The sequence below is a fragment of the Bufo gargarizans genome, unplaced genomic scaffold (genome assembly GCF_014858855.1).
Source record: "Bufo gargarizans isolate SCDJY-AF-19 unplaced genomic scaffold, ASM1485885v1 original_scaffold_927_pilon, whole genome shotgun sequence".
Classification (NCBI taxonomy): domain Eukaryota; kingdom Metazoa; phylum Chordata; class Amphibia; order Anura; family Bufonidae; genus Bufo; species Bufo gargarizans.
In genome coordinates this window covers 5-144,183 of record NW_025334760.1, presented here as the reverse complement: position 1 = coordinate 144,183, position 144,179 = coordinate 5, and the positions used below count along the sequence as shown (strand labels likewise).

General features: G+C 47.3%; 1 protein-coding gene across 1 annotated transcript; it reads right to left on the bottom strand.

The window, feature by feature from the left end:
• Positions 1-80,027: 80,027 nt before the first annotated feature.
• Positions 80,028-140,519, bottom strand: BSN (bassoon presynaptic cytomatrix protein). The gene is made up of 9 exons (XM_044275177.1): positions 140,505-140,519; positions 133,600-140,313; positions 124,401-126,603; positions 123,098-124,029; positions 122,669-122,765; positions 121,898-122,026; positions 121,096-121,148; positions 104,842-104,906; positions 80,028-82,325 (listed from the first exon to the last, which is right to left on the bottom strand). The coding sequence occupies exons 1-7, from the start codon at positions 140,517-140,519 to the stop codon at positions 121,108-121,110; spliced, it is 10,131 nt and encodes a 3,376-aa protein (XP_044131112.1). The 3' UTR covers positions 80,028-82,325; positions 104,842-104,906; positions 121,096-121,107.
• Positions 140,520-144,179: the final 3,660 nt, after the last annotated feature.

The following is a 144,179-nucleotide window of genomic DNA, read 5'->3' as shown; positions in this document are numbered from 1 at the left end:
TGCGCGGAAGAGAAGAACCGAGTGCCGGAATCGCGCACGCGCGGCGCACTCCCATTGACGTCACGGGCGATGGAAGATCATGAAGGCGGATCACGGCCCAACAGGAGGACGTCGTAGCTGATGTAAGGATGATGCATGTCCGGGCAGCCTAACCTATTGGTGGGCAATCATGGAGGTCCACCCCAGGGCGACTGTGATTGGCTGATGGCAAATCCCAAATGAAACCGAGGGTTTAAAAGCCCTGACCCCACCCCCAACTTAGAACCTGTGTAGTATCCCCTGAAGACGCCGAATCGCTCGGCGAAACATGTAGGGATACAGGCTCTTCAGTTTTTAGGTCAGGAAGGGTAGATAGGGAATCCTAATCTAAGAAGCTGGAGAATCTTAGAGAGCAGCTAACCCTTTAGGGTTGACATGGATTAACATGTGAACTACATACAAGCACAAGCTATCATATCCCGGACCTCACCCTTTCCTGAGAGTTTTAACACAATTGGTCCCAAGAAGTGTATATGTGTTTTACTGCATTTATAATACAGATTTAGTTTTAGTAATACTTGTCAGAGAGGCTGCAGAGACACGCTAAGGTCCAAGTGACAGAGACACAGTAATGCCTACCTCAGTGACACACTGACTCCTTCATGAGTGACACACGGACACAATGACTCCTACTTCAGTGACACAATGACTCCTACCTCAGTGACACAATGACTCCTACCTCAGTGACACAATGACTCCTACCTCAGTGACACAATGACTCCTACCTCAGTGACACACTGACTCCTTCATGAGTGACACACGGAAACAATGACTCCTACTTCAGTGACACAATGACTCCTACCTCAGTGACACAATGACACACTGACGCCTTCATGAGTGACACACTGACACACTGACTCCTGCCTGAGTGATAGTTACACACTGCTGCCTGCCTGAGTGACACAATGACTTCTACCTGAGTGACACACGGACACAATGACTCCTGCTTGAGTGACACAATGACACAATGACATCTGCCTGCGTGACACAATGACTTCTGTCTGAGTGACACAATGACACACTGACTCCTGCCTGAGTGACACAATGACACAATGACTCCTGCCTGAGTGACACAATGACACAATGACTCCTGCCTGAGTGATAGTTACACACTGCTGCCTGCCTGCGTGACACAATGACTCCTGCCTGAGTGATAGTTACACACTGCTGCCTGCCTGAGTGACACAATGACACAATGACTCCTGCCTGAGTGATAGTTACACACTGCTGCCTGCCTGAGTGACACAATGACTCCTACCTGAGTGACACACGGACACAATGACTCCTGCTTGAGTGACACAATGACACAATGACTCTTGCCTGAGTGATAGTTACACACTGACGCCTGCCTGAGTGACACAATGACTCCTGCCTGAGTGAAAGAATGACTTCTGCCTGAGTGACACACTGACACACTGACGTCTGCCTGCGTGACACAATGACACAGTGATGACTGCCTGAGTGACACAATGACACAGTGATGCCTGCCTGAGTGACACAATGACACACTGACGTCTGCCTGCGTGACACAATGACTTCTGCCTGAGTGATACACTGACACAATGACTTCTGCCTGAGTGACACAATGACACAATGACATCTGCCTGCGTGACACAATGACTTCTGCCTGAGTGACACAATGACACACTGACTCCTGCCTGAGTGACACAATGACACACTGACGTCTGCCTGCTTGACACACGGACACAATGACTCCTGCCTGAGTGACACAATGACACAATGACGCCTGCCTGAGTGACACAATGACGCCTGCCTGAGTAACACAATGACACAATGACTTCTGCCTGAGTGACACAATGACACACTGACTCCTTCATGAGTGACACACTGACACAATGACTCCTACCTCAGTGACACAATGATACACTGACACCTTCATGAGTGACACAATGACACAATGACTCCTGCTTGAGTGACACAATGACACAATGACTTCTGCCTGAGTGACACAATGACACACTGACTCCTTCATGAGTGACACACTGACTCCTACCTCAGTGACACAATGATACACAGACGCCTTCATGAGTGACACAATGACACAATGACTCCTGCTTGAGTGACACACGGACACAATGACTCCTGCCTGAGTGACACACTGACACACTGACTCCTGCCTGAGTGATACAATGAATCACTGACGTCTGCCTGCGTGACACAATGACACACTGACGCCTGCCTGAGTGACACAATGACACACTGACGTCTGCCTGCGTGACACAATGACTTCTGCCTGAGCGATACACTGACACAGTGATGACTACCTGAGTGACACAATGATGCCTGCCCGAGTGACACAATGACACAGTGATGACTGCCCGAGTGACACAATGACACAGTGATGACTGCCCGAGTGACACAATGACACAGTGATGACTGCCCGAGTGACACAATGACACACTGACGTCTGCCTGAGTGACACAATGACTTCTGCCTGAGTGATACACTGACACAATGACTTCTGCCTGAGTGACACAATGACACGGTGACATCTGCCTGCGTGACAGAATGACTTCTGCCTGAGTGACACAATGACACAATGACATCTGCCTGCGTGACACAATGACTTCTGCCTGAGTGACACAATGACACACTGACTCCTGCCTGAGTGACACAATGACACACTGACGTCTGCCTGCGTGACACACGGACACAATGACTCCTGCTTGAGTGACACAATGACACAATGACTCTTGCCTGAGTGATAGTTACACACTGACGCCTGCCTGAATGACACAATGACTTCTGCCTGAGTGACACAATGACACAATGACGCCTGCCTGAGTGACACAATGACGCCTGCCTGAGTAACACAATGACACAATGACTTCTGCCTGAGTGACACAATGACACACTGACTCCTTCATGAGTGACACACTGACACAATGACTCCTACCTCAGTGACACAATGATACACTGACGCCTTCATGAGTGACACAATGACACAATGACTCCTGCTTGAGTGACACACGGACACAATGACTCCTGCCTGAGTGACACACTGACACACTGACTCCTGCCTGAGTGATACAATGAATCACTGACGTCTGCCTGCGTGACACAATGACACACTGACGCCTGCCTGAGTGACACAATGACACACTGACGTCTGCCTGCGTGACACAATGACTTCTGCCTGAGTGATACACTGACACAGTGATGACTACCTGAGTGATACAATGACACAGTGATGACTGCCCGAGTGACACAATGACACAGTGATGACTGCCCGAGTGACACAATGACACAGTGATAACTGCCCGAGTGACACAATGACACAGTGATGACTGCCAGAGTGACACAATGACACAGTGATGACTGCCAGAGTGACACAATGACACGGTGATGACTGCCCAAGTGACACAATGACACAGTGATGCCTGCCAGAGTGACACAATGACACAGTGATGCCTGCCCGAGTGACACAATGACACGGTGATGACTGCCAGAGTTACACAATGACACAGTGATGACTGCCTGAGTGACACAATGATGACTACCCGAGTTACACAATTTTCTGTAGTTATTGTCTGTTCTTCACTGTGAAATTACCTCTCGGAGGCTGAATGGCTATATTCTGTGGCTAGCCTGTGCATAATACGGTTTGGCGGTGTATGTCATTGGCGTAGTGACTGTGGGGGTGAGGCTGCAGTACAAGCACAGATCGAGGTTACTGACACTTTAAACACACTGCCCCTCATATGTTTTACGGCACATGCAGCGTCATCAGGGGGAACGGGCAATTAATGAGACCACTGGAACAGATGCATTTCCTTCTGTAGGGCGCAGGCTGTTTTCGCCCCTTTCACACGGTCGCTGATGTGAATGTGTCTCACACGGCAATCAGTCTTACAGCAGTGGTGAGCAGGCGAAAAACGTAAGTATCAATTCTTCAGATGCTGCCAGAAAATGATAGGAAGAAGACCGGAGGTGGCACCACAAGCCTTTTCCAAGCCTACACCTTCTCCTTGACCTTAGAGTCTATAGGACCTCATGGCTTAATGTAGCTCTGCCCTGTGTGCACTACAAGGTCGGAGGTGGCACCACAAGCCTTTTCCAAGCCTACATCTTCTCCTTGACCTTAGAGTCTATAGGACCTCATGGCTTAATGCAGCTCTGCCCTGTGTGCACTACAAGGTCGGAGGTGGCACCACAAGCCTTTTCCAAGCCTACACCTTCTCCTTGACCTTAGAGTCTATAGGACCTCATCGCTTAATGTAGATCTGACCTGTGTGCACTACAAGGTTGGAGGTGGCACCACAAGCCTTTTCCAAGCCTATACCTTCTCCTTGACCTTAGGGTCTATAGGACCTCATGGCTTAATGTAGCTCTGCCCTGTGTGCACTACAAGGTCGGAGGTGGCACCACAAGCCTTTTCCAAGCCTACACCTTCTCCTTGACCTTAGAGTCTATAGGACCTCATGGCTTAATGCAGCTCTGCCCTGTGTGCACTACAAGGTCGGAGGTGGCACCACAAGCCTTTTCCAAGCCTACACCTTCTCCTTGACCTTAGGGTCTATAGGACCTCATGTCTTAATGCAGCTCTGACCTGTGTGCACTACAAGGTCGGAGGTGGCACCACAAGCCTTTTCCAAGCCTACACCTTCTCCTTGACCTTAGAGTCTATAGGACCTCATGTCTTAATGCAGCTCTGCCCTGTGTGCACTACAAGGTCGGAGGTGGCACCACAAGCCTTTTCCAAGCCTACACCTTCTCCTTGACCTTAGAGTCTATAGGACCTCATCGCTTAATGTAGATCTGACCTGTGTGCACTACAAGGTTGGAGGTGGCACCACAAGCCTTTTCCAAGCCTATACCTTCTCCTTGACCTTAGGGTCTATAGGACCTCATGGCTTAATGTAGCTCTGCCCTGTGTGCACTACAAGGTCGGAGGTGGCACCACAAGCCTTTTCCAAGCCTACACCTTCTCCTTGACCTTAGAGTCTATAGGACCTCATGGCTTAATGCAGCTCTACCCTGTGTGCACTACAAGGTCGGAGGTGGCACCACAAGCCTTTTCCAAGCCTACACCTTCTCCTTGACCTTAGAGTCTATAGGACCTCATCGCTTAATGTAGATCTGACCTGTGTGCACTACAAGGTTGGAGGTGGCACTACAAGCCTTTTCCAAGCCTATACCTTCTCCTTGACCTTAGGGTCTATAGGACCTCATGGCTTAATGCAGCTCTGCCCTGTGTGCACTACAAGGTCGGAGGTGGCACCACAAGCCTTTTCCAAGCTTACACCTTCTCCTTGACCTTAGGGTCTATAGGACCTCATGGCTTAATGCAGCTCTGCCCTGTGTGCACTAAAAGGTTGGAGGTGGCACCACAAGCCATTTCCAAGGCTACACCTTCTCCTTGACCTTAGGGTCTATAGGACCTCATGGCTTAATGCAGCTCTACCCTGTGTGCACTACAAGGTCGGAGGTGGCACCACAAGCCTTTTCCAAGCCTACACCTTCTCCTTGACCTTAGAGTCTATAGGACCTCATCGCTTAATGTAGATCTGACCTGTGTGCACTACAAGGTTGGAGGTGGCACCACAAGCCTTTTCCAAGCCTATACCTTCTCCTTGACCTTAGGGTCTATAGGACCTCATGGCTTAATGTAGCTCTGCCCTGTGTGCACTACAAGGTCGGAGGTGGCACCACAAGCCTTTTCCAAGCCTACACCTTCTCCTTGACCTTAGAGTCTATAGGACCTCATGGCTTAATGCAGCTCTACCCTGTGTGCACTACAAGGTCGGAGGTGGCACCACAAGCCTTTTCCAAGCCTACACCTTCTCCTTGACCTTAGAGTCTATAGGACCTCATCGCTTAATGTAGATCTGACCTGTGTGCACTACAAGGTTGGAGGTGGCACTACAAGCCTTTTCCAAGCCTATACCTTCTCCTTGACCTTAGGGTCTATAGGACCTCATGGCTTAATGCAGCTCTGCCCTGTGTGCACTACAAGGTCGGAGGTGGCACCACAAGCCTTTTCCAAGCTTACACCTTCTCCTTGACCTTAGGGTCTATAGGACCTCATGGCTTAATGCAGCTCTGCCCTGTGTGCACTAAAAGGTTGGAGGTGGCACCACAAGCCATTTCCAAGGCTACACCTTCTCCTTGACCTTAGGGTCTATAGGACCTCATGGCTTAATGCAGCTCTGCCCTGTGTGCACTATAAGGTCGGAGGTGGCACTACAAGCCTTTTCCAAGCCTACACCTTCTCCTTGACCTTAGGGTCTATAGGACCTCATGGCTTAATTCAGCTCTGCCCTGTGTGCACTACAAGGTTGGAGGTGGCACCACAAGCCTTTTCCAAGCCTACAGCTTCTCCTTGACCTTAGGGTCTATAGGACCTCATGGCTTAATGCAGCTCTGCCCTGTGTGCACTACAAGGTTGGAGGTGGCACCACAAGCCTTTTCCAAGCCTACACCTTCTCCTTGACCTTAGGGTCTATAGGACCTCATGGCTTAATGCAGCTCTGCCCTGTGTGCACTACAAGGTACAGAGGCACAAATCGGCTGAAGGGGGGGCATTACTGGATAGAGCCTATGATGTACATATACACGGTGCAGACATGAGATCTGTTCAGGCGACGTGTGCACCGCTGCCTAGGATGTCGAACATTCTTTAGATTGTAAGGGTTAGCGTGACTTTAAAATGAGATCATTAAAACCAGATTCTGTCCATGAATAGAAAGAGGAAGTAATGGCCGAGCCTTGGGAGCCTAGAGGGAACTGCCGTCCAGCGACTCGCACACCTGGTACCGGAATTGCTCTCTATATGAGACGGAGAATCATCAGGGAAAGCAGAAATGAACTTCCATGTGGTCATCTCACATTACCATTAATAGAGCGTAACAGTCACGTATGGTGCATGTGGCGTATCTCTAAGGAGAGGAAAGATACCCCCATTACTCACAGGGCCTTCTGCCATGATGGTTCCCTCATATCCAGGAATAGTCTGGGGTTCAGCCCGCACAGTTGGGTACTACTGCCCTAGTGTGGATGCTGGCAAAAAGAACACGTTCCTTCATAGGTAAAGTTTTTCAGTATTATGGGGGACATCTGATGAGACAGAACATTCTGGAGCGGCCGTCAAACCACTGTTCCACTGCACCGATCCCAAGGGCCAGGGAGGGGGGACGTGTTCCTGTCATCAGGGGCCAGGGCTACATGAAGATTACTCTATTGTAAGGGGGCACTATGGGGCAGCACTATTGTAAGTGGGGCACTAGGTGAGCAAAATTACCTCATCTCACCTCATCCATTTGATCGCACCGTGGTCAGGACCTGCTAAACGTCATCACGCTGGAGCTCAGGTCCTGAGCAGCGAGAGTTTACCACAGTGCCATCAAATGGATGAGGCAAGTTCTTATTTAATTTTTTTCCACAAGCAGAGAAGGGGGCATTATTATTGGGGGGCACTAATGAGACATTATTGATATTGGGGGACATTAATTCTGGGGGTCACTAATGGAGGTATTACTATTACTGAGGGTATTAAAGTGGTTGTCCGGGTTCAGAGCTGAACACGGACATACCTCTATTTTCACCCAGGCAGCCCCCCTGACCTGAGCATCGGAGCGGTTCATGCTAAATCTCGCAGGGCAAAGGCACTTTCAAGAGTTCCAGTGACGTACCCGGCTCTCCATGGGGCTGCCAGGAAGCCTGGCGACGTCACCGGCACTGATGGACGGGCTCTAGCGCTGCCCCAGCCAGTAAAACGGCTAGGGCAGCGCTAAAGCACGCCCATCTGAGCCGGTGACATCACCGAACACACTGCCGGGCTGAAGCTTCCACCCGGCAGTGAAAAGAGCCCCTGATCTAGCGCAGGGCAAGGGAGCGCATTGGAGCATGAGATGCTCCGATGCCAACATCAGGGGTTCTGCCTGGGTGAAAATAAGGCTATGTCCGGGTTTAGCTCTGCACCTGGACAACCCTTTTAATATCACTGGGGGCAATATTAATACTTGAGGGGAACTAATGGGAGCATTATTAATTCTGGGGGGCACTAATGGGGAAATTAATATTACTGAGGGGCACTAATGGGGGAATTATTAATACTGGGGGGCACTACTAGAGCATTAATATTACAGGGGGCACTAATGGGGGCATTATTAATACTGGGGCACTAATGGAGGCATTAATGTTATTGGGAGCACTAATATGGGCATTATTAATACTGGGGGGCACTAATGGGGGAATTAATATTACTTGTGGGCACTAATAGGGGAATTATTAATACTGGGGGGGCACTAATGGAGGCATTAATGTTATTGGGGGCACTAATAGGGGCATTATTAATACTGGGGGGCACTAATGGAGGCATTATATATTCTGGTGGCACTAATGGAGGCATTAATGTTATTGGGGGCAGTAATGGGGCATTATTAATACTGGGGGACACTAATAGAGGCATTACTATTACTGGGGGGGCTCTTTTTTTCAAACATTAGTTTTTTTTGACATCCCATAAGGCCACGTGTGATTTCCAGGTATCATGGGATTCTCTTCAATTATACAGATTACATCAAAATGCAACGGAAATGAAAAGACAGAAAACGGTGCAATAACCTGAGGGAACGGAGAGGTCGGTTCTTACATAAATTGTAGTCTTTGGTAACAGATCTAATGAGACATTTCTCAGACAATACTGCTCATCTGATCAATCAATCAAAATAGAAGTGACCGAACCTCCCATCTAGACTGACATTGACGTGACGCGTTGAAAGCCGAGGCGGACATCCTTTCGTACCAGCATTGTTCATTATGGACTGTAGGATGCTTGAGACGTGTTTGGGCGCTCTTGCTTTTCAATTGGCCACAATTTCTGGTCGCATAGCCATACATGCATGAGAAACTATAGTGTAAGAAGGAGAACTGTTCTATACCAAGGGACAGACGAGCTAAAGCCGGGTCTGGGACAATGTGAAGTCGGCTATATCGGAAAACATAGAAGAAATCTGGTGCCTTTCTTTATTAATCCACATTCCCACCACAAATGTTTATATGAACCAATTCCACTGCCACATCTCCAACACACGGTGGATTCCCAGTGCTCAATCCTCTAATTTTCCTTTATTAAGGCTCTGGATCTCCAATCCTACCTCCAATTCCCACAGCATATCCTTCTGCTACAGAAATTTGCTAATGGAGGAAGGGGACAAATTGGGGAAAATTAAAGACCACTGGCACCATGATTTAAATCGAAGCTTTACTGATGATCAATGGCAACCGGCTCTTATCTCTGTTTGCACATTTTCTAAGTGTACCGTATATCCCACTCGGAAACTCATCGAAAAGTATTCTGTAGATGGTACCTCACACCGTGCCGCCTGTCACGTATTTTCCCCAATACTGGGGGCTCTAATAGGGGCATTATTAATACTGTGAGGCACTAATGGGGGTATTAATATTATTGGAGGGCACTAATAGGAGCATTATTAATATGGGGGGAGTAATGGGGGCATTATTGATACTGGGGCACTAATGGAGGCATTAATATTACTTGTGGGCACTAATGGGGGCATTATTAATTCTGAGGGTAGCACTAATGGAGGCATTACTATTACTGGGGGCACTAATGGGGGCATTATTCATACTTGGGGGCACTAATGGGGGCATTAATTTTACTGAGTGCACTAATGGGGGCATTAATATTACTGGAGGCACTAATGGGGGCATTAATATTACTGGGGAGCATTTATGAGGGCATTATTAATACTGACGGGCACTATTGCGGGCATTATTAATACTGGAGTGTCTAATGGAGGCATTAATATTACCCGGGGCACTAATGGGGGCATTATTAATACTTGGGGGGCACTAATGGGGGCATTCATTTTACTGGGGGCACTAATAGAGGCATTAATATTACTTAGAGAGAGTTCCTCTGTCAGAAAGTGTTCCCAGTGCCAAAGCCAGGAGGCAGATGGAGACTCATTATAGATCTGACCTTTCTGAACAGATTTCTACTCAAAAGAAAGTTCAAGATGGAGACAATCCGATCGGTGATGCCCCTATTTCAGAATGGAGATTATCTTGTGACAATAGACCTGACGGATGCGTTTATCTGCATATACCAATTCTTCCCCAGCATCGCAAGTATCTTCGAGTAGCTCTACGCTCAAGCACAGGTCTGCAACATCTCCAATTCACATGTCTGCCTTTCGGGATTGCGGAAGCCCCAAGAATATTTACCAAGATAGTGGTGGCTCTGTAACATCCCAGGAGTTATGTTACGAAACTCTTTTACCCCGCTATAACCTGTTAAGTGTATTTGTACGGTCATCTAATGAGATTATATCGAATATTCTCACAAATGTGCATTCTAAGCCTTGTAAATGTATTTTGCTGTAATTTTCATGTTCACCAGCAGGTGGCAGTAATGTGTCAGCAGGGCCTTAACAACAGTTTAGTAGTAGACTGGAATAGTACATTCCAGTTCAGCTCCCCCCTCTTTGAGGAGGTGTGGAATGTTCCCACATCCTGCCTCATGAGTGGGGAAGGAAGTTAGTGTTAGTGTGTTCCAGCTCTCCCTGCATGGGGAAGGCTGTGTGTGTAGGAGCTCCCAGTTCTAGGGATCCAAGACAGTCTCTTGTCTCGGCTGAGACAAAAGATCATCATTCCCAGTCTGAGTCCTTCAGCCTCAGCTGGTAGAAGCAAGCAGCCACCTCCAGTATTCCAGGAAGAAGCATACCCTGTGAGCACAACTGTGAGCACCGTCCAGAGACCAGGAGAAGCCAAATTCCTTCTCAGCTAGTCAGTCCCCAATACAGCAGAAGATAGTAAGCACAGAAGATATTAATTCCTGCCACATTACAGAGCCACAAGCAGAGGACTTATCCTGCAGAGAGCTCCAGGCACATGATAGAAGCAGAAGACAGATCCCTGCCACACATTGCTAATACCTGCTGGGACCCAAGACTATTGCTGTATCTCACTTGGATGAAAGCTGCATATAGTAAAGACAAGTTTGAACTTTATTCCAAGTCTGGATCTCAATTATTGCTGCAAAACCCTCAATTACTCCTACTAGCAACACACATTTTATTGCAAGTGAGCCAGGATCCAGGAGTCCAGCCGTACCAAGGTCGGAGACACCGTTGACACTATTACTATTACCACACAGAGACATTACCCCACTCTGCCATTCCTAATCTGGTACGTGAGTTGCAACACCTTAAAGGGCCCTGTGACTGTACCCTGCGCACGCTGCAATTGGCGTCACGAACAAAAACTACAGACTTCTATACCCATATCTGGACCCACTGCATAATTTGGCGTCCGCATAACCGTACCACGGTCCGGCTCATTGCAGCTCTATCAGCAGTCCTGAGATCGAAAGGTGTTACTGTGGTGCCTAGACGATTGGCTCCTGAGAGCATCTTCTGCAGCTCTACTATTGAAGGATTACAAGATTTAAAAAAATCTCATCCCAGAACATAAAGTTTTTGGGATTCATGCTGAACTCTCACAATATGACTGTGAAGCTTTCAGTAGAGGAGGCGGAAGATTGTACGAGACATTTCTCACCTCACCACATGCCACTCGATCACCATCAGAAATGCGATGAGAGAACAAGGGCTCCTTACACCATCAATCGATGCAGTCCCATTGGCCAAAGCCCACATGAGAAAGCTCCAGAACAATATCTTGGCATCATGGAACGGTGTTCGCAAAGACCTGGACAAGATAATGTTCATTTACCCTTCAACTTGTCAAGATCTTCAGTGGTGGCTGATTCCATCTCATCTTCAGAGAGGTCATTGTCTGATTCCTCAGTCCCGGGCTCTCCTCATCACGGATGCCTCATCATGGGGTTGGGGTGCCCATGTTGGCAATCATTGGGTAAAGAAGAAGTGGAACTTCGCAGAAAAGCCTTTATCCTCAAATATGAAGGAGTTAAGAGCAGTAACTGTAGCTGCAGAGCATTTTCAGCAATTGTTGCAGGGAACTCATGTTCATGGTCAATCAGACAATGTTACGACAAACAAGGGGGTACAGGGAGTCCCCTTCTGTCATTGGAATGCAGGAAATTGATGGCCTGGGCAGAAGCTCATACAGCTGGAATCTCTGCCTCTCACATCAGGGGGTCTCTCAATTGTCTGGCCGATCACCTCAGCCGCGACAAGATAGCTCCCGGGGAGTGGAGCCTAAACTCGGAGATCTTCAATCAGATTGTCCAAAGGATGGGAATGCCAGACTTAGATGGCATAGCAACAGCGAAGAATGCAAAGCTAGGACAGTCCTGCTGTCTTCATCGGGAGAATAAAGCATTGGCGACAGATGGTCCGTCTGTCAGCTGGATGGGAAAACTAATATATGTTTACCCTCCTCTTCCTCTACAGTAATTCCCATGGTCCTGAGGAAAATATTGGAAGAAAAGACAGAAGCAATAGCAATACTTCCATTCTGGCCGCGCAGAGCGTGGTTTTCTCTGGCTTTGATTATGTTGAGAGAGATCTTCTGGAAGCTCCCACTGCGGCCCAATCTTCTATCCCAGAGAGGAATCCTTCATCCCAATCTGAAGATGCTCCACCTAATGGCCCTATTAGAGTTAGGCCTCTCCTCTGAGGTTATCTGTACAATTCTAGCCTCTAGAAGACCAGCAACTATTAGAACTGATATAGAACTGATATAGAACTGATATAGAACTGATATAGAACTGATATAGAACTGATATAGAACTGATATAGAACTGATATAGAACTCATTTTTGCTTTTCAATCCCATATGTATTTGTGCTGCTGTAGGACGTCCAGGAAATATGAAAATTTACCCACCTGAAATAGTTGTTTCCTGTAGTCCTTAAGCAGCACAACTTGCCCTCCCTAATACATTTATTTTTCCTGCATTTTAATACAAGGAGTCTTCATTGTTGTCAGGGTTTTGTGGATGGTCCTGGCGCGTGATTGGTTGTTTAATTTAGTTTCTTGTTAACCAGTCTCTTCTGGTTGTACCTAGGGGAATAACCCACATGTGTCTGTAAAAGATAAAGGAGCGAGCACTCAATTCTATGGCAACACTCAGATTTATTATTACAAATTAATGTATTAAAATGACATCAATGATAAAATAACACACATTAAAATGAAATACAATGATTAAAATGATAAAAAATTGACGGTGTGTGAACACTGATTGGGGGGCTCATTCAGCAAAATGTGTTCCAATAGTGACCTTGTAGGGTGGTGAAACCAATAGGTGAATAAACAATGGTGATAATATAGTGAAATAAAACAACCTAAATAACAAAGAAAATTATAAACATATTAGTGTTAATAGGTAATAAGTAGTGCACTTAGATATAAGGACACTGTATGGAGACCTGCGCATGCGAGCGCAATGTGCTTCCCTTGATACCTGTTGAGAATAAAACCAGTCCGAGTCTATGGTGTAATAACGGCAACAAACGGTGCTCCGCTGTTAATGGTGTTCGTGTAAGCAGACTCTAATAACAGCTGAGAGCTTACCGCTATCTGGAAAGAGCAGTCAGCAGTCTTGCCTCCTATAGTGCTGTATCCAGGAATTCCTTGAAGCACTGTAAAATCTTCTGGAGACACCGCTCTGTCTTCACGGCTTGCGGGCTCTGACAATCCAGCCCAATCTTGCGATGGTACAAGCGCGACTTCCGTCCGGTCTCTTACGCTCGTTCAGATGGTCAGGGCAGTTCAATTGTCGCAGGTTAGCGGTTCTTCAATATTTCAACTTTAAAGCATGGCCATGCAATAGATACTTCTTATGGAGGTATATGCGGAGTGTCTATTTACCCAGACGCGTTTCGTGACATTCCAATCCCTTCCTCAGTGGTAACTCCTGCACTCCTCACCTCCTCTTTTATAGGCGTCCCTAGGGTGCTGTATAAGTCCCGGTTATCTTAATCCAGGATTGGAGTATCCTCAGCACTTTTCCGCCTAGATGCGGTTTCAGTGCGTTTTTGTTGCGTTTTTTTATTCATGGATGCGGTTTTTTGTCCTTTTTCTTCTAATTCATATAATCATTCTATAGACCCTTTTGAAAATAACATTCGATTCTTAAAACTATAAAAAATCATATAAAAACGCTAAAATGGTTTAAAATGCAGCAAAATCATAAATCAAGGGAACTTGATGAATATAGATGGGTCAACGACAGTATTTTTGAGTTGGCATGGAGATGGTTGGACATGGCTGGGGTCCCAAACCAGAGGGGGGGTCCCAGCGCCGATATACGGCCAAGCTTGGGACCCGCCGTCAGGGATGGGGCCCAAGCCTTATATGAAGCCGAACAGTTCCATGTCAGAATTCAGTCCAAACGGTAGTAAGGAACCAAATTCATATATTTGCCTGGATTCCGCTCTGGACATCTTATGGGTGTAGTCCCCTCCTCTCCAGTGTTGATTGATCCTCTCCAGTCCAACAAACATTAGGTTCCCTGGATTGCTATCATGTGTGTCTTTGTAATGTTTTGACAATGAGTGCTTCTCATACCCTTTTTTTATGTTCGAGATGTGTTCCCTAATTCTTGTTTTTAAGGGACGTTTCATGCGTCCTATGTATTGACGATTACAGGGGCATTGAATCAAATAAATGACCCCTGTCGTATTACAAGAGATACAATCTTCAATCTTCCATTTATATTTATTCTGGGTAGAACAGATCTCTAGGGTTTTCCGTGGCAAATTATTAGATTTACAGCCTATGCACTTTCCACATTTGTAGAAACCCTTCATCTCCATAAAGGAGCCTAACGTATTGTCTTTTTGTACTATTATACACTGCTATATTCTGCTGAATACAGCTATACACTGTTATAAACTGCTGTATACTACTATAAGCAGATGGTTACAAACGACCTCGAACAGTTGACTGGTCTGAGCCCAAGATCTTTTAACCTTTCTAGAACGGAGATGCAGGCTCTTCAGTCTCTTGAAAAAGACCGCAGTATCGTAATTAAACCTTCTGATAAAGGCGGCAACCTAGTTATTCTTGAAAGTAACCAGTATATGAAGATGTGTCTGGATCTTCTTAAAGATAGAGAAGGTTATAGAATTTTAACATCTAATCCTACTGAGATATTCTTGGTTGATCTCAAACAGATATTGTTGGCCGGCCTGGAGATGAAAGTGATAGGGACCCCTGAGTTTGAGTTTATGTTACCAATCAAACCCTTAATAGCGACCTTTTATGGGCTTCCTAAGGTCCATAAAGGGGTCAACCCACTTAGGGGCCGCCCTATAGTATTGGGGGTGGACTCACTCACCCAGAACTGTGGTATTTACCTGGATAAGGTGTTGAGGGAGTTCGTTGTGTCCCTCCCAGCATACACGAGGGACACAATGGACTTCCTCAATAAAATTGATGCTCTTATACTCGATCCGGATTGTATCCTGTGTAGCATCGATGTCGAGGCGTTATATAGCTCTATTCCACATACACATGGCCTCAAAGCCATTGAGTACTTTCTAGGCGCTAGGGGTGTACAGTACAAATCACATAATAACTTCATTATTAAGCTACTTGAATACACCCTTACGCATAATTACTTTCTGTTCAACTCTAGATTCTACCACCAGCTCAGGGGGACGGCGATGGGGAGCCCATGTGCCCCCACCTATGCCAATCTCTTCCTGGGCTGGTGGGAGGATACACACGTCTTCCCTGACCATGAAGTGTGGTGGTCCAGAAATATACATTTCTGGACCCGCTACATCGACGACGTGTTTGTTGTTTGGAAAGGTAATCTGATGGAGTTTAAACGCTTTGTCTCTGACCTTAACAGTAATGAAGTTGGGCTTCATTTCACCTATGAACATGATTCATCCAGTATTACTTTTCTGGACGTAAAGGTGACAATTGCAGGGGACCACCTATCTACTAACCTTTTCAGGAAAACAACGGCCACCAATTCTCTTCTTCATTGGAGCAGTTATCACCCCCCTTCCCTTAAACAGGGTATTCCAAGAGGACAATACCTCCGGGTACGGAGAAACTGCTCCAGTGATGAAGCCTTCTTCAGGGAAGCAAAGACTCTTCAGGCCAGATTTGCGGCTAGAGGCTACCCTCAGGCAGTGCTTAATGACGCCTTTAAATACGCGCGGACTAAGGTACGTAGTAACTTACTTACCCCAAAAAAGAGATTAGATAGTTCTCAACCGTTAAGAATTATCTCCAATTTCGACACTGCCAATCAAGATGTAAAGAAAATTCTGAACAAATACTGGGCCATCCTTAAGATGGACCCTGATCTCTCTGAGGTAGTACCCGAACGTCCGTCCGTATCGTATAGAAGGGGTAAAAGTCTTAGAGATCGGCTTGTTACTAGTCACTTCACGACACCTGTCAAAGAAGGTACATGGTTGGACCGTCGGCCCTTAGGCGTCTACAGATGCGGTGGGTGTAAGGCATGTGAATATGTGAACACAGCCAAGACTATCACTGGGTCGACAACGGGTCAGACCTTTTTGATACGTGACTTTATTAACTGCAAATCGAAAGGCCTAGTATATCTCTGCCAATGTAGCTGCCCTTTGGACTATGTCGGGAAGACAATCAGAGAGCTCAGAAGACGGATTCTAGAGCATGTTAATGATGTAAAGAATAAGGAAGTGACACCGATTGCGACTCATGTTAATGAGATCCATGATGGTAACCCGAAGTCCCTCCGTTTTACTGTTCTTGATGTGGTCCATCCGTCTCCCCGTGGGGGCGACTGGGATAGGAGAATTCTACAGAAAGAATGTGAATGGATCCATAGACTCCGATCCCAGTCCCCCCACGGACTCAATGAGAGACTCACATTCTCATGCTTTTTGTGATTGAGGTTCCCGTCTGATCCTGGGGTCCATTCCCGGTATATTTCCCTGTCTCCCCTTTCCTTTCCCCTTACCCTTTCCTCTATTCCCTTGCTGCCCACGGGTTTGGTTGACTTTCTTGTCCCAACAATACATTGCCTGGTGCGTGAAGCACCTTTATGGGATTATCATCATCAGTGATCAAATACATTTTCACTGACTTTTGTATCTTCTTCATATCTTTTAATTAACTATTTCTGCGCATCTACTTAGGTTCTATACCCCACTTGGCGGTACCACTCCCCATCGGCTAGTCCGTTTTTCCTCCCACCCCATTTGTTATTTTAATTTGACATTCTCCGGCCTGTGCCTAATAGTTTTAATCCCTCTTGGATATAAGGGATATTCTATTTACTAATTCCGTATGGTGACATTTGTCCACTGGGTACTTCAGCGTCTGACCTGGTCTGCGTTCCACTCTGGAGCGCAGGTCCACTGGCTTTGACGTGTTTAATACACGCCACTCACAGCTGGAGATACCTCTGCGTTAGGTGCATGACGCCACGTCTGGGCGCCGAGACCGGAAGCCCTTCGGTGAGTCGTGCGTTCCAAGGTGGAGCGCACTGACGTCACATCCGGGTGCCGAGACCGGAAGCGTTATGTGCGGCGTGCGGTCCACGCTGGAGCGCACATTCCTATATCTACTCATTAATTATCGCAATCACATGGGATCAATTCTATAATGGGAGTGCTCTATTATAAAAGGGGGTGGCCGTCAGTGACTTATTGTTGGACCCTGGGAGAAGTCAGCCACCATGGGAGGATAAGCAATTGGCCGGTACTAAAAGTGAGTAACTCCAGCTATTGCATGACCATGTAGCAGGTCAGTACTTATACTGGGCACAAACGCCTGATGATATGATTTTGTCATATAGGTTATACAGGAAGAATGGCCCTATTATTTTCAGGGACAGGCTGAATTATCTTAAGGTATGCCCTTCCGCCTCACCTAGGCTCTGCTGTGTAATTTCATTATTCACATCTTACCTATTGGCTATTCTTACGTGTTTCAGTATATCGGTTTCTATGCTACATCATTTGGCTTTACTGTATCGATAAGACGGACGCTGGCCCTGTCTAAGAGTGGGGGCACATCCATGTGCATTGGTACTTCATCTGGACACAGTGAGTGACCCCTCTCTAGGGAGGTCCTTAATCTTGGTGAAGGTCCCCTCACATAACTTACATTGGTGCCTGATAGATTTATACGTATATGGATGTACACATGTATGTTTCTCTCCTCTCTATCTACAGATTCCAGTGACATTCCGTTATATCTACATTTGAGCGTCCAATCTATCATTACGGTCGATTCTTATTACCTTCCTTCCTTTGCTCCTCCTAGTAAGGTCATCTGGTCCAACCATTTTAATTTTAATCTTGTTTTTTGACGTTCATCTGATATCATCTTTTGACCGTCATTTGACACCGTAGTCTGTCCAGCAGGTGTATTGGGGTGGTCCCCGTGCGGGCCTCTCTCTGCTGGACATTCATACTCTATCCACTTTATAATATCCAATTGCCCCCTGATGATCCCACACAGTGGGGGAAACGCGTTGGGGTTGAGCACAGATAAGTCTGTGTCACTATTAGGTATCTTGTTAGGTGTCATCTTTGTTTTTTGTTTTGTGGTCATTTGCGTAGTGTACCTGTCGGTAACATTACCGGTAGGGTAGTATACACTGTGCAATTTGGGGATATCCTGTATGTCCATGCCCAACTTTGTCCAGCAATACGGTCATTACCAGCCCGCACACTGTAGGGTTTACTAGGAGTTACCAGGTAGGTTCGAGGACGGGGGGTCTCCACCATTAGGAGTCGCCCCTGGGCAAAGGGCCTAGCTCTAGGTTTCATTATTAGGGTTATATATCCCCCTAATTTTGGTATTGGTGGACATCTTGTGCATGGACTTCATAGGACTTTTTTGGTGATGTTATAATATTAATAAAAACCATTTACGATTAAGGGTTAAAATTTAGCTGGATAAGTAATTTATACTGCTATACACTGTTATATACTGCTGTATACTATTATACACTGCTATATTCTGCTGAATACAGCTATACACTGTTATATAATGCTGTATACTAATATACACTATTATATACTGCTGTATACTATTATACACTGTTATATACTGCTGTATACTACTATAAGCTGCTATATACTGCTTTATACTGCTATACACTGTTACATACTGCTGTATACTACTATACACTGTTATATACTGCTGTATACTACTATAAGCTGCTATATACTGCTGAATACAGCTATACACTGTTATATACTGATTTATATTGCTATACACTGTTATATACTGCTGTATACTATTATACACTGTTATATACTGCTGTATACTACTATAAGCTGCTATATACTGCTGAATACAGCTATACACTGTTATATACTGATTTATACTGCTATACACTGTTATATACTGCTGTATACTATTATACACTGTTATATACTGCTGTATACTACTATAAGCTGCTATATACTGCTGAATACAGCTATACACTGTTATATACTGCTTTATACTGCTATACACTGTTATATACTGCTGTATACTACTATAAGCTGCTATATACTGCTTTATACTGCTATACACTGTTATATACTGCTGTATACTATTATACACTGTTATATACTGCTGTATACTATTATACACTGTTATATACTGCTGTATACTATTATACACTGCTATATTCTGCTGAATACTATTATACACTGTTATATACTGCTGAATACTGCTATACACTGTTATATACTGCTGTATACTACTATAAGCTGCTATATACTGCTGAATACTGCTATACACTGTTATATACTGCTGTATACTACTATAAGCTGCTATATACTGCTTTATACTGCTATACACTGTTATATACTGCTGTATACTATTATACACTGTTATATTCTGCTGTATACTATTATACACTGCTATATTCTGCTGAATACTATTATACACTGCTATATTCTGCTGTATACTACTATAAGCTGCTATATACTGCTTTATACTGCTATACACTGTTATATACTGCTGTATACTACTATAAGCTGCTATATACTGCTTTATACTGCTATACACTGTTATATACTGCTGTATACTACTATAAGCTGCTATATACTGCTTTATACTGCTATACACTGTTATATACTGCTGTATACTATTATACACTGTTATATACTGCTATATACTACTATAAGCTGCTATATACTGCTGTATACTATTATACACTGTTATATACTGCTATATACTATTATACACTGCTATATTCTGCTTTATACTGCTATACACTGTTATATACTGCTGTATACTATTATACACTGTTATATACTGCTGTATACTATTATACACTGTTATATACTGCTGTATACTATTATACACTGTTATATTCTGCTGTATACTATTATACACTGCTATATTCTGCTGTATACTATTATACACTGTTATATACTGCTGTATACTATTATACACTGCTATATTCTGCTGTATACAGCTATATGCTGTTATATACTGCTGTATAATACTATAAGCTGCTATATACTGCTTTATACTGCTATACACTGTTATATACTGCTGTATACTATTATACACTGTTATATACTGCTGTATACTATTATACACTGTTATATACTGCTGTATACTATTATACACTGCTATATTCTGCTGAATACTGCTATACACTGTTATATACTGCTGTATACTACTATAAGCTGCTATATACTGCTTTATACTGCTATACACTGTTATATACTGCTGTATACTATTATACACTGTTATATACTGCTGTATACTACTATAAGCTGCTATATACTGCTGAATACAGCTATACACTGTTATATACTGCTTTATACTGCTATACACTGTTATATACTGCTGTACACTATTATACACTGCTATATTCTGCTGAATACTGCTATACACTGTTATAAAGTGCTGTATACTACTATAAGCTGCTATATACTGCTTTATACTGCTATACACTGTTATATACTGCTGTATACTATTATACACTGTTATATTCTGCTGTATACTATTATACACTGCTATATTCTGCTTTATACTGCTATACACTGTTATATACTGCTGTATACTATTATACACTGCTATATTCTGCTGTATACAGCTATATGCTGTTATATACTGCTGTATAATACTATAAGCTGCTATATACTGCTATATTCTGCTGTATACTATTATACACTGTTATATACTGCTGTATACTATTATACACTGTTATATACTGCTGTATACTATTATACACTGCTATATTCTGCTGAATACTGCTATACACTGTTATATACTGCTGTATACTACTATAAGCTGCTATATACTGCTTTATACTGCTATACACTGCTATATTCTGCTGTATACTATTATACACTGCTATATTCTGCTGAATACAGCTATACACTGTTATATACTGCTGTATACTACTATAAGCTGCTATATACTGCTTTATACTGCTATACACTGCTATATACTGCTGTATACTATTATACACTGCTATATTCTGCTGAATACAGCTATACACTGTTATATACTGCTGTATACTATTATACACTGCTATATTCTGCTGAATACTGCTATACACTGTTATATACTGCTGTATACTATTATACACTGTTATATACTGCTGAATACTGCTATACACTGTTATATACTGCTGTATACTACTATAAGCTGCTATATACTGCTTTATACTGCTATACACTGCTATATACTGCTGTATACTATTATACACTGCTATATTCTGCTGAATACAGCTATACACTGTTATATACTGCTGTATACTACTATAATCTGCTATATACTGCTTTATACTGCTATACACTGTTATATACTGCTGTATACTACTATAAGCTGCTATATTCTGCTTTATACTGCTGTATACTACTATAAGCTGCTATATACTGCTTTATACTGCTATACACTGTTATATACTGCTGTATACTACTATAAGCTGCTATATACTGCTTTATACTGCTATACACTGTTATATACTGCTGTATACTATTATACACTGCTATATTCTGCTGAATACAGCTATATGCTGTTATATACTGCTGTATACTACTATAAGCTGCTATATACTGCTTTATACTGCTATACACTGCTATATACTGCTGTATACTATTATACACTGTTATATACTGCTGTATACTATTATACACTGTTATATACTGCTATATACTACTATACACTGCTATATTCTGCTTTATACTGCTATACACTGTTATATACTGCTGTATACTATTATACACTGCTATATACTGCTGAATACAGCTATACACTGTTATATACTGCTGTATACTACTATAAGCTGCTATATACTGCTTTATACTGCTATACACTGCTATATACTGCTGAATACAGCTATACACTGCTATATACTGCTGTATACTATTATACACTGCTATATTCTGCTGAATACTGCTATACACTGTTATATACTGCTGTATACTATTATACACTGCTATATTCTGCTGAATACTGCTATACACTGTTATATACTGCTGTATACTACTATAAGCTGCTATATACTGCTTTATACTGCTATACACTGCTATATACTGCTGAATACAGCTATACACTGCTATATACTGCTGTATACTATTATACACTGCTATATTCTGCTGAATACTGCTATACACTGTTATATACTGCTGTATACTACTATAAGCTGCTATATACTGCTTTATACTGCTATACACTGTTATATACTGCTGTATACTAATATACACTATTATATACTGCTGTATACTATTATACACTGTTATATACTGCTGTATACTATTATACACTGCTATATTCTGCTGAATACAGCTATATGCTGTTATATACCGCTGTATACTACTATAAGCTGCTATATACTGCTTTATACTGCTATACGCTGTTATATACTGCTGTATACTATTATACACTGCTATATTCTGCTGAATACTGCTATACACTGTTATATACTGCTGTATACTATTATACACTGCTATATTCTGCTGAATACAGCTATATGCTGTTATATACTGCTGTATACTATTATACACTGCTATATTCTGCTGAATACAGCTATATGCTGTTATATACCGCTGTATACTACTATAAGCTGCTATATACTGCTTTATACTGCTATACACTGTTATATACTGCTGTATACTATTATACACTGCTATATTCTGCTTTATACTGCTATACACTGTTATATACTGCTGTATACTACTATAAGCTGCTATATACTGCTTTATACTGCTATACACTGTTATATACTGCTGTATACTATTATACACTGCTATATACTGCTTTATACTGCTATACACTGTTATATACTGCTGTATACTATTATACACTGCTATATTCTGCTTTATACTGCTATACACTGTTATATACTGCTGTATACTATTATACACTGCTATATTCTGCTTTATACTGCTATACACTGTTATATACTGCTGTATACTATTATACACTGCTATATTCTGCTTTATACTGCTATACACTGTTATATACTGCTGTATACTACTATACACTGTTATATACTGCTGTATACTATTATACACTGTGTAGCAATGTGAACATTGAAGTGTTTTCCCCAGGTTCCGGTCCGGGATTTAGGGCTCATGTCCAGGGATCCTATTTAATCCTGCTACTGGATCTTGGGTGTGTCTCACTCTGGAGAGTGTGCAGCAGAGGCCTGGTGAGGCTCTGTCAGTGTGGTCTCAGATAAGCCAGGCTGAGGGGCCACGAGGCTATGCAATAGCCTGGACTTTGGGGGACTTGCACACAGAAGGCTGGAGTGGCTCTGTGTGGTCTGAGCCTGGAGGGCTGAGAGACCACTATCCCCCAAGAGACCCTGGTGTGGGAGCAGCCTGGAGGGCTGAGAGACCACTATCCCCCAAGAGACCCTGGTGTGGGAGCAGCCTGGAGGGCTGATAGACCACTATCCCCCAAGAGACCCTGGTGTGGGAGCAGCCTGGAGGGCTGAGAGACCACTATCCCCCAAGAGACCCTGGTGTGGGAGCAGCCTGGAGGGCTGAGAGACCACTATCCCCCAAGAGACCCTGGTGTGGGAGCAGCCTGGAGGGTTGAGAGACCACTATCCCCCAAGAGACCCTGGTGTGGGAGCAGCCTGGAGGGCTGAGAGACCACTATCCCCCAAGAGACACTGGTGTGGGAGCAGCCTGGAGGGCTGAGAGACCACGATTCCCCAAGAGACACTGGTGTGGGAGCAGCCTGGAGGGCTGAGAGACCACTATCCCCCAAGAGACACCGGTGTGGGAGCAGCCTGGAGGGCTGAGAGACCACTATCCCCCAAGAGACCCCGGTGTGGGAGCAGCCTGGAGGGCTGAGAGACCACGATTCCCCAAGAGACCCTGGTGTCGGAGCAGCCTGGAGGGCTGAGAGACCACTATCCCCCAAGAGACCCCGGTGTGGGAGCAGCCTGGAGGGCTGAGAGACCACGATTCCCCAAGAGACCCTGGTGTGGGAGCAGCCTGGAGGGCTGAGAGACCACTATCCCCCAAGAGACACTGGTGTGAGAGCAGCCTGGAGGGCTGAGAGACCACGATTCCCCAAGAGACCCTGGTGTGGGAGCAGCCTGGAGGGCTGAGAGACCACGATTCCCCAAGAGACACTGGTGTGGGAGCAGCCTGGAGGGCTGAGAGACCACTATCCCCCAAGAGACACTGGTGTGGGAGCAGCCTGGAGGGCTGAGAGACCACTATCCCCCAAGAGACCCCGGTGTGGGAGCAGCCTGGAGGGCTGAGAGACCACGATTCCCCAAGAGACCCTGGTGTGGGAGCAGCCTGGAGGGCTGAGAGACCACTATCCCCCAAGAGACCCCGGTGTGGGAGCAGCCTGGAGGGCTGAGAGACCACTATCCCCCAAGAGACCCTGGTGTGGGAGCAGCCTGGAGGGCTGAGAGACCACTATCCCCCAAGAGACCCTGGTGTGGGAGCAGCCTGGAGGGCTGAGAGACCACGATTCCCCAAGAGACCCTGGTGTGGGAGCAGCCTGGAGGGCTGAGAGACCACTATCCCCCAAGAGACCCTGGTGTGAGAGCAGCCTGGAGGGCTGAGAGACCACGATTCCCCAAGAGACCCTGGTGTGGGAGCAGCCTGGAGGCTGCTGGAGGTTGGGCTGGGAAAGCCGCATCTCATCACGGGTGTGAACTGTGTTACGCTTTAGGTGAGTCAGGGAAACCTATGTGTTTAGTTAGGGCCCAGACGGGCAAGGGGTTTTATTTTGGCTTTGTGTGTTTATCTTTATGCCGTGTGCCACAATAAAGCACAGTTTGGCCCCTAAATCCTGGTGTCTGTGAAGAAGTGTGTGTTTGCAACCCCTGGAAAAGAGCTAATCCCCCACAATTGGTGTCGGATGCGGGCACATGTCCGTGCTGAAAAGTTAAAAAACCGTGGTTGCTAAGGGCAACGACATCACTAAAAGGAGCAGGTGCTGCTCATGCTGTTCTGGACACTTTTTTTGCTGGGTTGCAAAGGAGTTTCTGTGCAGTGAATTAAAGGGCCAGTAGCCCAGCAAAAGTGGACTCGCTGCTGAAAGTTTTTCCTGCTACGAGACTGTTGTTGCCATGGGTCTCGGGGAAGAATACGTCCGACGGACGTGGGAGATTAAACGGCAGGAAAAACTTGTGAAACAGATGGGTTGTACCCCAAGTGAGTTGGTGAAATTTGATGCTGAGCGAGAGGCTCTGGAGGCGCAGCTGCAGCTAGCCCTGAATAGAGGGTCCTTAACGCTGTATGGACCCTGCACAAAGTTCCAAGAGGTCGGCAGTGTGCTGGGAACGACAGAGAAAAAGCAAAGATATGCCGTTGCCAAGGGCAACCGTCGGGAAGAAAAGGAGGTGGAGAGTGGTGCAGCTCTCAGGAGATCCTGTGTTTCCTGCACGTGTGCGCAAAGTCCTAAAGGGTGCGGATGGAGTGACTGTCTGGAGAATGGCTGGAGTCAAGGCCAAGGCGTTTCCCGTGGCAACTACTGTATTAAGGAGAAGGGTGATGACCGTGCTGGAGATATTCCTGGACTCCCCTCATCTCCCGTGAGTGCCGAATCCGTGACGACAATCGGTAAGATCGTTCCGATTTTCCCGTGTGTAACAGACCCAGTGACATTGAGCAGGCGGCAGTTGCCACCCGCTGGGTCAGTGGGTGATATGTCACCGAGGCTAGAAACTGTCTCAAAAGCGTGTGACCATATGAAAAGTAATATAATGCTTAGTGTACGGGACAGTCATGCGGTTAATAAGAACTGTCCGATGGTTCTCACTGAGGGTGAGACTGCGGTGAGAACTGGGACTTATGGACTTGCTGGGAGAACTACCCTCACGCATGAAGGACTGTTGGGCCATGGTTTCCCGTTGTTCCGTGACTTGTGGGGAAGTGGAAACACTTCTGCAGTCAGTGATGAAACTCCTGCAGAACTGGCACCTAATCCTTTAAGTGAAGTGACCATTAGAGACAATGGTGCCGATAAGGTGCAAGGTGATTGTGCCAGGTTGGCGGAAATGCGTAATGAAAGGGGGATGTCATGTGAAATATCTGATGTTGATAACATGCCTTTTCCGTTGCAGGCTGTGGTCAGGGGAGAAGCGCCCCCTGGTGGTAAAAATGTAAATGATGATGAAGCTTTATTTTCTTCATCTGCTATTATTAATGAAGAACTTTATGACTTGATCAGGAGGTTTGAAGAATTGCATATAAGTAATGTAAACCAGGCACCTGAAAGAGAGCCGGAGCAAGTGCAGGTGGTTCTCACTGAGGGGGAGTCTCCAGTGAGAACTGGGTCTTGTGGACCTGATGTTACAAATATGTTCTTATATGATGTGATGTTGGGTTGTGATAACGTTTCGTTGTTATGGGGCAAGGTAGACACTTCTGCAGATAGTGACGAAACTCCTGCAGAACCTGTACTTGCCCGTGTAAATGAAGGCCTAAGGGAGCTGCACATTGACTGCCATGGGGAAAGAATACTGCCTATTGAAAACCATGGTGCTGATAAGAAACATGTGAATGATGCAGAAGTGCAGATAAATGTTGTGAGCACTGAGTGGAGCAATCCTACTCTGGTGAACATGCAAGAAAGGGTAGCAGTCCTAGAGGGAGTATCACAAGTACCAGAGGTGGACATGCAGTCTCCACAGTGTTTTATGGTCCATAAAGTAATGTCCCAGGTAGGGATTAACTCGGCAGTGCCCCTAGAAGTCAGCGTTTATAATGACACCAGTGACATAGGCGATATATGCGCTGTGGCCATTAGCAACTCTGAGAAGGAAGCTACCAAGTCAAGGTATTGCAAAATTCAGGTAGTCACTAGTAGAGACCAGACGACAGTTATACCTGACGTGACGAGAGCTGAGTGGGGAGATGGCAGCCTAGTGTCTGAGACCCATACCCAGGCAGGGGTAGATGACCTGACACGTCAGTACAGCTGCAATCCTGAAGATTTTTCTCTCTCCACACAGTCCCTAGATATGATAGAGAAGGGACTAGATGTCTTCTCAGAGTCACCGAAGAAGACTGCAGTAGATACAAACAAAGTGCTTAAAGAGACCCTGCGTGGAACCCCCACAGGGTGGCCAAAAGAGAATGGTGATATTCCTACATCGGCTGCAGCAGAGCCAAGTGAAGAGCATCTGGAACAGGAGACACTCTCCTTGGCTCGATCCCTTGAAGAAGTGCTTGAGGAGCGAGATAAATGTGAGAGGCTGAACAGACAACTCACAGCAGGGATGGAAGATCTCATGAGCTCAAAGGATGATGTCAGGAAGAACGTCTATGAGTTGAAGAAGTCTAAGAGCCTGTTAAGAATGGGTCTGGAGATGGTGGCGCCGTGGTGCCGACCGAGGTGGAGAAGATGGAAAATCTTTCTGCTCACCCAACTGATGGTGCTGATGTGCATGCAGAGGCCAAGAGACTCGTGGCAATAAGTAGCCAGGACCTGGTCATGAAAGATGTTCTCTCTGCCGTCAGTGCCTTACAGAAAGCCAGCGGTCTGCTGGAGAAGAAATACCAGGAAACAGACGATCAGCATACAGATGGTGTCTACTACTGTGATATGGCTCCACTGGAGCTTAAGCGATTGGGGAACAATATCCTGAGTGAACCTCTAGAGGGTTTGCCAGAGGGCAACGAGTCTGGTGAAGATCCTGATGTCCCCAGTGCCTCCAACCTTGATGAGAAGGAGGAGGCGTTAAGAAGGCAAGGATATGAGGCCAAGTCCGTGAAGGATGAAAAGGATAATAAAGTAAATGGAAACTACAAAGAAGCTAAGGCAGAGGTCTTAAAATGGGAGAAAACCTTGGATGTCTCAGAGACCAAGGTTAGGGCGGAAAGAGCGACTGTTGAAGTGGGAAAAGCCACTGAAGACGCAGAAGACTCTGAAGTTGGCTCCAAACCTGAAGAAACCCCTACTGAGAATAATGGTAAAGGGGTCCAGATATGTGGAAAAGGAGCGAGACATAAGAAACCTGCTCTGCAGAAGGAGCCCCGCAAGGAAAAAGAGAAGGGGTCTGGACACGACCATGACTGGGACCAGTTCAGTCAAGAGTTGCCGCAGTCCAAGAAAGGACGTGAGGGGCCTGTGCAGAAGCCAGGAAATATAAAAAGACAGTACCTGCTCATGAGAGGGGCAAGAAAATCCCAGAGGCCTTGTCAGCTCTGTAATAAACTCATGAGTGTGACAAACCAAGCACTGATGGCATGGGTCTGGCAAAATAAAGGGAAGCCTCTGACGCGGAGCACATCTTCCAGGGGGAAGGTTGAGCCAGGCGATGGCAAGAAAATGCGGGTGCCCTGTCACGAGCATCCAGTTGGTACATGTGTTCACCCCCACAGGTTTGAACAGAGGGGGGGGGATATGTAGCAATGTGAACATTGAAGTGTTTTCCCCAGGCTCCGGTCCGGGACTTAGGGCATGCTCATGTCCAGGGATCCTATTTAATCCTGCTACTTGTTCTTGGGTGTGTCTCACTCTGGAGAGTGTGCAGCAGAGGCCTGGTGAGGCTCTGTCAGTGTGGTCTCAGATAAGCCAGGCTGAGGGGCCACGAGGCTATGCAATAGCCTGGACTTTGGGGGACTTGCACACAGAAGGCTGGAGTGGCTCTGTGTGGTCTGAGCCGGGAGGGCTGAGAGACCACGATTCCCCAAGAGACACTGGTGTGGGAGCAGCCTGGAGGGCTGAGAGACCACTATCCCCCAAGAGACCCCGGTGTGGGAGCAGCCTGGAGGGCTGAGAGACCACTATCCCCCAAGAGACCCTGGTGTGAGAGCAGCCTGGAGGGCTGAGAGACCACTATTCCCCAAGAGACCCTGGTGTGGGAGCAGCCTGGAGGGCTGAGAGACCACTATCCCCCAAGAGACCCTGGTGTGAGAGCAGCCTGGAGGGCTGAGAGACCACTATTCCCCAAGGGACCCTGGTGTGGGAGCAGCCTGGAGGGCTGAGAGACCACTATCCCCCAAGAGACCCTGGTGTGGGAGCAGTCTGGAGGGCTGAGAGACCACTATACCCCAAGAGACCCTGGTGTGAGAGCAGCCTGGAGGGCTGAAAGACCACTATTCCCCAAGAGACCCTGGTGTGGGAGCAGCCTGGAGGGCTGAGAGACCACTATCCCCCAAGAGACCCTGGTTTGAGAGCAGCCTGGAGGGCTGAGAGACCACTATTCCCCAAGAGACCCTGGTGTGGGAGCAGCCTGGAGGGCTGAGAGACCACTATCCCCCAAGAGACCCTGGTGTGGGAGCAGCCTGGAGGGCTGAGAGACCACTATCCCCCAAGAGACCCTGGTGTGGGAGCAGCCTGGAGGGCTGAGAGACCACTATCCCCCAAGAGACCCCGGTGTGGGAGCAGCCTGGAGGGCTGAGAGACCACTATCCCCCAAGAGACCCTGGTGTGGGAGCAGCCTGGAGGGCTGAGAGACCACGATTCCCCAAGAGACACTGGTGTGGGAGCAGCCTGGAGGGCTGAGAGACCACTATCCCCCAAGAGACCCTGGTGTGGGAGCAGCCTGGAGGGCTGAGAGACCACTATCCCCCAAGAGACCCCGGTGTGGGAGCAGCCTGGAGGGCTGAGAGACCACTATCCCCCAAGAGACCCTGGTGTGGGAGCAGCCTGGAGGCTGCTGAAGGTTGGGCTGGGAAAGCCGCATCTCATCACGGGTGTGAACTGTGCTATGCTTTAGGTGAGTCAGGGAAACCTATGTGTTTAGTTAGGGCCCAGACGGGCAAGGTATTTTTTTTTGGCTTTGTGTGTTTTTGCTTTATGCCGTGTGCCACAATAAAGCACAGTTTGGCCCCTAAATCCTGGTGTCTGTGAAGAAGAGTGTGTTTGCAACCCCTGGAAAAGAGCTAATCCCCTACAACTGCTATATTCTGCTGTATACTATTATACACTGTTATATACTGCTGTATACTATTATACACTGCTATATTCTGCTGTATACTATTATACACTGTTATATACTGCTGTATACTATTATACACTGCTATATTCTGCTGAATACAGCTATACACTGCTATAAACTGCTGTATACTACTATAAGCTGCTATATACTGCTTTATACTGCTATACACTGCTATATACTGCTGAATACAGCTATACACTGTTAAATACTGCTGTATACTATTATACACTGCTATATTCTGCTGAATACTGCTATACACTGTTATATACTGCTATACACTGTTATATACTGCTGTATACTATTATACACTGCTATATTCTGCTGTATACTATTATACACTGTTATATACTGCTGTATACTATTATACACTGCTATATTCTGCTGAATACTGCTATACACTGTTATAAACTGCTGTATACTACTATAAGCTGCTATATACTGCTTTATACTGCTATACACTGCTATATACTGCTGTATACTATTATACACTGTTATATACTGCTTTATACTTCTTTATACTGCTATACACTGTTATATTCTGCTGTATACTATTATACACTGTTATATACTGCTGTATACTATTATACACTGCTATATACTGCTTTATACAGCTATATGCTGTTATATACTGCTGTATACTACTATAAGCTGCTATATACTGCTTTATACTGCTATACACTGTTATATACTGCTGTATACTACTATAAGCTGCTATATACTGCTGAATACAGCTATACACTGTTATATACTGCTGTATACTATTATACACTGCTATATACTGCTTTATACAGCTATATGCTGTTATATACTGCTGTATACTACTATAAGCTGCTATATACTGCTTTATACTGCTATACACTGTTATATACTGCTGTATACTATTATACACTGCTATATACTGCTGTATACTATTATACACTGCTATATTCTGCTTTATACTGCTATACACTGTTATATACTGCTGTATACTATTATACACTGCTATATACTGCTTTATACAGCTATATGCTGTTATATACTGCTGTATACTATTATACACTGCTATATACTGCTGAATACTGCTATACACTGTTATATACTGCTATATACTACTATAAGCTGCTATATACTGCTTTATACTGCTATACACTGTTATATACTGCTGTATACTATTATACACTGCTATATTCTGCTTTATACTGAAATACACTGTTATATACTGCTGTATACTATTATACACTGCTATATACTGCTGTATACTATTATACACTGCTATATACTGCTGAATACTGCTATACACTGTTATATACTGCTATATACTACTATAAGCTGCTATATACTGCTTTATACTGCTATACACTGTTATATACTGCTGTATACTATTATACACTGTTATATACTGCTGTATACTATTATACACTGTTATATACTGCTGTATACTATTATACACTGCTATATACTGCTGTATACTATTATACACTGCTATATACTGCTGAATACTGCTATACACTGTTATATACTGCTATATACTACTATAAGCTGCTATATACTGCTTTATACTGCTATACACTGTTATATACTGCTGTATACTATTATACACTGTTATATTCTGCTGTATACTATTATACACTGTTATATACTGCTGTATACTACTATACACTGCTATATTCTGCTGAATACAGCTATACACTGTTATATACTGCTGTATACTATTATACACTGCTATATACTGCTTTATACAGCTATATGCTGTTATATACTGCTGTATACTACTATAAGCTGCTATATACTGCTTTATACTGCTATACACTGTTATATACTGCTGTATACTACTATAAGCTGCTATATACTGCTGAATACAGCTATACACTGTTATATACTGCTGTATACTATAATACACTGCTATATACTGCTTTATACAGCTATATGCTGTTATATACTGCTGTATACTACTATAAGCTGCTATATACTGCTTTATACTGCTATACACTGTTATATACTGCTGTATACTATTATACACTGCTATATTCTGCTGAATACAGCTATACACTGTTATATACTGCTGTATACTATTATACACTGCTATATCCTGCTTTATACTGCTATACACTGTTATATACTGCTGTATACTATTATACACTGCTATATACTGCTTTATACTGCTATACACTGTTATATACTGCTGTATACTATTATACACTGCTATATACTGCTTTATACAGCTATATGCTGTTATATACTGCTGTATACTATTATACACTGCTATATACTGCTGAATACTGCTATACACTGTTATATACTGCTATATACTACTATAAGCTGCTATATACTGCTTTATACTGCTATACACTGTTATATACTGCTGTATACTATTATACACTGCTATATTCTGCTTTATACTGCTATACACTGTTATATACTGCTGTATACTATTATACACTGCTATATACTGCTGTATACTATTATACACTGCTATATTCTGCTTTATACTGCTATACACTGTTATATACTGCTGTATACTATTATACACTGTTATATACTGCTGTATACTATTATACACTGCTATATTCTGCTGAATACAGCTATACACTGTTATATACTGCTGTATACTATTATACACTGTTATATACTGCTGTATACTATTATACACTGCTATATACTGCTGTATACTATTATACACTGCTATATACTGCTGAATACAGCTATACACTGTTATATACTGCTGTATACTATTATACACTGCTATATTCTGCTGAATACTGCTATACACTGTTATATACTGCTGTATAGTAGAAAATTGGTACCTGGAATTTTACTTTCCTTGAGTCCGAAGGCAGCACAGAACGGGTTAACGTCGACCTCTTTAGTTTCCTAGGACCGCCCACCTAGATTTAAACAATCAAACAATTAGTCAATCACATAATCAGTGCACCTATAAGGTCTGGTGAATGCAACTGCCCCTTGTATTAAAAAATAGATCCACACAGTTGCAGAACAAAATACAGTTTATTAGGGAGGGTACGCCTGTGCTGCCTGTGCTGCCTGTGCTGCCTGTGCTGCCTGTGCTGCCTGTGCTGCCTGTGCTGCCTGTGCTGCCTTCGGACTCAAGGAAAGTAAAATTCCAGGTACCAATTTTCTACTTTCCCTTATCGTCCTCGGCAGCACAGAATGGGATTTTTATAGATTCCAAAGGGGGGGATTATACTGAAGCTGAACTTAGAATGCCTGTGCCAAAGGCTGAGCTCCTGGACTCGATGTCGAGGCGATAATGCTTTGCGAAGGTGGAAGGAGTGGTCCAGGAGGCTGCGCTGCAGATTTCTTGTATAGACACCTGCCCATATTCCGCCCAAGAGGCTGCTGTCGATCTTGTGGAATGAGCCTTGATGGAAAGTGGTGGAGTTTCCCCCTCTAACAAGTAGGTTTCTGTGATGGTGTTCTTTATCCACCGGGCGAGAGAATCTTTGGATGGCGTTCGCCCTCTTCTCGGTCCAGAATAAAGCAAAAAAAGACTTTCGTCTAACCGGAACTCTTCCGTTCTTCGCAAATATGTTTCCACTGCTCTCTTTACATCCAGCATATGTAACTGCTCCTGTTCTTCATCCGCCGGATTTGGAAAAAATGTAGGCAAGAAGGTTTCCCTATTAATATTCATAGTGGAAGGAACCTTTGGTTGAAAAGAAGGCATAGTTCTAATCAATATCCCATCGGGAAGGATTCGTACATACGGATGTCTGGAAGATAACGCTCGTAGTTCCCCCAATCTTTTCGCCGAAGTAATGGCTACAAGAAACAGGACTTTGCAGGAGAGATATCTGATGTCCACCTGTTCCAACGGTTCAAAGGGTGGCTTTGTGAGTCCCCTTAGTACTAGGGATAGGTCCCACACAGGAAATGGTTCGTGCACCACTGGTCTCAGCCTCTTCAAGGCCTTGAAGAATCTGACTATCAGAGGATGGAATAGATATTTATTCTCTGTCAAGATATTAATGGCAGTCATCTGGGATTTTAAGGTATTCGGCTTCAAGCCCATATCAAATCCTTCTTGAAGGAACTGAAGAATACTGGAGATGGTTATTTCCGCATATCCTTTCCCAGACAACCAAGACCGGAATTTTCCCAATACTTTGGCATATTTCACGTTGGTAGAACGCTTGCGGGAATTCATTAGTGTGTCAATGACCGAAGCTGGTAGGCCCTCTTCTTCTAATCTGCTTCTCTCAACATCCAGGCCGTGAGGTGTAACCGGTCTAGGTTCTGATGGAATAGACCCTGCTGGAGGAGAAGGTCGGGAGCACCTGGAAGCTTCCAATAGTTCCCTTCGGACAGCTGGAGAAGAAGAGGAAACCATGACCTCCGGGGCCAAAATGGTGCTATCAATATTACTTTGGGTCTTTCTACCGCAATCTTCTGTAGGACCCTCGGTATGAGGGGTACTGGCGGAAATAGGTAGACGAATAGGTGACTCCAAGACATCGAGAAGGCGTCTACCACCGTCGGCCCGTCGTGCTTGCTCAGGGAACAGAACTTCTGGAGTTTCTGATTTTGTCTGGAGGCCATCAGATCCCAGGTTGGACAACCCCATCTGGCTATGATTTGCTTGAAGTAAATCGGATTCAAACCCCACTCGCTCGGACTGACTGTCATCCGACTCAGACGATCCGCTTGTATATTGTAACAGCCTCTTATATGAATCGCTCTTAATTGCAAAAGATGTGATTCTGCCCAGGTGAAAATCCGTTTGCATAATTTCATCAAGGACGGGCTCCTCGTTCCTCCCTGTTTGTTCAGGTAGAACACAGTGGAGAGGTTGTCTGAGCGAACCAGCACCGATTTTCCTTTCAGGAGAGTCTGAAAATGGACCAGCGATTCCAGAACAGCCTTCATCTCCTTGAAGTTCGAGGACTGTTGCAGATCCTGGGGAGACCACTTCCCTTGGATCCATCTGTTCTGTACATGAGCTCCCCAGCCTCTGGCTGATGCATCCGTGGTGATTACCATCGGTGACAGATACTGAAATGATTTCCCCACTGTGAGCTTCTCCGTCTGCAACCACCAGTCCAGACTCTGAATAACGGATGGTCTCAGGCTGACTCTTCTCTCTAAGTCGCAATGACTGGTGCGTCTTGCCTGTATCATATTCCATTGAAGGTCTCGCATATGGATCTTCGCCCAGGGGACCGCATCTATGGTAGAAGTCAGATGACCCAAGGTCTTCATCACTCTGCGTACAGATGGCTTGTGAATGGCTCTTAAGGTTCTCACTTCCTCTCTGATCTTCTGACTCTTGTCTGAAGGAAGGAAAACTTTCATGCAGCGGGTGTCTATCACCATCCCCAAGAATCTTTTTGACGTCGTAGGGGAGAGCTGAGATTTCTTCCAACTCATTATGAAACCGAGGGACTGGAGAAGAGAGATGACTGTACGGAGATGAAGTTGTAGCTGTTCCTCCGTTGCTGCTGCCACTAGCCAGTCGTCCAAGTAAGGGTAGACTTGAATGGCCTGTAAGCGTAGATGTACTGCAGCCACCACTGATATCTTGGTAAAGATTCTGGGCGCGGATGTCAGCCCGAAGGGCAATGCTCTGAATTGAAAGTGCAGGATTTTCCCTGCTCTCCTGACGGCTACTCTTAGGAATTTACTTGAGGAAGCTCTTATGGGTACGTGCAGGTAGGCGTCCTCCAGGTCCAGGGAGGCCATGAACTGATCTCGCTGAAGAGTGGACACCACCGATCTTAATGTTTCCATCTTGAAATGGATTTTTCTCAGAAAATGATTCAGGTATCTGAGGTCTATAACGAGACGCCAATCCCCGCTTGCTTTCGGGACTAGAAACAACCTGGAGTAGACTCCCTTTTTTTCTTGACCTCTTGGAACCCGTTCTAAAGCTCCCTTCTTTAGAAATTGGTCCACCAGGTGATCTATACGAGGGTCTTCTCTTTGATACAGAAATCTGCTTCTTGGCTGATGAAGAAACTCTAGCGAGTATCCGTCTCTTACTAGATCCAGAACCCATTTGTCTGTAGTGATTCTCTCCCAGTTGTTGTAGAAGTAGGATAAGCGCCCTCCTACAGACTGGCTTTCGACATCAGAAATCAGTCTTGGAGCTCTTACTGATGTCTTCCTTTCCTCTCGCTTTTTCAGACGAACTGGGAAGGATTCTTCTGTCTGACCGGCCTCTGCTAGATCGCCCGCGATAGCCTGTTCTGCGGTAAGGCTGCCTGTTAAAGGGACGAAAATTCCTCGGACGATTCTTGGTCTTAGGCTGAGGGAACTTCAGGGATTTCTCATCCGAATTGGATTCCAACAGCTTGTCTAGCTGAGAGCCGAACAATCTCCCAGGCTCAAAGGGTAAAGCGCAGAGGTTGGTCTTAGAGGCAACATCTCCTGCCCATAGCTTGAGCCACAAGGTTCTTCTTATTGAATTTGAGAGAGCCATATCTTTAGCCAGGAATCTCAGCGAATCCACTGGGAAGTCGCACAAAAATTCAGCGGCCATTTTAAGGGACGGCAGTTGAAGGAGCAGGTCTTCTCTGGGGACTCCGTCCTCAATGTCCCTTCCAAGGTGACTTAGCCAGATTCTGAGGGCCCGAGCCACTGGTACTGCGGACATGGCTGCCTTACTTAACGTGGCCAAGTAAGAATGCAGTCTCTTTAACAAGTTATCCGCTTTTCTGTCCATCGGATCCCTCAGCAACGCGGAGTCATCTGCAGGAAAAAAGGACCTTTTAGCCAGCCTCGTTACCGCAGGATCAACTCTGGAGGGAGCCTCCCAGCTTGAGGACTCAGAGGAGTCGATTTTATAGACAGAGCGGAACCTTGAGCCAGGATCCATCTTTTTCAGGGGACATTTACATTCCTTCTGGAATATGGAGTCCAGAACCGGATGGCTTGGGAGGACTGAAGCTTTTTTCTTTGGAAAATAGAAGAGACTCTCCTTGTCCTGTGCAGCGACAGGGTCTTCCTTAGTCTCCATTATTCCTTTTACTTCTTTAATTAAGCGATTCGCATTCTTCCTATCAAAAAGGAAATTTTCCTCCATTTTAGAGACTTCCCAATCGGAGTCTGAATATTCGCTCTCAGCCGTCAGAGACTCATCAGAGGATGAGGAGACAGGATCGCGCTTTCTCTTTTTGGCCTTCTGTTTCTGCTTTGTCAGAAAGGACTTAAAGAGGCTCATTAGCCTTCTGGACTCTGCGTCAGACTCGACCTCCGGCTGAGTGCAGGAAGCGCAGATATTGGACCGCGAATCCTCAGGTAAGGGCTGAATACAAGAGATGCAGCGGGACTGCTTCCTCTTTGACCTTCTGGATCCAGACGATCTATGAGAATGGACGGAATCCGCCGCCGTACAGTTGTCACAGTAGTCCTCTCGCTGCTCATCAGGTAGGGGCTGCTCACATGACAGGCAATATCTGTGTCTGTGCTTCTTAGCCTTCTTTCTCCCTGAACCAGGAAGCCCAGACATCTGGAACAGACAAACAGACATACAATGAGCAGAACAGCAAGGTGATCTCTGTCAGAAGGACCCCAGCTGACACAATACCTTAATCCCACAGGAGCTCGGCTGCCAGGCACTTATGGCAGCTTGCTCCAGCCTGCATCCACCTTAAATATTCTAATCTGGCGCCCTGGACGCCGCCTGGTGACGTCAGCCGCTCCTGCGGCTTCCTATTGGCCCCCAGAGGGCGCGCTGACTGATGACGTCAGACGCTGCCCGAACCCGGAAGTGCGGCGGCCTCCGATCCTAGAGGCATGCTGGGGATGTTAAGCGCCAGGCGCCGGGCGCACACGCTGGGGAGTTAGGTGCCGGGCGTCGGGCGCACATGCGCAAATCTTCGGCAGGGTAGCGGCTATTAGACCGCAACGGATCCCTCCTGCCGGTGCGCACATCGTGGATGCGGCATAGTGCCAGCGCCAAGGACACACCCGTGGCACTGCTGGACACTTGGCCTGGAGCCTGGGACACACCCCACGGCATAGATGGCCGATCTTCACCACACCAGACAGGTGGGCAGATTCCTCAGACATGAGGACATAAAAAAAATACAAGGGGCAGTTGCATTCACCAGACCTTATAGTGGTATTGATTATATGATTGACTAATTGTTTGATTGTTTAAATCTAGGTGGGCGACGTTAACCCGTTCTGTGCTGCCGAGGACGATAAGGGAAACTATTATACACTGCTATATACTGCTTTATACTGCTATACACTGTTATATACTGCTGTATACTATTATACACTGCTATATACTGCTTTATACAGCTATATGCTGTTATATACTGCTGTATACTATTATACACTGCTATATACTGCTGAATACTGCTATACACTGTTATATACTGCTATATACTACTATAAGCTGCTATATACTGCTTTATACTGCTATACACTGTTATATACTGCTGTATACTATTATACACTGCTATATTCTGCTTTATACTGCTATACACTGTTATATACTGCTGTATACTATTATACACTGCTATATACTGCTGTATACTATTATACACTGCTATATTCTGCTTTATACTGCTATACACTGTTATATACTGCTGTATACTATTATACACTGTTATATACTGCTGTATACTATTATACACTGCTATATTCTGCTGAATACAGCTATACACTGTTATATACTGCTGTATACTATTATACACTGTTATATACTGCTGTATACTATTATACACTGCTATATACTGCTGTATACTATTATACACTGCTATATACTGCTGAATACAGCTATATGCTGTTATATACTGCTGTATACTACTATAAGCTGCTATATACTGCTTTATACTGCTATACACTGTTATATACTGCTGTATACTACTATAAGCTGCTATATACTGCTTTATACTGCTATACACTGTTATATGCTGCTGTATACTATTATACACTGCTATATACTGCTTTATACTGCTATACACTGTTATATACTGCTGTATACTACTATAAGCTGCTATATACTGCTTTATACTGCTATACACTGCTATATACTGCTTTATACTGCTATACACTGTTATATACTGCTGTATACTATTATAAGCTGCTATATACTGCTGTATACTATTATACACTGCTATATACTGCTTTATACTGCTATACACTGTTATATACTGCTGTATACTATTATACACTGTTATATTCTGCTGAATACAGCTATACACTGTTATATACTGCTGTATACTATTATACACTGTTATATACTGCTGTATACTATTATACACTGCTATATACTGCTGTATACTATTATACACTGCTATATACTGCTGAATACAGCTATATGCTGTTATATACTGCTGTATACTACTATAAGCTGCTATATACTGCTTTATACTGCTATACACTGTTATATACTGCTGTATACTACTATAAGCTGCTATATACTGCTTTATACTGCTATACACTGTTATATGCTGCTGTATACTATTATACACTGCTATATACTGCTTTATACTGCTATACACTGTTATATACTGCTGTATACTACTATAAGCTGCTATATACTGCTTTATACTGCTATACACTGCTATATACTGCTTTATACTGCTATACACTGTTATATACTGCTGTATACTATTATAAGCTGCTATATACTGCTGTATACTATTATACACTGCTATATACTGCTTTATACTGCTATACACTGTTATATACTGCTGTATACTATTATACACTGTTATATTCTGCTGTATACTATTATACACTGTTATATACTGCTGTATACTATTATACACTGTTATATACTGCTGTATACTGCTATACACTGTTATATACTGCTGTATACTACTATAAGCTGTTATATACTGCTTTATACTGCTATACACTGTTATATACTGCTGTATACTATTATACACTGTTATATACTGCTGTATACTGCTATACACTGTTATATACTGCTGTATACTACTATAAGCTGTTATATACTGCTTTATACTGCTATACACTGTTATATACTGCTGTATACTATTATACACTGTTATATTCTGCTGTATACTATTATACACTGTTATATACTGCTGTATACTATTATACACTGTTATATACTGCTGTATACTGCTATACACTGTTATATACTGCTGTATACTACTATAAGCTGTTATATACTGCTTTATACTGCTATACACTGTTATATACTGCTGTATACTATTATACACTGTTATATTCTGCTGTATACTATTATACACTGCTATATACTGCTGTATACTACTATACACTATTATATACAAATGTCTACTACAATACGTGGTATATACTGCAATATGCTATTATGCAGTGTTATTTACTGCTGTATACTACTGTATATACTGTGATAAACTGCAGTATACAGCTATATAACACTATACACAGTTATATACGATTGTATACTGCTATACACTGTTATATATTGCTGTTTACTACTGTACATGGTATATACGGCATAATACTACTATACTGTTATATACTGCTGTATACTAATATACACTGATATATGCTGCTGTATACTATTATACACTGCTATATACTGCTGTATACTATTATACACTGCTATATTCTGCTTTATACTGCAATACTCTGTTATATACTGCTGTATACTATTATACACTGTTATATACTGCTGTATACTATTATACACTGATATATGCTGCTGTATACTGCAATACTCTGTTATATACTGCTGTATACTATTATACACTGCTATATTCTGCTGAATACAGCTATACACTGTTATATACTGCTGTATACTACTATAAGCTGCTATATACTGCTATACACTGTTATATACTGCTGTATACTATTATACACTGCTATATTCTGCTGAATACAGCTATACACTGTTATATACTGCTGTATACTACTATAAGCTGCTATATACTGCTATACACTGTTATATACTGCTGTATACTACTATAAGCTGCTATATACTGCTGTATACTATTATACACTGTTATATTCTGCTGTATACTAATATACACTGCTATATTCTGCTGAATACAGCTATACACTGCTATATACTGCTGTATACTATTATACACTGTTATATACTGCTGTATACTATTATACACTGCTATATTCTGCTGTATACAGCTATACACTGTTATATACTGCTGTATACTACTATAAGCTGCTATATACTGCTATACACTGTTATATACTGCTGTATACTATTATACACTGCTATATTCTGCTGAATACTGCTATACACTGTTATATACTGCTGTATACTATTATACACTGTTATATACTGCTGTATACTATTATACACTGCTATATTCTGCTGAATACAGCTATACACTGTTATATACTGCTGTATACTACTATAAGCTGCTATATACTGCTATACACTGTTATATACTGCTGTATACTATTATACACTGCTATATTCTGCTGTATACTATTATACACTGTTATATACTGCTGTATACTATTATACACTGTTATATACTGCTGTATACTGCTATACACTGTTATATACTGCTGTATACTACTATAAGCTGTTATATACTGCTTTATACTGCTATACACTGTTATATACTGCTGTATACTATTATACACTGTTATATACTGCTGTATACTGCTATACACTGTTATATACTGCTGTATACTACTATAAGCTGTTATATACTGCTTTATACTGCTATACACTGTTATATACTGCTGTATACTATTATACACTGTTATATTCTGCTGTATACTATTATACACTGTTATATACTGCTGTATACTATTATACACTGTTATATACTGCTGTATACTGCTATACACTGTTATATACTGCTGTATACTACTATAAGCTGTTATATACTGCTTTATACTGCTATACACTGTTATATACTGCTGTATACTATTATACACTGTTATATTCTGCTGTATACTATTATACACTGCTATATACTGCTGTATACTACTATACACTATTATATACAAATGTCTACTACAATACGTGGTATATACTGCAATATGCTATTATGCAGTGTTATTTACTGCTGTATACTACTGTATATACTGTGATAAACTGCAGTATACAGCTATATAACACTATACACAGTTATATACGATTGTATACTGCTATACACTGTTATATATTGCTGTTTACTACTGTACATGGTATATACGGCATAATACTACTATACTGTTATATACTGCTGTATACTAATATACACTGATATATGCTGCTGTATACTATTATACACTGCTATATACTGCTGTATACTATTATACACTGCTATATTCTGCTTTATACTGCAATACTCTGTTATATACTGCTGTATACTATTATACACTGTTATATACTGCTGTATACTATTATACACTGATATATGCTGCTGTATACTGCAATACTCTGTTATATACTGCTGTATACTATTATACACTGCTATATTCTGCTGAATACAGCTATACACTGTTATATACTGCTGTATACTACTATAAGCTGCTATATACTGCTATACACTGTTATATACTGCTGTATACTATTATACACTGCTATATTCTGCTGAATACAGCTATACACTGTTATATACTGCTGTATACTACTATAAGCTGCTATATACTGCTATACACTGTTATATACTGCTGTATACTACTATAAGCTGCTATATACTGCTGTATACTATTATACACTGTTATATTCTGCTGTATACTAATATACACTGCTATATTCTGCTGAATACAGCTATACACTGCTATATACTGCTGTATACTATTATACACTGTTATATACTGCTGTATACTATTATACACTGCTATATACTGCTGTATACTATTATACACTGCTATATACTGCTGTATACTATTATACACTGCTATATTCTGCTGTATACAGCTATACACTGTTATATACTGCTGTATACTACTATAAGCTGCTATATACTGCTATACACTGTTATATACTGCTGTATACTATTATACACTGCTATATTCTGCTGAATACTGCTATACACTGTTATATACTGCTGTATACTATTATACACTGTTATATACTGCTGTATACTATTATACACTGCTATATTCTGCTGAATACAGCTATACACTGTTATATACTGCTGTATACTACTATAAGCTGCTATATACTGCTATACACTGTTATATACTGCTGTATACTATTATACACTGCTATATTCTGCTGAATACTGCTATACACTGTTATATACTGCTGTATACTATTATACACTGCTATATACTGCTGTATACTATTATACACTGCTATATTCTGCTGAATACAGCTATACACTGCTATATACTGCTGTATACTATTATACACTGTTATATACTGCTGTATACTATTATACACTGCTATATTCTGCTGAATACAGCTATACACTGTTATATACTGCTGTATACTACTATAAGCTGCTATATACTGCTATACACTGTTATATACTGCTGTATACTATTATACACTGCTATATTCTGCTGAATACAGCTATACACTGTTATATACTGCTGTATACTACTATAAGCTGCTATATACTGCTATACACTGTTATATACTGCTGTATACTACTATAAGCTGCTATATACTGCTGTATACTATTATACACTGTTATATTCTGCTGTATACTAATATACACTGCTATATTCTGCTGTATACTATTATACACTGTTATATACTGCTGTATACTACTATAAGCTGCTATATACTGCTTTATACTGCTATACACTGTTATATACTGCTGTATACTACTATAAGCTGCTATATACTGCTTTATACTGCTATACACTGTTATATACTGCTATATACTATTATACACTGCTATATTCTGCTTTATACTGCTATACACTGTTATATACTGCTGTATACTATTATACACTGTTATATACTGCTGTATACTATTATACACTGATATATGCTGCTGTATACTGCAATACTCTGTTATATACTGCTGTATACTATTATACACTGCTATATTCTGCTGAATAGAATATATGCTGCTGTATACTGCAATACTCTGTTATATACTGCTTTATACTTCTGTATACTGTTATATACTTGTCACGCTGCGGTGTGGGAGGGAAACACCACTCGAGCACAGGAGGGAAGGGGAGAACAGGGAATCAGGCCTGAGAACTAGGGAAGGAAGATGGACGCCTCCTAGTAAAACCCTAGCCAAAATCCTGACTGACTACCAGTATGAACAGACCCCAGAGGTAGGCGAGTTCACAGGCAGGAATACGTAGAGTCCTTCCAAGCCCTATAGGACCAGGGGCGTAACGATCGCGGTCACAGAGGGTGCGACCAGGCCCGGTGGGGGCCCGCTGCACTCACATGTAATTGGAGCGCTCTGACGGGGCCCAGCATGAAGTACAGTGACAATGCCGGGCCCCGTCAGAGCGCTCTTCAAACATGCACTCTGGGCGCAGTGGCAAGCGGGGCGCACACACTCACCCGGCAGTTCATGCCACTGCCGGGCTGTTCTCCAGAGTGAGAGCCCTCTCCACTCCCTGTTTCTCTTTTCTTCTGAGCTCCGGGCTCCCCCTGCTGGCCGCACATTGCACTGCTGGCTGTGGGAGGAGCGCTGAAACCCGGGAATCGGCCACCAGCACAGCCAGCAGCGCGATGTGAGTGTGGAAGCGCGTCATCGGGGAAAAAGGTAAGTATGTTTGTGTTTTTTTTCCATAAAGCTGCAGACTGGAGGCACAACTAGAGTGAGGGGGCACAAAAGTGGGCATCTTTACTGAGGGGGCACCTAATCTGGAATAAATACCGTGAGAGGCACCTAATCTGGCATAACTACTGTGAGGGGGCACATATCTGGGTATAACTACTGTGATGGGGCACATATGTGTACATAAATACTGTGAGGGGGCACATATCTGGGTATAACTGCTGTGAGGGGGCACATATGTGTACATAAATACTGTGAGGGGGCACATATCTGGGTATAACTACTGTGAGGGGGCACATATGTGTACATAACTACTGTGAGGGGGCACATATCTGGGTATAACTACTGTGAGGGGGCACATATGTGGGTATAACTACTGTGAGGAGGGCACATATCTGGGTATAACTACTGTGAGGGGGCACATATGTGGGCATAAATACTGTGAGGGGGCACATATCTGGGTATAACTACTATGAGGGGGCACATATCTGGCCATAACTACTGTGAGGGGGGCACATATGAAGGCATAACTACTATGAGGGGGCACATACTGTAAATGAGCATAACTACTGTGAGGGGGCACATATGTGTACATAAATACTGTGAGGGGGCACATATCTGGGTATAACTACTGTGAGGGGGCACATATGTGTACATAAATACTGTGAGGGGGCACATTTCTGGGTATAACTACTGTGAGGGGGCACATATCTGGCCATAACTCCAGAGTGAGAGCCCTCTCCACTCCCTGTTTCTCTTTTCTTCTGAGCTCCGGGCTCCCCCTGCTGGCCGCACATTGCACTGCTGGCTGTGGGAGGAGCGCTGAAACCCGGGAATCGGCCACCAGCACAGCCAGCAGCGCGATGTGAGTGTGGAAGCGCGTCATCGGGGAAAAAGGTAAGTATGTTTGTGTTTTTTTTCCATAAAGCTGCAGACTGGAGGCACAACTAGAGTGAGGGGGCACAAAAGTGGGCATCTTTACTGAGGGGGCACCTAATCTGGAATAAATACCGTGAGAGGCACCTAATCTGGCATAACTACTGTGAGGGGGCACATATCTGGGTATAACTACTGTGATGGGGCACATATGTGTACATAAATACTGTGAGGGGGCACATATCTGGGTATAACTGCTGTGAGGGGGCACATATGTGTACATAAATACTGTGAGGGGGCACATATCTGGGTATAACTACTGTGAGGGGGCACATATGTGTACATAACTACTGTGAGGGGGCACATATCTGGGTATAACTACTGTGAGGGGGCACATATGTGGGTATAACTACTGTGAGGAGGGCACATATCTGGGTATAACTACTGTGAGGGGGCACATATGTGGGCATAAATACTGTGAGGGGGCACATATCTGGGTATAACTACTATGAGGGGGCACATATCTGGCCATAACTACTGTGAGGGGGGCACATATGAAGGCATAACTACTATGAGGGGGCACATACTGTAAATGAGCATAACTACTGTGAGGGGGCACATATGTGTACATAAATACTGTGAGGGGGCACATATCTGGGTATAACTACTGTGAGGGGGCACATATGTGTACATAAATACTGTGAGGGGGCACATATCTGGGTATAACTACTGTGAGGGGGCACATATGTGTACATAAATACTGTGAGGGGGCACATATCTGGGTATAACTACTGTGAGGGGGCACATATGTGGGCATAAATACTGTGAGGGGGCACATATCTGGGTATAACTACTGTGAGGGGGCACATATCTGGCTATAACTACTGTGAGGGGGCACATATCTGGCTATAACTACTGTGAGGGGGCACATATCTGGGTATAACTACTGTGAGGAGGGCACATATCTGGGTATAACTACTGTGAGGGGGCACATATGTGGGCATAAATACTGTGAGGGGGCACATATCTGGGTATAACTACTATGAGGGGGCACATATTTGGCCATAACTACTGTGAGGGGGGCACATATGAAGGCATAACTACTGTGAGGGGGCACACAAATGAGCATAACTACTGTGAGGGGGCACACAAATGAGCATAACTACTGTGAGGGGGCAAATAATCTGACATAACTACTGTGAGGGGGCACATATCTGGCCCTAACTAATGTGAGGGGGCACATATCTGGCATAACTTTTGGGGTTACCCCGGAGCATAGAGGGGATTCCACCGCTGGAGGGTGTCCTTTTCCCGATCATTGAGGAGTCTTCTCAGCATCCATTAGTGATCCAAATGAAGAAGCTCTTCCAAGCGCTAATGTGATAGCTGTATAGTTGTTCCCCCCAATAAGAGACAAGACTCTAGATTGAGGGTGAAGAAGAACTCTCCTTATTCATGGCCACAGCTCGGCCTTTTATGCAGGAACACAAACTACAGCAACCAATCAATATACAGTAACAGATAACGCACTCACAAGCAGGGGCTTGGTCACATCGCTTACAAGTAGACCCTGTGGCTTTACCAAGACAATGGCCAAAAGTGTTATCTTGTGTATTGTAATTAAGTAGGTCAGTCTTGTGGTTAGAGCTGAATGTCTGGAAGTGCGTCTACACATACAGTACAGACCAAAAGTTTGGACGCACCTTCTCATTCAAAGAGTTTTCTTTATTTTCATGACTATGACAATTGTAGATTCACACTGAAGGCATCAAAACTATGAATTATCACATGTGGAATTATATACATAACAAAAAAGTGTGAAACAACTGAAAATATGTCATATTCTAGGTTCTTCACAGTAGCCACCTTTTGCTTTGATTACTGCTTTGCACACTCTTGGCATTCTCTTGATGAGCTCCAAGAGGTAGTCACCTGAAATGGTCTCCAACAGTCTTGAAGGAGTTCCCAGAGATGCTTAGCACTTGTTGGCCCTTTTGCCTTCACTCTGCGGACCAGATCACCCCAAACCATCTCGATTGGGTTCAGGTCCGGTGACTGTGGAGGCCAGGTCATCTGGAGCAGCACCCAATCACTCTCCTTCATGGTCAAATAGCCCTTACTTTCAAAGTTTTCCCAATTTTTCGGACTGACTGACCTTCATTTCTTAAAGTAGTGATGGCCACTCGTTTTTCTTTACTTAGCTGCTTTTTTCTTGCCATAATACAAATTCTAACAGTCTATTCAGTAGGACTATCAGCTGTGTATCCACCTGACTTCTCCACAACGCAACTGATGGTCCCAACCCCATTTATAGGGCAAGAAATCCCACTTATTAAACCTGACAGGGCACACCTGTGAAGTGAAGACCATTTCAGGTGACTACCTCTGGAAGCTCATCAAGAGAATGCCAAGAGTGTGCAAAGCAGTAATCAAAGCAAAAGGCGGCTACTGTGAAGAACCTAGAATATGACATATTTTCAGTTGTTTCACACTCTTTGTTAGGTATATAATTCCACATGTGATAATTCATAGTTTTGATGCCTTCACTGTGAATCTACAATTGTCATAGTCATGAAAATAAAGAAAACTCTGTGAATGAGAAGGTGTGTCCAAACTTTTGGTCTGTACTGTGTGTATATATATATATATATATATACACCCCCTCCACACCTCTACCAGACACATCACCACAACACATACAAATAAATGTCAGTTCTTGTTCCTCTGTCCATGGCATCTAGGATTGCTCCAAGCAACATGTCATTGTATTGTACATTGTATTACATTGTATTGTACAGTGACAATAAAGGCATCTTATCTTATCTACATATATATATGTGGTGGAAATAACCTCGCCACTGGGTTTTGGAGGGGCCTGTTTGCCAGCCTCTTGCCTCAGGATTATGGCCCATATACTAAAACCTTGAAGAAGAAGGCAGACTGGTCACACAGCCTAAATCTGTGGAACTATTTTGGGCAGGATAGCCATGCTTGTGGCCGGACAAATGTGACTTCCATGGAATTCTGGAACCCCTGATCAGATTTGGGTGATTTCGAGGTATGTTGTTCGCCCAGATCAGAGCTATCCATGGATGTGTAATTTACGGGGATATGTGGGGCTTTGGGGTGTTTTCTGTGTTTTGGGGAAAATGTGTGTTTTCTGCCTGTGAGTGATTGATTAAGTTAGGCCATTGTGTTTGGTAATTGTATTACAGGCAGAGCCCATTGTGTTTGGTAATTGTATCACAGGCGGGGGGGGGGGGGGGGGGAGGGGTTGTGTACAATTGCTGGGAGTGTTTCCATACTGTAAATACATGTGATTGGCTAATGTAATAACTGTCTCAGTCTTCCACAAGGTCCCCAGGGGGAGTGTCTCTTGCTTGAAGACCTGCATAAAAGGCTGACATGTAGCCCCATTATAGAGTTCCTGTTTTACCCTCAACATAGAGCCTCGTCTCCTGTGTGTGGGGAGAAGGCGGCATATACGCTGGGGAATGCTATACGCTGTATACTCCCCGGCTATAATCCCTGAGCTCTTTTAAGAGCTTGTTCCCGCATCTCTCTCTGAAGGAAGAGAGGTTCACCCACTGAAACCTGGAAGACTGGTCGTAGGTCCAGGGTGGGTAGAAGATGGCGAGATCCCAACCAAGCTGTGGTGGTTTGTGGGGTCGGCAGTGCTTACGGTGTCAAGTGAAGTGCTTGGAGCCCTCGTGAAGCAGTAGAAGCATCCATCAACTGAGGTACCAAGTCAGGGTGCCAGGAGATCTGTTACAATATACACCCCCTCCTCACCTCCACCGGACATATCACCGCAACACATATATATATATATATATATATATATATATATACACACCTCCTTACCTCTACCGGACACATCACAACACATACACACATATACAGTACAGACACACCTTCTCATTCAAAGAGTTTTCTTTATTTTGATGACTATGACAATTGTAGATTCACACCGAAGGCATCAAAACTATGAATTATCACATGTGGAATTATATACATAACAAAAAAGTGTGAAACAACTGAAAATATGTCATATTCTAGGTTCTTCAAAGTAGCCACCTTTTGCTTTGATTACTGCTTTGCACACTCTTGGCATTCTCTTGATGAGCTTCCAGAGGTAGTCACCTGAAATGGTCTTCACTTCACAGGTGTGCCCTGTCAGGTTTAATAAGTGGGATTTCTTGCCTTATAGATGGGGTTGGGACCATCAGTTGCGTTGTGGAGAAGTCAGGTGGATACACAGCTGATAGTCCTACTGAATAGACTGTTAGAATTTGTATTATGGCAAGAAAAAAGCAGCTAAGTAAAGAAAAACGAGTGGCCACCATTACTTTAAGAAATGAAGGCCAGTCAGTCCGAAAAATTGGGAAAACTTTGAAAGTAAGGGCTATTTGACCATGAAGGAGAGTGATGGGGTGCTGCGCCAGATGACCTGGCCTCCACAGTCACCGGACCTGAACCCAATCGAGATGGTTTGGGGTGAGCTGGACCGCAGAGTGAAGGCAAAAGGGCCAACAAGTGCTAAGCATCTCTGGGAACTCCTTCAAGACTGTTGGAAGACCATTTCAGGTGACTACCTCTGGAAGCTCATCAAGAGAATGCCAAGAGTGTGCAAAGCAGTAATCAAAGCAAAAGGTGGCTACTTTGAAGAACCTAGAATATGACATATTTTCAGTTGTTTCACACTTTTTTGTTATGTATATAATTCCACATGTGATAATTCATAGTTTTGATGCCTTTAGTGCGAATCTACAATTTTCATAGTCATAAAAATAAAGAAAACTCTTTGAATGAGAAGGTGTCCAAACTTTTGGTCTGTACTGTATATACACCCCCTCCACACCTCTAAGGCTCGCAAATCCAACAGATTGTGCTTTTCCCTCTGTGGTCGTTATGTTCTTCTGCTATTTATGTATCTACTGTATACTTATATCATTTTTTTTCACTGGGAACAGCACAATGGTCTTCACTCTCACTTATGGACGTTCTTCACATTTGTTTGGATATTGCCTCAATTCTTCTCTTCGTCTACAGTTTCCACCTTTTGCTCCTTTTACAAGTGCACTTGGTCTCCCATCTTTTCGACATTCTGCTTTACTTCCTTTAGGGGAACATATCACTTCCACTTTGATACTAATCTTATATTGATTTTCACTTCTCTATATTTTCACATGACGTTTGCTCCTCTTATGTGGATATAAACCTTTCCTTCAGGGTCACATTCTTTTTTTCTCCCTCGTACCAGCTGCTTAGCTCTGATCTTCTGCCAGCTGTGGTCTTCACAACCCTTTCCTTTAGTACATACAGTCAGGTCCATAAATATATTGGGACATCAACACAATTGTAACATTTTTGGCTCTATTCACCTGCTTTACCTGCAGACTGTCAGCTTTACCTGCAGACTGTCAGCTGTACCTGCAGACTGTCAGCTTTACCTGCAGACTGTCAGCTTTACCTGCAGACTGTCAGCTTTACCCGCAGACTGTCAGCTTTACCCGCAGACTGTCAGCTTTACCCGCAGACTGTCAGCTTTACCCGCAGACTGTCAGCTTTACCCGCAGACTGTCAGCTCTACCCGCAGACTGTCAGCTTTACCCGCAGACTGTCAGCTTTACCCGCAGACTGTCAGCTTTACCCGCAGACTGTCAGCTCTACCTGCAGACTGTCGGCTCTACCTGCAGACTGTCGGCTTTACCCGCAGACTGTCGGCTCTACCTGCAGACTGTCAGCTTTACCTGCAGACTGTCAGCTGTACCTGCAGACTGTCAGCTTTACCTGCAGACTGTCAGCTTTACCTGCAGACTGTCAGCTTTACCCGCAGACTGTCAGCTTTACCCGCAGACTGTCGGCTTTCCCTGCAGACTGTCAGCTTTCCCTGCAGACTGTCGGCTTTCCCTGCAGACTGTCAGCTTTACCCGCAGACTGTCAGCTGTAATCTGAGGTATTTACATCCAAATCAGGTGAACGGTGCAGGAATTACAGCAGTTTGCATATGTGCCTCCCACTTGTTAAGGGACCAGAAGTAATGGGACAATTGTCTTCTCGGCTGGTCCATGGCCGGTGTGTGTTTTTCCCTCATTATCCCAATTACAATGAGCAGATAAAAGGTCCAGAGTTCAATTTGGAATCTGTTGCTGTCAACTCTCAAGATGAGATCCAAAGAGCGGTCACTATTTTACCCGGAATATACCCTGAATTTTATAACGGTCCTTCCCTTTGGCGCCCTGCCTGGATATCCAAGACTCTTTACATCCAAAGAAGTCTGTGACTTATCCCCTCTTCTTTTTTTCCTCGTATCACTATCAGTGAAGCCATCATTAGGCTGAAGAAACACAACAAACCCATCAGAGAGATAGCAAAAACATTAGGCGCGGCCAAAACAACTGTCTGGAACATTCTTATAAAGAAGGAACGCACTGGTGAGCTCAGCAACACCAAAAGACCCAGAAGACCACGGAAAACAACTGTGGTGGATGAGCGAAGAATTCTTTCCCTGGTGAAGAAAACGCCCTTCACCACAGTTAGCCGGACCAAGAACACTCTCCAGGAGGTAGGTGTAAATGTGTCAAAGTCAACAATCAGGAGAAGACTTCACCAGAGGGAATACAGAGGGTTCACCACAAGATGGAAACCATTGGTGGCCTCAAACAGGAAGGCCAGATTAGAGTTTGCCAAACGACATCTAAAAAAGCCTTCACAGTTCTGGAACAACATCCTATGGACAGATGAGACCAAGATCAACTTGTACCAGCGTGATGAGAAGAGAAGAGTATGGAGAAGGAAAGGAACTGCTCATGATGCTAAGCATACCCCCTCATCAGTGAAGCCTGGTGGTGGTAGTGCCATGGCGTGGGCATGTATGGCGGCCAATGGAACTGCTTCTCTTGTATTTATTGATGATGTGACTGCTGACAGAAGCTGCAGGATGAATTCTAAAGTGTTTTGGGCAGTATTATCTGTTCATATTCAGCCCAATGCTCCAGGACTCATTGGACGGCGCTTCACAGTGCAGATGGACAATGACCCAAAGCATCCTGCAAAAGCCACCAAAGAGTTTAAGGGAATGAAGTGGAATGTTCTGCAATGGCCGAGTCAATCCCCGGACCTGAATCCGATTGAGCATTTCACTTGCTGAAGACAAAACTGAAGTGAAAATGCCCCAAGAACAAGCAGGAGCTGAAGACAGTGGCAGTAGAGGCCGGGCAGAGCATCACCAGGGATGAGACCAGCGTCTGGGGATGTCTATGCGTTCCAGACTTCAGGCTGTAACTGACTGCAAAGGATTAAAAAGTGAAAGTTTGATTTATGATTATTATTCTGTCCCATTACTTCTGGTCCCTTAACAAGTGGGAGGCACAGATGTAACTGCGGTAATTCCTACACCGTTCACCTGATCTGGATGTAAATTACAGCTGACAGTCTGCAGGTAGAGCTGACAGTCTGCAGGTAAAGCCGACAGTCTGCAGGTAAAGCCGACAGTCTGCGGGTAAAGCCGACAGTCTGCGGGTAAAGCCGACAGTCTGCGGGTAAAGCCGACAGTCTGCGGGTAAAGCCGACAGTCTGCGGGTAAAGCCGACAGTCTGCGGGTACAGCCGACAGTCTGCGGGTACAGCCGACAGTCTGCGGGTACAGCCGACATTCTGCGGGTACAGCCGACAGTCTGCGGGTACAGCTGACAGTCTGCGGGTAAAGCTGACAGTCTGCGGGTAAAGCTGACAGTCTGCAGGTAAAGCTGACAGTCTGCGGGTAAAGCTGACAGTCCGCGGGTAAAGCTGACAGTCTGCGGGTAAAGCTGACAGTCTGCAGGTAAAGCTGACAGTCTGCGGGTAAAGCTGACAGTCTGCAGGTACAGCTGACAGTCTGCAGGTAAAGCTGACAGTCTGCGGGTAGAGCCGACAGTCTGCAGGTAAAGCTGACAGTCTGCAGGTAAAGCACATCTTGTCCGTCTCATTTCACATCCATTGTGGTGGTGTATAGAGCCAGAAATGTTAGAACTGTGTCCATGTCCCAATATTTATGGACCTGACTGTAGTCACATAATTAATATGTTTTTAGTCCAGTGTTCACATGACCTGAAAGTCCTCGTTAAGGGTATTTATACCCTCCAATGAGGACACCGGAGTTAAGCTTATCTGAGGAAGGTGGCGGCCCGTTGCTGAAACGCGTCATGAGCTGATTAACATTTCCCCCTTTTCCCATCTTTTAGTTTTTATGTCCAGTTTTTAATATTTTATATGTAGTTTTTAGCTTTACTATTGAATAAATAGTCCCTTTGTGCAGCGCTCGCCAATACTCTTCTACTAACATAAGCAGCATCCCCGCTGACGTCTTTTGGACCCTCTGGTGGATCTGAGCAGCAGCCTGGGACCAAATTGATCCTTTCCATTTGCAACACGGTGTCCCAGTGTTGTGCACATTCCTACACAACCACCTATGGTAAGCCCTGCAGTTTGGGGGTCCTTTCTTACACTGGGGATTATGCACTAGGGAAGCTCCCCCTCATGCAGTGATGAACTAAGGGTGGAGCGCTGTGGACATGCTGTCACCAGGCGGAAGTTGCTCTGTTACTGCAACCGTTTGTCTGTAGTGTCATAGGTGACACTGAGAAGGAATTATGGTTCGCTGAAGATATGAAGTCCAACCACTGTTTCATATACATGTATAGACTATGCCAAGCCAATCAGACTGCCAATTAGTGGCTGGCCTCCACTCCTGAACCATGCAAGGCTTCAATTAGAGGACCAGCCTCTGGTCTTTCAGGTGGGGCTAAATTTTATAGGCTCCCTTCTTTATGGACTGTCCAGAGCATCCTTGACCCAAAGCTCTGATCACGTGGAGAAAGGTTTGAACAAGCATGTGATAAGTTCAGGGGCCTGGAACACTGGGGGCCTCAACATCATCCATGTCCATCAGAACGGATCCCACAAGAAGGAGTGAAGATCCATGAAGATCCAAAATCCCCAGATCCCTTACATCTGTGCAGCATAATAAGCTCTCTTTAATTTTCAGTACCATCTCTATGCCGATGACACCCAACTATATACCTCTTTCGTGACATCACCCCTGATGTAATATAGAACACCAGTGACTGTCTGTCCGCCATCTCTAACATCTTGTCCTCTCTCTATCTGAAACTGTAACCACTTACATCTCTTTATCTCTGTCTACCACCTGTGACACAGTGAGAGGTTTGGTCTGGGAAAACAGGTATTTTCCTCCCAGTATGTGCTGCTGGGCTGATTTACCGTCAGGTAAATAACAGACCGGATTTTAAATGCCGGTCCGGGTTTTGGCAGCATCTGGCTGTCCTTAAATAAGCAGCTGGGCTCAGAAGCCAGGTCTCTGTGTTGGGATCTGGGAGCCTTGTGTCTGGATGAAGGCTTGCTACCTGTTTGGTGTGAAAACAGGTTGGTGCTGCTGTCAGTAAGGACTCTTTGAGCCAGAATTGTCACAGGGTGCGACTTACCACCAACACCGCAAGGTGACTTTTTGTTTGATTATGACGGCTTGTTTTGTCACTTGCCTAAAGTGTGAATAAAACACTGAACTGTTTGATCCAAAGAACTTGTTATTGCCTCTATACTGTGTCCGTTAATCCTGTCTACCAGAGTGAGTCCCCAAAATTGGTGGAGGATGTGGGCAAGAGCAGTGAGGCTGGCATCAAGGCCAATATTTTTGGTTTCATTTTTCAGGCACAGTTGTATGTCATACATTAAACCAGCTGTATTACAACCAGTGCCCCAAGACAAAATGGAGGCTGTTGTGAAGGCCCTCATGGAGGCTAATCTGCAGCAGCAAGAGACAAACCTACAGCAATGCGAGGCTAATAAGTAGCAGCAGGAGACTAACCAGTTGCTGCTACAACACGTGATGGCTTTGCAGACAGCAGGAGCAACCTTGAGCGTCCACGATGCTTGGAAAGCAGTCCGTGCCGCAATTCCTAAGATGACCAGCGCAGATGACATCGAAACCTACCTGGCGATGTACGAGAAAGGTTGGCCACCAGGGAAAAGCTACACCGTGCCCAGTGGGCTGAGGTCGTCGCTCCATTCCTGGCATCTGATTCCCAGCGGGTGTATTTCGACTTGCCAGACGATCAAGCGGCCGACTACCAAACAGTAAAGGGTGAGATTTTGTCAAGACTGGGGGTGAATGTGTTGGTCCTTGCCCAGCGGGTACATCAGTGGGGGTTTAAGCCGGCTGAGCCTGTGAGGACCCAGTATTATGACTTACTCCACCTTTTGCAAAAGTGGCAACAGCCTGATGTGCTGAGTCCCATGGCTATGCTGGATAGACTATTAGCCGATATGTTCTGGAGTGCTTTGCTATACCCTCTCCAGCACTGGATCGTTCAGGTGTCTCCTGGCAATGCCCTTGAGATGGTGGACCTGGTGGAATGCTATGAAGCTACTAGGAATCTAAAGGAGGGTTCTGTCAGGAGGGATGTCGGCAAACCCCAGAAATCTCCACCCCAGGCCCGGAGATTTGAGCCGATAAAACCCGCCCGGGATGTACCCACGGTACCCCAGAGTACCCCAGAGTCTCTAGATCACTTGTGCCAGGTGGTGAGACACTCTGGCGGAGGCTCTGCTGGACTCAGGAAGTCTGGTGACCCTAGTAAGGGCTACCCTGGTGCAGTCCACTGAGTATACTGGCCGGAAAGTAGGGGTGATGTGCACCCCACCGTGCTGGTGTCTAACCACTGTGGCTGGTAGATGGACTTATGAGGTGGCTATTGCCACAAATTTGCATTATGTACCCATAATAGAGAAAGACTTCCCGGCACTGTGGCCTGCTATGAGAGTGACTGATACCCATGAGACAGGGGTTACCCTAGCAGAGTGGCCCGGCTTAGGGGGGAGACCAGAACCCTGGGAACCTGAGACTAAAGGCCAGCGGTAGGGGTGACTGCCACTTTGGTGGAAGAGGAGGAGACAACCCCACTAAGTGTGATGGTGGGAGACATGGAGGACTTGCTGCCGGGTCCTGAATTGGCAGACCTCAATGTCTCCTGGGATAATTTTGGTACCCCCCAACATCAGGACCCAACCCTATGCCGTTAATAGTAGATGGTGAACCACAACAACCTGGAGCAGAGTCAGTGTTTCCCAGTTTTGTGGTTCATCAGGATATGTTGTATCGGGTAAACCAACTACGGGGTAAACCTATTGAACAGTTGGTGGTCCCCAAGGCTTATAGCAAGCTTGTGTTAGATCTAGCCCACCAACACGTTCTCGGGGGTCACCTGGGGCTGCAGAAAACTCAGGATCATATTCTACAGCGGTTTTACTGGCCCAGCATATTCAAAGAAGTGGAAGAGTTTTGTAAGTCTTGCCCAACCTGCCAGATAACGAGCCCCCAGACACATTTCCGTAGTCCCCTAGTATCTCTTCCGAATATCCGAGTACCGTTTGACCGAATAGCTACCAAAGTCTGCCAGAGGGCATCAACACATCTTAGTCATTCTAGACTACGCCACTCGGTACCCTTAGTCGGTGCCACTGTGACATACCTTGGCCAAACTCATAGCTAAGAAGTTAATAGAGAAACTTTCCCGAGTAGGACTACCTAAAGAGGTTCTGACCAACCAAGGGACCCATTTTATGTTCAAGGTGATGAGGGAACTCTGTAAGTTGCTGCACATAAAACAAACAACGGACGTCCATTTACCATCTGCAAACGGACGGTCTGGTAGAACGGTTTAACCAAACATTAAAAAATATGTTGAAAAAGGTAGTGTCTAAAGATAGGGAAACCTGTACAGAAGACAGCCATTGGCCGGTTTTCTAGGAGAAGAGATACTGGCCCCTCTGTCTGATGCAAGAGAGGCGGCTGCCACAGTAAAAATTGCTGACAGACTCTCCTCTAAACAGACTCAGGAGGCCAGGGAGTTCGTTAGTCGGAAAACACGGATGACATTGTCACTGAGCCTCAGGCAAAAGTCAGATTAAAACCATATTGGGTGCCCGAGGCTCGGCGACAAGCCATATCAGAGGAGGTGCAGCTAATGTTGCAGATAGACAACCTTAAGAAGTTAAAAAGTGAGTGGGTCAGTCCTAGTATTGATACCCAAGTGGGACGTTGCGGTTTTGTAACGACTTTCGAAAACTTAATGAGGTTTCCAAATTCGATGCGTATCCCATGCCCAGGGTGGATGAGCTCATCGAGAGGTTAGGACAAGCCCGGTATTTTTCTGTTTTGGACCTCACAAAAGGGTACTGGCAGGTGCCCTTAATGGAGGCTGCCAAAGAGAAAACTGCCTTCATCACGCCTGAGGGGCTATATCAATATAAGGTCTTACCCTTTGTTCTGCATGGTGCCCCCGCCACTTTTCAGTGACTAATGGACATTGTGCTTCATCCACATCGTCGCTATGCTTCGGCTTACCTGGACGATATTGTCATCCACAGTACCGACTGGGAAAGTCACCTTCCCAAAGGGCAGGCTGTAGTGGACTCCCTTCGGAAAGCTGGACTAACAGCTAACCCAAAGAAATGTGCAATAGGGTTAGAAGAGACTGTAACAGAAGCCCTCTGTTTGTCTGTTGTAATATTGTGGATTTTGGGGTACTTTTAATGTATAAAAAGAAAATGTGGTTTTCCTGTCTGGAGATGATTAGGTTACTACAGTGTCTTAACCTGATTATTTCCCAGTCAGGGGGGAGACATTGTGTGGGACTCGGCTTGGAAGTCTCGGGAGCAGCTCTACAGCGCCACGCTGACCAGGGGAGAAGGACGTCGCCAACGGTTGATACCATTACATTTGGTGGCAAGCAGTGGAATGGTCCTTCTACCCCAGGAGGCGTGCCGGTCGAATGGAAAGCCGATATGAGCAGCTAAAAAGGACGACCCTCGAGAACAGAGGGAATACGATCTGCAACAAATTATTGCCCAGCGACCTCCAGAGCCACCCCTAGACACCCTTACTCCGGCCATCACAGAAAAGTGGAAGGTACCGTTTGCTGCATTTAAACAGTTTCGGGAGGCAGAGGGGGAGATCGACAGCTATTTGGCAGACTTTGAAAGGCAGTGTGTACTTCACCAGGTACCCCTAGAGGAATGGGTTACCGTTCTATCCGGCCAGCTATTCGGGAGAGCAGCGGAAGCCTTCTGGGCCATCGCAGAGGACGAGGTAAAACAATACTACCTTGTCAAAGACACCTTACTTAAACGGTATGCCATAACTCCTGAGGCTTAGGCCTCATGCCCACGACAGTATTTTTTCACGGTCCGCAAAACGGGTTCTGTTGTTCCGTGATCCGTTTTTTCTTCCGTGCGCCTTCCTTGATTTTTGGAGGATCACCAGACCAGAAAGGTGAAAAAAAAATCAATGTCAAGTTTGCCTTGCAAATGATAGGAAAAAAACGGACACGGATCAAGGATGCGGATGACAATCTTGTGTGCATCTGTGTTTTTTCACGGACCCATTGACTTCAATGGGTCCACAAACCGTTGTCCGTGAAAAGAATAGGACAGGTCATATTTTTTTGACGGACTAAAAACACGGATCACGGACGCGGATGACAAACGGTGCTGTGACGAAACCAACCTCGCCACGGTGTTTTGGAGGGGGCTGGTTGCCAGCCTCCTGCCTCAGGATTATGGCCCATACTAACTTTAAAGAAGACAGGCCGGCCACACAGCTTAAATCTGTCTTTGGAATTGTATTTTGTTATGTGAGGGTACCCAGATAGCTAATATTATTGTATTCGTGTGGTCTGAGTGCCATTCGCCTAACGATATGCACTCAGACTTGAGCTATCTGGGAATATGTTAAATGTCTGTGGTTGCTGGGAGGGTGTGACATTGTGTGTTTAAATGGTGATTTCTGTCCTGTTGTCCCCACATGTGTATTGGCGATTTCCCCTGTGTCCTGAGAGATAATTGGATTATCCCTCGGTTGTCTCTGGGACAGAGAGGAGGAAACCATGATGCATTGTGGGGATGTGTTGTATCTGTTCTGTGTCGCAGTCTCCATTCTGGTCCCCTGGGGGCGTGTCCACCAGATGGGGACCTGCATAAATACGGGCGGGTAGCCCTCAATAAAGTGTTCCTGTTTTATCCTTCATCATGCTGAGACTGGTGTTTGGATAACTGATCAAACTGGGGGATTGCTATACGCTGAAGATTTGCTATACTCCCCTGGCATAACTACTAGCTCTTGTAAGAGCTGTTCCTGCTCTCTGGCTGTAGGAGAGGTTCACCCACTGGAGCCTGGAGCCTTGTCGTAGGTCCAGCGTGGGTGGAGGATGGTGAGACCCCAACCAAGCTGCGGCGGTTCGTGGGGTCTGCAGTGCATACGGTGTCAAGTGGAGTGCTTGGAGTCCTCGGAAAGCACTAGGAGCATCTATCGACGGAGGTACCCGGTCGGGGTGCCAGGCGTTCCGTTACATTGGTGGCAAGCAGTGGGATGGCGTCCTAGTGTGAGGAGAAGCAGCTCGGAGACACCGTTCGTGGAGTATATTGAGGGCAACGCTAGTATCCGTACAGCGCCCCTGGCTACAGCAGGATGGAATCGGCTAGTCTTCGAACAGCGTTCCACTACGAGGAGGATGATGACCCGGACTGGAGGGATGCAGTCCGGAAAGGCGTCTGGCACGAGGCCCTGGAAGATGTACAGCGTCGGCGGGGCGAGTGTCTCCCCAGTGAGGAGCAGCGGTTGCGGATGCGAGTGGCCCTGCGAATGCCCCTTCTGGGAGAGGAGCCCCTGAATGAGTGGGTGACAGAACTGGAGAGCCTGGTATGGAAGGAGCTTTGGCTAGATGACGCCTACCAGGCACTCTGGTGGTATGTGATTCGGCACTCTCCCTGGATGGCTGAGCACGACAGACCCGAGGGTGAGGATTATGATGGCCCTGGCCTGTTGTTTGAGGCCTTCGCAGAACCGGAGTTCGGAGATGCTGGAGGGTCCCAATTCTGGGATATCTATGACTACAGAGAGGCTATGCATGATTGGGCTACAGCAAGAGAGGTGAGACAAGACCTGGCATCTCTAGTGACAAAGGAGTGGGAGCTGGAGCAGGACTACCAATACTTCTTCAGCTCAATTCGGTCCCAATATACACTGCCAGAGAGCTGGGTGGCAGTCCCAGACCTACAACCCTACAGCTGGGAAGACCCGACTGAAGTATCCCCTGCTTCAGTACCAGCTACAGAGGTAGGGGTCCTCATAGACTGGTCCTGTGAGGAACCACAACAGGCAGGTGGAGACGGGACCGAGGGCTCTCCACCGGGATGCTGGGATGCTGGCCCAGACCCTCAGCAGCAGCCGGAGTTGCCAGGTGGGGACGCAGGTGATCCTGACTCGCAAATGTTGAGGGACCTCACAGACTGGTCCTGGGAGGACCCACAGATGGCAGGTGGAGATGGGACCGAGGTCTCTCTACTGGCCCTACAGGGATGCTGGGCCGCCTGCCCAGATCTCCAGCGGCAGTGCATTTCACAGGGAGAGGAGACAACTGGTCTCTCTCCCCAGCGGCAACCTGAGTTCCAGGGGGAGGAGATGCGGGGTCCCTCTGCCTTACAGCAACCAGAGTCCTGGGGAGGAGAGGCAACCGGCCTCACCTTCCACCAGCAGCCGGAGATACCGGGAAAAGGGGAACAAAAGCCCCTCTGCATGGGCGCAGATGAGACCGCGGGCTCGGTGCCAGTCCTACAGGGATGCTGGACAGTCGGTCCAGATCCCCATCCATCTCCGCAAGGATACCAGGAGGAGGAGGTAAGCGAGCCCTCCCCTTCCCAGCTACTTCCCAACAGAGTTCTGGGGGCAGGGGATGAGCCTGCGCTACCCACTGATTTCTTCCCAGCGGAAGAGCTGGCATCAGGGCAGAGCGCAGTCGGCCTCTGCCCTCCTCTATCCTCTTCTCCAGAGCCGGACATCCCACAGGCTACCCCAGCGGAAGTGCTGGCATCTGGGCAGAGTGCAGTCGGCCTCTACCCTCCCCTATCCTCTTCTCCAGAGCCGGACTCCCCACCGGCTACCCCAGCGGAAGAGCTGGCATCTGGGCAGAGCGCAGTCGGCCTCTGCCCTCCCCTACCCTCTTTTTCAGAGCCGGACTTTCCACAGGCTACCCCCGCGGAAGAGCTGGCATCTGGGCAGAGCGCAGTCGGCCTCTGCCCACCAAGTACCTACAGCTCCAAGCTGGAGAACCACAAGGCAGCAAGGAGTCGCAGATGCCCACTCAACAGCTGGGGACATACAGAAACAAGCCAGGCCCCAAAATTCAACAGGTCCAGTATGGGGTTGTGGTTGGACTGCCAGACTAACTCAGGTACTGACCGTGAGGTCAGGTATCTGGTTAGTCTTCCCTGGAAGGGGGAGATGTGTGACGAAACCAACCTCGCCACAGTGTTTTGGAGGGGGCTGGTTGCCAGCCTCCTGCCTCAGGATTATGGCCCATACTAACTTTAAAGAAGACAGGCCGGCCGCACAGCTTAAATCTGTCTTTGGAATTGTATTTTGTTATGTGAGGGCACCCAGATGGCTAGTTTAATTGTATTCGTGTGGTCTGAGTGTCATTCGCCTAATGATATGCACTCAGACTTGAGCTATCTGGGAATATGTTAAATGTCTGTGGTTGCTGGGAGGGTGTGACATTGTGTGTTTAAATGGTGATTTCTGTCCTGTTGTCCCCACATGTGTATTGGCGATCTCCCCTTTGTCCTGAGAGATAATTGGATTATCCCTCGGTTGTCTCTGGGACAGAGAGGAGGAAACCATGATGCATTGTGGGGATATGTTGTATCTGTTCTGTGTGTCGCAGTCTCCATTCTGGTCCCCTGGGGGCGTGTCCACCAGATGGGGACCTGCATAAATACGGGCGGGTAGCCCTCAATAAAGTGTTCCTGTTTTATCCTTCATCATGCTGAGACTGGTGTTTGGATAACTGATCAAACTGGGGGATTGCTATACGCTGACGATTTGCTATACTCCCCTGGCATAACTACTAGCTCTTGTAAGAGCTGTTCCTGCTCTCTGGCTGTAGGAGAGGTTCACCCACTGGAGCCTGGAGCCTTGTCGTAGGTCCAGCGTGGGTGGAGGACGGTGAGACCCCAACCAAGCTGCGGCGGTTCGTGGGGTCTGCAGGGCGTACGGTGTCAAGTGGAGTGCTTGGAGTCCTCGGAAAGCACTAGGAGCATCTATCGACGGAGGTACCCGGTTGGGGTGCCAGGCGTTCCGTTACAGGTGCATTATCTGAGTTTTCAACGGACCCATTGAAAGTCAATAGGTCTGCAGAAAATCACGGGAAACGGAACAACGGTCGTGTGCATGAGGAGTTACCGGTGGAAATTCCGAGATACCAAAAAACGGGGATGTGACACCCACATGGAATGGGCTAACAGGTTACACCGCACTGCTACCCATTGGATTAATGGATGCCAGGCTGTATTTGCCGAGGAGGTGCTACAACTTTTTCTTTTGGAGCATTTCTTCGATAATCTACAGCCGGACTTAAGCAACTGGGTAAGAGACCGACATTCCCACACCCTCACAGGAGCAGCCCGCCTGGCCGATGAGTATGCGGATTCCAGGTGACTGAACCCAGCGTTATCCCGACCTAATCCTCGAGCCGATGCCCGGGTCCCCATTGTATCCAGACCCGCTCCACGACCGGAGTTTAGGGCCCCTGTTCTGCCCGGCCCCCCTCGTTTTGCTGGTCCTTCCAGGAATAGTTCAGAGTATTCCAAGGTGAAATGTCACCGATGCCACGAACCAGGACACCTAGTGGCCAATTGCCCTTTTGCCCCCCCGATCTTCCTGGAACAATTCACCCCCTGTGTCAACCCGTGCTGCATCCAGTACCCAGGCTGTCCACTGTGTGGACATGAACACTCACCCTGAGGAATATCTGAGGGTATTGTACGAGGTCAATCCCATTCATGCTGATTCCGGGGATAATAGACAGCAGCACCGACAAGGGGTCAAACTTGACGCACAGGTCGCCCAAGGATTACGGGACACTGGGGCTACCATTACACTGGTACAGGGGTACTTGGTTCCAGCCCATAAGCATACGGACCAAACCGTAGCTGTTTGAGTGGTTGGAGGAGCCGTATTTCGCCTGCCTACTGCCCGTGTTCACCTAGACTGGGGAGCCGGATCCAGGGTAATAAAAGTTGGCATAATGGATACCTTATCTGCAGAAGTCATTCTGGGCAACGATTTGGGCCCCCTCACTTCTGCCTACGTTTCCACCTCTACAGCAGCTGCCCACCCCGTGACGACCAGGGCCCAAGCTAGAATGGAACTGCCCAGTTCACCAGCTCCACAGACCCAGCTAAGACACCCCCCGACTGTGACTATTCCCCAGACCTTGATAGCTTGGGACCACCCTGAGGAGTTTGGGAGGGAGACTAGAGCTGATCCTTCCCTCCAGAAATATAGGGAAAAGGAGGGAACAGAAGCTGGGGGGTTGGAGAACGAAGTTTTTATGTGGGACGCTAATAAGTTATACCGGGTCACAGAACAGGCAGGACAGAACCCCTACCAAAAGCGCCAGTTAGTAGTCCCCAGCAAGTATCGAAGGGAAATCCTTAGGATCGGGCATGACATTCCCTTGGCTGGGCACTTAGAAGTAACCCGTACATTACACCGGGTAACCCAGACCTTCTTTAGGCCTGGGGTACACACAGACGTACGGACTTACTGCCGAACCTGCGATGTGTGCCAGCGAGTGGGGAAACGGGGGGGATCACCCCAAGGCTCACTTGGTACCCCTGCCAATTATTGAAGAACCCTTCAGCAGGATAGCCATTGACCTTGTGGGACCCCTCGCCAACCCTAGTCCCTCCAGTAAGAAGTACATACTTACCGTGGTGGACTATGCTACTCGCTATCCAGAGGCAGTGGCTCTGTCCAACATACAGGCAGACACTGTAGCTACCCCTCTGGTGCAGATTTTCTCCCGAGTCTGGTTTCCCAAGGAAATCCTCTCGGACAGAGGCACATATTTTACTGCAGAACTGACACAACAGCTGTGGAAGGTCTGCCGTATTAAATCGCTACTTAGTTCACCCTACCATCTCCAGACTAATGGCCTCTGTGAGCGCTTCAATGGAACCTTGAAGCAAATGCTCACGACTTTCACCAGCGAATACAGAGACTGGGAGCGATTCCTACCACACCTCCTATTTGCCTATAGGGAGGTACCGCGGGAATGAAGTGGGTTCTCCCCCTCGAGCTTCTATATGGGAGAAAGGTGCCAGGGCCCCTTGATCTCATCAGGGAGGGGGAAACAGAGAATGAAGGGACCCCAATCTTATCATACGTACTGGAGCTTTGGAACCGCATGGAGCAGCTGGCACGGGCAAAGACAACCTTCAGGCGGCCCGAGGGCGACAGAAGGTGTGGTATGATAGGGGTGCCAGACAATGCAATTTCTTTATAGGTCAAAAGGTCTTAGTATTGAAGCCCGTTAAGCATGATGAACTGCAGGCCTCCTGGCAGGGACCCTATAAGGTGATAGAGAAGCTTTGCGATACAACTTATGTCATCGCCAGTTGTAAGGATTAGGGATGAGCAAACTCGAACTGTATAGTTCGGGTTCGTACCGAATTTTGGGGTGTCCGTGACACGGACCCGAACCCGGACATTTTCGTAAAAGTTCGGGTTCGGTGTTCGTCGCTTTCTTGGCGCGTTTGTGACGCTTTCTTGGCGCTTTTTGAAAGGCTGCAAAGCAGCCAATCAACAAGCGTCATACTACTTGCCCCAAGAGGCCATCACAGCCATGCCTACTATTGGCATGGCTGTGATTGGCCAGAGCACCATGTGACCCCGCCTCTATTTAAGCTGGAGTCACGTAGCGCCGCCCGTCACTCTGCTCTGATTAGCGTAGGGAGAGGTTGCGGCTGCGACAGTAGGGCGAGATTAGGCAGATTAACTCCTCCAAAGGACTTGATTATTGATCGATCTGCAGCTGTGGATCATTGAGCTGCTGATACTCAATTGCTCACTGTTTTTAGGCTGCCCAGACCGTTTGTCAGTCACTTTTTTCTGGGGTGATCGGCGGCCATTTTGTGTCTTGTGGTGCGCCAGCACAAGCTGCGACCAAGTGCATTTAACCCTCAATGGTGTGGTTGTTTTTTGGCTAAAGCCTACATCAGGGTCAAGCTGTGACACCAAGTGCATTTAACCAGCAATAGTCTGTTCATTTTTTGGCCATATACTACATCAGGGGCAAGCTGCGCCCGTCACCAAGTGCATTTAACCCTCAATGGTGTGGTTATTTTTTGGCCATATCCCAGTCTAATTCTGTCAGTAAATCCATACCGGTCACCCAGCGCCTAAATACTAGGCCTCAAAATTATCCCGCTAAATCTGTCGTTACCGCTGTCCTGTTGTGGCTGGGAAAGTTATTTAGTGTCCGTTAAAGCACATTTTTTGTTCTGGGTTGAAATACAATTCCCAATTCAGCAATTTCATAATTTAGTGGTTTCTGCTGTATCAGAGCTATTTGAAATCTATCCCTAAAAGGGTATATAATATTCAAGGTGCACATAGGGTCATTCAGAATAACTTCACACACACCCGCTACTGTGTATTTCCAAGTCTAATTCTGTCACTAAATCCATACCGGTCACCCAGCGCCTAAATACTAGGCCTCAAATTTATATCCCGCTGAATTTGAATACAATACATTGGGCCAAATAATATTTTTGTTGTTGTGGTGAACGATAACAATGAGGAAAACATCTAGTAAGGGACGCGGACGTGGACATGGTCGTGGTGGTGTTAGTGGACCCTCTGGTGCTGGGAGAGGACGTGGCCGTTCTGCCACATCCACACGTCCTAGTGTACCAACTACCTCAGGTCCCAGTAGCCGCCAGAATTTACAGCGATATATGGTGGGGCCCAATGCCGCTCTAAGGATGGTAAGGCCTGAGCAGGTACAGGCATTAGTCAATTGGGTGGCCGACAGTGGATCCAGCACGTTCACATTATCTCCCACCCAGTCTTCTGCAGAAAGCGCACAGATGGCGCCTGAAAACCAAGCCCATCAGTCTGTCACATCACCCCCATGCATACCAGGGAAACTGTCTCAGCCTCAAGTTATGCAGCAGTCTCTTATGCTGTTTGAAGACTCCGCTGGCAGGGTTTCCCAAGGGCATCCACCCAGCCCTTCCCCAGCGGTGGAAGACATAGAATGCACTGACGCACAACCACTTATGTTTCCTGATGGTGAGGACATGGGAATACCACCTCAGCATGTCTCTGATGATGACGAAACACAGGTGCCAACTGCTGCGTCTTTCTGCAGTGTGCAGACTGAACAGGAGGTCAGGGATCAAGACTGGGTGGAAGACGATGCAGGGGACGATGAGGTCCTAGACCCCACATGGAATGAAGGTCGTGCCACTGACTTTCACAGTTCAGAGGAAGAGGCAGTGGTGAGACCGAGCCAACAGCGTAGCAAAAGAGGGAGCAGTGGGCAAAAGCAGAACACCCGCCGCCAAGAGACTCCGCCTGCTACTGCCCGCCGCCATCTGGGACCGAGCACCCCAAAGGCAGCTTCAAGGAGTTCCCTGGCATGGCACTTCTTCAAACAATGTGCTGACGACAAGACCCGAGTGGTTTGCACGCTGTGCCATCAGAGCCTGAAACGAGGCATTAACGTTCTGAACCTGAGCACAACCTGCATGACCAGGCACCTGCATGCAAAGCATGAACTGCAGTGGAGTAACCACCTTAAAACCAAGGAACTCACTCAGGCTCCCCCTGCTACCTCTTCTGCTGCTGCCGCCTCGGCCTCTTCTGCTGCTGCCGCCTCGGCCTCTTCTGCTGCTGCCGCCTCGGCCTCTTCTGCTGCCGCCGCCTCGGCCTCTTCTGCTGCTGCCGCCTCGGCCTCTTCCTCCGCCTCTGGAGGACCGTTGGCACCTGCCGCCCAGCAAACAGGGGATGTACCACCAACACCACCACCACCTCCGTCACCAAGCGTCTCAACCATGTCACACGGCAGCGTTCAGCTCTCCATCTCACAAACATTTGAGAGAAAGCGTAAATTCCCACCTAGCCACCCTCGATCCCTGGCCCTGAATGCCAGCATTTCTAAACTACTGGCCTATGAAATGCGGTCATTTAGGCTGGTGGACACAGACAGCTTCAAACAGCTCATGTCGCTTGCTGTCCCACAGTATGTTGTTCCCAGCCGCCACTACTTCTCCAAGAGAGCCGTGCCCTCCCTGCACAACCAAGTATCCGATAAAATCAAGTGTGCACTGCGCAACGCCATCTGTGGCAAGGACCACCTAACCACAGATACGTGGACCAGTAAGCACGGCCAGGGACGCTATATCTCCCTAACTGCACACTGGGTAAATGTAGTGGCAGCTGGGCCCCAGGCGGAGAGCTGTTTGGCGCACGTCCTTCCGCCGCCAAGGATCGCAGGGCAACATTCTTTGCCTCCTGTTGCCACCTCCTCCTTCTCGGCTTCCTCCTCCTCTTCTTCCACCTGCTCATCCAGTCAGCCACACACCTTCACCACCAACTTCAGCACAGCCCGGGGTAAACGTCAGCAGGCCATTCTGAAACTCATATGTTTGGGGGACAGGCCCCACACCGCACAGGAGTTGTGGCGGGGTATAGAACAACAGACCGACGAGTGGTTGCTGCCGGTGAGCCTCAAGCCCGGCCTGGTGGTGTGTGATAATGGGCGAAATCTCGTTGCAGCTCTGGGACTAGCCAATTTGACGCACATCCCTTGCTTGGCGCATGTGCTGAATTTGGTGGTGCAGAAGTTCATTCACAACTACCCCGACATGTCAGAGCTGCTGCATAAAGTGCGGGCCGTCTGTTCGCGCTTCCGGCGTTCACATCCTGCTGCTGCTCGCCTGTCTGCGCTACAGCGTAACTTCGGCCTTCCCGCTCACCGCCTCATATGCGACGTGCCCACCAGGTGGAACTCCACCTTGCACATGCTGGACAGACTGTGCGAGCAGCAGCAGGCCATAGTGGAGTTTCAGCTGCAGCACGCACGGGTCAGTCGCACTACAGAACAGCACCACTTCACCACCAATGACTGGGCCTCCATGCGAGACCTGTGTGCCCTGTTGCGCTGTTTCGAGTTCTCCACCAACATGGCCAGTGGCGATGACGCCCTTATCAGCGTTACAATACCACTTCTATGTCTCCTTGAGAAAACACTTAGGGCGATGATGGAAGAGGAGGTGGCCCAGGAGGAGGAGGAGGAGGAAGAGGGGTCATTTTTAGCACTTTCAGGCCAGTCTCTTCGAAGTGACTCAGAGGGAGGTTTTTGGCAACAGCAGAGGCCAGGTACAAATGTGGCCAGACAGGGCCCACTACTGGAGGACGAGGAGGACGAGGATGAGGAGGAGGTGGAGGAGGATGAGGATGAAGCATGGTCACAGCGGGGTGGCACCCAACGCAGCTCGGGCCCATCACTGGTGTGTGGCTGGGGGGAAAGGCAGGACGATGACGATACGCCTCCCACAGAGGACAGCTTGTCCTTACCCCTGGGCAGCCTGGCACACATGAGCGACTACATGCTGCAGTGCCTGCGCAACGACAGCAGAGTTGCCCACATTTTAACCTGTGCGGACTACTGGGTTGCCACCCTGCTGGATCCACGCTACAAAGACAATGTGCCCACCTTACTTCCTGCACTGGAGCGTGATAGGAAGATGCACGAGTACAAGCGCACGTTGGTAGACGCGCTACTGAGAGCATTCCCAAATGTCACAGGGGAACAAGTGGAAGCCCAAGGCCAAGGCAGAGGAGGAGCAAGAGGTCGCCAAGGCAGCTGTGTCACGGCCAGCTCCTCTGAGGGCAGGGTTAGCATGGCAGAGATGTGGAAAAGTTTTGTCAACACGCCACAGCTAACTGCACCACCACCTGATACGCAACGTGTTAGCAGGAGGCAACATTTCACTAACATGGTGGAACAGTACGTGTGCACACCCCTCCACGTACTGACTGATGGTTCGGCCCCATTCAACTTCTGGGTCTCTAAATTGTCCACGTGGCCAGAGCTAGCCTTTTATGCCTTGGAGGTGCTGGCCTGCCCGGCGGCCAGCGTTTTGTCTGAACGTGTATTCAGCACGGCAGGGGGCGTCATTACAGACAAACGCAGCCGCCTGTCTACAGCCAATGTGGACAAGCTGACGTTCATAAAAATGAACCAGGCATGGATCCCACAGGACCTGTCCGTCCCTTGTCCAGATTAGACATTAACTACCTCCCCTTAACCATATATTATTGGACTCCAGGGCACTTCCTCATTCAATCCTATTTTTATTTTCATTTTACCATTATATTGCGAGGCTACCCAAAGTTGAATGAACCTCTCCTCTGCCTGTGTGCTAGGCCTAAATATATGCCAATGGACTGTTGCAGTGGTGGCTGACATGAAGCCTGATTCTCTGCTATGACATGCAGACTGATTCTCTGCTGACATGAAGCCAGATCCTCTGTTACGGGACCTCTCTCCTCTGCCTGGGTGCCGGGGCCTAAATATATGCCAATGGACTGTTGCAGTGGTGGCTGACATGAAGCCTGATTCTCTGCTATGACATGCAGACTAATTCTCTGCTGACATGAAGCCAGATTGTCTGTTACGGGACCTCTCTCCTCTGCCTGGGTGCCGGGGCCTAAATATCTGACAATGGACTGTTCCAATGTTGGGTGACATGAAGCCTGATTCTCTGCTATGACATGCAGAATGATTCTCTGCTGACATGAAGCCAGATTCTCTGTTACGGGACCTCTCTCCTCTGCCTGGGTGCTGGGCCTAAATATCTGACAATGGACTGTTGCAGTGGTGGCTGACGTGAAGCCTCATTCTCTGCTATGACATGCAGACTGATTCTCTGCTGACATGAAGCCAGATTCTCTGTTACGGGACCTCTCTCCTCTGCCTGTGTGCTGGGCCTAAATATATTCCAATGGACTGTTCCAGTGTTGGGTGACGTGAAGCCTCATTCTCTGCTATGACATGAAGACTGATTCTCTGCTGACATGAAGCCAGATTCTCTGTTACGGGACCTCTCTCCTCTGCCTGGGTGCTGGGCCTAAATATCTGACAATAGACTGTTGCAGTAGTGGGTGACGTGAAGCCTGATTCTCTGCTATGACATGAAGACTGATTCTCTGCTGACATAAAGCCAGATTGTCTGTTACGGGACCTCTCTCCTCTGCCTGGGTGCTGGGCCTAAATATATGCCAATGGACTGTTGCAGTGGTGGCTGACGTGAAGCCTGATTCTCTGCTATGACATGCAGACTAATTCTCTGCTGACATGAAGCCAGATTGTCTGTTACGGGACCTCTCTCCTCTGCCTGTGTGTGTGCTGGGCCTAAATATCTGACAATGGACTGTTGCAGTGGTGGGTGACGTGAAGCCTCATTCTCTGCTATGACATGCAGACTGATTCTCTGCTGACATGAAGCCAGATTCTCTGTTACGGGACCTCTCTCCTCTGCCTGGGTGCTGGGCCTAAATATATGCCAATGGACTGTTGCAGTGGTGGGTGACGTGAAGCCTGATTTTCTGCTATGACATGCAGACTGATTCTCTGCTGACATGAAGCCAGATCCTCTGTTACGGGACCTCTCTCCTCTGCCTGGGTGCTGGGCCTAAATATATGCCAATGGACTGTTGCAGTGGTGGCTGACGTGAAGCCTGATTCTCTGCTATGACATGCAGACTGATTCTCTGCTGACATGAAGCCAGATTCTCTGTTACGGGACCTCTCTCCTCTGCCTGGGTGCTGGGCCTAAATATCTGAGAATGGACTGTTCCAGTGGTGGGTGACGGGAAGCCAGATTCTCTGCTATGGAACCTCTCTCCAATTGATTTTGGTTAATTTTTATTTATTTAATTTTTATTTTAATTCATTTCCCTATCCACATTTGTTTGCAGGGGATTTACCTACATGTTGCTGCCTTTTGCAGCCCTCTAGCCCTTTCCTGGGCTGTTTTACAGCCGTTTTAGTGCCGAAAAGTTCGGGTCCCCATTGACTTCAATGGGGTTCGGGACGAAGTTCGGATCGGGTTCGGATCCCGAACCCGAACGTTTTCGGGAAGTTCGGCCGAACTTCTCGAACCCGAACATCCAGGTGTTCGCTCAACTCTAGTAATGAGAGGCTAAAAATATGTTGAAAGAATACTTAGAGAGACCGGAGAATGTGTTGGCGGTATGTAGCCCTGCTACCAAGGATCCTGACAACCTCCCCTTACCTGACCTCTTAGAGAAGGGGTCACCCACCGATTTCCTTAGCCAGGTTCAGTTAGTGGACAAACTCACTCCCACTGAGAGGGAACAGTTGCACAACCTATTACAGGCTGAGAGCCTTACTTTTTCCCAAGAGCCTGGGTACGCCACTCTTACAACTCAGAGTAGAAACCCCGGGACAAGCCCCACTCCAAATGCCCCCTTTCCGCATCCCTGAAGCAGTCAGCGAGGGGATGCGGAAGGAGATTCATGAGCTGCTGAGGTTAGGGGTAATTGAACCCTCAGACAGCCCCTGGGCATCTCCTGTAGTATTAGTGCCTAAGACAGATGGTACCACCGGATTCTGTTTGGACTACCGCAAGTTAAATGACAGGACGGTGACTGATGCCTACCCTATGCCCCGAGTAGAGGAGCTGTTGCATCGCATAGCCAGGGGACACTATCTAACCACCATTGACCTCTGTAAGGGTTATTGGCAAATTCCCCTGGCCAAGAAAGCGATCCCCAAGTCGGCCTTTGTCGCCCCGTTTGGTGTATACCAGTTTAAGGTCGTGCCATTTGGGATGAAAAATGCCCCAGCCATGTTCCAACGCTTGGTGGATAGGCTCCTTGATGGCTTCCAGGATTTCGCTTGTGCGTACCTGGATGACATAGCGATATATAGTGAGTCCTGGGAGGAACACTTAGCTCATGTAGGAACGGTGCTGGATCAGATTTGGGCCGCTGGCCTGACTCTGAAACCAGTCAAATGCCAGTTTGGGATAGCTGAGGTCCAGTACCTAGGACACGGGGTGGGGTGTGGGAAACAGCGACCTGAGCCTTCTAAGATTGAGGCTGTCGCTAACTGGCCCACACCTCGCACCAAGACCCAAGTACTGGCTTTCCTGGGTACAACCGGTATTACAGACACTTCATACCAGACTATAGCGCCATTGCCAAACCCCTGACTGAAAATTTACCCCGATAGGTCCTGTGGTCTCCAAACTGTGAAATTGCATTCCAAGCCCTTAAGAATGCATTAGTTAATGCGCCCATCTTGGCTGCCTAAGTCCCTAACAAACGCTTTATTGTCCATACAGATGTTTTAATGTTCGGACTGGGGGCAGTTCTGAGCCAGGTGTGAGAAGATAGAGGAGAGCACCCTGTTGCCTACCTTAGTAGAAAGCTTCTTCCCCGAGAGGTCAGCTAGGCGGAGGTGGAGAAAGAGTGCTTAGCTCTGGTGGGCCTTAAAGAAATTGACTCCATATTTATATGGACAGGAGTTCACACTTGTTACAGACCATAACCCACTTGTATGGCTAAACCGTGTTGCAGGGGACAATGGCCGGCTACTGAGATGGAGTCTGGCACTCCAACCCTACAACTTTACCATCCAATACCGGCCCAGAAAACAGAATAGCAACGCAGATGGATTATCCCGGCAGACTGACCTCAACCCCGCATAACAGAGACTGGAGAGCCCCAAGTTGCCCTGAAAAGTGGTCAAACCGGGTCTGCCAGTGTGTTCCACCGAGAGAGAGCCATGTAACAGAAGCCCTCTGTTTGTTTGTTGTAATATTGTGGATTTTGGGGTACTTTTAATGTATAAAAAGAAAATGTGGTTTTCCTGTCTGGAGATGATTAGGTTACTACAGTGTCTAACCTGATTATCTCCCAGGCAGAGGGGAGACATTGTGTGGGACTGTCCTGGATTGTGTGATTATTTCCATTGATCTGTGTGGTTGTCACGCAGTTCTCAATCAGGTCCACGGGGGAGGACCCCTTCCATGGAGACTTGTATATAAGGCCAAGGGTGGCACCAATAAAGGTTGTTCTTCTTACCCTCAATTCGCAGCCTCGTCTCGTGTTGTAGGAAACAGCTATATCACTACTAGCTCTTGTAAGAGCTGAACAGCTACTGGAAATCACAACTCGGCTTGGAAGTCTCGGGAGCAGCTCTACAGCGCCACGCTGACCAGGCGAGATGGACCTTGCCAACGGTTGATAGTGTTACAGAGACTAAGTACCTGGGGTATGTCATAGGGCGCGGAGTCATCAAACCCCAAGTGAACAAAATAGAGACGATACAGAATTGGCCCCGACCTGTCACCACTAGGCAAAGGTTGGCTATTACATGAGGTTTGTTCCCTACTTTGCTGCTCTTGCCGTGCCCTTGACAGGTCTCTTGAAGGGACACAAGTTTATGATGGTTTGCTGGGATGATCGGGCGGAAGAGGCTTTCTCCGCTTTGAAGTCGGTCATGTGCGGGTCCCCGGTTTTGGTGACGCCCGACTTCAAAGGGGAGTTTATAGTACAGACCGATGCCTCTGAAGTAGGCCTTGGTGCTGTACTGTCTCAGGAAGTCAATGGAGAGGAGCATCCCGTTGTCTTCCTCAGCCGAAAGCTTACCACAGCCGGTACAGTATAGTGGAGAGAAAGTGCTTGGCTATCAAGTGGGCACTAGAATCTCTCCGCTATTCTTTATTGGTGAGATAATTCCGCCTGGTCACTGAACACTCTCAAGTGGATGAGCCAGGCCAAGGACCGAAATGCCCGGGTCACCCGATGGTTTCTCTCCCTACAAAACTTTAAGTTTTTGGTGGAACACAGTGCAGGCTGGTTACAGGGAAACGCGGATGCCCTGTCCCGGGTACACTGTCTGGCATTTGTTCACCCCCTCAGGGTTGAACAAAGGGGGGTTATGTGACACAGTGAGAGGTTTCGTCTGGGAAAACAGGTATTTTCCTCCCAGCATGTGCTGCTGGGCTGATTTACAGCCAGGTGAGTTTTTGGCACCACCTGGCTGTCCTTAAATAGGCAGATGGGCTCAGAAGCCATGTTCTGTGTTGGGATCTGAGAGACTTGTGTCTGGATAAAGGCTTGCTACCTGTTTGACGTGAAAACAGGTTGGTGCTACTATGAGCAAGGATTCTTTAAGGCCCCATGCACACGGCCGTTGTTCACAGCCGTGTGCGGGCCGTGGAACCGCGGCCTGGATCCCTCCTGAGAGCAGGAGCGCAAAGCGTCACTGGTTGCTATGACGCCGTGCGCTCTCTGCTGCCGCCGCAATACAGTAATACACTGGTATGATCTATACCAGTGTATTACTGTACTGTGCCGGCAGCAGGGAGCGCATGGCGTCATAGCAACCAGTGACCCCGTGCGCTCCTGCTCTCAGGAGGGATCCAGGCCGCGGTTCCACGGCCCGCACACGGCTGTGAAACACGGCCGTGTGCATGGGGCCTAAGGCAGAATAACCGCATGCTGTGAATTACCACCAACACCACAAGGTGACTTTTTGTTTGCATATGACTGCTTGTTTTGTCACTTGCCTAAAGTGTAAATAAAATACTGAACTATTTCATCCAAAGAACTTGTTGTTGCCTCTATACTGAATCCGCTAATCCTGTCTACCAGAGCAAGTCCCAACACACCCTACTTGTGCTTTCCACAGAGCTGCACCCCCTACATCTCTTCCACACCTGTCTACCATCCTACCCATATTCACATTGCTTTACCCCTAAATCTCCTCCCCTATATCTGTCTACCACCCTACCCGTGCTCTCCACAGTGCTGCACCTCCTACATCTCCTTCTCATCTCTGTCTACCATCCTACCTGTACTCTCCACAGTGCTGCACTCCGCTACATCTTGTCCTCATCTCTGTCTACCATCCTACCCGTGTTCTCCACAGTGCGGCACCCCCTACATCTTTTCTCTCATCTCTGTCTACCATCCTACCTGTACTCTCCACAGTGCTGCACCTCCAACATCTCCTGATCTCTATCTACCATCCTACCCGTACTCTCAACAGTGCTGCACCCCCTACATCTCCTCTCTCATCTCTGTCTACTATCCTACTCGTGTTCTCCACAGAACTACACCTCCTACATCACCTCCCTCATCTGCTTACCATCTCACACGTGCTCTCCACAGTGCTTCACTCACTACATCTCCTCCCTCATCTCTGTCTACTATCAAAACCGTGCTCTCCACAGTGCTGCACCCCCTACATCTCCTCATCTCTGTCTACCATCCTACCTGGGCTCTCCACAGTACTGCATCCTCTATATCTATTCCCTCATCTCTGTCTACTATTCTACCCATGCTTTCCACAGTGCTGCACCCTGTCTATTTCCTCCCTCATCTGTGGCTACCATCGTATCCGTTCTCTCCACAGTGCTGCACCTCCTACATCTCCTCCCTCATCTCTGTCTACCATTCAAACCATGATCTCCACAGTGCTGCACCTCCTACATCTCCTCATCTCTGTCTACCATTCTACCTGTGCTCTCCACAGTGCTGCACCCCCTACATCTCCTCCTCATCTCTGTCTACCATCCTACCCGTGCTCTCCACAGTGCTGCACCTCCTACATCTCCTCCCTCATCAGTCTACCATCCTACTTATGCTCTCCACAGTGTTGCACCACCTACATCTCTGTCTACCATCCTACCTATGCTCTCCACAGTGCTGCACCTCCTACATCTCCTCCTTATCTCTGTTTACCATCCTACTCGTGTTCTCCACAATGCTGCACCTCCTACATCTCCTCCCTCATCTATCTACCATTCTACCCGTGCTTTCCCCAGTGCTCCACCCATTACATCTCCTCCCTCATCTGTTTACCATCCTACTCGTGTCCTCCACAGTACTGCACCTCCTACATCACATCTCTCATCTTTGTCTACCATCCTACCCATGCTCTTCACAGTGCTGCACCCCCTATATCTCCTCATCTCTGTCTACCATCCTACCTGTGCTCTCCACAGTGCTTCACCTCCTACATCTGCTCCCTCATCTTTGTCTACCATCCTACCCATGCTCTTCACAGTGCTGCACTCCCTATATCTCCTCATCTCTGTCTACCATCCTATCTGTGCTCTCCACAGTGCTGCATCCACTACACCTTCACCTCATCTCTGTGTTCCATACTACCTGTGCTCTCCACAGTGCTGCACCCCCTACATCACCTCCCTCATCTGTCTACCATCTTACCCGTGCTCTCCACAGTGCTGCACCTCCTACATCTCCGTCTACCATCCTACCTGTGCTCTCCACAGTGCTGCCTGCACCCCCTACATCTCCTCATCTCTGTCTACCATCCTACCTGTGTTCTCCACAGTGCTGCACCCTCTATATCTATTCCGTCATCTGTCTGCCATCCTAATTGCGCTGTCCACAGTGCTGCACCTCCTACATCTACCCCCTCCTCTGTTTACTATCCTACCCATGCTCTCCACAGTGCTGCACTTCCTACATATCATCCCTCATCTGTCTACCATCCTACTCATGTTCTCAACAGTGCTTCACCCCTACATCTATTCCCTCATCTGTCTATCATCCTACCCGTGCTCTACACAGTGCTGCACCTTCTACATCTCATCCTTCATTTATCTACCATCCTACATGTGCTCTCCACTGTGCTTCACCTCCTACATCTCCTCCTTCATCTCTGTCTACCATCCTACCCATGCAATCCACAGTGTTGCACCACCTACATCTCTGTCTACCATCCTACTCGTGTTCTCCACAGTGCTGCACCTCCTACATCTCCTCCCTCCTCTATCTACCATCCTTCATGTGCTCTCCACAGTGCTTCACCCTCTACATCTCCTCCCTCATCTTTGTCTACCATCCTACCTGTGCTGTACACAGTGCTGCACCTCCTACATCTCCTCCCTCATCTCTGTCTACCATCCTACCCATGCTCTCCACAGTGCTGCACCCCCTACATCTCCTCCCTCATCTCTGTCTACCATCCTACCCATGCTCTCCACAGTGCTGCACCGCCTACATCTCTTCTCTCATTTTTGTATACCATCCTACCTGTGCTCTCCACAGTGCTGCACCTTCTACATCTCCTCCTCATCTGTCTTTCATCCTACGTATGCTCTCCAGTGCTGCACCTCCTACATCTTTTCATTCATCTCTGTTTACCATCCTACCTGTGCTCTCCACAGTGCTACACCCCCTACATCTCCTCCCTCATCTGTCTACCACCCTACCCATGCTCTCCACAGTGCTGCAACTTCTACATCTCCTCCTCATCTCCGTCTACCATCCTACCTGTGCTCTCCAGTGCTGCACCTCCTACAACTACCCCCTCATCTGTCTACCATCCTACTCATGTTTTCCACAGTGCTGCACCTCCTACATCTCCTCCCTCATCTATCTACCATCCTTCACGTGCTCTCCAGTGCTTCACCCTCTACATCTCCTCTCTTATCTTTGTCTACTATTCTACCCGTGCTTTCCACAATGCTGCACCCCGTACATCTCCTCCCTCACCTTTGTCTACCATCCTACCCGTGCTCTGCACAGTGCTTGTAGCTGGCCAGCTAGGTCCTGTCCTAGGTTGCTAGTATAGCTTATATGTATACAGCTAAACCTGCCAATAGCCTTAATACAGTTCCTATGAATATGTGTTAGGGACAAAAGCAGAGTTATTTGCTGTGACATCGTGTTTTGGATGTCATATAACTGTTATATTTTGTGTTCACAGAAGCAGAAAAAGATAATATGCCTTTAAGATTCATTTTGTAGTGTAAGGTAAGCTCAGTGACGCAGTAGAAACAGCAGAAAGCATTGTGTTAATCTTTTGTTGCTGGGCAGAAGTCTTAACCAATCACAGCCAGCTTCTCACACAGCAAACGTTTTCACCAATCACAGCCAGCCTCACACACAGCCTGTCTGGGAATTCCCCTAGCAGGAGCTGCTAGAATCATTATTCACCAGAGACAGGAGCTGAAGAGACATTCACTCCACTGAGAGCTGTGTTTTTATGGAAGCAAAGAGGCCAAAATAGGTTTATAATACAGTTATGACATGTTCCTATTGTTAATAGAGCTGTATACTGAACTGGTTATATGTGTTTGTTCACTTGCAGTTCCACAAATTGCAAACTACAAATAGCATACAAATAGCAATCCATACAAATTGCATACAGAACAGTAGAACTATCGGCCAAATCTTAGATATACCTCTCAGAGAGATTATAAAGTGCTTAAATAACTTAAAGTGAAAGTACAGATACTGAAGAGAGAAATATATCCACCATTGTATGTTGAATGACAAGATTGAACAGTTAAACCACCAGCTTAATCATACCGCCATTTTGTGATATCTTTTCAACACGTGTTATGTACATGGACTATCTGCTGCGGAGGGGCAGTGCTATATGAAGAAAAGTTGAAGTTAATAAAGAAGTTATTTCAAGCATTTGGTGTGCTCTTTAAACCTACTGTTTCCATAGAATGGAGCTAGAGGAATTACAGAGTAATAGAAAGTCTGGTTAGACTAAAAAGTCAGAGATATCAAAATTCTTCTAATGCCACAGCGCAAGAGGCACTTCATAGCGCTGCGCCTGCCACAGTGCTGCACCGACTACATCTCATCTCTGTGTTTCATCCTACCTGTGCTCTCCACAGTGCTGCACCGACTACATCTCATCTCTGTGTTATATCCTACCTGTGCTCTCCACAGTGCTGCACCGACTACATCTCATCTCTGTGTTTCATACTACCTGTGCTCTCCACAGTGCTGCATCACCTACATCTCCTCCCTCATCTCTATCTACCATCCTATCCATGCCCTACACCACCTACCTCATCTCTGTCTACCACCCTTCCCGTGCTCTCCACAGTGCTACACCTCCTACATGTCCTCCTTATCTCCGTCAACCACCCTACCCATTGTGTTAAGATGGCTGGACCAATGTACAAATAGGCACTTGTCATCTTCTGTGTTACCCATCTCCTCAAAGACTGTAAGCTCTCGCCATCATCATTATGACTAGTTTGAGAGAGTCCAATTTTGTTCAGTTTCCTGTTACAGCAGCTATCACAAGGAGCTGGAGACAGAACATGGGATCCTTCATGGCCTAGTTCTCCAGGCACAGTATGGTGGTGCAATTTGGAATCTTGATAATTTCTGCAGTTTATGGCGGTATTCATTGAACTGTACAGAAGTATTTGGCGTATCTATGTGTCTGCAGTCAGGGGGATTGTCAGGACAGTGGTGACATGGGCTGTGTTAGAATGGACCTTCCTAGTGTCAGCTATCTGGGGGGATGCGGACCACAATGATGAGACCTGCAGACTGAGCCTTCATATCAAGTTCATTTTATTCTGCGGTGAGAGAAATATCTGGTAGGGGTCAATCACTGAGCACGACACAGGATGGGACACAGCGAGTACAGGGGACACTTACAGCATTCATATACACAGTCACCGGAAACTTGACCATTTTAGACTTTTAAATAGAATTTTATGTTTTATATATAGAACTTTCCCATTATCTTCCTCTACCCCCCCCCCCCCCAAACAACTCAAAAGTGAGAGTCGCTCCCAGGAGTCGACATCCTGGAAGATGACAGGACCTTCCGGGGTGTCGCTCGGAGGCCTCTGTCAGCCATGATGCTGCATCCTCTCTGTCTACAGGAATATAATATCCACTCTCTATATAAAAGCGTTAGCATGGCGGATGGACCAGAGGGCGTGGCCCCACAGCGCCAGCTGCTTCATGCCTTGCCATTTTTCCATTACTTTCTAACACAGGGTCATTTACACGCTGTACAGATATATATATACAGTGTGGCCGGAGGACGAGCCAGCGACAACATTAACTGCAACTATCACCGCACATATCATCTGCACCCTAATAACCTCTGGAGGAGGGGGACCCCACAGACCTGTATGGGTCATAGACCGACCTCTCAATAATGCCCTATAATAATCTACATTCATCGCAGGAAGAGCGGTGACGTGTCACGTGACCAGCGGACAGCCTCTTCCCTGGAGACAACCTCTGGGGGCATGATGGGAATGATCTCTCTGTGCTTTCTTACTACTCCCAGCATCCAACGCTCTTCCTCACCATTGCTCAGCCCTTCCAGGGTGAATGCAGTGACTGGGCCCATATGGGGTCTCCAGATATGAACCTGCTCGTTATACAGACCCTGCAGATCCACTCAGCTTCCTTCACACTCTTTAGACCTTTTATTCATTAGTCTTTGTTCTTGGACCACCGTCAATTCCAAGTGCAAATGGAGGATTCTAAACTAGGGCCACACGGGGAGATACGGGGGGCAAGAATCTGCAGTCATTAGAAATGAGATGAAAGCGTGCACAGTACAGAGTAGCAAGCCATGCATCAGAAGAAGACACGAGTCGCACAGGCTATATGGCTACGAGCCTTTGGCAAAATCCTTATTGGAGTCAAACATGCCACTAACATCATACACACGGGTAGAAACATATCAATCCAGGGTCACGGATCCAAAGAAACCATCTACATAATAACATTGAAATGCAGATAAATATGGAGACGGCATCGCCCAGCCCCCCCAGCCCTCCCCCCAGACCAATTGCATAGACAATTAGACATGATCATTGAATGAATGGAAGCGCCAATGGACAGAGCAGTGTCAGCTCTGAGCATGCTCAACAGGACAGGGAGCGCTTTACAGTACGCATACACAGGCGCAACATTACAATACTGGAGCAGTTCTGGATGGGGATGACTTGTTCCATAAGGGCGCATGCAGCAGAAGGACAGGCTCTCGGGGTGTGAAGACCGTCTCTCTGAGCATGCCCGCTGGAGATGGCTTAGGAAGTGCACAGTTTATTCGTCTTTAGAAGAGAGAGACAGGAGGACACGCTCCCGCCATCTTGTGCTCTTTGTCTGCTCTCTATTGCTTCTGGAGAAACCCAATTTTCAAAACCAATCACAAAGGAGCAAAATCATAAGAACGAAGCGCAATAAATACAAAAGCGAAATAAATACGAGGTATATGACAAAACCAAACCGAGATGTTAAGGCCGATGAACCCAACACAAGAAACACCACAGATGTGGAGTCGCCATTGGGATGGCTAATTGATGGCTTACTGATCAGTGACAGGTATGTCTGGCTGCCATTTATTATTGTAGGCGGCGGCCATGCAGCACACTGCCTCTCAGAGTCCTATGGCCTCATGCTTGAGTAGCTGAACAGTGACCGGTCCTCACGTCTCCTCTTGGATTTGGTATTTAATGGCCCCCTCCCCCGACAGAGCGGGAGCACAGGACGCCGCGCCTCAGAGATGGAATGGTGTCAGAATGTGGAGCTTGTCACTCCAAGCCCTAGAATCAAAGCTCGTTGGTGAAGATCTCAGGAAGATATGTGAAGAAATAATGAGAGCAAAGACAGAACTCTGAGTCTAAGATCTAGGAGAGAGAATAGAGGAGTCCACCCCGGCTGAGGAGTCCTGGCACTGGGTGCCCCTATCACTGCTCTCCGGGGGTTGTTCCTTATGGCCATGTATTTCATCCATGCTCTTTCGGAGGTTTCCATCTTGTTCTCACATGTGGTCACCTCTCCCAGCAGCTCAGTGATGCAGACGTCTACATCTCCTGCAAAAGACTGAGAGAAAACAAATGGTTAATTGTGAACATCAAAAATTACATTGAGAAATAAAGCTTCTGAGAGGACAGAACCCATGAACCCACAACAAACAGGAACGGTCCTGGATTTGGTCCGAATCAATACTTCTCCATGTGCTTAGAAAGAGAACCTAAAGATTCTGGTGTGGACATGACAGCCCCTCAAAATGTGACTTATGGGAAAAAGGACACTGGATCACGGGAAATAAAGGACACTGGATCACGGGAAATAAAGGACACTGGATCACGGGAAAAAAAGGACACTGGATCACGGGAAATAGAGAACACTGGATCACAGGATATAGAGAACACTGGATCACGGGAAATAAAGGACACTGGATCACGGGAAAAAAAGGACACTGGATCACGGGAAATAGAGAACACTGGATCACAGGATATAGAGAACACTGGATCACGGGAAATAAAGGACACTGGATCACGGGAAATAAAGGACACTGGATCACGGGAAATAAAGGACACTGGATCACAGAATATAGAGAACACTGGATCACAGGATATAGAGAACACTGGATCACAGAATATAGAGGACACTGGATCACAGAATATAGAGGACACTGGATCACAGGATATAGAGAACACTGGATCACGGGAAATAAAGGACACTGGATCACAGGAAATAAAGGACACTGGATCACAGAATATAGAGAACACTGGATCACAGGATATAGAGAACACTGGATCACAGGATATAGAGAACACTGGATCACGGGAAATAAAGGACACTGGATCACAGAATATAGAGAACACTGGATCACGGGATATAGAGAACACTGGATCACGGGATATAGAGAACACTGGATCACAGGATATAGACAACACTGGATCACGGGATATAGAGAACACTGGATCACAGGATATAGACAACACTGGATCACGGGATATAGAGAACACTGGATCACGGGATATAGAGAACACTGGATCACAGGATATAGTGAACACTGGATCACAGGATACAAAGGACACTAGATCGCCGGATTTACAGGACACTGGATCACGGGATATAGAGAACACTGGATCACGGGATATAGAGAACACTGGATCACGGGATATAGTGAACACTGGATCACGGGATATAGAGAACACTGGATCACGGGATATAGTGAACACTGGATCACAGGATACAAAGGACACTAGATCGCCGGATTTACAGGACACTGGATCACGGGATATAGAGAACACTGGATCACAGGATATAGAGAACACTGGATCACGGGAAATAAAGGACACTGGATCACAGAATATAGAGAACACTGGATCACAGGATATAGAGAACACTGGATCACGGGATATAGAGAACACTGGATCACAGGATATAGAGAACACTGGATCACGGGATATAGAGAACACTGGATCACGGGATATAGAGAACACTGGATCACGGGATATAGAGAACACTGGATCACAGGATATAGAGAACACTGGATCACGGGATATAGAGAACACTGGATCACAGGATATAGACAACACTGGATCACGGGATATAGAGAACACTGGATCACGGGATATAGAGAACACTGGATCACAGGATATAGAGAACACTGGATCACAGGATAGAAAGGACACTAGATCGCCGGATTTACAGGACACTGGATCACGGGATATAGAGAACACTGGATCACGGGATATAGAGAACACTGGATCACGGGATATAGTGAACACTGGATCACGGGATATAGAGAACACTGGATCACGGGATATAGTGAACACTGGATCACAGGATACAAAGGACACTAGATCGCCGGATTTACAGGACACTGGATCACGGGATATAGAGAACACTGGATCACAGGATATAGAGAACACTGGATCACGGGATATAGAGAACACTGGATCACGGGATATAGAGAACACTGGATCACAGGATATAGAGAACACTGGATCACGGGAAATAAAGGACACTGGATCACAGAATATAGAGAACACTGGATCACGGGAAATAAAGGACACTGGATCACGGGAAATAAAGGACACTGGATCACAGAATATAGAGAACACTGGATCACAGGATATAGAGAACACTGGATCACAGGATATAGAGAACACTGGATCACGGGATATAGAGAACACTGGATCACGGGATATAGAGAACACTGGATCACAGGATATAGTGAACACTGGATCACAGGATACAAAGGACACTAGATCGCCGGATTTACAGGACACTGGATCACGGGATATAGAGAACACTGGATCACAGGATATAGAGAACACTGGATCACAGGATATAGAGAACACTGGATCACGGGATATAGAGAACACTGGGTCACAGGATATAGAGAACACTGGATCACGGGATATAGAGAACACTGGATCACAGGATACAAAGGACACTAGATAGCCGGATTTACAGGACACTGGATCACGGGATATAGAGAACACTGGATCACAGGATATAAAGGACACTAGATTGACGGATTTACAGGACACTGGATCACGACATATAGAGAACACTAGATCACAGGATATAGAGGACACTGGATCACAGGATATAGACAACACTGGGTCACAGGATATAGAGAACACTGGATCACAGGATACAAAGGACACTGGATCACAGGATATAGAGAACACTGGATCACAGGATATAGAGAACACTGGATCACAGGATATAGAGAACACTGGATCACAGGATATAGAGAACATTGGATCACAGGATATAGCGAACACTGGATCACAGGATATAGAGAACACTGGATCACAGGATATAGAGAACACTGGATCACAGAATATAGAGAACACTGGATCACAGGATATAGAAAACACTGGATGACAGGATATAGAGAACACTGGATCACAGGATATAGAGAACATTGGATCACAGGATATAGCGAACACTGGATCACAGGATATAGAGAACACTGGATCACAGGATATAGAGAACACTGGATCACAGGATATAGAGGACAATGGATCACAGGATATAGAGGACAATGGATCACAGGATATAGAGAACACTGGATCACAGGATATAGACAACACTGGATCACGGGATATAGACAACACTGGATCACGGGATATAGACAACACTGGATCACGGGATTTAGAGAACACTGGATCACAGGATACAAAGGACACTAGATCGCCGGATTTACAGGACACTGGATCATGGGATATAGAGAACACTGGATTACAGGATATTAAGGACACTAGATTGTCGGATTTACAGGACACTGGATCACGAGATATAGAGAACACTAGATCACAGGATATAGAAGACACTGGATCACAGGATATAGACAACACTGGGTCACAGGATATGGAGAACACTGGATCACAGGATATAGAGAACACTGGATCACAGTATATAAAGGACACTAGATCGCCGGATTTACAGGACACTGGATCACATGATATAGAGAACACTGGATCACGGGATATACAGGACACTAGATCACGGGATATAGTGAACCCTAGATCATGGAATATACAGGACACTAGATCACGGGATATACAGGACACTGGATCAAAGGATACACAGGGCACTGGATTACTGGATATACAGGGCACTGGATCACAGCATATGGAGGACACTGGATTACAGGATATGGAGGACACTGGATCACAAGATGTACAGGACACTGGATCACAGGATGTACAGGACACTGGATTACAGGGTATGGGGGACACTGGATCAGGGGATATACATGTGGCGGAAATAACCTCGCCACTGGGTTTTGGAGGGGCCTGATTGCCAGCCTTTAGGCCCAGGATTATGGCCCATATACTAAAACTTTGAAGGAGAAGGTGGACCGGCCGCACAGCCTAAATCTGTGGAACTGTTTTGGGCAGGAAAGCCATGCTTGCGGTCGGTCAAATGTGACTTTCATGGAATTCGGGAACCCCTGCTCGGATCTGGGTGATTTCTGGATATGTTGTTCGCCCAGATGAGAGCTATCCAGGGATGTATAATTTCTGGGGATATGTGGGGCTTTGGGATGTTTTCTGTGTTTTGGGGGAAAATTTGTGTTTTCTGCCTGTGGGTGATTAAGTTAGCCCATTGTGTTTGGTAATTGTATCACAGGCAGAGCCCATTGTGTTTGTTAATTGTATCACAGGCAGAGGGGGGGGGGGTTGTGTACAATTGCTGGGAGTGTTTCCATACTCTAAATGCATGTGATTGGCAAATGTAAAAACTGTCTCAGTCTTCCACAAGGTCCGTAGGGTAGTGTCCCTTTCTGGAAGACCTGCATAAAAGGCTGACATGTAGCCCCATTATAGAGTTCCTGTTTTACCCTCAACATAGAGCCTTGTATCATGTGTGTGTGGAAAAGGCTGCATCTACATTGGGGAATGCTATACGCTGTATACTCCCCTGGCTATAATCCCTGAGCTCTTTTAAGAGTTTGTTCCTGCATCGCTCTCTGAAGGAAGAGCGGTTCACCCATTGGAACCTGAAGCCTTGTCGTAGGTCCAGGGTGGGTAGGAGACGGCGAGATCCCAATCCCAACCAAGCTGTGGCGGTTCGTGGGGTCGGCAGTGCTTACGGTGTCAAGTGGAGCCCTCGGGAAGCACTACGAGCATCTATCAACAAAGGTAATCGTTCATGCCCCCAGAGGACCAGAAGGGAGACTGCGACACAGGACAGATACAACATATCCCCACAATGCATCATGGTTTCCTCCTCTCTGTTCCGGAGACAACCGAAGGCAATCCAATTATCTCTCAGGACAAAGGGAGATCACCAATACACATGTGGAGACAACAGGACAGACATCACCACCCAAACACACAATGGCACACCCCCACAGCAAACACAGACATTTAACATATCCCCAGATAGCTCAAGTCTGAGTGCATATCATTAGGTGAATGGCACTCAGAATACACGAATACAATGATATTAGCTATCTGGGTGCCCTCACATAACATACAATTTAACCGAACGCATAATAAGCTGTGCGGCCGGTCTGTCTTCTCCTTTAAAGTTACAATGGGCCATAATCCTGAGGCAAGAGGCTTTTAAACAGCCCTCTCCAAAACCCAGTGGCGAGGTTGGTTTCGCCACAGCCGGCTGCCCAGCATCCATGATTCCATGCTGCTGTCGCCAGGGGCTCTGTACGAGTACTAGCGTTGCCCTAATTACAAATCCACAAACAGTGTCTCCTAGTGCTTTCTGAGGGCTCCAAGCACTTCGCTCGACACAGTAAGCACTGCCGACCCCATGAACCGCCGTAGGTCGTCTTCTACCCACCCTGGACCTACGTCAAGGTTTCGAGGTTCTAGTGGGTGACCCTCTTTTCTTTCAGAGAGCGATGCAGGAACAAGCTCTTATATGAGCTAGGGATTATACTCTGGAGAGTATAATGATTATAGCAATCCCCAGAGTGTAGTTCTCCAATCCCCCAAACGTAATCCCAGACTTCATGAAGGGTAGAACAGGACACTTTAATAAGGCTACATGCCAGCCTTTTATGCCGGTCTTCCAGCAAGGGACACTCCACATGGGGACCTTGTGAAAGACTGAGACAATCACAATCACATGCAGTTACAGGCAGAAAACACATACATGTGATACAATTAATCAACACAATGGGATAACGTAATCACTCACAGGCAGACAACACCCACCTGTGATACAATTAACCAATACAATGGGATAACGTAATCACTCACAGGCAGAAACTACTTGTGAGGAATATGGATTAATATTTACTGTCAGCCATGTCCCCACACCAGCCATCAGCTGAAAGGTAGCGAGCTCCACAGGGGGGCCCTGCTTCAAAGCGAGCAGATGGCAGAAGACCTCTAGCAGTCTACCAGTGTTTACAACTTATCACACTTCCATTTAGCCAGCCAGGAACCCAGCTAATGGAACAGGAAAGACCTATCTGCAGGGGGTCTAGTCCATTCCCCAGTTCAATGGAAATTATCAGACTTTCTGGGGCCGGCAGTTCATAATGAATCGCCCAGCCATCACAGACACAAACTGGATATATATTTGTGTCCCTGTGGCCCGTGGTGGGATGCCAGGGAAGGGAGATATACATATCTCCCCACAGAAGCTAAATAACAGGACCATGCTTGGACTCTTCTTGTAGCCGGAACCCAGGCGGGTCTGTTGGTCCCAGAACCATCTCCCTGTGACCTTCTGGTCTGGAGCTATGAACCCTAAAGGGTTTTATGGGTCATTGAGCTGCCAGGATCAGCAGGGGGGGGGCCCTTTCCAGAGGCGGGAAGAGGAGGGGCAGGCTACAGTTTAAAAGGCTTGTGCCAGCAAGCAGGCATGTCTTTTCTCTGAAGGAGGGTCACATCGGGCATGTGTTTGGAGGGATCTGCAACCTGCTGACATCACTTCCCTCTATGTAAATACAGCTAAGAACTCCTCACAACCCAAAAGGACTCATCCATCTGGTAAACTGACTTTTGCTCTGTTTAATCCTGTTTGTACCATAACACCTGTACTTGTAACCTCAGACCACTGTCTATATTCCTTGTGTGTATAGTTATTTCTAGTGAGCCCTTAAGGCGATTAAATATATCATTTAATCTTGTGCTGTCTTGTATCTCGATCACAAATCCCCATGTCTGTTTCGGCCTAGTAATACATGACTGCAGGTTGGTTTCTTACCCTATATAATCCCGTTAGCGGATCGGGCTGTTTCACTGGGGCGGTGAAAAGGCTCACCCAGCTTGTTGCCTCTCTTTGCCAGTGTGGACAGGAGGAGTCTGTGAAAACTGTACCAAGACCTTACCCGCTTCTCCAGGAGGGCGTAACGTCACGCCTTGGTAACCACTGACATTACGTCCTCGTGAGCTCGACATAGTTGACGTCCAGTGTCATTTGGGACACGAGGGTTAAAGTATTCGTCACATATTGGTGGCAGCAAAGTGGGATCGAGATACTAGTGTGTATGTGGGACCCATACTCCCAGACACTAAAGACTACCAGCAGTAGCATTTGCCGCTGGAGTCTTAAGATCAGCTCAACACTAGACAGTCTAAGTGCAAATACAATAAGGTGTGTGTGTTCATCAGTTTGCAGTCTGTGTCAGTAATCATCAGTTGCAATGATGGCCAGTATCACAAGGAGTAAATCTAAGGAGATGGCCGATGCTATGAATGGTGGCGGGGAGGACGCAGTCCAGATAGGGGGCCCAGAGGAGGTGAAGGGCAACTTTATTCAAGGCAAGGGAGAACACAGCCAAAGCTCCCCAAGGAGCCACTTGCCGGCAGGGAGGCCCGCGGTGGGCCGCACACACATGCCCATACCCCCAGCCAGGCAGGCTCGGCTGCTCTCGAACATGCTGCCCTAGACCATCTCCAGGCTGGAGACCAGGCTTCCTACGAGATCCTCATGGCAGCTGCAGAGCATCGCGAACAAGCAGAGGATGCAGAGCGTCGCGAGCAAGCAGAGGCTGCAGAACGTCTCGAACAGGCAGAGCGTGAGCATCAGCTGTGAGTACTCCAGCTCCAAACCCTCCTCACCCCGATGTGAGTCTCCAGAGATCCGGAGTCCAAAACTGCGGGCGGAGGACTTCACCCTGATGGACAAAGATGGGGACTTGGACACTTTCTTGTTGTCATTTGAGACGGCCTGCCATCAGTACCAGCTACCGGAGGACCAGTGGGTACGATTCCTAACAACAGATCTCAGGGGAAAAGCCCTTGAAATCTTTGGGTACCTGCCCAGCGAGACCATCCTGAGCTATGAGGACATCAAGCAGGCTCTGGTCCGGCAGTACAACTTAACCCCTGAGTCGTACCAGAAAAAGCTCAGAAGTTTGCAGCGAGGTCCTACCCAGAGCTGGGCCGATCACATGCGGGCCTTGCTGAGAGCGGTTGATCAATGGACCACAGGATTGGAGCACACCACCGTCCAGCAGCTGAAGGAGCTTGTAACGGATCTCCTGGCACCCCAACTGGGTACCTCCATTGATGGATGCTCCTAGTGCTTCCCGAGGGCTCCAAAAACACACATATTTCCCAAAACACAGAAAACACCTCAAAACCCCACATATCACTATAATTTAGGATAGCTCTGATCTGGGCGAAAAACATATCCAAAATTCACCCAGATCCGAGCAGGGGTTCCCGAATTCCATGGAAGTCACATTTGGCCGACTGCAAGCATGGCTTTCCTGCCCAAAACAGTTCCACAGATTTAGGCTGTGCGGCCGGATTATCTTCTCCTTCAAAGTTAGTATATGGGCCATAATCCTGAGGAAAGAGGCTGGCAAACAGGCCCTTCCAAAACCCAGTGGCGAAGTTAGTTTAGTCACAGAGCAGTTCTTGTGGAATTGCCCGAAGGACCTCCAGCAGTATCTCCGTGACCGGAAGCCAAAGGGCACCTCTGCAACAGCAGTCCTGGCCGACGAGTACACCAACAACTGGACTTCAGAGGCCTGGAAACCTGTCGGCTGGAGAGGGGGTAAGACACACTCTGCCCCTAGGCCCAAGTGAGCACCATCCACGACTTCACTTTAACGTTGGTGGGGGAACATCGACTTTGTCACCTTTGTAAACAGCCAGGACACTTCAAGGCCATGTGTCCCCAGCAACCGTGTTGTGTGTGGGTGGGGGTGGTGGGAGGTCATTGGACAATTTTCAACCAGTCACCGTGGGCCAGGCCTGGGACTTAGAGACACCAGCGCTGAGATGACTCTGGTACGGCCTGAACTGGTGGCACCCCATGATTTATTGCCCGGAAGATCCCTTACTGTCTCCGGGATTGGAGGAGTAGAACCGTCGCCAAGGTCTATTTGGACTGGGGCGCTGGTCGAGGAGTAAGGGTGCTGGGGGTATCCTCAAATATCCCTGCCAGTGTTTTGCTGGGGACGGACCTGGGGCAGCTTGTGTCTAAGTACGTGGCATGCGCGCATATCACGTCATGACGCACGCACCTCCCCGCGATGGCCCTGATGTTACGAGCGCTCACTTCCCACACACGTGACATGCTCACGTCATCATTGAGCGCCCCGGCCAGATTGCTCACCTCCGGCGCGTGCGTTCACTCCTCAGTACGTCACGCCAGAGCGCCGCCCCGTACCTTAAAAGAGCGCCAAATCCAGAGACAATCTACATCTAGCGCCTGCCTCCTGACCCTGCCTACAGGTATGCTAGTACGCCTAGACACTATACCAATTGAGACCTAGAGAGTATTTTCCATATGTGACCAAGACTTTATTAGTGATATGTAACCCTTTGGACCTGACTTTACCTCCACTATGGCGTCTGTTAAACCATATCTCTCACGGCCAATCAACTGGGCAATAGGATTTTCGTTTTTTAACCCTTCCCTGTGATTCTCACACCCCCTTTTCCATCATATATTCCCTTTTAGAACCCAAACGAAATAAAACCCCCCCCTTTTAAATGTTTTTCCCTTAATGACTATGATCCTACAGAATATCTATTATACTCCAAAACCTGCTGTAATTACATCATATGCACGTTATATATTTCTCTAGAGCCCGCTGAAGAAGGTCGTACAGACCGAAACGTTCGGGAATTATCTGATATGGCACATACTTACTATATGTAAATGAATTGCACTGGATGTACATGAACGATATTCTGTATACTAAGAATTAAAATGTGAAACTTTATTTTGCAAAAACTTTTGGAGTGCCGTGGATTTAACTTATATTGTCTAAACCACTCTCACAGGCACCCACACTGGATCCAAGGTGTGCAGAGTACAAAATTATCTAAGTACGTGGCCGCTGACACCCCGAGGTCCAATCCCTCAGAATGTGATGTCATGTCCACCCCTGTTGATACTGTTAATGTACCTAACATACCTGTTGATGGGGATGTGGGGGATGTAATGTGTGCCTCTCCCCTCAGTGGGGAGGGGGTCATCCAAGCCAGCTGTGCTGAGGCCCCAGGGTGTGGCCAGCAAGCATGCTGGAACCTGTTGTCCTCAGGTGTGGCTACTGAGGGGACAAGCAGGGGGCAGACAGCTGCGGTGGAGGAGGATGCAAATGAGGTCCGGGCTGTCCCAGGAAAAGTAGGGCTCCCAGGTAAAGCCTCAGTGCAGGGTTCCTCCACAAATGGTATGTCAGAGGGCCAGGTTAGTCCGTCTGGACTTGCGACTTGGTCAGAAGCTGAGAGGAAGCAGGCACTACCAGCGGTGGCAGCGGCGCAGTGGGAGTGCTGGGGCCCCTCAGGGGTGTGATGGCTTTCCCCCTTCCGACCAAGCGGCTGCCGAGTCAGAAGGAGGCCAGGAGACAGGTCCCGGGGACCTGACAGGGGACGTGGCAGTCTTGTCTATTTTGGCCACGTCCAGTCAGGACTTTCAGGTAGCATTAGTGGTTGACGCCAGCCTGACCGCTCTCAAGGAGCAGGCGGCACAGCCCCCTCGGACTCAGACTTGAAGCGGATGGTCTGGGACCAAGGACGGCTGTACCGGGTCACGGTCCAGCAGAGCTCACCTGAGGCGTGGTCTAGGGAACGACAGCTAGTGGTACCCTATCAGTTCAGGACAGAGTTGTTGCAGGTTGCGCATGAGATTCCGATGGCTAGACACCTAGGGGTCGCTAAGACAAAGGCCAGATTAGCTCAGCATTTCTACTGGCCAAAGATGGGGGACGATGTGGTTGTTTATTGACATTCAAGTGAGACCTGCCAGTGGGTGGGGAAGGCGGGGCGGCGCCCCAAAGCCCCACTGGTAACGCTGCCCATAATTGAAGAGCCTTTCAGGAGGGTGGCTGTGGATCTGATTGGACCTCTGTCCATTCCCAGCAGCTCCGGGAAACACTTCATATTAACAGTAATAGACTACGGCACCCGGTACCCAGAGGCGGTAGCCTTGTCCTCCATACGGGCCGACAAAGTGGCCACCGCCTTGCTGGAGATTTTCTCCAGAGTGGGCTTTCCCCAGGAAATGCTCACCAACCGGGGGACCCAGTTCATGTCGCAATTTATGGAGTCCCTCTGTAGGCAAACCCAGGTGCAACATCTGGTGACCAGCCCGTACCACCCACTAACCCCAAACGGCTTGTGCGAATAGTTTAATGGCTTAAAGGGAGTCTGTCACCACTTTTTTGCATGTTAGACCATTAAAATAGGGTTATTTGATCCAGCAAGAACATAAAAACGGTACCTTTGTGGTCGAAAACGGACTTTTCAATTTGCAGAAAACGAACTTATAAGATAATTTTCGGAGCCCTCTCAAGTGCCCAGGGCGGTCTCTCAATCCTTGGAGCCCCAGGCTGGCACCTCCTAAACGGCTGATAACCCCGCCCTCCGTGCGCCTCTGCCCGCCCGTTTACTCCCCTCCCCTGGTCCCTTTCCACTGCGGCTGTGCGGTAGAAATCGTAGCGGGCGCATGCGCAATGCGATGCCCGCTCCTGGCAGGGCATCGCAATACCTATTGCGCATGCGCCGGCTAATCGCCGTTTAGCCGGCGCATGCGCAATAGGTATTGCGATGCCCTGCCAGGAGCGGGCATCGCATTGCGCATGCGCCCGCTACGATTTCTACCGCACAGCCGCAGTGGAAAGGGACCAGGGGAGGGGAGTAAACGGGCGGGCAGAGGCGCACGGAGGGCGGGGTTATCAGCCGTTTAGGAGGTGCCAGCCTGGGGCTCCAAGGATTGAGAGACCGCCCTGGGCACTTGAGAGGGCTCCGAAAATTATCTTATAAGTTCGTTTTCTGCAAATTGAAAAGTCCGTTTTCGACCACAAAGGTACCGTTTTTATGTTCTTGCTGGATCAAATAACCCTATTTTAATGGTCTAACATGCAAAAAAGTGGTGACAGACTCCCTTTAAAGCAGATGCTTGAGATGATGGTTGCCTCCCTCGGGCGTGACTGGGAGCGGTACCTCCCACATCTGCTGTTTGCCTACCAAGAGGTCCCACAGGCCTCCACAGGGTTCTCCCCCGTCAAGCTCCTGTACGGGTGATCTATGCGGGGGCCCCTGGCTCTGGTAAAAGAGGCCTGGGAGGGAGATGTAGCCACCCCTGCAGTGTTGGTCATCAAGTATGTCATGAGCTTCCGAAACAAGATGCAGGCGTTGTCGCAGCTGGTGCACGATAATATGGAGCAGGTCCAGGCCGACCAGAAGCGTTGGTACGACCAGAACGCTTGTGAGAGGACCTACCAGGAGAGTCAAAAGGTATGGGTACTGGTCCCTGTACTTCAGGACAAGCTTCAGGCAGGCTGGGGCCCCTCAGGGGTCTGATGGCTTTCCCCCTTCCGACCAAGCGGCTGCCGAGTCAGAAGGAGGCCAGGAGACAGGTCCCGGGGACCTGACAGGGGACGTGGCAGTCTTGTCTATTTTGGCCACGTCCAGTCAGGACTTTCAGGTAGCATTAGTGGTTGACGCCAGCCTGACCGCTCTCAAGGAGCAGGCGGCACAGCCCCCTCGGACTCAGACTTGAAGCGAATGGTCTGGGACCAAGGACGGCTGTACCGGATCACGGTCCAGCAGAGCTCACCTGAGGCGTGGTCTAGGGAACGACAGCTAGTGGTACCCTATCAGTTCAGGACAGAGTTGTTGCAGGTTGCGCATGAGATTCCGATGGCTAGACACCTAGGGGTCGCTAAGACAAAGGCCAGATTAGCTCAGCATTTATACTGGCCAAAGATGGGGGACGATGTGGTTGTTTATTGACATTCAAGTGAGACCTGCCAGTGGGTGGGGAAGGCGGGGCGGCGCCCCAAAGCCCCACTGGTAACGCTGCCCATAATTGAAGAGCCTTTCAGGAGGGTGGCTGTGGATCTGATTGGACCTCTGTCCATTCCCAGCAGCTCCGGGAAACACTTCATATTAACAGTAATAGACTACGGCACCCGGTACCCAGAGGCGGTAGCCTTGTCCTCCATACGGGCCGACAAAGTGGCCACCGCCTTGCTGGAGATTTTCTCCAGAGTGGGCTTTCCCCAGGAAATGCTCACCAACCGGGGGACCCAGTTCATGTCGCAATTTATGGAGTCCCTCTGTAGGCAAACCCAGGTGCAACATCTGGTGACCAGCCCGTACCACCCACTAACCCCAAACGGCTTGTGCGAATAGTTTAATGGCTTAAAGCAGATGCTTGAGATGATGGTTGCCTCCCTCGGGCGTGACTGGGAGCGGTACCTCCCACATCTGCTGTTTGCCTACCAAGAGGTCCGACAGGCCTCCACAGGGTTCTCCCCCGTCAAGCTCCTGTACGGGTGATCTATGCGGGGGCCCCTGGCTCTGGTAAAAGAGGCCTGGGAGGGAGATGTAGCCACCCCTGCAGTGTTGGTCATCAAGTATGTCATGAGCTTCCGAAACAAGATGCAGGCGTTGTCGCAGCTGGTGCACGATAATATGGAGCAGGTCCAGGCCGACCAGAAGCGTTGGTACGACCAGAACGCTTGTGAGAGGACCTACCAGGAGAGTCAAAAGGTATGGGTACTGGTCCCTGTACTTCAGGACAAGCTTCAGGCAGCCTGGGAAGGCCCATACCTTGTGCATCAGCGCCTCAACGCCGTGACGTATCTGGTCACCCTGGACCACGCCAGGGGAAGGCGGAAGGCCTTTCACGTGAACATGATGAAGGCACATCAGGAGAGAGAGGCATGTGCCCTCTCTGTCTGCAACCTTCCAGAAGAGGGGGAGGAGGAGACCCTCCTTGATATGCTCGCCCAGGTGAAGGCAGGTGGGTCCATCGAGGATGTGGAGGTGGGCCAACAGCTCTTGAAGGACCAACGGTCCCAGCTATGGGCCACCATTCACCCCTGCCGGGAGATGTTCAGCAACAAGCCCAGAAGGACAAAGTTGCCCGTCCATCACGTGGACACCAGGGATCACCCCCTAATCCGGCATTCAGTACATTGACGAGATGCTGAAGCTTGGGGTCATCAAGGCATCCAACAGCGCTTGAGCATCGCCTGTGGTCCTCGTCCCAAAGAAGGACCGGACCTCCCGGTTCTGTGTGGACTACAGGGGACTCAACGCTGTCTCGGTCACCAATGCGTACCTAATGCCACGCATCGATGACTTACTCGATCAGTTGGCCGGGGCCCAGTACCTGACCATCATGGATCTGAGCGGGGGGTATTGGCAGATTCCCCTGACCTGTGAGGCGCGGTAACTCTCTGCCATTATTACCCCCTGTAACGGTCCGCTTCAGCAGACAAGGGGTTAAGATCCGTTTAGGCGATATGCCCCTTTCCGAGAGACAGGCACAGCTACTGCAGAACACCAACCTCCCGAACTGGATACAAAATAGCACTCCAAACTGGAACCTCGCAAATAGCTGTCAGCAGACGAACAGGAAAAACATCCAATCGGCTTACACTCCTGGCAATCAGTCTCTAACAGCATACAGGGAATCCCCCCAATAACGAGACAAGGCTCCGTGTTGAGGGTCAAACAGTGGTCTCATGTGCTGGCACACCCAGCCTGGTTTTTATTAGTTGTTGCAAATACAGGACGGATACAACACATCCCCACAATGCATCATGGTTTCCTCCTCTCTGTCCCGGAGACAACCGAGACCAATCCAATTATCTCTCAGGACAAAGGGGAGATCGCCAATACACATGTGGAGACAACAGGACAGACATCACCATTTAAACACACAATGGGACAATAGAAACACACCCACACAAAATCCTCCCTTCTGCCGATGAGGATTATTTAACACACTGGCGAATATAATTATCAAAGGCAGAGAAATACAGTTTTATAAAACATATCACAGGAACCCCAAAACATGCAATAACCCCATAACCAATATATCCTCGGAACCGGGGGATCTGGGTGAACCACATGTCCAAAATTCACCCACATTCGTTCAGTAGTTTGGAAGATACAGTTATACTGAAAATATACAAGTTATACAGAAAATAGTCACTAATAAATGTGTCCCCTGTTTGGTAGTTTCAAACTACTGAATGATGTCTCTGTGCACCAAATACAGGCAAGATAGCACCGTGTGGAAAAGTCAGAACAGTGTCTGTGAGCTAAAATGGCCGCTATCTATTGTTCTCACCATGTGCTTCATCCAAGCAAGTAAGGCAGAGGATGCAATCCAGGGACAGAGGGCTCCGTCCCAAGTGCCTTAAGACCCAATAACTTAAGGGACCATAATCCCAGGGCAGGAGGCTGGTAAACAGCCCCCTCCAAAACACTGTGGCGAGGTTGGTTTCGCCACACCCCCTTTGGATTGTATGAGTCCACTGTGATGCCGTTAAGCATGAAGAATGCCCCTTCCACTTCTCAGTGGTCAACACGCTGCTTAAGTCCCACATGGGAGGATCACCTAAAGCACCGGACGGAGGTGCTCGGGCGGATCCACCAGGCAGGCTTGACCATCAAGCCGGAAAAGTGCCAGCTGGGCATGAGCAAGGTTCAATATCTGGGGCACCAGGTAGGCGGGGGGACCCTGAAGCCAGAGCCTGGAAAAGTGCATGCCATCGCATTCTGGCCCACCCCCAGGACCAAGAAACAGTTGATGTCCTTCCTGGGCACTGACGGGTACTATAGGAGGTTCGTCCCCCACTACAGTAGCCTGGCAAAGCCCTTGATGGACCTCACCAAGAAGAAGCTGCCCTCCGCAGTCGATTGGACAAACGACTGCGAGATGGCCTTTCCGGGCGCCGAAGGCCACCCTCTAGAGCTTCCCTGTACTACAGGCAGCCGACTTCACAAGGCCGTTTATAGTACAGACCGACGCCAGTGATTTTGGCCTCGGTGCCGTACTCAGCCAGGTCGACACTACGGGCCAGGAACACCCCGTTTACCCGTGTACCTGAGTAGGAAGCTCCTGCCGAGGGAGGTGGCGTACTCCACAATGGAGAAGGAGTGCCTGGCCATTGCCTGGGCACTGCAACGGTTGCAGCCATACTTGTACGAGCGCCGCTTCACTGTGGAGATGGACCACAACCCCCTCACCTGGTAAACACCGTCTCAGGGACAAATGGAAGGCTGCTACACTGGAGCCTCAAGCTCCAGCAGTATCACTTGACCATTCGCCACAAGAAGGGCCGTGACCACGTGAACGCTGATGGGCTATCCCGGCAAGGAGAGGGTGCAGATGAGTGCACGGGGAAACACAGGAATGTGCTGCCCCCTGGCGCCCTCTAAAAGGGGGAGGTGTGAGGAATATGGATTCATATTTGCTGTCAGCCATGTCCCCACACCAGCCATCAGCTGAAAAACAGCAGAGGTAGTGAGCTCCACAGGGGGGCCCTGCTTCAAAGCCAGCAGATGGCAGAGGACCTCTAGCAGTCCACCAGTGTTTACAACTTTTCACACTTCCATTCAGCCAGCCAGGAACCCAGCTAATGGAACAGGAAAGACCTATCTGCAGGGGGTCTAGTCTATTCCCCAGTTCAATGGAAATTATCAGACTTTCTGGGGCCGGCAGTTCATAAGGAATTATGAATTGCCGGGCCATCACAGGTACAAACTGGATACATATTTGTGTCCCAGTGGCTACCATGAACAGGTCCATGGTCATGGTTTGGTGGTGGTATGCCAGGGGAGGGAGATATAGATATCTCCCCACAGAAACTAAATAACGGAAGCATGCTTGGACTCTACTTGTAGCAGGAAACCAGGCGGGTCTGTTGGTCCCAGAACCATCTCCCTGTGACCTTCTGGTCTGGAGCTATGAACCCTAAAGGGTTTTGTGGGTTATTGAGCTGCCAGGATCAGCAGGAAGGGGGCCCTTCCCAGAGGCGGGAAGAGGAGGGGCAGGCTACAGTTTAAAAGGCTTGTGCCAGTAAGCAGGCGTGTCTTTTCTCTGAAGGAGGGTCACATCGTGCTATGTGTTTAGAGGGACCTGCAACCTGCTGACATCACTGCCCTCCATGTGACTACAGCTAAGAACTCCTCACACCCCAAAAGGACTCATCCATCTGGTAAACTGACTTTTGTTCTGCTTAACCCTGTTTGTACCATCAGACCACTGCATATATCCTTGTGTGTATAGTGTTATTTCTAGTGAGGCCTTAAGGCGATTAAATATATAATTTTATCTTGTGCTATCTTGTATCTCGATCACGAATCCCCACGTCCGTGTTTCGACCTAGTAATACGCTACCGCGGATTGTTTTTTTACCCTATATAATCAAGTTAGCGGACCGGGCTTATATCAAACAAGAAACTTGTGGAAGTCTTCCCGGGCTGAGAACGCTCTGAACTGGGGCAGTGAAAAGGCTCTCTCAGCTTGTTGCCTCTCTGTGCCCGTGTGGACAGGAGGAGTCTGTGAAAACTGTACCATGACTGAACTTACTTGCTCCTCCAGGAGGGCGTAACGTCACGCCTTGGTAACCAGTGACCATACCGTATCTTGTGAGCTCGACATAGTTGACGTCTGGCGTCAGTCGGGCACGGTATTCGTCACACTACCCATTTTTCCCTTTGTAGAATAATGAGCTGGGGGGGGGGAGGGGGAGGTCTCCATAGTTCTGGGTCCATAGTCCATAGGAAGGAGCCGAGCCCTCAGCAGCCCCAGTGACGGTTTAGTCCATCACACACCGAGGATCACAGGATATAGAGGAAACCGGATAACAGGATATAGAGGAGACCAGATCACAGCCCTCCATTACAGGATATGGAGGACACTAGATCACAGGATATAGAGGACACTGGCTTGTGAGATGTACAGGACAATGGATTACAGGATATGGAGGTAGGGGTGCACCTAGCCTTTCTGCTGCCTGAGGCAAAAACTGAAATGGCGCCCCCCCTTCCCAATGCTAATTTCTTAGCCTAACCACTTCCTTTCAGCCCATGGCCCTTCGGCTGCCCCCTCTTGCCCCTACATGGTGCTAAAGCACCAAATACCAAAAATTCGGATACCAATAACTAATAAATAGAGGTATTAATTCCTAAATCACCATAACCGATACCAAGTAAACACAAACCCCTGTATAGAGATAATTAAATGTCTTTATTTAATATGACAAAAATACATAGAACGATGGTCAGTAAAGTTACCAGCAAATAGAACCCCCCCCAAAAGAGAGGACAAAAAGGAAGCCACAGAGTTAGCGGGCCACACAGGCAGCAGCAAAAAACAAAATAAGGGAAATAACAGAGCATGCACCTGCCACTACCAGCACAGTGAGCATATCAAGGTAAAGAAAAAAACTTTAAAAAGTTAATCGCTGGAAAGGCAGGAGCAAAAGAGAAGAAACAGAAAATTCGCTGTACTACCGTGTATGGCACGTCGACCATGCAGCCTCCTCCACCCAACAGGCTTCTTCCGGGGATGCATGATGTCAGTAGTACCTCCTCTTTTATTGCCACACTAATGAGGACAATTAAAAACATCTGAACGGGCTGTTAATTCAAAGCCAATCATGACCCTGTGTTAGTAATCAATCCAATCGGGATAGGCCGGACTGAACACATGATGTTGATGACACATCGTCATGTGATTTGTGCTGGGGACACAGCATAAGATACCGCGCACAACATAAGGTGACGCGCCAACATATATGCTAAAGACCCTTGACCCCATATAAATAATAGGTTCCAAGGGGATAGGGAAGACTAAGTAGAAACAGTAATATAGATAGCAAGTCGAACTATAGTTTGTTAAAGGACCTGTGTCAGGATCACATGACTGATGATACGTACATCCTACATGGTGCTGCCTGAGGCGATCACCTCACCTGGCCTCATTTGTAGTGCACCCCTGTATGGAGGACACGGGAACCCCTGTTCGGATCTGGGTGATTTCTGGATATGCTGTTCGCCCAGATCAGAGCTATCCAGGGATGTACACTTTATGGGGATATGTGGGGCTTTGGGGTGTTTTCTGTGTTTTGGGGGGAAATGTGTGTTTTCTGCCTGTGAGTGATGAAGTTAGCCCATTGTGTTTGGTAATTGTATCACAGGCAGAGCCCATTGTGTTTGTTAATTGTATCCCAGGCAGAGTCCATTGTGTTTGGTAATTGCATCACAGGCAGAGCCCATTGTGTTTGTTAATTGTATCCCAGGCAGAGCCCATTGTGTTTGTTAATTGTATCACAGGCAGAGCCCATTGTGTTTGGTAATTGTATCACAGGCAGAGCCCATTGTGTTTGTTAATTGTATCACAGGCAGAGGGGGGGGGGGTTGTGTACAATTGCTGGGAGTGTTTCCATACTGTAAATGCATGTGATTGGCAAATGTAAAAACTGTCTCAGTCTTCCACAAGGTCCCGAGGGGAGTGTCCCTTGCTGGAAGACCTGCATAAAAGGCTGACATGTAGCCCCATTATAGAGTTCCTGTTTTACCCTCAACATAGAGCCTTGTCTCATGTGTGGGGAAAAGGCTGCATCTACGCTGGGGAATGCTATACGCTGTATACTCCCCTGGCTATAATCCCTGAGCTCTTTTAGGAGCTTGTTCCTGCATCGCTCTCTGAAGGATGAGAGGTTCACCCACTGGAACCTGGAAGCCTTGTCGTAGGTCCAGGGTGAGTAGAAGATGGCGATATCCCAGAAGATGGCTTTCACAGAAGCGGTCTCCCTTCCCCAGCGGCAGTGTACCTTGCAGAGAGAGGAGAGCATCGTCTCCCTTGCCCAGCGGCAGTGTACCTTGCAGGGAGAGGAGAGCATCGTCTCCCTTCCCCAGCGGCAGTGTACCTTGCAGAGAGAGGAAAGCATCGTCTCCCTTCCCCAGCGGCAGTGTACCTTGCAGGGAGAGGAAAGCATCGTCTCCCTTCCCCAGCGGCAGTGTACCTTGCAGGGAGAGGAGAGCATCGTCTCCCTTCCCCAGCGGCAGTGTACCTTGCAGGGAGAGGAGAGCATCGTCTCCCTTCCCCAGCGGCAGTGTACCTTGCAGGGAGAGGAGAGCATCATCTCCCTTCCCCAGCGGCAGTGTACCTTGCAGGGAGAGGAGAGCATCGTCTCCCTTCCCCAGCGGCAGTGTACCTTGCAGGGAGAGGAGAGCATCATCTCCCTTCCCCAGCGGCAGTGTACCTTGCAGGGAGAGGAGAGCATCATCTCCCTTCCCCAGCGGCAGTGTACCTTGCAGGAAGAGGAGAGCATCGTCTCCCTTCCCCAGCGGCAGTGTACCTTGCAGGGAGAGGAGAGCATCGTCTCCCTTCCCCAGCGGCAGTGTACCTTGCAGGGAAAGGAGAGCATCGTCTCCCTTCCCCAGCGGCAGTGTACCTTGCAGGGAGAGGAGAGCATCGTCTCCCTTCCCCAGCGGCAGTGTACCTTGCAGGGAGAGGAGAGCATCGTCTCCCTTCCCCAGTGGCAGTGTACCTTGCAGGGAAAGGAGAGCATCGTCTCCCTTCCCCAGCGGCAGTGTACCTTGCAGGGAGAGGAGAGCATCGTCTCCCTTCCCCAGCGGCAGTGTACCTTGCAGGGAGAGGAGAGCATCGTCTCTCTTCCCCAGCGGCAGTGTACCTTGCAGGGAGAGGAGAGCATCGTCTCCCTTCCCCAGTGGCAGTGTACCTTGCAGGGAAAGGAGAGCATCGTCTCCCTTCCCCAGCGGCAGTGTACCTTGCAGGGAGAGGAGAGCATCGTCTCCCTTCCCCAGCGGCAGTGTACCTTGCAGGGAGAGGAGAGCATCGTCTCCCTTCCCCAGCGGCAGTGTACCTTGCAGGGAGAGGAGAGCAGCGTCTCCACTCCCCAGCGGCAGTGTACCTTGCAGGGAGAGGAGAGCATCGTCTCCCTTCCCCAGCGGCAGTGTACCTTGCAGGAAAAGGAGAGCATCGTCTCCCTTCCCCAGCGGCAGTGTACCTTGCAGGGAGAGGAGAGCATCGTCTCCCTTCCCCAGCGGCAGTGTACCTTGCATTGAGAGGAGAGCATCGTCTCCCTTCCCCAGCGGCAGTGTACCTTGCATTGAGAGGAGAGCATCGTCTCCCTTCCCCAGCGGCAGTGTACCTTGCAGGGAGAGGAGAGCATCGTCTCTCTCCCCAGCGGCAGTGTACCTTGCAGGGAGAGGAGAGCATCGTCTCCCTTCCCCAGCGGCAGTGTACCTTGCAGGGAGAGGAGAGCATCGTCTCTCTCCCCAGCGGCAGTGTACCTTGCAGGAAGAGGAGAGCATCGTCTCCCTTCCCCAGTGGCAGTGTACCTTGCAGGAAAAGGAGAGCATCGTCTCCCTTCCCCAGCGGCAGTGTACCTTGCAGGGAGAGGAGAGCATCGTCTCCCTTCCCCAGCAGCAGTGTACCTTGCAGGGAGAGGAGAGCATCGTCTCTCTCCCCAGCGGCAGTGTACCTTGCAGGGGGAGGAGAGCATCGTCTCCCTTCCCCAGCGGCAGTGTACCTTGCAGGGGGAGGAGAGCATCGTCTCCCTTCCCCAGCGGCAGTGTACCTTGCAGGGGGAGGAGAGCATCGTCTCCCTTCCCCAGCGGCAGTGTACCTTGCAGGGGGAGGAGAGCATCGTCTCCCTTCCCCAGCGGCAGTGTACCTTGCAGGGAGAGGAGAGCATCGTCTCCCTTCCCCAGCGGCAGTGTACCTTGCAGGGAGAGGAGAGCATCGTCTCCCTTCCCCAGCGGCAGTGTACCTTGCAGGGGGAGGAGAGCATCGTCTCCCTTCCCCAGCGGCAGTGTACCTTGCATTGAGAGGAGAGCATCGTCTCCCTTCCCCAGCGGCAGTGTACCTTGCAGGGAGAGGAGAGCATCGTCTCCCTTCCCCAGCGGCAGTGTACCTTGCAGGGAGAGGAGTTTGTTCTTGCATCGCTCTCTGAAGGAAGAGAGGTTCACCCACTGGAACCTGGAAGCCTTGTCGTAGGTCCAGGGTGGGTAGAAGACGGCGAGATCCCAACCAAGCTGCAGTGGTTCGTTGGGTCGGCAGTGCTTACACTGTCAAGTGGAGTGCTTGGAGCCCTTGGGAAGCACTAAAAGCATCCATCAATGGAGGTACCCAGTCGGGGTGCCAGGAGAACTGTTACAATACAGGACACTGGATTACAGGATATGGGGGACACTGGATCACGGGATATACAGGACACTGGATTACAGGATATAGAGGACACTGGATCACAGGATGTACAGGACACTGGATTACAGGATATGGGGGACACTGGATCACGGGATATACAGGACACTGGATTACAGGATATAGGGGACACTGGATCACAGGATGTACAGGACACTGGATTACAGGATATAGGGGACACTGGATCACAGGATGTACAGGACACTGGATTACAGGATATGGGGGACACTGGATCACGGGATATACAGGACACTGGATTACAGGACATGGGGGACACTGGATCACGGGATGTACAGGACACTGGATTACAGGACATGGGGGACACTGGATCACGGGATATACAGGACACTGGATTACAGGATATAGAGGACACTGGATCACGGGATATACAGGACATTGGATTACAGGATATAGAGGACACTGGATCACAGGATATACAGGACACTGGATTACAGGATATGGGGGACACTGGATCACGGGATATACAGGACACTGGATTACAGGATATAGAGGACACTGGATCACGGGATATACAGGACACTGGATTACAGGACATAGAGGACACATTTTTATGTGTTTAGAAATGACTCGTGACCCTGCAGTCTTCTCCCTTCCGTGGTGCAAGGCTTCCTCGTTTCTCATGAAAAACGTCTAACATACAGAAACTCACTTTTATACTCAGAGTCCAGCGCTGCATTTTATCATCTTCTTTAAATCTTCCTTCAGATCTCCACCCTGCAGCAGGAAGACAAAGGACTGGGTCACTCCGGAGGCCGCAGCCTGCATAGCGGGAGGCAATGAATGCACGGTTCATATGCATGGTATATGGTTCGTACATGTTATACAGCTCACATACATGATGACCGGTCACACACATGGTATACGACTCATACACTTAGGATACAGCTCATATACAGTTGTGTTCAAATTAATAGCAGTGTTTAAAAAAGTGACTAAAGCTCCAAATCCTTCTAATGGCTTCTACCTCCATCCACACAGATGCATCGGGAACACTGCACCTTCTATTCCAAATCACAACATGAAGGAAAATATATCACATTTGTGTTGTTCCTATAAAGAAATGGAAGAAAAGTGAATATTAGACTGTTCAATAAAATAGCAGTGTTTGTCTTCTTCACTCTATAAACTGAGAAATGTCTGGGGATTTCCTCTCCTCTGAATCCCGTCACTGACGGTTGTATGGCCGCGGTCTCTGAGACCTGCTGGGCGTCTGTGCTGCTCGGAGTCACCACCTTCTGCCCCTGTGACCAGGTTCTCCGGCCCCGGAGGATCGGACCACATCCCACAGTTCTTCTCTATTTCTTGGTTTTTCCTCAGAAACTGCATGTTTGATGTCCCTACAAGTTTTCTATAGGATTAGGATCCGGGGATCGGGCCGGCCGCTCCATGGCGTCAGTCTTGTTGGTCTGGAGCCGAGATTTTGCACGTTTACTGGTGTGTTTGGGGTCGTTGTCTTGTTGGAACACCCATTTCCAGGGCATTTCCTCTCCAGCATAAGGCGGCAGGACCTCTTCCAGTATTCTGATGGATTCACACTGATCCCTGGTCTGCGGTAAATAGGCCCCACACCGTAGTCTGAGACACAGCCCCGTATCATGATGCTTGTCCACCATGCTTTACTGTCCTCACAGTGCACTGGGGCTGGATTCAGTGTTTGGGGGTCGTCTGACAAACTGTCTCCGGCCACTAGACCCAGAAAGGACCATCTCACTTCCATCAGTCCACAGAATGTCTCTTCAGGCCGTCAATGGGCTCTTTGGTAGATTGTAAGCTCTTCAGCCCACGTCTTGTTTCCAGCAGCCGGACTTTGCGGGGGCTTCTTGCAGATCGCTCGGCCTCACATCGGCGTCTTCTCATTGTAACAGGACTCACAGGGAACTTCACACCTTCTTCCATCTTCCTGGAGCCATTTTGGCTTTTCTTCTATCCATTCGAATGGTAGTTTTTCGCTTTCTTCCAGGTCTTTCAGGTTTTGGCTGCCATTTTAAAGCATTTGCGCTCATTTTAGCCGAGCAGCCGATAATTTTCTGCACTTCTTTATATGTTTTCCCCTCTCCAATCAACTTTTTAATCAAGGTACGCTGTTCTTCTGAACAATGTCTGGAACGACCCATTTTCCTCAGAATTTCAGAGAGAAATGCACTGTGACCGGCAGGTACAACAGTTGCTGCCTTCCTTTTTTAATATTGCCACTTGTTTTTTTAAAGCATGAATGACCTCACTCATTGAACTTCACACTGCTATTATTTTGAACATGCCCCTTTCAAGTGATTGAATTACAGAGAATCAGCAGCAGCAGGTCCTGACTGTCGGGTTTCTATTACTCTACTACACCTGCTAGTAAATTATTTGCCATGTAGAAATATCATCTCTACCAAAAACAGTGATGGATCAGGTTAGTGATGTCTGACTGCTATTATTTTGAACACAACTGTAAATGGTATGTGGCTCATACACATAGTATACAACTTACATACATGGTGGCCGATCATACACATGGTATACAGCTCATATGCATTGTATACGGCTCACATACATGCTCAGCTCATACACATGGCGATCGGCTCATACACATGGCGATCGGCTCATACACATGGCGGTTAGCTCATACACATGGCGGTCGGCTCATACACATGGCGGTCGGCTCATACACATGGCGGTCGGTTCATACACATGGCGGTCGGCTCATACACATGGCGGTCGGCTCATACACATGGCGATCAGCTCATACACATGGCGGTCGGCTCATACACATGGCGATCAGCTCATACACATGGCGGTCGGCTCATACACATGGCGGTCGGCTCATACACATGGCGGTCGGCTCATACACATGCTGATCGGCTCATACACATGGTGATCGGCTCATACACATGCTGATCGGCTCATACACATGGTGCTCAGCTCATACACATGGCGATCGGGTCATACACATGGCGGTCGGCTCATACACATGGCGGTCAGCTCATACACATGGCGATCGGCTCATACACATGGCGATCAGCTCATACACATGGCGGTCGGTTCATACACATGGCGGTCGGTTCATACACATGCTGATCGGCTCATACACATGGCGATCGGCTCATACACATGGTGGTCGGCTCATACACATGCTGATCGGCTCATACACATGGTGGTTGGCTCATACACTTGGCGGTCGGCGCATACACATGGCGGTCGGCTCATACACATGCTGATCGGCTCATACACATGGCGATCGGCTCATACACATGGTGGTCGGCTCATACACATGCTGATCGGCTCATACACATGGCGATCGGCTCATACACATGGTGGTCGGCTCATACACATGGCGATCAGCTCATACACATGGCGGTCGGCTCATACACATGGCCGTCGGCTCATACACATGGCGGTCGGCTCATACACATGGCGGTCGGCTCATACACATGGCGATCGGCTCATACACATGGCGGTCAGCTCATACACATGGCGGTCGACTCATACACATGGCGATCAGCTCATACACATGGCGGTCGGCTCATACACATGGCGATCAGCTCATACACATGGCGGTCGGTTCATACACATGGCGGTCGGCTCATACACATGGCGGTCGGCTCATACACATGCTGATCGGCTCATACACATGGTGATCGGCTCATACACATGGCGGTCGGCTCATACACATGGCGGTCGGCTCATACACATGGCGGTCGGCTCATACACATGGCGATCAGCTCATACACATGGCGATCGGCTCATACACATGGCGGTCGGCTCATACACATGGCGGCCGGCTCATACACATGGCGATCGGCTCATACACATGGCGATCGGCTCATACACATGGCGGTCAGCTCATAGACATGCTGATCGGCTCATACACATGGCGGTCGGCTCATACACATGGCGGTCGGCTCATACACATGGCGGTTAGCTCATACACATGGCGGTTAGCTCATACACATGGCGATCAGCTCATACACATGGCGATCGGCTCATACACATGGCGGTCGGCTCATACACATGCTGATCGGCTCATACACATGGCGATCGGCTCATACACATGGCGGTCGGCTCATACACATGGCGGCCGGCTCATACACATGGCGGTCGGCTCATACACATGGCGGTCAGCTCATACACATGGCGGTCAGCTCATAGACATGCTGATCGGCTCATACACATGGCGGTCCGCTCATACACATGGCGATCGGCTCATACACATGGTGATCGGCTCATACACATGGTAGTCGGCTCATACACATGCTGATCGGCTCATACACATGGTGGTCGGCTCATACACATGGTGCTCAGCTCATACACATGGTGGTCGGCTCATACACATGGTGGTCAGCTCATACACATGGAGGTTGACTCATACACATGGCGGTCGGCTCATACACATGGCGGTCGGCTCATACACATGGCGGTCAGCTCATACACATGCTGATCGGCTCATACACATGGTGGTCGGCTCATACACATGGCGGTCGGCTCATACACATAATGGTCGGCTCATACACATGGCGGTCGGCGCATACACATGGTGGTCGGCTGATACACATGGTGGTCGGCTGATACACATGGTGGTCGGCTGCTACACATGGTGGTCGGCCATGGTGTTGGCTCATACACTTGGCGGTCGGCTCATACACATGGTGATCGGCTCATACACATAGTTGTCGGCCTATACACATGCTGATCGGCTCATACACATGATGGTCGGCTCATACACATGGCGGTCGGCTCATACACATGGCGGTCGGCTCATACACATGGTGCTCAGCTCATACACATGGTGGTCGGCTCATACACATGGTGGTCGGCTCATACACATGGTGCTCAGCTCATACACATGCTGATCGGCTCATACACATGGTGGTCGGCTCATACACATGGTGCTCAGCTCATACACATGGTGGTCGGCTCATACACATGGTGGTCAGCTCATACACATGGTGCTCAGCTCATACACATGCTGATCGGCTCATACACATGGTGGTCGGCTCATACACATGGTGCTCAGCTCATACACATGGTGGTCGGCTCATACACATGGTGGTCAGCTCATACACATGGAGGTTGACTCATACACATGGCGGTCGGCTCATACACATGGCGGTCGGCTCATACACATGGCGGTCAGCTCATACACATGCTGATCGGCTCATACACATGGTGGTCGGCTCATACACATGGCGGTCGGCTCATACACATAATGGTCGGCTCATACACATGGCGGTCGGCGCATACACATGGTGGTCGGCTGATACACATGGTGGTCGGCTGATACACATGGTGGTCGGCTGCTACACATGGTGGTCGGCCATGGTGGTTGGCTCATACACTTGGCGGTCGGCTCATACACATGGTGATCGGCTCATACACATAGTTGTCGGCCTATACACATGCTGATCGGCTCATACACATGATGGTCGGCTCATACACATGGCGGTCGGCTCATACACATGGCGGTCGGCTCATACACATGGTGCTCAGCTCATACACATGGTGGTCGGCTCATACACATGGTGGTCGGCTCATACACATGGCGGTCGGCTCATACACATGGCGATCGGCTCATACACATGGCGGTCGGCTCATACACATGGCGGTCGGCTCATACACATGGCGGTCGGCTCATACACATGGTGCTCAGCTCATACACATGCTGATCGGCTCATACACATGGTGGTCGGCTCATACACATGGTGCTCAGCTCATACACATGGTGGTCGGCTCATACACATGGTGGTCAGCTCATACACATGGTGCTCAGCTCATACACATGCTGATCGGCTCATACACATGGTGGTCGGCTCATACACATGGTGCTCAGCTCATACACATGGTGGTCGGCTCATACACATGGTGGTCAGCTCATACACATGGAGGTTGACTCATACACATGGCGGTCGGCTCATACACATGGCGGTCGGCTCATACACATGGCGGTCAGCTCATACACATGCTGATCGGCTCATACACATAGTGGTCGGCTCATACACATGGCGGTCGGCTCATACACATAATGGTCGGCTCATACACATGGCGGTCGGCGCATACACATGGTGGTCGGCTGATACACATGGTGGTCGGCTGATACACATGGTGGTCGGCTGCTACACATGGTGGTCGGCCATGGTGGTTGGCTCATACACTTGGCGGTCGGCTCATACACATGGTGATCGGCTCATACACATAGTCGTCGGCCTATACACATGCTGATCGGCTCATAAACATGATGGTCGGCTCATACACATGGCGGTCGGCTCATACACATGGCGGTCGGCTCATACACATGGCGGTCGGCTCATACACATGGCGGTCGGCTCATACACATGGCGGTCGACTCATACACATGGCGGTCGGCTTATACACATGGCGGTCGGCTTGTACACATACAGTTGTCACTGATGCATTCTACCAGTTCCATTTGAAATCTGAACCAATCACCAAACAGAAAATATTCGGAATCATCCAAAATTATTTTAAAACAATTAAAACAAACGGTACACTAGCGCTAGCACCTCTAACGCCACTTTTGCTGCAGCCTATGTCCCATATCCATTAGAGAGCACCATCATGTGTAGACAAAAATCCAGATAAGGCGCTGTTGTGCTCTTTCCAATATCGTTTATACTTTATACATCAAAATGGCTGCAAGAACAGCGCTAAAGTACCGGCAAGTAGTGGCTTGTCTTATTCATCCAGTGCGTTCCGCATCCCACCCTCCTGTAGGTCCGGATGGGTTGATGGAACTGAGCTGCCGAGCGTCACAGCAGGTAAGTACCTCCGGCTCACCTCGTACACGTTCCGGCCGGTAGCTGGGATGCTCGGATATAGCCCGCAAATCAGTGTAATGTCACAGTCTCTGGGCACGGAAGCCTGTGGGGATCGAAACACCGCCAGTGCGTTTCAGAATGTACGAATTCCTTCCTCAGGGCCGGGGTTTAGCTATTTATATATTCACTGTTCTCCACGTATAACATTGGGTTTTTGTGGTTATCATGGGGTTTACACACTCCACAAAAATTCCACTGTGTTATATTTGGGGGTCTTCTTCCTGCTTATGACACTGGGCTGGTAGCTGTTGACTATTATTCTGCCCCAGTGTTTTTATTATTTCCCTACACTGTCCCGCTTCTTCATTAGCTTGGGTAATGACAGGGATTTCTTAGTGTCCTTTATGTTTTCTTTCCCCCCTTTCTGTAATAAAGCTTTGCGCTTCATCCTTCCCACTTCTTGCTTAATTGTATTCCCATAGACCAGTGACAACTCCCAGATCAGATAGACACATGTATCAGATATTACACAATACAATTAGCAATAACACAATGCAATTTACCCCCGAAAAAAAGGAATTCCTTATAAAAAATAGATGTATAGCATAGTCCAAAGACATTAGTCAATAGAGTTAGTTCCCAGTTATTGCCCGGGAAATAGAAGGAATTGGTGTTTGCAGGAATAAAATGAGATTTTTAGTTATTCCGAGAATGTTCATTGTGGTTTGGAGGAGATTTCTCTGGATACCATTTACACAGACTGTTGGTGGTGAGGAGTCGGTGTATATAGATGGTACCGATACGCTGCTGTCAGTATACATGATTATAGAAATGTAATTCTGCCTTCTATGTAGGTTACTGAGCAGTACATCACCGCTGCCCTTGCGGCCCAGTGTTATGGCGTCCCATGTGGTGTCCGTGTATCATTCGTGGAGGCCGTTTCCTTCCCTAGCGGTGAGGCCTAGTGTCTTTCCTTTACCTTCTTGTTGTCTTTTGATGTTCTCCCCTACTACATCCGTGACATTATCCAGAGCCAATACCACCATTTTTGTTCTGATCTGTGCAGCTATAGATACTATGTTTGCACTGGTCGAACAGCTGGAGAATCTGACTTTGGAGGTAGCAGACCTCCACACGACGGTCTAGCAGATTCAGAGTCCACAGGCTGCTGGTTCCAGTGGTGGGTCCCAGACCTGCCCTGAACCGAAGGTGGCTCTCCTGGACAGGTTTCATCTGGTTCAGGGAGTCATGTAAATTATACTTTAGGCTGCGGCCATACTCTTCTGGGGATGAGTGTCAACGTGTGGGTATGATTATTTTGTTGCTTAAGGAGGACGCCCAATCTTGGGCTTTTTCTCTGCCGACCGGATCAACGTCCCTCCAGTCGGTAGATGAATTCTTTAGAGCCTTGGGTCTTATCTATGATGACCCAGATCAGATCTCTCAGGCCGAGACCACGTTACGGAGTTTGCAGCAGGGAGAACATTCCGCGGAGACCTATTGCTCTGAATTTAAGAGATGGGCTACCAATACAAAGTGGAACGATCCTGCTATCCAAAGCCAATTCTGTCAGGGTCTCTCTGAGAGACTGCAGGATGCATTGGCTTTTCATGAAAATCCTGAGTAATTGGAAGCAGCTATGTCCCTTGCTGTATGTGGCGAAACCAACCTCGCCACGGTGTTTTGGAGGGGGCTGTTTACCAGCCTCCTGCCCTGGGATTATGGTCCCTTAAGTTATTGGGTCTTAAGGCACTTGGGACTGAGCCCTCTGTCCCTGGATTGCATCATTTGCCTTACTTGCTTGGATTTTACTATTCCCATGGTGAGAACAATGGATGAAGCACATGGTGAGAACAATAGATAGCGGCCATTTTACCTCACAGACACTGTTCTGACTTTCCACACGGTGCTATCTTGCCTGTATTTGGTGCACAGAGACATCATTCAGTAGTTTGAAACTACCAAACAGGGGACACATTTATTAGTGACTATTTTCTGTATAACTTGTATATTTTCGGTGTAACTGGCATAAAACTGTATCTTCCAGACTACTCAACGGATGTGGGTGAATTTCGGATATGTGGTTCACCCAGATCCCCCGGTTCCGAGGATATATTGGTTATGGGGTTATTGCATGTTTTGGGGTTCCTGTGATATGTTTTTATAAAACTGTATTTCTCTGCCATTGATAATTATATTCGCCAGTGTGTTCAATAATCATCATCGGCAGAGGGGAGGATTTTGTGTGGGTGTGTTTCTATTGTCCCATTGTGTGTTTAAATGGTGATGTCTGTCCTGTTGTCTCCACATGTGTATTGGCGACTTCCCTTTGTCCTGAGAGATAATTGGATTGCCCTCGGTTGTCTCCGGGACAGAGAGGAGGAAACCATGATGCATTGTGGGGATGTGTTGTATCTGTCCTGTATTTGCAAACAACTGTAATAAAAACCAGGCTGGGTGTGCCAGCACATCAGAGCACTGCTGGACCCTCAACACGGAGCCTTGTCTCGTTATTGGGGGGATTCCCTGTATGCTGTTAGAGACTGATTGCCAGGAGTGTAAGCTGATTGTATGCTTTTCCTGTTCGTCTGCTAGCAGCTATTCGCGAGGTTCCAGTTTGGAGTGCTATTTTGTATCCAGTTTGGGAGTTGGGTGTTCTGCAGTAGCTGTGCCTGTCTCTCAGAAAGGGGAATATCGCCTAAACGGATTTTAACCCCTTGTCTGCTGAAACGGTCCGTTACACTGTACGTCTAGATAGACGCCTGAGGGAGAGATCTAGGGGTCCTCACCTTCAGGACGTACTGTACAAGGGTACTGCTTCCTTTGACACTTATGGTGGAGAGACACTGGTGGTTGTGCCTTGTGATAAGCCTATGTAATTAGGAGGAGCTACTACTGGAACTACTGGCAAAAGCTTGGGTCATGTGAAAGGAGTCTGCTTTTGTTGTGGCAAGAAGGGACATTTTGTGAATATTTGTCCGTACTTGCAGCATCAAGGTGTAAACAAAAAGAAAAATACGTTCAATCTGCAAATTACTATTGGTGGTGTGGACAATTCAATAATCCGCAGCACTCGCCGGTAGATGAAAATAATGGTGATTTATTCACTCAAGCAGCCAGTATACAGCGACGTTTCGACCTCAGTTGGTCTTTATCAAGCCTTGATAAACACCAACTGGCAAGTGCTGCGGATTATTGAATTGTCTGGATGAGTTGGTGTGGCGAAACCAACCTCGCCACGGTGTTTTGGAGGGGGCTGTTTAAAAGCCTCTTGCCTCAGGATTATGGCCCATGCTAACTTTTGAACCCCTGACGCTATTCAAGTGAATTTTTGATTGGTTTGTCCCCCAAGTTATACTGTTTAAATTGATGTAAGTTATATGTATGGACAATGTAACCTCACAAAGTTGTAACAATTTATAATAAGTGTAACTTGTCAGCTTGGGAGGAATATGCTGGGTGTGGTTCTATTGTCCCATTGTGTGTTTAAATGGTGATGTCTGTCCTGTTGTCTCCACATGTGTATTGGTGATCTCCCCTTTGTCCTGAGAGATAATTAGATTGCCCTCGGTTGTCTCCCAGGCAGAGAGGAGGAAACCATGATGCATTGTGGGGATATGTTGTATCTGTCCTGTGTCGCAGTCTCCCTTCTGGTCCTCTAGGGGGCGGGAACGATTGGTTGCTGTACTTTCATTGTGTGTTGTAAGATATTGATTGGTTGGATTTCAAAACCCTGTGGGCAGTACTATGTTTGTTTTTTATGAATAAAAGGGGCTGTACCTGAAGTACAGTCAGACCACTGTTTGACCCTCAAGACGGAGCCTTGTCTCGTTATTGGGGGGATTCCCTGTATGCTGTTGGAGACTGATTGCCAGGAGTGTAAGCTGACTGTACGCTTTTCCTGTTCGTCTGCCGGCAGCTATTTGTGAGGTTCCAGTTTGGAGTGCTATTTTGTATCCAGTTCGGGAGGTTGGTGTTCTGCAGTAGCTGTGCCTGTCTCTCAGAAAAGGGGCATATCGCCTAAACGGATTTTAACCCCTTGTCTGCTGAAACGGTCCGTTACAGTTGGGACCCCCAGCCAAGATCCCTATCTACGCGCACCATCTGGCTTGTAAGCCGTTTTCTGGTCAGTACCCAAATGAGTGGGATGAGTAATGCTGCCAACCCCTGAATTTTCTATTGGTGGTGTGGGTGGGGAGCACTTTTGTCTTTTACTGGTAGTACCCGTTTTCTCCTGTCTGCCGGGGTGGCGCTAGAGTCCAAAACTGTGAAAATCAAAGCATTTATCGACAGTGGGGCAGGAGTTAACTTGATTAATGGACAGTTTGTACGCATTCACGGATTGACTACTAATGCATTTGAGAAAAGTATTTTTGTCTTTGCAATTGACTCAGCACCTCTCGCCCAAAAATGCCTGTCGCAGGTAGTGAATGGTGGGTTGTGGGTGATTTGCATCAGGAATCTATCTCCTGTTATGTATTGGAGGGTCTGTCTGCTCCGTTGGTGTTGGGTTTACCATGGTTAAGGAAACATAACCCTAACATCGACTGGCAAGTGAGACAGATTCTCGAGTGGAGTGATTTTTGCATGGACAACTGTTTTAATGCATCATTGTCTATGGTTACCACTAAAACTGTACCTTCGTTCATTTCTAAATTTTCTGATGTGTTTTCTCTGAGAGTGGTAACCAGGAGTTGCCTCCGCATCAGGAGTATGACTGTCCCGTCAATCTTATTCCCAGAGCTAAATTGCCCAAATCTCGGTTGAATAGTCTTTCGGAACCCGAAAGAAAGGCTATGTGAGAGTATATCACCGAGAGTTTGGCAAAGGGACATATTAGACCATCCAAGTCCCCAGTGGCTGCTGGATTTTTCATTGTAAAGAAAAAGGATGGTACCCTGAGGCCATGTCTGGACTTCCGTGAGCTCAATCGTATTACCGTCCGTGATCCTTCCCCCCTTCCTTTGATTCCGGATTTGTTTAGTCAGATTGTTGCCAAGGTGTTCTTTAAATTGGATCTGAGGGGGGCATATAATTTGGTAAGGATCAAGGAGGGGGATGAGTGGAAGACTGCATTTAATACCCCTTAGGGTCATTTTGAAAACCTGGTCATGCCCATTGGGTTAACCAATGCTCCTGCGGTTTTTCAACACTTTGTCAATTACATCTTTCATCATCTGGTGGGGAGGTTTGTCATTGTATACCTTGATGACATACTAATTTATTCGCCTAATATGGAGACTCACTCTCTTACAGATCCTAAGAGAGAATAAGTTTCATGCTAAAATGGAAAAGTGTGTATTTGCTGTACAGGAAGAAGTGCAATTTCTGGGTTACCTGCTCTCATCCTCAGGTTTTCGTATGGATCCCGAGAAGCTCCGTGCCGTGTTGGACTGGGATCGAACTGAAAATCTGAAGGCGCTTATGGGGTTTACCAACTACTTCCATAAATTTATGTTGAACTATTCATCGGTGGTTAAACCTTTAATAGAAATAACTAGGAAGGGTGCGGATATTTCTGTCTGGTCTGATGCGGCATTACAGGTCTTTTCTGCTCTGAAAGAATGTTTCGCTTCTGCCCCTATTTTGGTGCAACCGGATGTGTCTCAGCCATTTATTGTTGAGGTTGACGCATCCGAGGTGGGGGTAGGAGCAATCATTGTCGCAGGGTCCTTCACCCTGTAAATGGCGCCCATGTGCATTTTTCGTTGGCGTTCGAGGAATGGCGGCATTGGTTGGAAGGAGCAATTCATCCTATTACGGTAATTACAGATCACAAGAATCTGACCTACCTGGAGTTGGCTATGCGACTGAACCCAAGGCAGGCCAGATGGTTATTGTTTTTCACCAGATTTAAATTCATCGTCACTTACCGCCCTAGGGTTAAGAATGTCAAGGCGGATGCATTGTCGCGTAGCTTTCCTGGGGGGAAGGGGGGGGAAGTCTAATGACCCCAGTCCCATTTTATCTGAAGGAGTAGTCATATTCGCTCTTTATCCTGATCTCGAGGCCAAGGTGTTGGAGGCACAGGAGGATGCTCCGGACTCTTGTCCTCAGGGGAAATTGTTTGTTCCCCCCCGAATTACGTCACAAGATGTTCAAGGAACATCACTGCACGGTGCTTGCTGGGCACCCTCGGAGCAGATCGACTATCGATCTCATCTCTCGCAGATTCTGGTGGCCGGGATTGCGTAAGTGTATTGAGGACTGTGTGTCAGCCTGTGGTACCTGTGCACGTGCTAAGGTGACACATACTCGGCCTTCCAGATCTCTGCTTCCATTGCCCATCTCGTCCAGACCTTGGACCCATTTGTCCATGGATTTTATCACAGATTTACAGATTTTCGGGAAAAAAATGTGATTCTGGTGGTTGTCGATTGTTTTAGTAAAATGGCAAACTTTATTGCATTACCTAGTCTACCCAATGCTAAAACTCTTGCGCAGGTGTTTGTCGACAACATCGTGAAACTACATGGCATTCCCTCTGATGTGGTGTCCGATAGAGGGACTCAGTTTGTTTGTAGATTATGAAAAGCGTTCTGTACTCGACTGGGTGTACAATTGTCCTTCTCTTCGGCTTTTCATCCTCAGTCATAAGCGTGCGGCTGACAGGAAACGTATGAGTTGTCCGGACCTGAGAGTGGATGATTCTGTGTGGTTTTCTACAAGAAACATTAAACTTAAGGTACTGTCTTGGAAATTGGGCCCAAGATTTATTGGTCCATATAAGATCACTGCCATTGTTAACCCTGTAGCCTTCCATCTTGAACTTTCTCAGGCTTTGAAAATCCATAACGTATTTCATAAATAGTTGTTAAAGAAATGTGTCGAACCTGTTGAGCCGTCCTCCTTGCCTCCCGCTCCTGTCATGGTGGACGGCAATTTAGAATTTCAGATCAGCAGGATTGTGGACTCCCGAGTTCTCCGGAGATCCCTCCAGTATCTCGATCATTGGAGAGGGTACGTTCCAGATGAGAGGATGTGGGTTCCAGCGACTGATGTTAATGCTAGTCGTCTGGTGAGAGCATTCCACAGAGCTCATCCTGATAAGGTTGGTCCTGGGTGCCCGGAGGTCACCCGTAGAAGGGGGGGGGGGGGGTACTGTCACACTAGTGACAGGTGTTAGAAGGTCTGAAAAACTGACTGCACATGAGTGAGCTGACAGCCTCTTATGGTTTCACTTTGTCTGTATGTTGCTGGTATGTCCACCCCTCCTGTTCAGGTGTGGATCATGTGACCTTTACCTCTCCCTATTTAGTCTGACTTCACCCATCACTCCTTGCTCTGGATAGCTTCATTTGGTTTTGGAAGAGCTGGAGTGTGGCTCTTGTTGAAGTCCTGTTCATTAATCATCCTCAGAAGTTAAGTGTTCCGCTTGTTGTGTTTTGTATTTCTCCCCCCCCCCCCCCCCCCACCCCCCGGTTGTTTACTAGGCCTCAGTGAGACTCTGGTTCCTTCACCAGGGAAGGAAGGGGTTGTCTTTGCCCTGTAATTACCTTTAGGGCATCCAAGGGTTACCAGGGTTTTCCAGGTTCCTGTGTATGGGCATCTCTACCATCGAGATGTGCCCATACGGATAGAAGTTAGTGCCAGGAGCAGGGTTTTATAGGTGGTGACCCTTTTCCTTCCCTAGCGGTGAGGCCTAGTGTCTTTCCTCTTCCTTCTTGTTGTCTTTTGGTGTTCTCCCCTACTACATCCGTGACACTCAGATAGTGGGCCAGTAGTCCCTTCGTTTCTTTTAAACCTCCTAAATTGGGGGTGTATTCAAAGTAATTAAATAGATATCTTGATCACATCCAAAACCATAACTGGACCATATAAATAATTATAGAAAAATAATAACAAAAAAACTAATAAAAATAAAAAACATAGAAGAATATTGTATAAATCTAGTGCTATAGAATATAATGAAATCTCAGTTATTCCAAATGGATTCGGGAAGCATGGTATACAATTACAAGCAACTAGATAGAGAAAATATGATATCGTACAATGAATATGGAAAGGTAATGATGTGCCAAAAAATGCATCAAAAACGCAAGTCAAGTACAGGTGCATTTTTGACCTAGTTTCCACTCTTTTATTTGTATCTATACTGACCGGATTGGTGGTCACCCGACTGTTTATGGAGGGTGGGCAGGGACTGGTGGTTCCCTCCCCTACCTTCGGTTGCAGCTATACCCCTGGCATTCCGGTTAGGGTTAATGCAGGGATCCAGTACGGGGGGGGGTCAAGCAGGCTATATAAATCCCTGTCCCACCTCTTCTCCTCCTCTTTAAGCGGAAGCGCTGTGTCCCTCCCTCCCTTAAGGCTTTTCAGTTCTGGTTGTAATTTTCTGTTTCTGGTCTTCATGTTTGGATTCGATTGCACTCTTTATGTGGACAAGGTACATGCCTGGTTACATTTTGTAAAGTCACACTTGCGGCAGGTTAATACAACGGAGAGGTGTTGGAGACAAATGGGAGGCCAGTGGCTGGCAGATCGCACGGTTTTGGTGTTTATAGTTTTTGAATAAATAGCTGTGGCCGACTACCCCCCAACAACAATAAGAGGTTCAAAGAAGAGCAGTCTCAGAGTCCTATATTTGATGGGGTTGGTGTTGTAAGGGGGCAGAGGTAATATGGGGCTTACCCCCCCCCCCCCCCTCTTTTCCTTGGTTATTACTGACAGTCATAACTGGTATATTGGTTTTTATTTTTCTTTATTTTGTTACTGTAAAGAAAATCCTAGGGCCAGATATGTGGTGAGGTGAGATCAAGTCTGAATAACCTTATACCTCAACCAGAGATCGGAGTTCATCTGAAGAGAGGTAAAAAGCGCAAGGCGCCAGTGATCGCGCGGGACGCAAAGACACACCCTATAAAGTAGAGGCAATCCAGGCCGGACGGCCTCCACGAATGATACACGGACACCACATGGGACGCCATAACACTGGGCCGCAAGGGCAGCGGTGATGTACTGCTCAGTAACCTACATAGAAGGCAGAATTACATTTCTATAATCATGTATACTGACAGCAGCGTATCGGGACCATCTATATACACCGACTCCTCACCACCAACAGTCTGTGTAAATGGTATCTAGAGAAATCTCCTCCAAACCACAATGAACATTCTCGGAATAACTAAAAATCTCATTTTATTCCTGCAAACACCAATTCCTTCTATTTCCCGGGCAATAACTGGGAACTAACTCTATTGACTAATGTCTTTGGACTATGCTATACATCTATTTTTTATAAGGAATTCCTTTTTTTCGGGGGTAAATTGCATTGTGTTATTGCTAACTGTATTGTGTAATATCTGATACATGTGTCTATCTGATCTGGGAGTTGTCACTGGTCTATGGGAATACAATTAAGCAAGAAGTGGGAAAGATGAACCGCAAAGCTTTATTACAGAAAGGGGGGAAAGAAAACATAAAGGACACTAAGAAATCCCTGTCATTACCCAAGCTAATGAAGAAGCGGGACAGTGTAGGGAAATAATAAAAACACTGGGGCAGAATAATAGTCAACAGCTACCAGCCCAGTGTCATAAGCAGGAAGAAGACCCCCAAATATAACACAGTGGAATTTTTGTGGAGTGTGTAAACCCCATGATAACCACAAAAACCCCAATGTTATACGTGGAGAACAGTGAATATATCAATAGCTAAACCCCGTCCCTGAGGAAGGAATTCGTACATTCTGAAACGCACTGGTGGTGTTTCGATCCCCACAGGCTTCCGTGCCCAGAGACTGTGACATTACACGGATTTGCGGGCTATATCCGAGCATCCCAGCTACCGGCCGGAACGTGTACGAGGTGAGCCGGAGGTACTTACCTGCTGTGACACTCGGCAGCTCAGTTCCATCAACCCATCCGGACCTACAGGAGGGTGGGATGCGGAACGCACTGGATGAATAAGACAAGCCACTACTTGCCGGTACTTTAGCGCTGTTCTTGCAGCCATTTTGATGTATAAGCGATACATCTGTATCCGGATTTATAAGGGCACATATTTTCCAGTACCACAAGGCACTATGCTCCAGCACGTACACTTGAAGAATAGCAGTGCCATGGTGTTCTTAGTACGCTAGTGCAGGTACTTCTATTTATATACATGATCATCCAAAAATATGTCGTCAGAACAAGATGGAGACTCACCTCTGATGGCGCTCACCAAAATGAGGAGAACTTCTTGCCGAATGCAGACACCGCTGAAAAGAGAGAAGAGAAGAAGGTAAAACAGTAAAGAGCAGAAGATGATGGAGGTACAGGAACACGGAGGTGAGAAGATCCACTACATACCACCACGACCACAGTCACTAGACAGGAACCCCAACTTGTCAGCTGCTGCCTGACACCGAGGAACCAATTTACACGTCAGGGTTCCCCATCCAAACTCTGATGTCACCAATATGTGAGGACACAACCAGAAGAGGACACCATCATGGATGTCCTACCATGTACCATGCAAGTCATACTATGTATTAAACCAGGGATCATCCATCTGTCATACCACATACCATACATCATACCACGCCACACGTTACATACCTGTCATACCGTATATCATACAACTGTCACAGGATGTGCCATATATGCTATATTATGTATTATACCAAGTATCATACTCTTGTTATACTGTGCATCATACACCTGTCAAACCACGTATTAAACATCTTCCATATGTTATACCATGTTTCCTACCACCAAGCATACACTTGTCATACATCATACAGTGCACCTGTCATGGCATACACTTGTCATACATGATAACACATACAGTACTATCCATCATAAGCATGTCATACCACATATCATATAAGTCATACAATGTATCATACATTATACAACTGTTATACCAGGTATCACAAGTGTGGCATGTGCCTATCATGTGAGTGTACATGTATCCCCTCCTGTAGATGTTCCACCTTTATCCACAGATTTGGAGCTGCTCCCTTACCCTCAGTCAGTTTGCCAGCTTGTTCAGCTGCTCCTCCAGGCAGGATTTTGGAAAGCATGCTTTCACCTTCGGGGCCAGGCTGTCCTGGGGCCGCTCCTGTTGTGGTTGGTTTTGGGCCAATTTTTGCACCTGTTAAAGAGAACTCCTTGAGAACGCTCAGGATAAGGGCTACATATAGACACCAGCTCCTTCCACAGCCTTCTGGTGCCTCCCAAGATGCTTCTACTTACTTTTTGACAGCCCCATCACAAAGCCTACGTGAAATAGCAGATATACAGCCAACCCCTGCACCTCCAAGAACTCAACCTACCTCCATCTCATGGTCGTATGGGCCCCCAAGAGTAGATCCAGACTGCTTGTAAGTTGTGTGGAAGAGACACCCTGTCACTCCTCCTTCATCTGCTATTACTAACCCCCTTGAAGGGTCAGTCCTCCGTGTGCTGTGTGTTTACCCACTACCACGAAATGCAGGCAGATACCAGACTGCTGCGGTGAATGGATTCGTATAGACCCTCGACTAGTGCTGGTCTCCACCTTCTTCTGCACATCTCACATTCACTTTTGCTGGTGATCCCTGCTCCGTAGCACACAATTCTCCCATATTAGGACACCATCTTTGTGTAATACTCGACTCTATATGACTGGTATGTTCTATATAGACTGGAATATCTGGTTGCTTCACTACATGAGACGTTACTACCTTTGGTGGTCTGAAAGTGATGGCCCTTATGATGGGACCCCTCTCCTACATACAGAGCTCCTGGGACGCACCTGCAGGAGCGCCTGCCAATGATGTCTGTGGTCCCCTTCCTGGCTGAGCCGCTGGCTTTGTTGTCATCTTAGAGGCATCCATTGGTTCTACTTTTGGCTGGGATAGATAAAACAAAACATTCAATATCTCCAGTAATTTCTACATACAACACATTCATCACTTGTGAGATTCTGCTGGCTTGAACAGGCAATGAGGAACCCAAGAGCGTACATGCCATGTCACCAGAGGACCTCACACAGCACTCATAAATGTGGAGTACAGTATCAAAACCTTGGAGAGACTTTGATGCCATTCATTTGATGAGGTCAAAGTACCCTCTGGCACATAAGAAGACCCCAGTACAATAAATGGCACAGAGTGGCTTCCCAGAATTAGCTACCACATGTTTGGTGTCTGGCCGCCCTTTTCTATGGTTGTGTCATACTTACTTGTGCAGATTGCTGGGCAGTAGGTTGCAGGTTCTGCTGCGGTTTCACTGTCTGTTGTGGCTGCTGCTGCTGCTGTTGTGTCCGTAATGGCACCTGTCCTTGAGGTGCGGGCTGCTGCTGCTGTCGTGGCGCAGTCTGCCCCTGGCTACCAGGTGTCTGCTGCTGTTGTTGCGGTTGCTGTTGCACTTGTGTCCTAGTTGGTTGACTTGGTCCTTGCTGAAGCGGTGGCTGCTGAGGAGTAGTTTGATGTGAAGTTGTTTGATGAGGCATGGGCTGATGAGAAGACTGGTGAGACCCTTGTTGTGGAGGCCCGGACACCTGCTGCTGCTGCTGCTGTCTGGAACTTTGTTGCTGAGGTTGCTGCTGTCTTGCTTGCTGCTGTTGTCCAGTCTGTGACGGTCTTGCTTGCTGTGATCCCTGGTGATGAGAGTCTGGTTTTTGCTGCTGTGATATCTGGGATTGCTTCTGGGACTTCTGTGTTTCTGAGCTATGGTGATAACTCAATGTTTGCCTTGACTGTTGGGAATAGTCCGAGGAACTTGTTGGATAGCCAGATTGTGATCTAGAATCTGACTGCTGCGACTTCTTCAAAGCTGAGGCAGACTGGGAATGTGAGCGTGATTCATGTCTCCCTTGATCTCTTGGGTGCTGTTTAGATGATCGTCTAGACTGTTCATCCAGGTGTCGGGAAGAAGAAGAATGCCTTCCAGAGTCTCCATGATGTCTGTGTTCTTTTGATGAAGGACGAGGCTGAGAATATTCCTCATGTTGCCACATATCCTCATCAGGAGGTTCATCATAATCATGATATGTGTGTTTGACCGGCATTTTCTTCTGTGATGAGGAGTGGCTGCTATAATATCTTGACCGATCAGAACGAGCCTCTCTTGGTTTGTCAAACCAATCAGTTTCTTCCTGACCCAAATGATAGGCTTTAGAAACCAAAAAACAAAACTGTGGTCAGCGACTGTGACCAATGATGAAGAGAGAGTAGACTGAAGCCATGCAACAAACTTACAAGATTTAGCATAGGACATGCAAGCGTGGTCAGAGATACAGCAAAGGACCAATACTTTCCTGTGAGTGCACCACGTGGCAACATACATGACACAAAGAAAAGGAAAACCACCACGGAAACCTCTGAACAGCACCATGCTGACACAAAGAAACGGCAGAGAGATGAGGTGGGAAGGCACAGCATGCAAATGCAGGAAAATGCAGATTTCTGTATGACTTGCATGAGACAATAGAAATGAGGTAATCATCTCCAGCATGCTGAGACATCACCACTTACAGTCTTTACCTTCACTGTCTGACACTACACAGTGGGAATCGTCCATCATGTAAGCATCTTCTTGTTTATAGGTATGGTTTCTTGGCACTTCTTTAGCATGGTCTTGTACATCAGGCAATGAGTGGCTGGAACAGAACTGAGGACAACTGTCCACTGCAGAATGAGGCATGGAGCCACCGGACGAACGAGGACCACCAACGGACTTCCCAAGAGGACTTACAGGACTCTCTTCTTCTGAGGCCTGTGTCCGTACTGGAGCTCTTCCTCGGCTTTGACTCATTGTAAGACTTGAAGGTTTGGAACTTGATTTGTGATACCTATCTGAACTGTCCCGTTCATAAGATTTACTTCGACCGCTACCCGAGTCACGACTTGATTTTTCCATACCATAACTGGATGCAGAGCGCGAGCGGCTTCCGCTGCTATAAATTCTATCATCTTCATCCATAATATCTCTGCTGGAAACGCCATAATATTTCTGCTGTTCATAAACATTTTTCTTCAAGCCATAAGTAATCTCATCTTGCATTTTCTTAGCTCTGGAGGAGATGCTGCTGCTGCTTATTGAGGAGGTCACTGGGTAGGAAGCAGCCAGGTCAGATTCTACATCTTTAGCTTCCTCGATAGGAGAAAACTTTGAGATTTTCTGCTCCATTCCTTGCTTCCTGTGTTTACTTCTCTTAGATGACACAACAGCAGGCGCCAAATTTTTGGAGGAATGTTTGTGCATTCCAACACCAGATCCGTGTTTCTCTATACGCGTAGAGTGCCTGGAATCATTATCTCCATAATAATAGGAGTCTCTGCCATTGCTGTCATTGCTTCGCTGATAGCTGCTTCTCCCTCTGTAATCTGTGCCATGCTGATCATACACATCTTCTTCAGACTCTTCCTCGGCTCTGGAATAACAGCATGGCGGCTTGCTTGAACCTTCACTTTCCAAGTGGCCATTTTTCTCTTGCATGTGACGGCCATTACTTTTGTGCTGCAGAGACTGTGGTCCAGGTTCTATTTTTTGGCTTTCTGATGATGGAGGGTTCTCTTTTGTGAGTTCACTGATATCCTCAATCATTACATAGTTACGAGGAATGTTTTGTTCTAAGTTTGTATAGAGAGAGTCTGAAGGATAACTATTGGTGGGACTCTCTGCTCCGCTACCCCTTTCTGCTTGTCTTACCTCGGTGGTCTTGTACTGGTCATAATTACTGCACACAGTTGTGTTACTGAAACCAGAGTCGGGAGTTGCTGATGATATGACTACTGTGGGGTTTCCAATGACTTCATAATTGGTGGGGACTTTGTGCTCTAGATCAGCCAGTGAGGTCTGCCGAGGTTTCTGATGAGTGCCTTGACTCTCAGCTTGTGGTGGGAACCCTGCTTGTAAAGTGGTTTGCAATGGAGCTTGATTAGCATAGGTGGTTTGGGCTTGATAAGTAGTTGGTGGCCTGAAAGCAGTATGACTCTGAAGGCCTACATCTGTCTGATAACCTGTTGTTGGTGCAATGCTGTGAGTCTGATATGAACTTTGTGCAGGATAACTGGGTAATTGGGTCTGGAAGTTGTTTTGTGATGGACCGTTACTAGACGCAGGGTACTGTGGCTGCTGAAACCTCGTCTGCTGGGCAGGTGCAGAAACTGGGGCCACTGTTTGGCCAGCAGAGTACTGATAGGTGCTAGATGTATAAGCAGAAGATGATGTTTGAAACTGTTGTGTGGCCTGAAAGTCGGTATACTGGGGGGCTGTGCTAGTCCTGCTTAAGAGAGTGCTGCCGTCATAGCCATTCATTCGCATGTTGTTGAGCTCACTATCTGACATGTAATCCCTATTTTCACCCAGAGATCTGAGGTAAGAAAAATCTCTGGTACCCCCTCTGTCCTTCACAACGGACTCCTTCCTCTGAGTGATGCCAAGTTCTAAATACTTCAGTTTAGCATCAATCTCCTTTTCTTCCTCTTCCAGCTCAGCCTGCTGTTTGCGTAGTTTAGTGGATTCTTGCTCTACAATCTTCAGATCATGGTCAATGGTTTTAAGAAAACCAACTTTTGGCATCTGAATGGCTTGGCCTCCTGTTATCTTCTGTGTGAGATTCGGCATGTATATTTGGGAATGAGCCTGACTGGTGGTCAGTGGAAGGTGAGCTTCATCAGGAGGAGGGCTGGGCAGGGTTCGCTTCACTTTGCGTGTCAAAGTATTTGACTGGAAAGCTGAAATCTACAACAAATAAAATAGATGTGTAGACTGCCCAACAAGACAACATAAAATAAAAATAACGGAAAAACACAACTGTTCATTAAAAATAAAGATGAGTACAAAAACATCTGTTCACTGTCAACTATCTGTTCTCTATCAACTACTACTGTCTACCATTGATTATCTCCGGTCTACCACTATCTACCGGCTATTCTGTGGTCTTTCTATCATGCGCTGTCTAGTCTACTACCTACTGTCTATGAAGTGCTGTCTACTGATCAAATAAAGTGAATAGTGAGTAAAGCAATCACCTAAAACCAGCTGTGCATAGATCTGACACATTTAAAGAAATGTACTCCATTTTTTGGGGTTGTCAGGGTTGGACAAAAGACTGAATGCTGGGAAGTCTGTGACAGTTAAAGTCCAGTACCCATTACAATCATGGACTGCAGAAACAGAGCTATGTCTTAAGTCTGTGTACTATAAAATGCCACACAAAATGTGCCAAGATTTTCTTTAAAAGTTTGCTGATCTAATTTTACTTGGCGGGGGGTGAGGTGGAAGCTCCTAGAGAAGTTCTGATGGGAACATCAGTCAGAGTAATAATAATCTGTGTGTGCTGTGTGCAGAATCTACAGTGTTTTCCTTCACACTGCCTGTCTATGTTATTTGTGTGCGCTCAATCGCTGGTGTATTTATATGAGATTATGCTTCGTACCAATTGGCTGTATAATCTGTGTGTGCTGTGTGCAGAATCTTCAGTGTAAATTCCTATGATGTACAGCAGCACACTGCATGTCCATACTATTTGCATGTGCTATGTGGAAAACCCTAACCTATGAAATTAAACAGCTCTCCCATGACGTCCTGTTTATACTATATTTTTACAATGTGTGAAGAGTCTCCTGTGTATTTTTAATGCATGCAGCTTTACACACCAGGTCTATACTATCTGTGTATGCTGTGTGCATAATCTCCACTATATTTCTATGAGACACAACTTCACACTTCTTGCTCCTGGCTCACACTGCCTGCCTATGTCATCTGAGTGCTTTGTGCAGAATCTCCAGTGCATTTCTACGAGACACAACTTCACACTGCTCCCCTGACCTACACTGCCTGTCTATACTATCTGTGTATGCTGTGTGCATAATCTCCACTATATTTCTACGAGACACAACTTCACACTGCTCTCCTGACTCACACTGCCTGTCTATACTATCTGTGTATGCTGTGTGCATAATCTCCACTATATTTCTACGAGACACAACTTCACACTGCTCCCCTGACTCACACTGCCTGTCTATACTATCTGTGTATGCTGTGTGCATAATCTCCACTATATTTCTACGAGACACAACTTCACACTGCTCTCCTGACTCACACTGCCTGTCTATACTATCTGTGTATGCTGTGTGCATAATCTCCACTATATTTCTACGAGACACAACTTCACACTTCTCTCCTGACTCACACTGCCTGTCTATACTATCTGTGTATGCTGTGTGCATAATCTCCACTATATTTCTACGAGACACAACTTCACACTGCTCCCCTGACTCACACTGCCTGTCTATACTATCTGTGTATGCTGTGTGCATAATCTCCACTATATTTCTATGAGACACAACTTCACACTGCTCTCCTGACTCACACTGCCTGTCTATACTATCTGTGTATGCTGTGTGCATAATCTCCACTATATTTCTACGAGACACAACTTCACACTGCTCCCCTGACTCACACTGCCTGTCTATACTATCTGTGTATGCTGTGTGCATAATCTCCACTATATTTCTACGAGACACAACTTCACACTGCTCTCCTGACTCACACTGCCTGTCTATACTATCTGTGTATGCTGTGTGCATAATCTCCACTATATTTCTACGAGACACAACTTCACACTTCTCTCCTGACTCACACTGCCTGGCAATACTATCTGTGTATGCTGTGTGCATAATCTCCACTATATTTCTACGAGACACAACTTCACACTGCTCCCCTGACTCACACTGCCTGTCTATACTATCTGTGTATGCTGTGTGCATAATCTCCACTATATTTCTACGAGACACAACTTCACACTGCTCCCCTGACTCACACTGCCTGTCTATACTATCTGTGTATGCTGTGTGCATAATCTCCACTATATTTCTACGAGACACAACTTCACACTGCTCCCCTGACCTACACTGCCTGTCTATACTATCTGTGTATGCTGTGTGCATAATCTCCACTATATTTCTATGAGACACAACTTCACACTTCTTGCTCCTGGCTCACACTGCCTGCCTATGTCATCTGAGTGCTTTGTGCAGAATCTCCAGTGCATTTCTATGTGATGCAACTTCACACTGCTCCCCTGACCTACACTGCCTGTCTATACTATCTGTGTATGCTGTGTGCATAATCTCCACTATATTTCTATGAGACACAACTTCACACTGCTCCCCTGACTCACACTGCCTGTCTATACTATCTGTGTATGCTGTGTGCATAATCTCCACTATATTTCTATGAGACACAACTTCACACTTCTTGCTCCTGGCTCACACTGCCTGCCTATGTCATCTGAGTGCTTTGTGCAGAATCTCCAGTGCATTTCTATGTGATGCAACTTCACACTGCTCCCCTGACCTACACTGCCTGTCTATACTATCTGTGTATGCTGTGTGCATAATCTCCACTATATTTCTACGAGACACAACTTCACACTGCTCCCCTGACCTACACTGCCTGTCTATACTATCTGTGTATGCTGTGTGCATAATCTCCACTATATTTCTATGAGACACAACTTCACACTGCTCCCCTGACTCACACTGCCTGTCTATACTATCTGTGTATGCTGTGTGCATAATCTCCACTATATTTCTACGAGACACAACTTCACACTGCTCCCCTGACTCACACTGCCTGTCTATACTATCTGTGTATGCTGTGTGCATAATCTCCACTATATTTCTACGAGACACAACTTCACACTGCTCCCCTGACCTACACTGCCTGTCTATGTCATCTGAGTGCTTTGTGCAGAATCTCCAGTGCATTTCTATGTGATGCAGCTTCACACTGCTCCCCTGACTCCCACTGCCTGTCTATACTTTGCCAGTACTGTGCGCAGAATCTCCAGTGTATCTTTTAAGGTGCCGATTACACTGTTCTTTTCTGACTCACATTGCCTGTCTATTCTATCTCAAAACCTCCAGTGTATAATGATATATAGTGTCACACTATTCTCCTCTTACTCCTAATTGTAAAAGCTGATAGGGGGAAACCTACTATAGAAGGGAGGCAGAGCTAAAAAGTTAAAGCTGAATAATATAGAAATACACTGGAACTCTGCAGCATGAGTTAGGGGACAGCAGTCCTATGTCACTGATTGATCACGGTTATCACAGAGATGGTGTCACTTTCATCAAAGCTATAGAAAAATAATATGATTTTCTAATAAAAGGAGCAGCAGAGGGGCGTCATTGAACTGTGGAAGAGTCCATCACTGCTGCCTCAAACGTCTCCAACCTAAAGATCTGCCTGATCACAAGGAAGGTGTCTGAGGATAATGGCGCTCATGAGTTGCTCTCTTTTTATGTTTACAGGTCCTTCTAAAAAAAATAGCATATTGTGATAAAGTTCATTATTTTCTGTAATGTGCTGATAAACATTAGACTTTCATATATTTTAGATTCATTACACACAACTGAAGGAGTTCAAGCCTTTTATTGTTTTAATATTGATGATTTTGGCCACAGCTCATGAAAAACCCAAATTCCTATCTAAAAAAATTAGCATATCATGAAAAGGTTCTCTAAACGAGCTATTAACCTAATCATCTGAATTTACCTCTAAACACCTGCAAAAGATTCCTGAGGCTTTTAAAAACTCCCAGCCTGGTTCTCTACTCCAAACAGCAATCATGGGTCAGACTGCCGACCTGACTGCTGTCCAGAAGGCCATCATTGACACCTCCAGCAGGAGGGTAAGACACAGAAAGACATGTCTGACCGAATAGGCTGTTCCCAGAGCGCTGTATCAAGGCCCCTCAGTGGGAAGTCTGTGGGAAGGAAAAAGTGTGGCAGAAAACGCTGCACAACGAGAAGAGGTGACCGGACCCTGAGGAAGATTGTGGAGAAGGACCGATTCCAGACCTTGGGGGACCTGCGGAAGCAGTGGACTGAGTCTGGAGTAGAAACACCCAGAGCCCCCGTGTACAGGCGTGTGCAGGAAATGGGCTACAGGTGCCGCATTCCCCAGAAACAGCGGCAGAAGCGCCTGACCTGGGCTACAGAGAAGCAGCACTGGACTGTTGCAGGTCATTCGGAAATCAAGGTGCCAGAGTCTGGAGGAAGACTGGGGAGAGGGAAATGCCAGAATGCCTGAAGTCCAGTGTCCAGTGCCCACAGTCAGTGATGGTCTGGGGGCCATGTCAGCTGCTGGTGTTGGTCCACTGTGTTTTATCAAGGGCAGAGTCAATGCAGCCGCTATCAGGAGATTGTGGAGCACTTCATGCTTCCATCTGCTGAAAAGCTTTATGGAGATGAAGATGTCATTTTTCAGCACGACCTGGCACCTGCTCACAGCGCCAACACCACTGGTAAATGGTTTACTGACCATGGTATTACTGGGCTCAACTGGCCTGCCAACTCTCCTGACCTGAACCCTATAGAGAATCTGTGGGATATTGGGAAGAGAAAGTGAGAGACGCAAGACCCAACACTCTGGATGAGCTTAAGGCCGCTATCGAAGCCTCCTGGGCCTCCATAACACCTCAGCAGTGCCACAGGCTGATTGCCTCCATGCCACGCCGCATTGAAGCCTCCTGGGCCTCCATAACACCTCAGCAGTGCCACAGGCTGATTGCCTCCATGCCACGCAGCTATCAAAGCATCCTGGGCCTCCATAACACCTCAGCAGTGCCACAGGCTGATTGCCTCCATGCCACGCCGCATTGAAGCCTCCTGGGCCTCCATAACACCTCAGCAGTGCCACAGGCTGATTGCCTCCATGCCACGCCGCATTGAAGCCTCCTGGGCCTCCATAACACCTCAGCAGTGCCACAGGCTGATTGCCTCCATGCCACGCCGCATTGAAGCATCCTGGGCCTCCATAACACCTCAGCAGTGCCACAGGCTGATTGCCTCCATGCCACGCCGCATTGAAGCATCCTGGGCCTCCATAACAACTCTGCAGTGCCACAGGCTGATTGCCTCCATGCCACACCGCATTGAAGCCTCCTGGGCCTCCATAACACCTCAGCAGTGCCACAGGCTAATTGCCTCCATGCCACGCCGCATTGAAGCCTCCTGGGCCTCATAACACCTCAGCAGTGCCACAGGCTGATGGCCTCCATGCCACGCCGCATTGAAGCATCCTGGGCCTCCATAACACCTCTGCAGTGCCACAGGCTGATTGCCTCCATGCCACGCCGCATTGAAGCCTCCTGGGCCTCCATAACACCTCAGCAGGGCCACAGGCTGATCGCCTCCATGCCACGCCACATTGAAGCATCCTGGGCCTCCATAACACCTCAGCAGTGCCACGGGCTGATTGCCTCCATGCCACGCCGCAGTGAAGCAGGCATTTCTGCAAAAGGATTCCCGACCAAGTATTGAGGGCAGAACTGAACATCATTATTTGAAGGTTGACTTTTTTTGTATTAAAAACACTTTTCTTTTATTGGTCGGATGAAATATGCTAATTTTTTTAGATAGGAATTTGGGGTTTTCATGAGCTGTGGCCAAAATCATCAATATTAAAACAATAAAAGGCTTGAACTCCTTCAGTTGTGTGTAATGAATCTAAAATATATGAAAGTCTAATGTTTATCAGCACATTACAGAAAATAATGAACTTTATCACAATATGCTGATTTTTTTAGAAGGACCTGTATACACAATGAATGGGTTAAATCTAATATTTTGGCAGGGACCAGATATCAGCTTGTGTGCAGCTTTTATTTATTTGCCCTGTTGACATCACCTTGAAAATGTTCTCATAGTAGGCAGTTGATAGTGTCCTATGTCCCTTAATTGTCACATTTAAAGAAGCACTCCACAAAACTGAAGATAATCTTCTTACCAGTGACTGTATTTGTGAGGTATAACCTCCCTTCTGATCCTCAGCTCTGTCATGTGACCAGCGCTCTGACTCTCCAAATAACACATCATCTTGTGTGCGGACAGGAGGTCAGTTTCTCAGCGTATTCCTATGGGAGCCTCAATGTCGGTCTCAGAGGAATGACTAGAGAAGTAACTGACTTCCTGTCCTGTGTCAGATGGAAATCAGAGTGCTGGACACAGGACACAGCTGAGGATCAGAAGGGAGGTTATAACTCACAGTCACCGGTAAGAAGATTACCTTCACTACAGTTTACAATATGGACCTTTCCAATAGGTAAGAGAAAATGTTTGTGGGAGTGCTTCTTTAAGATGGCCACACACAGTAGAAAAATGTCTGACTCCATAGATTTTGTCAGGCCTTCCACCTGTAAGGGGTGACGGACTCTGGTTCAGCCCTATGCTTTTATTCTTGTCAGTTTCTTCTCTGTAACCATTCAGAACATGCGTCCGGGACGTCAGGAGACATAGATCTCGTCTGACGTCAGCCAACAACTATCTAATGTGTAGGCTGGCCCTGTAATATAATCGCGTACTATGTGGCCCCATCATCCCACGTGGCACTGCGATTCCTCACTTACTTATTGGCATCATTCATGACTCTAGAGCTGGAATTTGGGAAAGTGACAAAGCAAATGTGCAGAAAATAAGGAAAGCAGGAGCTCCGCTAATGAATGAAGACATGGTGACGGTGCTCACTAATGTTCACAATGCAAACCAAACTGAAAACTCTAAGAAGATGCAAAAAAAAGAAAATGAATGAGAAGACATTAAGTAAGCATGCGGCCTCTACATGTGCAAGGTGCGGGCTGGTCACAGCTCCATGACATGTACTTAATGTGTACGTCTAGACAATGTCAGTACAGTACTATGCAGGATACTGTGCTGTGTCTCTTACCTGACCACCTTGCAGTAACTGATGCTGATACAAAGAGAACCTGTCCTTGGCAGACTCCTCAGATGTAGGACTTAGGGGTTTAGGATCCGACAAAGATCTCTGCATGCTTTTTATTGGACGTGGTAGAATCTGCTGTCGGTGGGTAGTTTCAGCTGTGAAATGCTTTTGAGGGGTAACATGGGCTTTGTTCAGCCTTTCACTAGAAGCAAAGGTAGATTCCAGTAATCTGTGAGGTGAAAGTGGTGACACTGGAGAGTAAAGAACTTGGGGAGACTTGGGGGGCTGCCGATTAACTAGCTGAGAAAGTGTATCTGCTGGCAAATGTGACTGGTAACCAATCTCCAGAGGATCCGGCCTCTTCTTCTCAAACTTGGCGGCTCCTTGTTGTCGTGGCATATTAGTATCCAGAGGCCCAGAAGTTGCCGTCTGTATATTAGAGGAGTAAGGGGATATAGTTGTAGGGACGTTAAGCTGTGGGACCACAATTCCATGTGACTGGGTTTCTGGTTCTGTCTGGCAGGCAAGACTTTCACCTTTCTGTGTCTTCTCTGGAGCTGATATATACTTTACTATTTCCACCTTGGGATCTGGCGTGGTTATATGGATGGATGGTGAGACCCTCTGCAGCTGGTCTGGTTCAGTCTGGACAGAGCAATCACTGATGGTCTGGATTGCTATACTTGATGTTCCTTTAGAGTCATGCTTTGTATCTGAGCTGGAGTCAGAATGTCGGGAAAACCTCGATCTACGTCTGCGTGTTGGTTGTTCCCATTCTGCATTGTCTTCGTCATCTGTTTGAACACTGCAGTCAGTACTTCTTTTTGTTCGGCGCCTGCGTGATATATAAAACCTGTCTTCGCCATCCTCATCATCAGTCTGCACGCTACTATCCGTTATCTTCTTGACGATGTATGGGTCATGGTTGTCATCAGTGTTGTAGGCATCCCTGAGCCGAGGCATTGAGTTCCTTTTCTTTATAGTTCTATTCACTTCCCACTGCTCATCTGTTTGTAGTGACATCTCTGAGGCAGAGTTAGTAAGTGGCCTCTGAGGTCCCGGATAGCGTGGTTGCCCCTGTGCATCTGGTACACTTGGAGCCATCGCAATGAATGGTGGATTTACTGTTGGCCAGTACTGCCCACTTTGAGCAAGGGTTCTTTGCATTTCAATGGTCATCTCTGAAACTGTCTGGGGTGGAAGGCGCACAGTTTGATCACAAGCTGGAGGAATGGAAGTCTTTTGCCTTTTCTGCTCCTCCATTTGCTGTTGAAGATGTTGCTGCAGCTGTTGAATCTGCTCAATATGCAACCTTTGCTGTGCTAGCTGCTCCCGCTGCAGGACAAACTGTGCTTGGCGCTCTTCTTGCTGCTGCTGAAGCACTTGCTGCTTAATTGACTGCAACTCCTGGAGCTCTCTCTGTACCAGCATCTGCTCCTTCTCTCTGTGACGCTGCAGTTCTAAGCGTTCCCTCTCTAGCTCCTCGTGTAATCGGAGTTGCCTCAGGGCCTCTAATTCTACTCTCTCTCGTTCAATCTTAAGCAAGTGTTCCTGCTGTTTCCTCTGCCGTTCTTCTTCTTTCTCTTTCTCCTCCTTATCAGCCAAAGCTTTATTTACTGCTGCCTGGCTCTCCGCTGGGGTCTTCTGCTGGGACTGGCTGGTTTCTTTGGAAGAACTCTGCACCCCTAAGGATACAGTTGGAACCTCGGCAGGGGCATCTGTGGTTGTTGTATCTGAACCTATGTGAGATGTTACTGCAGAGGCTGAAGCTACTGTGGAAACGGGTGGGAGCGATGATACGGTGGTTGAACTGACCGTACATGTTGTACTAGTGCTGGCAGGTTTTCCCAAATAAACAGGGGTATCAAACGTTGATCCTGATGAAGCAAAAGGAACTCTATTGACTGCAGGATAGCGGTACATTGACTGGGGTCCCAATGGCATCCTTGGAGTGACAAGTGGCACCCTGGTGAGACTCGCTAAAGGAACGGCAGTGACGCTGCCGGGGGCATATGGCCTATACAAACCTCTGATCATTGGTCTTAGTACAGAGGCTGGCTGTGTGGTGATAGGAAGTGTAGAAGCTATAGGTGTATTGATAGTGGAGTAAATCATGCCATCTGCTGCTCTCACAGTGGCCGCAGCGGGGTACATCTGTCGGATAGCTGCAGATCTCGGACCAGGCATATTATACTGTCCTAAGCCTCCAAAGCCTTGACGGCTTTCTGAGAAATGAGGACCATACATCATGTTTTGCCTAATGGGTGCCATTCCTTGCTGATTTGATAGCAAATTAGCTGCTGGCCCTGAACCAACTGAACTAGGTCCATACTGCAATAGATCTGGGCTGTTTGTATGTCGCCCACCATACTGATCCATGGAGTTGAGGGCAGCGCACATTCTGCTGATTTCTCGCGCTGTTGTTGCACTGTATTGAGCAAGATTTGACTCTTGAAAATTAGACAGATCTCTAGCAGAGTATCTGTAGTCAGAGTATATATTGGACATTGAGCTATATCGTCTTATGGGTAGTGAACTATTAAATAAATCAGTGCTCTGTCGGAGATCAGTAAATGAACCGTACTGCAGCCCCTGACCTATGTAGTTTGCATCACTGAAGTTCATGCTGTAGGTGCTTTTCATGGTGCTTAGATCCATCGCACCTTCTCCTCCTGCAATCTGGTTTTGGTAAGGTTGATACAGACCAATATCAGATAAATTGGTCTCTGACATGGATGAATGCAGCCTTCCTGGCGGCGGGGCACAAGGGTAGAATTTCTGCTCCTCATAAAAATTCTGGGCAGGTGCAGAAGGTGGGGGAGTTGGTGGCACCACAGGCTTTGATTCTCTATATTGATAGCTTTCTGGAAGTTCTTGTTCTCTCTGACCATAGTACTGCACCCCTGGCCTCGCTGCCTGCGCTGCTTCCCCTGTGCTTTTATCTGGCACTTTAGAATTATAACCACCAGCACAACTGCCACCAAAGGGGAACTTGTATACCACGTCACAGCACACCACTTGGCTTTCGGGTTTCATTCCCGTGAGGTCTATTGCATTTGGAGCCTGTTCTTCTTTCATGAGTTTTGTGACAGCGCCAGGAGTGTTCTCATCCAGGTGCACCATCATGGAGTGGGGCTGGCTACCTGCGAAACTGATAGGAAGATGCTGAATTTGAGGCTCAGAGACGCCCTTATATGCATCTGTATAACCTACGCCCTGGTCCTGTTGGAATTGTCTGGGCATAGCACTAATGTTGGCAATGTTTTGAGTATTGCCAGGTTGAGAGCCTACCTCTCGTTTAACTGTAGATGTGATCTGGCTAGGAAGGTTATATCTTGCAAATATCTCTTTCTGCAAGCCTGCTGCTTCTTCTGGTTTGCCACCACTTCCTCTCAATACCCCAGACTGGGCTGTTTGTTCAATGTGTTTGACTTGTGTTAGGCACACTGCACTTCCTGTCCCTTGACCAAAATCTACCCTATTCTGAAATGGATCGCCATAGACCATGGGCTGTTTTGGCTGTGAGGCAATCATGGAGGAAGCAACAGTTATACTAACAGTGGTGGGTGTGCCAATAACAGCATGAGGTTGTTCTTGAGCATTCAAGTTCACGATTAAGGGCTGGATAGCAGTAGACTGGCGTGCTGGCGATGAATCCATGGTCAAGGAATATCTTCTCGATTCAGTTGCCAAAGACGTGAGATCCATGCCCTGATCAGTCATAATGACCGGAGTACTTTTCATAGCTGTTCGTAAATCGACCGCACTGCTGCTAGGTTTGGGGCCGGGTTCCACCCGGGAGGTTCCAGGAATAGAAGAGATTCTACACAGTGATATGTTCTCTGGTGGCAGGGAACCCCAGTTATAAGTATTGCTGGAACCATCTACCGTAGCAGTCGGCTGGCCTTTAGGGGAAACCATGTGTATTCCTGAAGCTGGAGACCTTTCTATAATTGTGTGTGTCTTAGTGTAGTTGGACTGTATTTGTTCTTGCTGGGAATGTGAACTACTGACTGGTGTTTGACTGTAACTATGGAAGGTTTGCTGACGGTTTAACCTAGTTGGTGATGTGACTGGGGAAGTAGAGGAACTGACACTGTTAGGTTTAGTTTGGGTGGAGGAATCAGATGCTAATGTAATAACCATGAATGGAGATTCTTGAGAAGATTGCTGTCTAGACAGGCGAGGTGACCGAGTACGGTCTGGAGTCTGTGTTCCTTGAGCTACCATTGGTGATGTCTGTACAGAAGAGCTGTCAAGCCTATGGATCATCTGCGCCTGGGAGGAAAACTCAGCAGTACTCCTGCTTCCAGCAGACATATTAACTCTTGGCGATGAATGAGTCGGGCTTTGCGTGGGTGAGGATGGAGACAGAGGGGGGCTTGTAGTCTTGAAGAAAGAAATAACTTTTGATGTCAATGACACATTAGTCCCGACACTTTGTCCTTTATCTATTGATGCATTTATGTCAGTGGCTATTCTATTTTTATATTGCTCTTCATTTGTACTGTAGGCCAAATTTCCTCTAGATTGTCCATAGCTTCTGTGGGAAGGAGATGCTCTCTCAGCATTTGCACCAGGGGTAGTTGATGTAGATGTCGAGGTAGTGGAAACTTTGCTGTAGTGATAAGTAGATGATATTGCTTTTGAGCTAGGAACTGAGGCTGAACTATGAAGTTTTGTCTGATCAAGCCCATCCTTAGAAAAGTGCTGAGTTACCCGCACATCTGGTATGACCCGTCCAGAGAGGCTTTCAGAAGAAGCAAATGACACTGGGGCAGACAGCTGAGTTGGGCTTGTACCAGGAGTGAGTGGACCACTAACCTGTTTCAACATCTCATTGTACGCATTTTCTGCATTTAAGAATTGCTTTTCAGCACAGGCCTCCACCTTCTTCTCTTCCGGTAAGTCAATTGATGAAGACTGATGCATTCTTGAGATATTCTGAGAGGTTTGCAAAATTTCATCATACACCGTTCCAGGGGTTGTTAAGTCCATATTGTAGTCGTTCTGCAAACCTCTGCTTCTATTGCCATCGTAGCCATAGTCATCTATATACTGATACTCATAGTTGTTCTGATTCTGGATGCCGTCGTAGCTGACCTGCTGATAGTTGTTCCCATAGGTGAGGTTCTGCGGTGATTGCTGCTGTTTCTGGAACAGTTCAGCTTTTCTCATCATTTCTTCGTAAACCTCCTCAGCACTTTTTAGAGGTTTATTACCAGTGGAGTTAGTGGAAGTCTTTTCTGTTGGAGAATACAAAGACATAAACGTTGGCAAATTGTATTCACTCCCTGATTTATACAATTTAGAAGCAATAATTTCAAAACCTTCTGCCTCTGAATCAATGGAAGGCGAATATTCAGAACAAGAAGATCTGTGCAGTTCCTCCATCTCTGCAGCTTGTCTCATTTCCTCCGTGGGTGATGCGTCCTCAATGGGAGACAGATTGCTGGGTGGTGTTTTTGATCTCTCTCTCCTTCTTTGGGCTCTTAGTTCTTCTTTGTCTCTTTTGGTCTTGCGGGCTGTGCTTCTAATCCTCTGCTGTTCCACTTCTCTCATTTTTTCCTGTTCTCGTAAGAGCTCTTCTTCCTCTCGTAGTTCTTCTTCCTCTGAGGAATCCTCAATAGTGGGCAGTAAAGGACCATGTGAGCGGTGGCGAGCCTTCCTCTGTTGCTTGACCTCTTCCAGGCGTTGTCTTCGACTAGGACTGCTGTCACTGTCTTCTTCAAGTGATGACAATGATGTGGGTGATGTTCCGCTTGTGTAGCTGGGTGTTGTTGCAGGTAATGTAGAAGAATATTCTCCTCTGGATCGTTCTTCTGGTGACCCAGTCAGACTTTCCATCTCTAACTCTGGTTCCCTATCTAAACTAATGTCTGTCTCCTGGTCAAGATCAATGTCTCTGTTATAGTTATTTGTGCTATTCAGCTCAATGGTCTTAAATCGTCGCAGCCCTCCTTGAGTAGCAGACACATCTTCTTCCTCCTCCACATCTACGTCTTTTCGACTGTCATCGTACACGTCATTGGAGTTATAAGTTACAGACCTCTTGGAGGAGGAGGAGGACGTTCCTTTGGCTTTTTCAGAGTCTGTTTTGTGTCCATTTTTACTACTGCTGTATTTTCCGTGGTTATAATGCTGGTCATCATCTTCCAAATTGTCTTCTTCTGCACTCATTTCCAAAAGCTGTCTTCTCATAAACTCTTCATCTGAGAAGTTTCCCTTTTGTTGCCTAATGGGTAACGGAGAGAAACCTTCACTACTGTCTTCAACATAATCATGGCGCAACTTACTTCCAAAATCATCTGATGACTCTGTGCACTCCCTCTGATCCCTCTTGTTATCCCATTCCAATGAATCTTCATCTTCTTCTAGGATATCTTCCAATTCTTCATCAGAGTCAAAAGCTTCAGGGGTAATGGATAGTGACCTTGGTCTCTGCTTTTGATCTTCTCGTATGCCACGGAACCTGTCACCTTGGGAAGAACCTTTCGATTCCAGCAGTGGTCTAACAGAACTTTCCAATTTGGTAAGCTCGGAGGGGCTTGGCGGGCTGCGTTGAGATATGCCTGTTGCATTTAACTTCTCTTCTTCCTGTTGCACCAGTCCGGCAATCTCACTTTGTGAGCTGGAAATTCCATCAGAGGAGTATCCTGTGTCACTAAGGCTTTGAGGGCTGCGGGACATGTCATGGGAATAAGGCTTGCTTATATCCTGCAGAAAATCAAGAACAGGCAGTTAGTATCTGAGTATAGCTGCAGGTGTACAAGCAAACGATGCAAGAAGATGGCCACAGGTCAGTCACTAAACACTCCATGTCACAGTTAAAGGAAGCAACCCTAATAATGTGGACTCCCACAATGTTTGTGGGGCATCTCGGGAGTTCAGGAAAACAAATATCCAACCTTCTCCTGTGACATCCCGATAGGTTCTATGAGCCAAATGTAGAGGAGCGTCCTGTTATAATCCGTATGACCGCAGATAAAACTGTGCGCTGTCTCTGTACTGACAGGCTCGGTGGTGTCCATTTTGTATGGGCACACGGCTCATCTAGAGCATGAGGCAGCAGCTGAGCACCAACCTAATGACACAGGATGGTGACGGGTGACAACAAGGAGCAGGAGAAGATGTATCTGTTTATGGGTCATTTCGAGGGGTGGTCATCGCACAGCCCCTGCTTTTTCCCCTCGGTTGGTTTATATTAACGTTTTATTGACGATTTATTCTTTATTTGGCTGAGGCGTTAGACTTATTGGAATAATAATGATTGGGGGTTTGTTCCCCATTATCTGTTAAATTTCTTGATTTGGACCCACCAATGATATTATTACAGTGGACACTGTGCCTCGTGGCTAAAGAATGTCCCATATGGACAATTTCGGAGGATCCGCCATAATTGTTCTTGTAACCCTTTCCACCTACAGGCGTCCCTCATTAAGAAGCGCTTTCTGGATAAGGGTTACCCCAGAAGTATTGTCCACTCTGCATTAGACAGCGCCCGGTCTCAGACAGAACGCCTGATGTCCGACGTTTCAGTGTAGATTCCTGACTACTTTCAATACATCAAATAAAGAGATTGGGGGACACTACGTAAATACTGGCCCATCCTGCTCGAGGATCCAATCCTAAAAAATCTGTTACCTGAAACATCTGGGATTATATTTAGGAGATCTCAAAATCTGAAGGGCCTCCTGCATTGAGATCCACATGTAACTCATCCTCTCCACCTGCAGGTGGCGCTATAGGACGGTAGAAGTGCCGCAGTCCATCGTGCACCTGCTGGAATAGTATCTCAGATGGCGTGGACACATTCTCCTCAGTATTTAAAATCCGCAGCCATCTAAATTGTGGGAGTAGTCCTGTCATCTATTCGCCATCTTGTCCGTGTAATATCCGGTACGCTGGCCGCACTACTCCGCGTATAAACACAGCTATAATATTACAAAGGGCCTGTTCACACACAGCGAGTCCCAGGTGCATCATAATGATCCGGAGAACCTGCGTTTATTTATTCTTGAACATATCTAGATTCAAAAGACTGATCCACAGAGAATCCTTCCGATATTCACCTGGAATCCTCGGCCTCCTAGAGGTCTGAATGAGATTCCTGAACTAATCGATCTGAAAACGGATACAATTATTACATTTTATACTTCATCATGAAATCACTGGGTGAGCCATCAGATTATCCTGATATGGAAAATGAAGCAGGTTGCACTTTAGGTGAACGTCCCTTATATGGGCGTCCACTGTGTCTCCATCTATTATTGCACAGTGGAGTAATGCGCAGACGTACAGGCGCACCCCACGCACGTGGATGTTGGGATCCACACAAATGATTTATATTATATTACCGTCCGATTAGGTTTTGATTATTTTGATTTATTATGATGATTTGAATCATGTGATTGGCCTGATTGCCGCCTGCTGCGGTCCGCCCCGTTACCTCACAGCCGGGTCACGCGTAGCCCGCCTGTTATTAGAGTGTCTTATCTAGGTTTTTAATGAATAACTTGTATAGCTAGCGGAGCAGCGCGCTTTTCTTTTTCTGCTCCTTGTTGAGTGAACACGTCCCTATGAGTATTTCAGACTCCATCTGGCGGATCCCGGCGAACAAGCGCAGCAGCCTGACCCATCCTCTCTACAGGAGAGACCGCGCCGTTTCCACAATATTATTCGGTAAGGTATTCTCACCCTGAGGGAGCACTAAGGTATGTCACAGGGGAGCGCCCCCTAGTGTTTATAATGCTGCAGACATGACACACGTGCTCCGGCCGGGAGAAATGAAGGGGCTTATTTATCAACAGCAAACAGCGGAGAGACATCACCAGGGCGCGGAGGGCCCAGCCATTAGTGACCAGCACAAACCTCCAAACAAGGGGGAAAGGCAAACCCAATAAGCTGTACAGGGGGGGGAGGTGGGGATCTATACAGGGGGGAAAGTGGGGATCTATACAGGGTGGGGGGAGGGGATCTATACAAGGGGGGAGGTGGGGATCTATACAGGGGGGGATCTATACAGGGTGGAGGGGATCTATACAAGGGGGAGGTGGGCATCTATACAGGGTGGGGGGAGGGGATCTATACAAGGGGGGGAGGGGATCTATACAGGGGGGAGGTGGGGATCTATACAGGGGGGGATCTATACAAGGGGAGGGGATCTATACAGGGTGGGGGGCATCTATACAAGGGGGGGAGGTGGGAATCTATACAGGGGGGGAGGTGGGGATCTATACAGGGGGGAGGTGGGGATCTATACAGGGGGGATCTATACAAGGGGAGGGGATCTATACAGGGTGGGGGCATTTATACAAGGGGGGGAGGTGGGGATCTATACAGAATGGAGGGGATCTATACAGGGTGGAGGGGATCTATACAAGGGGGGAGGTGGGGATCTATACAGGGTGGGGGGAGGGGATCTATACAGGGTGGGGGCATCTATACAAGGGGGGAGGTGGGGATCTATACAAGGGGGAGGTGGGGATCTATACAGGGGGGATCTATACAAGGGGAGGGGATCTATACAGGGTGGGGGGCATCTATACAAGGGGGGAGGTGGGGATCTATACAGGGTGGAGGGGATCTATACAGGGTGGAGGGGATCTATACAAGGTGGGGAGGTGGGGATCTATACAGGGTGGGGGGAGGGGATCTATACAAGGGGGGAGGTGGGGATCTATACAGGGTGGAGGGGATCTATACAGGGTGGAGGGGATCTATACAAGGGGGGAGGTGGGGATCTATACAGGGTGGGGGAGGGGATCTATACAAGGGGGGAGGGGATCTATACAGGGGGGATCTATACAAGGGGAGGAGATCTATACAGGGTGGGGGGCATCTATACAAGGGGGAGGTGGGGATCTATACAAGGGGGGAGTGGGGATCTATACAGGGTGGGGGGGGAGTGGATATATACAGGGTGGGGGGGAGGGGATATATACAGGCGGGGATCTATACAGGGGGGGAGGTGGGGATCTATACAAGGGGGGAGTAGGGATCTATACAGAGTGGGGGGGGGATCCATACAAGGGGGGAGTGGGGATCTATACAGTGTGGGGGAGGGGATCCATACAAGGGGGAGGGGGATCTATACAGGGGCGAGGGGATCTATACAAGGGGGGAGGGGATCTATACAAGGGGGAAGTGGGATCTAAACAGGGTGGGGGAGGGGGATCTATACAGGGTGGGATATATACAGGGGGAGGGGATATATACAATGGGGGATCTATACAGGGGGGAGGTGGGGATCTATACAAGGGTGGGGAGGGGGGATCTATACCAGAGGGGGGGGGATCCATACAAGAGGGGGGAGTGGGGATCTATACAGTGTGGGGGGAGGGGATCCATACAAGGGGGAGGGGGGGATCTATACAGGGGGGAGGGGATCTATACAAGGGGGAGGTGGGGATCTATACAGGGTGGGGGGAGTGGGGATCTATACAGGGTGGGATATCCAGGGGAGGGGATCTATACAAGGGGGGGATCTATACAAGGGGGGAGGGGATCTATACAGGGAGGGGTGGGGATCTATACAGGGTGGGGGGAGGGGATCTAACAGGGGGGAGTGGGATCTATACAGG

What these genes read in the sequence shown, in the direction of transcription:
- BSN (XM_044275177.1), bottom strand. An exon ending in AGTTACTGCAAGGTGGTCAG is followed by an intron (nt 126,604 to 133,599) that starts GTAAGAGACACA and finishes TATTTGTTGTAG; the next exon opens with ATTTCAGCTTTCCAGTCAAA. An exon ending in TGTAGTGTCAGACAGTGAAG is followed by an intron (nt 124,030 to 124,400) that starts GTAAAGACTGTA and finishes TGGTTTCTAAAG; the next exon opens with CCTATCATTTGGGTCAGGAA.